The 115,813-nt window shown below is 46.2% G+C and overlaps 6 protein-coding genes and 2 long non-coding RNA genes across 11 annotated transcripts; 1 reads left to right on the top strand and 7 right to left on the bottom strand.

The window, feature by feature from the left end:
* Positions 1-30,063: 30,063 nt before the first annotated feature.
* LOC308590130 (phospholipase A2 inhibitor gamma subunit B-like) lies at positions 30,064-35,878 on the bottom strand (the record flags this gene model as incomplete). The annotated part of the gene is made up of 5 exons (XM_081199845.1): positions 30,064-30,403; positions 31,450-31,587; positions 32,667-32,813; positions 33,714-33,830; positions 35,692-35,878. 5 exons carry the CDS (start codon positions 35,876-35,878, stop codon positions 30,198-30,200), a joined length of 795 nt encoding a protein of 264 aa, XP_081055971.1. The 3' UTR covers positions 30,064-30,197.
* A 9,159-nt stretch (positions 35,879-45,037) lies between these two features.
* Positions 45,038-54,177, bottom strand: LOC308591574. The gene is made up of 4 exons (XR_014010194.1): positions 53,106-54,177; positions 49,307-49,432; positions 47,090-47,233; positions 45,038-45,086 (listed from the first exon to the last, which is right to left on the bottom strand). It is a non-coding gene; the product is annotated as an uncharacterized lncRNA (long non-coding RNA).
* Positions 54,178-56,848: 2,671 nt separating this feature from the next.
* On the bottom strand, positions 56,849-68,555 carry LOC308590125 (phospholipase A2 inhibitor and Ly6/PLAUR domain-containing protein-like). The gene is made up of 5 exons (XM_081199838.1): positions 68,358-68,555; positions 64,363-64,488; positions 62,327-62,470; positions 61,097-61,234; positions 56,849-59,582 (listed from the first exon to the last, which is right to left on the bottom strand). The coding sequence occupies exons 1-5, from the start codon at positions 68,407-68,409 to the stop codon at positions 59,374-59,376; spliced, it is 669 nt and encodes a 222-aa protein (XP_081055964.1). The 5' UTR covers positions 68,410-68,555; the 3' UTR covers positions 56,849-59,373.
* Positions 68,556-68,697: 142 nt separating this feature from the next.
* On the top strand, positions 68,698-76,096 carry LOC308590175. The gene is made up of 3 exons (XR_014009703.1): positions 68,698-68,973; positions 73,190-73,414; positions 75,970-76,096. It is a non-coding gene; the product is annotated as an uncharacterized lncRNA (long non-coding RNA).
* A 114-nt stretch (positions 76,097-76,210) lies between these two features.
* LOC308590129 (phospholipase A2 inhibitor and Ly6/PLAUR domain-containing protein-like) lies at positions 76,211-84,300 on the bottom strand (the record flags this gene model as incomplete). The annotated part of the gene is made up of 6 exons (XM_081199844.1): positions 83,903-84,300; positions 82,578-82,640; positions 81,608-81,724; positions 79,424-79,576; positions 78,074-78,223; positions 76,211-76,482 (listed from the first exon to the last, which is right to left on the bottom strand). The coding sequence occupies exons 1-6, from the start codon at positions 83,958-83,960 to the stop codon at positions 76,211-76,213; spliced, it is 813 nt and encodes a 270-aa protein (XP_081055970.1). The 5' UTR covers positions 83,961-84,300.
* Positions 84,301-85,056: 756 nt separating this feature from the next.
* On the bottom strand, positions 85,057-90,730 carry LOC308590145 (phospholipase A2 inhibitor and Ly6/PLAUR domain-containing protein-like). Of its 4 annotated transcripts, none has more exons than XM_081199897.1 (5): positions 90,498-90,730; positions 89,562-89,678; positions 89,152-89,304; positions 87,430-87,567; positions 85,057-85,365 (listed from the first exon to the last, which is right to left on the bottom strand). In XM_081199897.1, exons 1-5 carry the CDS (start codon positions 90,550-90,552, stop codon positions 85,193-85,195), a joined length of 636 nt encoding a protein of 211 aa, XP_081056023.1. In that variant the 5' UTR covers positions 90,553-90,730; the 3' UTR covers positions 85,057-85,192. The 4 variants fall into 4 exon arrangements, with proteins under 4 accessions (XP_081056023.1, XP_081056025.1, XP_081056026.1 ...); XM_081199899.1 differs by having other exon boundaries at positions 87,475-87,567; XM_081199898.1 differs by having other exon boundaries at positions 85,228-86,820; positions 87,386-87,567.
* A 3,805-nt stretch (positions 90,731-94,535) lies between these two features.
* Positions 94,536-101,570, bottom strand: LOC308592191 (phospholipase A2 inhibitor gamma subunit B-like). Its single transcript, XM_081203482.1, has 5 exons — positions 101,514-101,570; positions 99,630-99,746; positions 98,605-98,754; positions 97,096-97,236; positions 94,536-94,882 (listed from the first exon to the last, which is right to left on the bottom strand). The coding sequence occupies exons 1-5, from the start codon at positions 101,560-101,562 to the stop codon at positions 94,725-94,727; spliced, it is 615 nt and encodes a 204-aa protein (XP_081059608.1). The 5' UTR covers positions 101,563-101,570; the 3' UTR covers positions 94,536-94,724.
* Positions 101,571-102,769: 1,199 nt separating this feature from the next.
* LOC308590153 (phospholipase A2 inhibitor gamma subunit B-like) lies at positions 102,770-108,628 on the bottom strand. Its single transcript, XM_081199915.1, has 6 exons — positions 108,515-108,628; positions 107,393-107,444; positions 106,126-106,245; positions 105,773-105,922; positions 103,304-103,444; positions 102,770-103,111 (listed from the first exon to the last, which is right to left on the bottom strand). The coding sequence occupies exons 2-6, from the start codon at positions 107,439-107,441 to the stop codon at positions 102,966-102,968; spliced, it is 606 nt and encodes a 201-aa protein (XP_081056041.1). The 5' UTR covers positions 107,442-107,444; positions 108,515-108,628; the 3' UTR covers positions 102,770-102,965.
* Between the last annotated feature and the right edge of the window lie 7,185 nt (positions 108,629-115,813).

Raw genomic sequence — 115,813 nt, 5'->3', positions numbered from 1 at the left:
TTCTCTGAGTGCTTTAACAACTGCTCTTCCCAGGGAACTCTGGGAACTGTAGTTCTTTAAGGGGAGCCGTGGTATCCTAACAATGCTCAGCACTTTTAACAAACAACAGCTCCCAGAATTCTGTGGGGGGAAGCCAGGACTGTTTAGATGTGTTGTTTGGATGGGGCCTGAGTTTTGCATTATGAAAAACTGGCTTATTGTTAAGTTCAGCCCTCCCTTTGTTTTGTTACAATATGAGCAGCTTAGACAGAAGCAACAGATGCTTGTCAGCAAGAACATTTTGTTCTGAGGGAACTCCCAAATGGTGTATTAGCAGCCAGTTCCTGAAAGAAATTGTGCTCTGTCCAAACCCAGCCTCGACCACAACCTCACTACTAAGAATGTTTCAATAATGTTTGTTCAGGAAAGCCTCAGGCTTGAGCTAGCTTTATTTTATTATGTATCTTGTGTGTTTTTTATGTCGTAATTTTACTTCTGTTTTGGGTGCCACACTCCTGCACGGGAACAAGAGCTGGATCGGGGCTCATCAGCTGGCGAGGTGCAGGCTCCGTCACACTTTCCATTGAGGGGTTCACAACTGCACTCCCCTCAAGGGAGAAGTTTAAAGGAGCCCCCCACCTCAGCATCAGATCCCCTGCAACCCCTTGAAGGCAGTCAGCCTGAATAGTTGCTGAGAGCCCCTGCAGCACCTGAAGGCAGCCAGGCCCTCCTCAGCTGAGCTGCCCAATCCCGCTCCTACTTGCGTGCAAGCAGGAATGGAGGAGGGGATCTCTCAGAAGTGGAGTGGAGGCTTTGCTCTCCCAAGCTGAGCTGCCTGATCCCACTCCTAATTGCGAGCGTGCAGGAGCAGGGCGGGGATCTCTCAGAAGTCCAGCTGAATTGTGCTCGGAAACGTACTGGATGTTCTGTTGAACATCCGTCTTGGCTGCAACAGCGACAGTGCTTTGGCATCCAGCCCACTTCCACTGCGCACATGAGGAGGTTTGAACTGCAAGTCATTAGCTATAACACATAATGTACATAGGAATTCATTCATACTCCCCCCCCCCCCAATATAGAAAATATAGTGCTCTTGCCACTTACCACCTGGCCCGGGGCGGGGCCTGAAGCCTCACAAGGACTGCTCTGCTGCCCAGGAGGACTCCCCTGTGTGAATGCCTGAGGGCCCTGCTCTTGCCACTTACCATCTGGCCCAGAGCGGGGCCTGAAGCCTCACAAGGACTGCTCTGCTGCCCAGGAGGACTCCCCTGTGTGAATGCCTGAGGGCCCTGCTCTTGCCACTTACCATCTGGCCCAGAGCGGGGCCTGAAGCCTCACAAGGACTGCTCTGCTGCCCAGGAGGACTCCCCTGTGTGAGTGCCTGAGGGCCCTGCTCCTTCTTGCCACTTACTATCTGGCCCAGGGTGGGGCCTCACAAGGATGGTTGTTGCCACTGATGCTGCTACTGCCCAGGAGGACCCGGAGGGGTGCAGAGTTCTTTTTAATGTGTTTTTTTAATTATTATTAAATATTTTCCTTTCCCTTCTGATTTTTTATATATGGGGGTGGGATGGATGTTTGGGTGGGCTTGGGAATTTGTTAGATTTTGATGAATTTGTAATTTTTGCAGTTTTTATTTGTATTGTTTTATTGTTTTCTGGGTTGTTTTTGTTTTTTGTTTTTATTGTTTTAAGGTTTTATTGTTTTAGGCTGTGAAAAAATAACATTAATTGCCATCAATGGAGGCTACTATGAGGCCTGGGATTGCTACCGTGGAGGGGTGAGGGAGGTATGGCGGTGGGGGCAGATGTTATAGGCGAAGGGGATAGAGATATGGATATGCTCGTACCCCTTCCAATCTGCGCCCCATCCCGAGGGACGAGGGTAGGGTGAGCAAGGATTACTCACCTCCGTCACTGGTGCTGTGCAGTGCCAGGTCTATAGGCAATAAAACCGCCACCCTGCGAGATTTCTTTACCTCGCAGGGGGTCAACCTGGCTTGTGTGACAGAGACCTGGGTGCGCGAAGGGGAAACTGTTACCTTACGAGAGATGGCGCCCCTGGGTTTCTCCGTCCTCCACCAGTCGCGGACTGTGGGCCAGGGGGGGAGGGGTGGCATTATTAATCTGGGAAGATTGTCCTTTCAGGGCTCTACCATCGCCATCAATCCCCGGCACTGAATGTGTTGGCCTAGTGTGGGGCTCCGAGGAGAGCTTGGCTGTCTGGCTGGTGTACCAGCCACCTAGCGCACCAGCAGCCACCCTGTCAGGCCTATTGGAGGCGGTGGCCGGCTGGGCCTTGGAGTTCCCTAACCTATTGGTATTGGGGGATTTTAACATCCATGCTGATGCCACTCCCTCCTCACAGGCTCTGGACCTGGTGTCTTCCATGGCGACACTAGGGCTCTCCCAGTTTGTTTCGGGCCCCACACATCAAGCAGGCCACACGCTGGATTTGATCTTTGGCGTAGGTATAGATGTGATCATGTCTCCTTCGATGAAGGTGCCATGGTCTGATCACTACTCTCTGAAAGCCAGGATTGACTTTCCACCCCCACCCTGCTTAGGTGGCGAGCCGATTTGGGCTCGCCCGCAGAGGCTGATTGTGATGGCCTGGGATTCCGATTCGGAGGATGAAACAGAGGAATCCCAGCCTGCACAGGAGTCCCCGCCTCCAGGGCCGGCTGAACTGGGGCAAGGCCTAGAGGCTGAAGAGCCTGCACCTGTGGCAGTGCAGCAGGAGCTGGCCCCAGGTGAAGTCCTCCTGGCCCCAGAGGGGCCTGATGACTCAGTGGCCACAGGTGAGCCTCCTCCAGGGCCCAGTAACCCTTCGGCCTCTCCTGATCTGCAGAGGCTTAGGGCAGAGAGGCGAAGGGAACTAGTTGCCCCCAGGAGGAGTGCTCGCCTTAAGGCCAGAGTAGGCGGGGCTCCTGGGGGTCGGGACCGCCCCTGACCTTAGAAGAGGATAAAAGCCCACTCATCCCGGCCCCAGGTTGCGGGAGCAACGTCGTTGTTGGCTTCGGACCTTCCTGTGGTCCTGATCCTTGCTCGGCCTCCTGTTCCTGACTAACCGGTACTCCTGTTCCCTGCTCGGCTTCCTGTTCCTGACTATCCAGTACTCCTGTTCCCTGCTCGGCCTCCTGTTCCCGACCATCCGGTGTTCCTGTTACCTGCTCAGCCTTCTGTTCCAGCGTTCCTGTTCCCCGCCCGTCTCTCTGCATAGGACCTCGCCCCGCTTCGTGTGGACTCTGCTACACTCACGGTACCTTGCCCCCGGGACCAGCACAGTTTGCTCCCGCCACACCCGCACTCCCCCTTCGTAGGGGTGCGTTCGGGAAGAGCCAGAGGCCATGGAGGACCAGGCGGCTGCACTGGTGACTTTGGCCCAGGAGAACCAGGCCTTGACTCACACCGTGCAGCAGCTCAGTGACGCGGTCGTGGCACTTCAGCAACGCTTAGAAGCCCTACCGGCTCCTGGGGCTGACGCCCCGACTCCTGGCAAGTACCCAGTGGCTTTGCCTGAGAAATTTGATGGAGCCCCGGCCAGCTTTCCTATGTTCCTGGCCCAGGCCAAGCTATATATTCAGGGGCGAGCCCGGAACTTTCCTGACGACCGCACCAAGGTGCACTTTTTGATTAGTTTGTTAAAGGACCAGGCGGCCAAGTGGGCGTTGCCGCTACTCAGGCAAGACTCCCCCTTGCTGGCAGACTATACGGGGTTTTGCAATCGTTTGGAGGCCGCGTTCGGCAACCCCCAGAAAGGGAGTCAAGCCAACCGGGCGATTCGGCGGTTGAGACAGGGCAAGTCCACGGTGGCCGCATACACCACAGAATTCCGGCTGCTGGCACAGGACTTGACCTGGAACGACTCGGCTCTCCGGGACCAGTATCTCGAGGGGCTTTCAGATGAGATACTGGACCAGCTGGCCACGATGGAACGCCCCACCACGCTAGACACCCTTATCCAATGGAGTCTACAGATTGACGATCGGCTAGAGGACCGGCGTCAGGCTCGGGACCGCCGGCACCTCCAGTTCTTGGCCCCAGTGTCTACCAGCAGCCCCACGGGCCCAGCTAAGTCATTGGAGGAACCTATGCAGCTTGGGGCAGTGCGGCCACGCCTCTCCCCCGCAGAGAAGTCGCGGCGTCGGGAGGGGAATCTTTGTCTCTATTGTGGCGGAAGCGGACACTATGCAAGGTCCTGTCCTGAGAAACGCCAGCCGCAGGGAAACCACCAAACCCCAGTAGCTGATGGCCCTGGCTACCTGGGGTCCCAAACAGCACAGAATGGGGCCGCACCAATTGAATTACAACACCTTATGGTTCCGGTACATCTATACCCTCCAGGAGGGCCATGGATTCTTACCCATGCGCTGGTGGATTCGGGCGCAACCCGCTCTTATATGGACGCTGCTTTTGCTGCCCAGCATCGGGTGCCACTTCGGAACAAGCCAGAACCGGTGCAGGTGGAGGCAATCGATGGACGGCCCCTGCGTTCGGGTGCCGTCACTCAGGAGACCCAGCCCCTGGTCCTGTGCCTCCAGCAGCACCGTGAGATGCGAACTCTGGATATTGCCTCCATGCCCCGGTTCCCCCTGGTGCTTGGGATGGACTGGCTGGAGGCTCACAATGTGCGGATTGACTGGGTCAAACGGACTGTACACTTCCCAGACCCCAGTTCTCCTGCTGAGACTGAGATGCTAGCAGCTGCGCCCACTGAGGAGGTTGCTGCAACGCTCCCCGCTGAATACCGGGACTATCACGACGTGTTTGAGGAACGGGGGGGCTGACCAGCTGCCGCCGCATCGGTCCTTTGACTGTGGCATAGACCTCCAGCCCGGAGCGCCTCTACCGGTGAGTCGCTTATACTCGTTAACCGAGCCAGAGCGCGAGGCTTTACAGGACTTCTTGCACAAGAACCTGGAGCGTGGGTTCATTAGGTCTTCTACCTCGCCCACTGCTGCGCCAGTGCTCTTTGTTAAAAAGAAATGTGGGGAGCTCCGCCTTTGCCATGATTACCGGGCCCTGGACAAAATCACCATCCCGGACCGGTACCCTTTGCCCCTTATTTCGGAGTTACTGGAGTGGGTGCAAGGGGCGCAGGTGTTCACCAAGCTAGACCTCCGGGGTGCCTACAATTTGATTCGGATCCGCGCCGGGGATGAGTGGAAGACCGCATTTGGGACCCGGTACGGACAGTTCGAATACCTGGTTATGCCCTTTGGTTTGTGCAACGCGCCTGCTGTGTTCCAACGGTACATCAACCACGTGTTCCAGGACTTGCTAGACAAGTACGTGATGGTGTACTTGGATGACATTCTGGTTTACTCCCGTGACCCGGCGTGCCACGAAGGCCATGTCCGGACCGTGCTGCAGCGCTTGCGCGAGCATCGTCTGTATGCAAAGCTCAGCAAGTGCGAGTTTCATCAGCGGTCAGTGGACTTCCTGGGTCACCGACTCTCACCAGGTGGGGTGCAGATGGATCCTGGGAAGGTGGCAGCGGTTCGAGAATGGGCGGCACCTCGGAACCGCAAGGACCTACAGCGTTTCCTGGGGTTCGCCAACTATTACTGAACCTTCATTGTGGACTATGCTCACCGCACCACCCCGTTGACCCGACTACTGCGCCCCAAGACGCCGTTTTCCTGGGACAAGGAGGCGGAGGAGGCGTTTCAAGGGTTGAAGGCCTGTTTCCAGAGAGCGCCAATCTTGCAACATCCGGATCCTTCTCGACCCTTTGTGGTAGAGACTGACGCCTCCAGTACGGCTCTCGGTGCCGTCTTGTCTCAGCAGCACGGACCAGAAGCGCCACTTTTACCCTGCGCCTTCTATTCCCGCCAGCTCCTCCCAGCGGAGCGTAACTATACTGTGTGGGAGCGGGAACTACTGGCCATCAAGGTAGCCTTTGAGGTCTGGCGCCACCATCTTGAGGGGGCACGACATCCGGTGGAGGTGAGAACCGACCACTGGAACCTGGAGTACCTCCAGACCACCCGCAAGCTGAACCAAAGACAGATCCGGTGGGCGTTGTTCTTTTCCCGGTTCCAGTTTCGGATCCACTACATCCCTAGCTCTCAGAATCAGAAGGCGGATGCTCTGTCCCGGAAACCTGAAGACAACGCAGACACGGTACAGCAAGCAGAACCCACCACGATTCTACCTCCGGCGGTATTCCTGGCCACCCAGGAGGCGCAGCCACTGCAGGTTCGGGTGCGGGAACAGCAGCGGGTCGACGCTTGGGCCCAGGATCGTCTCCGGGAGCTGGCTGAAGGGTCCAGTCCACAATATCCGGGGCTGGTCCTGCATCAGGGCCTGCTGCTGCACCACGGTCGTCTGTACGTCCCGCCAGGGCCACTACGGCTGGAGGTTCTCCGGATGGCCCATGATGCCCCAGCAGCGGGGCACTTTGGATGGTATCGGACCACCCATTTGGTCAGTCGGGAGTTTTGGTGGCCCCGCCTGAAGGCTGACGTGGCTCGCTACGTTGCTGGTTGTGATGTCTGCCGTCGCACCAAGGGTCCTACCGGGCGACCCCCCGGCCTACTTCAGCCATTGCCAGTTCCACCGCGCCCTTGGCACACGGTTTCGTTAGACTTTGTAGTGGACTTACCCTCGTCTCGTGGCTGTACCTGCCTTCTGGTTTTCTCCGACCATTTAACCCAGAGAGTACACTGCGCTCCCTGTCCATCTGTACCCACAGCCAAGGAAACTGCGCAGCTGTACCTTCAGCATGTCTTCCGCCTGCATGGACTACCTGAGCACGTGGTGTCCGACCGGGGCGTTCAGTTCACATCCCGGTTCTGGCGAGCATTACACCAGACGCTCGGGACAGAGGTCTGCCTCTCGTCAGCCTACCACCCACAGACCGATGGCCAGACGGAACGGGCGAACGCGGTGCTAGAGCAGTACCTCCGGTGTTACTGCAGCTACCAGCAGGATGACTGGGTCGACCACCTGGCATTGGCGGAGTTCGCCTATAACAACGCGGTGAATGCGTCCACCCAGCAGACCCCGTTCCAGGCCAGCTATGGTTATCATCCACGGCTGTTTCCAGAGGTGCTGCCGGCATCCGCGGTCCCGGCAGTGACGGAGTGGCTTCAAGAGCTCCAGTCCCAGCAACAGCTTTTGGTGGAGCAACTGCACCAGGCCAAGGAAGCGTACAAAGCCCAGGCCGACCGCCACCGCCAGGTGGGGCCGGAACTTCGCGTCGGTGACCTGGTTTGGCTCTCCACTCGCCATCTCCACCCCTCTCGACCTTCGCGGAAGTTTGACGCCCGCTTCACCGGCCCGTTCCCTATCGTGGACCAAGTCTCTCCTGTGGCATTCCGTCTCCGGTTACCCGCAGCCCTGAAGGTTCACCCGGTCTTCCACAGGTCCCTTTTGAGTCCTGTGGCCCCACCCGACGAGTTCCACCCGAACCGTCCCCAACCGCAGCCAGTGTTGGTTCGGGGAGAGCCTGAGTACGAGGTGGAACGCATCCTGGACTCCCGATACCGCAGGGGAAAGCTACAGTATCTGATTGACTGGAAGGGGTACGGACCGGAGGACCATTCCTGGGAACCAGCGGCCAACGTCCACGCACCTGCCTGCCTCCGAGAGTTCCATGCGACGTACCCCGGCAAGCCGGGTCCGGACCCTCAGTTGAGGGGGGGGCCTGGGAGGGGGGATGGTGTGATGGCCTGGGATTCCGATTTGGAGGATGAAACAGAGGAATCCCAGCCTGCACAGGAGTCCCCGCCTCCAGGGCCGGCTGAACTGGGGCAAGGCCTAGAGGCTGAAGAGCCTGCACCTGTGGCAGTGCAGCAGGAGCTGGCCCCAGGTGAAGTCCTCCTGGCCCCAGAGGGGCCTGATGACTCAGTGGCCACAGGTGAGCCTCCTCCAGGGCCCAGTAACCCTTCGGCCTCTCCTGATCTGCAGAGGCTTAGGGCAGAGAGGCGAAGGGAACTAGTTGCCCCCAGGAGGAGTGCTCGCCTTAAGGCCAGAGTAGGCGGGGCTCCTGGGGGTCGGGACCGCCCCTGACCTTAGAAGAGGATAAAAGCCCACTCATCCCGGCCCCAGGTTGCGGGAGCAACGTCGTTGTTGGCTTCGGACCTTCCTGTGATCCTGATCCTTGCTCGGCCTCCTGTTCCTGACTAACCGGTACTCCTGTTCCCTGCTCGGCTTCCTGTTCCTGACTATCCAGTACTCCTGTTCCCTGCTCGGCCTCCTGTTCCCGACCATCCGGTGTTCCTGTTACCTGCTCAGCCTTCTGTTCCAGCGTTCCTGTTCCCCGCCCGTCTCTCTGCATCGGACCTCGCCCCGCTTCGTGTGGACTCTGCTACACTCACGGTACCTTGCCCCCGGGACCAGCACACTGATGGACCCTGATAGATTCCGCCAAGCCTTGCGGGACCTTGCTCCCCCTGGCGACTCATTGACTGAGCTTGTTGAGGGCTGGAATATCCAGCTCCTGGCAGCCATCAATGAGATCGCATCTAAGCGCTCTCTGCGACCCCGCAGAAACCGGGCTTCCTGGTTTACCGAGGAGCTCCAGAAAATGAAGCGGGACCTCAGACGGATAGAGCGAGTATGGCGGGGTGCCCGTGACGGAGCCTCAAGAACATCTTATAGGGCTTTTATGAAAACCTATGAGATGGCAGTGAAGGCCGCTAAGAAGTCATACTTCTCGGCCTCCATTGCATCCGCTAGCGCTAGCTCTCACCCAGCGCAATTATTTAGTATAATTAGGTCTTTAACGTCCCTTGAGGGACAGCCAAATTTAAATAACAATTTGACACACAGCTGTGAGGCATTTGCGAGCTTTTTTGCGGAGAAGGTCTTGTTGCTCCGCCATGACCTCCCTGCCAATTTGGATACAAAAAAAGGAACTGGAGGCCCCTCGACTGTCCTCGGGTCCAGTATTGGACCACTTCAACCGGATATCCCCAGCCGATGTGGACAGACTCCTCCGAGCTGGAAAGCCCACCACCTGTCCTCTTGACCCGTGCCCGTCTTGGCTGATTAGAGCGTGTCCAGACGAGGTGCGGGCCCTCCTGGGGGATATCATCAATTTGTCCCTTGGCACGGGGACATTCCCAGGGGAACTGAAGGAGGCAAAGGTGCGCCCGCTCTTAAAGAAAACATCATTAGATCCTTTAGATCTATCCAATTACCGCCCGGTTTCGAATCTTCCGTTCCTGGGTAAGGTGATTGAGAGCGCGGTTGCTGAACAGCTTGGAGGGTTTCTGGATGAAACATCGGCTCTGGATCCATTCCAGTCCGGCTTCCGCACTGGTCATGGGACCGAGACAGCTCTGGTTGCCCTAACAGATGATCTTCGTAGACAGCTGGATCGAGGCGGGTCGGGGCTGCTGATTCTTCTAGATCTGTCAGCAGCTTTCGACATGGTCGATCACAAACTTCTGGACCACTGCCTTGCCGACGTGGAGATCCAGGGCACAGTCCTTCAATGGCTGCGCTCGTTTCTCTCTGGTTGGGGACAGAGGGTGGCACTTGGGGGGGAATTGTCATCGCGCCACTCCTTGGTGTGTGGAGTACCTCAGGGTGCGATACTCTCCCCGATGCTTTTCAACATCTTTATGCACCCCCTCGCCCAGCTTGTTCGGAGTTTTGGGCTGGGTTGCCATCAGTATGCCGATGACACCCAACTCTATCTTTGGTTGGATGGCCATCCTGACTTGGCCCAGACACACTGACCAGATGTTTGGAAGCTGTGGCTGGATGGTTACGTGGGAGCCGGTTGAAGCTAAATCCTTCGAAGACAGAGGTCCTGTGGCTGGGACGGGGCGATATGGGATTGGGGGGGGGCAACTCCCATCTCTTGCGGGGGCGCAATTAGTGCCAGCACCGTCCATTAAGAGTTTGGGTGTAATCTTCGACACCTCCCTTTCCATGGAGGCGCAGATTGCAGCTATAACAAAGGCGGCATTTTTCCATCTCCGCCAAGCTAAGCAGTTGGCCCCTTACCTCTCTCGCCCTGACCTAGCCACTGTGATCCACGCGACGGTCACCTCCAGACTGGATTATTGTAACTCGCTCTACGTGGGGCTGCCCTTGAGACTGACCCAGAAACTCCAGCGGGTGCAGAATGCTGCAGCGAGACTTCTTACGAGTTCTTCGCTGCGAGATCACATTCACCTGGTGCTATACCAGCTGCACTGGCTCCCGGTGGAGTACAGGATCAGGTTCAAGGTGCTGGTTTTAACCTTTAAAGCCCTATACGGCCTAGGACCCTCGTACCTACGGGACCGCCTCTCCTGGTATGCCCCACAGAGAAACTTATGGTCTTCAAATAAAAACATCTTGAAGGTCCCAGGCCACAGAGAAGTTAGGCTGGCCTCAACTAGAGCCAGGGCTTTTTCGGCTGTGGCTCTGATCTGGTGGAACACTCTGTCACAAAAGACCAGGGCCCTGCGGGACTTGACATCTTTCCGCAGAGCCTGCAAGACAGAGCTGTTCCAACTGGCCTTTGGCCAGGGTACAGCCTGACTCCCTCCCTTGGCAATCTTCGCGGAGCTCTGGCCCAATGGTTGCCAGTGGCTTGAATTAATTAATTTTATAATGAATGATTTTAGAGTGTTGTTTATGCTGTACTTTTGTACTGTTTTATTGTTGTTAGCCGCCCTGAGCCCGGCTTCGGCTGGGGAGGGTGGGATATAAATAAATTTTTTATTATTATTATTATTATTATTATTATTATTATTATTATTATTATTATTATTAGTCTGGCCCCCCCACAAGGTCAAGGAACAGTCAACTGGCCCCCTGCTTAAAAAGTTTGCCGACCCCTGGTTTAGGGCTTTAAAAGGTCAGCACCAACACTTTGAATTGTGCTCAGAAATGTACTGGGAGCCAATGTAGGTCTTTCAGGACTGGTGTGATATGGTCTCGGCAGCCACTCCCAGTCACCAGTCTAGCTGCCGCATTCTGGATTAGTTGCAGTTTCCAGGCCAGCTTCAAAGTTTGTCCCACGTAGAGCACATTGCAGTAGTCCAAGCGGGAGAGAACTAGAGCATTCACCACTTTGGTGAGACAGTCCACGGGCAGGTAGGGTCTCAGCCTGCGTACCAGAGGGAGCTGGTAGACAGCCGACCTGGACACAGAATTAACCTGCGCCTCCATGGACAACTGTGAGTCCAAAATGACTCCCAGGCTGCGCACCTGGTCCTTCAGGGGCACAGTTACCTCATTCAGGACCAGGGAGTCCTCCACTCCACTCCACTTGTCCTGTAAGATCTTTATACCGCTTGCTTGTAAAAACAAAAACAACCTCAGAGCTTACTCTCTAACTTACTCTCACCAATGCAAATGGGGCATGTGGGCCAGCAATAGTTAAAAACCACTTCTCTTGCTACTAAGTATATAGCACAACGTAGCACAAAAAGATAGCAATAGCTCACAATAGCAAAGCTTCCCCCCTCCCTCCCTTTTGCTCACTGCTTGCTCAACAGGCTTCCTTGGGAGCTAAGCACACCTTGAGATAAACTGCCACAGTCCTGTGTTCAGGACTGTTTAGATGTGTTGTTTGGATGGGGCCTGAGTTTTGCATTATGAAAAACTGGCTTATTGTTAAGTTCAGCCCTCCCTTTGTTTTGTTACAATATGAACAGCTTAGACAGAAGCAACAGATGCTTGTCAGCAAGAACATTTTGTTCTGAGGGAACTCCCAAATGGTGTATTAGCAGCCAGTTCCTGAAAGAAATTGTGCTCTGTCCAAACCCAGCCTTGACCACAACCTCACTACTAAGAATGTTTCAATAATGTTTGTGTAGGAAAGCCTCAGGCTTGAGCTAGCTTTATTTTATTATGTATCTTGCGTGTTTTTTATGTCGTAATTTTACTTCTGTTTTGGGTGCCACACTCCTGCACGGGAACAAGAGCTGGATCAGGGCTCATCAGCTGGCGAGGTGCAGGCTCCGTCACACTTTCCATTGAGGGGTTCGCAGCTGCACTCCCCTCAAGGGAGAAGTTTAAAGGAGCCCCCACTTCAGCATCAGATCCCCTGCAACCCCTTGAAGGCAGTCAGGCTGAATAGTTGCTGAGAGCACCTGAAGGCAGCCAGGCCCTCCTCAGCTGAGCTGCCCGATCCAGCTCCTACTTGCGTGCAAGCAGGAATGGAAGTGGGGATCTCTCAGAAGTGGAGTGGAGGCTTCACTCTCCCAAGCTGAGCTGTCTGATCCCACTCCTAATTGCGAGCGTGCAGGAGCAGGGCGGGGATCTCTCAGAAGTCCAGCTGAATTGTGCTCGGAAACGTACTGGATGTTCTGTTGAACATCCGTCTTGGCTGCAACAGCGACAGTGCTTTGGCATCCAGCCCACTTCCACTGCGCACATGAGGAGGTTTGAACTGAAAGTCATTAGCTATAACACATAATGTGCATAGGAATTCATTCATACTTTTTTTCCAAAATATAGTCTGGCCCCCCACAAGGTCAAGGAACAGTCAACCAGTCCACTGCTGAAAAAGTTTGCCGACCCCTGGTTTAGGGCTTTAAAAGGTCAGCACCAACACTTTGAATTGTGCTCAGAAATGTACTGGACCAGGGAGTCCTCCACTCCACTCCACTTGTCTTCTAAGATCTTTATACCGCTTGCTTGTAAAAACAAAAACAACCTCAGAGCTTACTCTCTAACTTACTCTCACCAATGCAAATAGGGCATGTGGGCCAGCAATAGCTAAAACACACTTCTCTTGCTACTAAGTATATAGCACAACATAGCACAAAAAGATACTCACAATAGCAAAGCTTCCCCCCCCCCTCTTGCTCACTGCTTGCTCAACAGGCTTCCTTGGGAGCTAAGCACACCTTGAGATAAACTGCCACAGTCCTGTGTTCTTGTCAACTAGACCTTATGTGGTTTAATCTAGGGTGCCTCTTCCCCTGCCCAATTTGTTTCTATTAAAAGATTTTCATGAGTAACAACAGTAGTATTCAGTGTCTCTGTTTTTGAATTGTAGTGAACTGAATTATGCCATTCAGTTGGAGAAGTTATCGTTATAACTTGGAGAAATTATTTAAGTTCATAATGTGGAGTTGTGGAGAAAAGAGAAGTTGGGGGGGGGGAGAGAGAGGATGAAAAAGAAAGGAGGAGGAGCAACAGTAAACTTTCGTTTCCTTACAGAGTGTATGAGTTTTTGTGTTAATGTCCCGTGGATAGGTCTCTCATTTTTGCCGGTGGAACGAAAGATCGGGGGTGCCAGGGCATGGCTGGTTGTAGCTGATTGGTTGCATGTTGTTATCAGTTTATGCCAGGGGTCAGCAAACTTACCACGCCTCAGGCCTGTGTCTCCAGCACCAATTTCACGGCGGGCCGGAAGGCGGGGGAGTGTGTGCCCATATGTATGTGCACACGTTATTTCTGGTACACTTCCAGGTTGGAGGAGCACTGGAAATAGTGTGTGTGCATGTGTATGGGCCTCCTCCGACCCAGATGTGCACCAGAAATAATGGTTGTGCATGCAAAAATAACGCTTGCACATGCGCATGCCCAAATAACACTTGCACATGTGCACAAGCTATTTCCGGTGCTCCTCCGACCCAGACGTGGGCAGCTGCACAGCACAGTGCCAGTAAGAGCAGGCGGCAGCAGCAGGTGGCGGGGGTCACCACAGGCCAGAAAAACGAGGCCCTCAGGCCTCATCCAGCCCATGGACCTTAGTTTGCAGACCCCTGGTTTATGCACACCTTACATTCCACCCAGCCCAGAGCTGCAGGATCCATCCTTGCTCATAAGCATGTTTCTATTTCTTAAATTTAGTAACTCTTTCATAGTTTCATCCCACCCCATGCTCTCTAGAGCAGTGGCTGGACTTCTTGAAAATTACTGATGGCCATGGTTTTTTCGTCCGTTGTAGCAATTGTAAAGTGCTGTGGCAGACACTGTATGATTCTTAATTGTATTTTCAAAGTCATGCCACCTGAATGAAACTCACGGACCATGGCTGGTCCATGGACCACAGCTTAGCACCCCCTGTTGTAGAGATTCTAGAAGCACCAGGAGGCAGAAGGCCAATCATATTCCAGGTTTCTGAGCCAATCAGAGAATGGAACCAAAGAGGTGGTGGAAGAAGCCAAGTCCAGAGAGAGAAGAAAGCCTTTTGGAGCATGTTGCATCCTGCCACTCACAAGTAATTTTAGGTAGGGTGGGTGGGGGGATGCTGAGAGCTGCTGTTTAAATTTCTCGCAATGCTTCTGAGGCATCATGCCTCAACCCAGTGATTTGTGGAAAATTTTAGTTGTCTGCCCAAGCTGCTTGACACTGCTTGAAGTGCTACTGTTGCCTATCATATGTACCACTGCCAGTGAAGCCCACCAGGGTTCACCCACGTCAGGTAAATACCACCCAGTGTACAGGGATAACCTTGACCCATAGCTGACCAATCGCCAGGTACATTGGTCAGCTTCCAAGTTCCTTGTCAGGCTTCGGGGAATTGGCTTCCTCCCCCATGGCAGTAAAGAAAGGATCAAACAAAAGGATCATCTTACCAGTTAGAATCTTTAATAATCACAGTGAGAGAATAAAGGACACGTCTCCTAGAATGGTGGTGCTCCCAATTTAGGTTCACACCACCTCTATTAATCTACTTCTGTATCTTGTAATCTGAGCTTGTACCCTCTGCACTTTCTGTTCTGAGACTTTCTGAGCTCTTCTCGACCTTAGGGAGAGCAGAGGAATGCTGTCTAATGACTGTGAATCTGTTAACCCTCTCTCTTCCAGTGTTTCATCTCCTAGTTGTTCCCCATCCAGCATTTCCCAGATTCTGCCTTCTGAACTTTGCCCCTCTGCAAACTACTGTTCCAAATCTATACTGTCCCCCTGCTCCTGGGAAGATTCAGGATCAGGATCAGAATCAGGGGGAGGGGGTGGCTCCCCCACCATTCCTCCTCAGTGCAGCCCTCCTCAGCACAGTCCCTAACATTCCTTCACCTCTCACCTAACAGTGCAGCCTTCCTCAGCCTTGTGCCCTCCAGATGTTATTGGACTCCAAAAATCGCAACCAGCATGGCCAATGGTCAGGGGGGATGAGTCAAACAACAACTGAACAGCGCCATATAGGGGAAGGCTGGAAACTCTCCAAGAATGCAACAGATCATTAATTATCTCTATCACCATTGGGAGGCAGCTCTCAAGGATGCACACAACTCTCTTGGCTTGCCATAATACCACTGGAGGGCAAGGCAGGACATTTTGAAAGGTCAACATGTTTCCTGTGGACATAGCCCCCAAAATGAGTTGGTTTAGAACCAGTAGAATGGAGTCAGTCAGAAAAGAGGTAGCTGAATAATATTTCTGCATGCTTATCACCTTGTATAAGGTAAACTGAAATGATGCACCTGCGTGGTTAATCAGCAAGGGAACAGGAATCAATTCCCGTACCTCGGGTATCATTTGTTATATTAGTATTTTGATTACAGGACTGTGCCCTTTGAATATTATAAATTCTCTCATTTGCCGTGGCTGCCCTGTTGTTTTGTGACGAAGTCTGCCTGCAGAGAAGCAGCTCTGAAGAATCCAGCACCTTGGTGCATTTGAGGGACATTTTGACTGGAAAACGTCTGGAAACAGCACCCTGAGAAGTGCCCTGAAAAATGAAGACAAATAGGAGGTCAGGCTCTGGTGCTCACTGCTACAAGACTTGTATTTTCAGAGTGAGGCACTCCTTCAGGAGCTCAAGGAGTAATCACTTCCCTGCTTGCATCAGCAGGAACTTGTGTGATGATCAGATTCAGCAAGGTGGGGAAAACCTTTTCAGTCTGAAAGCCACATTTCCTTCAAACTTTTTTTTGGTGCAGGGCATGCCAACAGTGGTCAGGGGCAAAACCGGATGGAATTTATTTATTTCATAAAATGTATATACAACGTGATTGGAAGAAAGGGAAACATCACCCTCAAAGCTGTTTACAAAGACACTAAACCAATGAAATCATCAAGTACAGTGGTACCTTGGGTTAAGTACTTAATTCGTTCCAGAGGTCCATTCTTAACCTGAAACTGTTCTTAATCTGAAGCACCACTTTAGCTAATGGGGCCTCCTGCTGCCGCCGTACCGCTGGAGCACAATTTCTGTTCTCATCCTGAAGCAAAGTTCTTAACCCGAGGTACTATTTCTGAGTTAGTAGAGTCTGCAACCTGAAGCGTATGTAACCTGAAGCATATGTAACCCGAGGTACCACTGTATTTGAAACATTTAAAAACGTTTAAACAAAAACACCCACATTAACACGCGTGTCAACCTTCTGCATATCTGAGTATGATTGCCTAAACAAACATTTTTTTTAGCAGGAACCAAAAAGAGCACATTGAGATGCCTGCTTGATGTCGATCGACAGGGAGTTCCAGAGTTTAGCTGCTGCCACAATCAAAAGGCAATTTATCACAAATGCAGAAGAAATATTATGTGGCAATTGTAGCATAAATAAGTAGGTAATCCTCACTCCACATAATCAACCACAAGACAACACGGTGTGCACACACACCATTTGAATGGCAATGCCCATCAACTTGGGGGGGGGGGGAAACAGCTCCCTCAGATATTTTATGGGGGGGGGGTCAAACGGACCTTGGCCCTTAGGAGTTGGCTCCTATATCTCCAGATATTGCTATACTTTGTTAGAGAAATCAATAAAGTTTGGCTCAGAATTAAGGATCAAGGATATTGAACCTAGCCTTAGTCAATCAGAGAAGTGAAAGTAACACGGAATGGATGGTAAGGATGGCGTTTGATTATCCATGTACTGCTTAGCTACAAATAAAAGTTGTGCAAAAATATTCTAGCATGTTTACCCCCAACTGCCAGTAACAGCAGCAGAAACGGCTATGCAAGCTGAATTTAAAGGGCGAGCATCTATTTTGGAACATCCTGAAATATTGCTTCAAATTTTCCATGTTATATTTGGGGAAGTCTCTGTGCTTCGTGCGATCAGCAATGTATAAATATTGCTGTGCTCTGGATGGTGTTCGGAGGGCTCTCTCGTTCTCACGAGATCAGAGATTACTCTCCAGAATAAAGAGCTCGAGGTGAATCAAGTGTCTACACAATAACTTCAAAACCCTTCAGCTGCAGCCAGCCAACCTGGCCAACAGTCAAGGAAGATGGGAGTTGGAGGCCAGCAACATCTGGAGGGCATTATGTTGTCTACTCTTGGCCCAGAGCTGTACTCAGACTGTGGGGCTACCCCTCACTCAAGAAAATTAAGACTCATCTACCAGAGGCATCTCTGGAGGCAAATCAGATGCCCATGGGAAGCCTGCAAACAGGAAATAAAGGCCATAGTCCTCTGTTGCCTTGTTTTTGTCTTATTTTTGTTAAGTCTGAAACCTGCTACCTCTCCAAATTCAAAAATTTGTTCTAAAACCCTTGGTACACTGACTGTAGGTTACCATCTCTGATTCTTATGCAACTGGGGAGTTTTGCAGAAGAAAAGAGAAACACTTCTCAGAAACAGGAAGGAGCCTTAAACCAGGCTTCCTCAACCTCAGCCCTCCAGATGTTTTTGGCCCACAACTCCCATGATCCCTAGCTAGCAGGACCAGTGGTCAGGGGTGATGGGAATTGTAGCCTCAAAACATCTGGAGGGCCGAGGTTGAGGAAGCCTGCCTTAAACAATACTACACCCATTCTTTTCCCAGTTCTCAAAACCAAAAGGCTGAGTAACAAGTAGGGTCACAGCAGCTTTTACAAGAAGTAGCTTAGAGGGAACTAAAGAAATATTGTTCTATTCAATGTCGGGACATTTTCCAAATGTTTACAGAGATCAAAACCACCATCACTTTAGGAGGAAACTGAGGAACTAACATGCAACAGGAAAAGATGTTTCCTGTCTAAACTCTGTTTTCATTGCTACGTGTTAGTTTATAGAAGTGGCGGGAAGCCTCTGACTGCAACAGGCCTTCTGGAAGTCACAATGGGCCTCGCTGGGCCTTCCCATGGCGACGACGGACTCAGTTGGGCCTCCTCCTACTGTGTGACATCACACATGTGCCATGCGTGTGATGTCATAGGCCCATGCCGGGCACCCACAAAGTGGGGCAGGATCTGGTGCCTCTGACCCACAAGACCAGGTCCTAACTAAGTTGGGAAACCCAAAGTTTTGGTATTTCCTTAACAAGTGTTAAGATTATTTCTCCCTAGTGGCTGCTGTGTCTGAGATGGGAGATTACGTCACTACTCTTAATAATGCAAATGATATTATTATTATTATTATTATTATTATTATTATTATTTAATATTTATACTCCGCCCACCATCTGGCTGCATTGCCCAAGCCCCTCTAGGCAGCTTCCAAGACATAAAAACATAATAAAACATCAAACATTAATAGTAACCATCTGACCCAATATAAAAGTCACAATAACTTTAAACAACTTTTATCAAACATAGCAACATTCAACGATCCATCAGAATCTAATAGTAAAGAGTAAAATGAAACATCAGCAAATAATTAAACAGTTCAACCACAATAAAGAATTACCAATATACAATCAATGAAAGTAACAGCAAATCACAATGCATAAAATACGGCAAAACATACAAAACCATATAAAAGGATTAAACTGAGAAACAAGAAGCACAACTTATAAAACTATTTAAATATATATGTATTCCTGCACTCCTCTCTTCCCAGCTGCTGCTGTTCTCAAAGTCATAGTCTGGGAAAGGCTAGGTGGAAACATCATTGCCTGCTGAAGAACAGCAAGTCTCTCTCCAATGGTGACCATTGGTAATAAAATAATAGTAATAATAATAATAATAATAATAATAATAATAATAATAATAATAATAATAATTTGTTATTTATACCCCGCCCATCTGGCTGGGTTTCCCCAGCCACTCTGGGTGGCTTCCAACAAAAGATTAAAAATACATTAAAACATCAGTCATAAAAAACTTGCCTAAACAGGGCTGCCTTCCTCTTATCACCCTCCAATAGTGAGCTAAATGTTCCATAAGTGCTATACAGACAACCCCCCCCCCATCTATGTGCATTCATTATGTGCACAACTGCACACACATGCATCACACCAAACCCGGAAGTGACCTGATAATGTCACAAAAAAGTCACAAAAAGGGTCAGAAGGGGGCAGAATGGAGTGTTTGCAGGCTTCTTCAGTAGTTCTTCAAATATACAAGATTTCGCTTAAATGTGCAGCGCCTTGGAACATAAACCTTGAGTAAATGGGGGCTTGGACATATTGGGTCGAAGGAGCATCAGCAAACAAAATATCCAAGAGGCTTCCTGTCTCCATAGTCGATCTGCAGCTTCAGTTCCTTCCTTGTTTAAAAAACATTCCTACCTTGCTGTTTCTGTTCCAATCGTTACAAATTTTGGATAAAATGGACTGTTTCAAGAAGTGGCAGAGAGACATTTCTAAATTCGTCTGGCAGGGCAAGAAGCCCAGAATAAAATTTAAAATACTAACTGATGCAAAAGAAAGAGGGGGATTTGCCCTGCCAGACCTTAAACTTTATTATGAATCAGCAGCGTTCTGCTGGTTGAAGGACTGGCTGCTTCTTGAGAACACAGACATTTTGGACTTAGAAGGTTTCAACAATGTTTTTGGGTGGCATGCATATTTGTGGTACGACAAGGTTAAAGCACATAAGGCATTTAAAAACCATATTGTCAGGAAAGCAATGTCTGGATACAATATAAAGACTTACTTGAAAATAAAACCCCAAGGTGGTTGTCACCAATGGAGGCTAAAGCTCAGAAAAGGCTCAATATGGAGGCCAAGTGGCCAAAATATTGGGAGATTTTGGAGCAAGAAGGAGATAAATTGAAATTGCAGAGTTTTGAGAAATTAAAAGATAGAGTGCGAGATTGGCTTCATTATTATCAAATAAGAGAGGTATATAATTTGGACAAAAAAAAATTGGCTTCCAGGTGGAAAAATCAAAGTTGGAAACAGAATTGCTAGATCCCAATACTAAGATACTTTCAAGAATGTATAACTTGCTGTTAAAATGGAATACTCAGGATGAAACGGTTAAATCTGCTATGATTAAATGGGCACAGGATGTTGGACATAACATTATGTTTGCTGACTGGGAACAGTTGTGGACCACAGGTATGAAATTTACGGCATGTAATGCCCTAAGAGAGAATATTATGAAAATGATATACAGGTGGTACATGACACCAGTCAAGCTTGCAAAAATCTATCATTTGCCCGATAATAAATGCTGGAAATGTAAAGAAACTGAAGGTACATTCTTTCACCTTTGGTGGACGTGCCCAAAGATTAAGGCTTTCTGGGAGATGATCTATAATGAAATGAAAAAGGTATTTAAATATACCTTTCTGGAGAAACCAGAGGCCTTTCTCCTGGGCATAGTCGGCCAATTGGTGCCAAAGAAGGATAGAACCTTTTTTATGTATGCAACAACAGCAGCAAGAATATTGATTGCAAAGTATTGGAAGACACAGGATTTACCCACACTGGAAGAATGGCAGATGAAAGTGATGGACTACATGGAATTGGCAGAAATGACTGGCAGAATCCGAGACCAGGGAGAAGAGTCGGTGGAAGAAGACTGGAAGAAATTTAAAGACTACTTGCAGAAATACTGTAAAATTAAGGAATGTTAAAATGATGTTGGATGGAAAATAAGTGGTATTGGTAAAAAGATTATTAAGAATATGTAACTATGGATTGATAATGGTTATAAACACATGGTTATAATAGGTTAAGATACTGAGTAAAGATAAACGACAGAGGGTAAGGATTTGCTGAAAGGATTTTTAAACGGGAATACAAAAGGGGAGGTGTGAGGAGGTCAAAGAACTAAGGAAATGAGTTGAAAGGTTATTGAAAGATGGAGTTAATTTTAAACTTTCTTTTTTCTTTTTTACCTAGCTATTTCTTTTTCTCTTTTCTCTCTATATATTCCCTTTATGTGTGCTTTTTCTTTTTTTACTTAGTTAAGTTTTGTTTTAATTTTTTTCAATTTTGTAAACTTATGATTTTTGTAATCTTTACTTTGTAAATCTATGTTTTCGGTAAATCTATATCTTGTTTAAAACCTTAATAAATATTTATATATATATATATATAAAAACATTCCTACCTTGCCCTTTCTCACAAAGAGCAGAAAGGGGCCCACATAAAAATCCAACCCCAGATTAACTACTTCAAGAAGAAGAAGAAGAAGAGTTTGGATTTGATATCCCGCCTTTCACTCCCCTTCAGGAGTCTCAAAGCGGCTAACAATCTCCTTTCCCTTCCTCCCCCACAACAAACACTCTGTGAGGTGAGTGGGGCTGAGAGACTTCACAGAAGTGTGACTGGCCCAAGGTCACCCAGCAGCTGCATGTGGAGGAGCGGAGACATGAACCCGGTTTCCCAGATTACGTGACTACTGCTCTTAACCACTACACCACACTGGCTCACGCATCACTTACAAACCCAAAGATGCATTAAAATGCTAGAACACCACAGGATAGAAAAAGAAAAGAAAAAAACATCCGACCAAAGAAGCTGAAGTGGTTAAAAAGAAGAAGAAGCCAAAAACCAGTGCAATAAAACAGCCATCTACAAGCCAAAAACCTTCTTTGAAGGGAAAGATTGTTTTAATTGTTATTTACTACTTTCTGGAAAGTTACTAATAAGGGGAAGGGGAGACATGCTTTCTCTGGAGGAGTTCCAGTGCTTTCCTGTGTGGAGCCCATGTTCGCTTCCTATTACCTCTCTTAGACTCTCCATCAGCTTTAGAAATTTCAACCTCAGAAACAGCAGGCGTGAGAGTGAATTCCCTGCCCCCTCCTCTGCTGTAGCTTCCCTATGATTCCGTACTTCCCCCACCCCCCTCTTTCCCACCTATCCTCCCTCCCTTATTTTAAAGACCTTTCTCCTCCGTCTGGACCTCATTGCCAGCTGAAGAGAGGGAGAGGGAGGCAGCTGCAGCTTGGAAAAATCACCGATGTGGACAAGAAGCGGTGGATATTACACTTGGGTGTTTTAGAGTTTGCTTTTCAGAGTCTGAAGCAAGAAGGAGAGAGGTGGGATCACGTGTGAGAGAAGGCTGCAGGTTCTTCTTCTGCCTCTTTCCCACTTCGAGCTGGAGATCTCCACTGCCGTTTCTTTCATCGCTCTTCGCCTCCTCTAGGATTGCCTCCAGGCTATCAGTCCTTTGCAAAGAGGGATTCGATCACATCCCAGAAATTGCCCAGTGAAAGTGGATTAAAGCGTTCTGTCGCAACAAATCTACTCTCTCTTTAGGACTTTTTGTGGGGTGGAACAGATGTGGAACAAATGGTTGATAAAGGGGAAGATGTATCACCAACCGCCGCAAATGCAAACCAGGATTTGGATTTATCATTGAAGTCTAACCTTCCTGCAAAACAAATTGGAACAAACGCTCCCTATAGGCTGGACTTCATCTTACCTCTGTGTAAGCTTTGTGCAAGCACATTGGACGCATGCAGCCCCATTACTCTGCTTTTAGGATAGTGTGTTGATGGGAAAGAATAAATTAAATGGAGGTACCAAAGGGGGAACGGGGGATGAAGTTTGGAGGCAATTCATGATCTGGCTCTGAACTGATTGCAAGAGGTAATTCTTTCATTAGCCATTTGCTCCCTCCCTGCCAAGACTGATGGATGAACTGTTGTTGGAGGCTAGGTGGGGATGCACTAAAATGAATGAGAAGACTGTCCATAGGAAATAATGGGAGCTGCAAATGCCATTTAACATGACGGGGCTCCATTGAAATACGTGCAAGGAATGAAGCTTGAGAGGGAACTGAATGGATCGCAATGTTAGTTAACTGCATTGATGTGGAGAAACGTAAATACTACTGTTAGGGGTCATCTACACTTCTGTTTGTCCTGTGTTTTCTTCCATTTTGTCCCTTGATTTCCAGGCATGGGTCCATGAGATTTTTTTCTTTTGCCTCACTACTTCCCCACTGCTTACTGCTGAATCAGAACATACGTTAACCCACTGGCATTTGTGCAGATTCAATGGTAAAGAGCAGGTTTTCCTAGGGAAAGGGATGGGACAAAAGAAACATTTCTCAGACCCCTCATAGGTCAAGGGTAAGTGAGCCCTTTGACAAGGGGCATAGTGGGTATCTGGAGACTCAAATATATAATATAAGAGAAGATAAATTTTGGATTTGCCAGCGGAAAAGGGGAGACTGTTTCATGTGTGGTGCTGCACATGTAAAAAAGTAATTGTTTTGGAAGGGGGGGGGGAATAATAATTTATGACATGTTCCCAATTAAATCCCAGACACGAACCTATGTTGTGCTTATTTAATTATGTGGGGAAAGATAATTTTCCTAGGTAAACAGAAGCCAGTTTTTTATATATACATAATTATATAAGTTATGTGTGTGTGTGTGTGTTTGCTTTTCTGCAATTTGTATTTATGGAATTGGTATATAAAAGCTATAAAAGGTAGGAATAAAAAAGTAAATCCACTGGATTTAATTCATAGAACTGAGTTGGAAAGGGACCCTGCAATAGCAAGGATATGCAGTTGTCCCATATGGGGATCGAACTTGCAGCTGTGGCGTTATCAGCACCACGTTCTAACCAACAGAGCGATCCAAGCTCTTTGGGAAGAAGCTGTAGCTCAGTGGTAGAACATCTGTTCTGAAGGTCCCAGATTCAGGTAGGGCAGGGAAATATCCCTGCCTAAAACCCTGGAGCGCTCAATATGTCAATACAGTGGTACCTCGGGTTAAGTACTTAATTTGTTCCAGAGGTCCGTTCTTAACCTGAAACTGTTCTTAACCTGAAGCACCACTTTAGCTAATGGGGCCTCCCACTGCCGCTGCACCGCTGCTGCACAATTTCTGTTCTCATCCTGAAGCAAAGTTCTTAACCCAAGGTACTATTTCTGGGTTAGCGGAGTCTGTAACCTGAAGTGTATGTAACCCGAGGTACCACTGTATTGAGCTAGATGCACAAGTGGTCAGACTCAGTTTAAGGCAGCTTCCTAGGGATGTAGGGATCATCCTCACTTCCTGGAAAGCACAGGTCCAAGTGGTTTTCCCCCTTGCCCCACTCCTTTCCCAGGGCAAACCCACACTTTAGCGATAAATCAGAAGAAAATGTTGATCCGAGGAAAAGCTGAATTGCTGTTTGCTCCCTACTGAGTGCTAAAATGTGGAATGCTGTGGCACAAGAGTCTGGATAAACCCTAACTGGCAGGGATACTTCATTTTTAGTGGAAGAGGCATAGTGTCTGTGTGTGTGTGTGTGTGTGTGTGTGTGTGTGTGTGTGTGTGTGTGTGTGAATGTAAGGCTGTCATCATGCAGCGCCCCCTGGAGAATTTACAGTACTGCCTAACAGTCATGAATTTGCTTGAAGTCAGAAGAGGGGAACAAAAGAGAAGGCAGGATTTTATTTGGCAGTTTTCAACAACAGCAGAAATTTGAACAAAGCAGAGATGGAATAACACAGCAGAGCCAGATTTAGGGCAGTATGTACCATTATGACTATTTAAAATGACATGATTCTGTATGTGTGTTTCTGCCTAGTCAGGAATAAAAAGATGGATTTTATTTAAATATGTCTTTAAAAGGTGCTTGTAGGAAAATATAAAAAGCATTAAAGGCCACCTTTCTTTTCAAAATCAAAGGTGATTTATAAAGTCTTCAAATATATATATGGGAATGTACCCGGCAGAATCGAGTCCTTAGGTTCCTTCCAGCTGGTGAACGGAAGAGTCCAACCTGTGTGGTGATGCTCACACTCAACCATCTTCTCTGCAGGGAACACCTTTCACAAAGGAGCAGCATTCTGCACCCTGCAGGATTGAATCCTAGGATTCCATTCTGTACAGTGTTGCTTCAAGGGGAAGATCATTGGGAAGGATGGAGAGGCGAGGTAGGGATTCTTACCTTTTCCCAGGAAGACACAGTTCTGCCCCCTGTGAGCCATGGGATCATCTAGATCACCTGTCATTCAACCCAATCACAGATATTTACACACACACACACACACACACACACAGAGAGAGAGAGAGAGAGAATAATGCAAAACTGAAAAACTACACAGAAAAGAGAGGGGAAGGGAAAGTGTTTCTTATCCAGTAAATCTAGCCATGAGACAAAGGCAGCATTTACACCCCATATATTTAAACCACATTATTTCCCCAAAATAATCATGGGAACTGTAGTTTGCCCATCAGATAGCTACAAATCCCAGCATCCTCAACAAACTACAGTTCCCAGGATTCTTTTATGGGGGGGGCAAAACCATGTGCTTTGACTATATAAATGAATCTATTTATTTCAGTCACTGACAGAAGTGTTGGATGTACACAGCATTTGTAGTTCAGAAAGCATTTTTCTCACTTGATGTCGTCCACCACAGAATTCAAATCCATATGACAAACTCATTAAAATGGTTAATGAGGGGAAAGTCTTAGCATTTGATAAGCTCCACCCCCAACCCAGTTATTCAAGAAAGGAGTCCAGTAAAAATCAGGTCGTGACAATATGGGGCAGAGAGGGAAATTAAAATATGTATACTGGGGGGGGGGGAGTGAAACTCTAGAGTGCATTCAGGGACCGTGGGTGATATTGAACTAAGACCTCATCTGCATTATGCATTTAAGACAGTGTTATATCAATCTGAATAAGTCAAGGCTTCCCCCAATACATTCTGGGAACTGTAGTCCTGAGAGTTGTTAGAAAACCCCTGTTCTCCTGACAGAGTAGCAATTCCCAGAGTTCTCTGCGAAGTAGTATCGCTTGCTACCCCACTCTGAGAATTGCACCCTGGGTTTCCAGCATTCGGGAGCCAAAACATTTGACTCTCAAGGCGTTTGGGATCCAAGTACGACTGTAATTGCTGTTTTCTGCCATCTAACATGTGAGTGTTGCAAGCTTTGATCATGTGGTGAAGGTATTGAGTTGCAAATTCACCATCTTGGAAGGGTGGTGGCTGTTTTCTTTCTCTTGAGCTCTCTGAGAGTGAGGATGTAAATGAATCTCTCCAAGAATCTGCATGGACTTAGGCAGAATATAAAGCAGGCTAGAAACAGGGAAGAGATACAGTTCGGATTTCTAAGAAGATGCTGAGCCAGTGCTGGACATTGCACAAAATCTTATGGATATTTTGGATGTATCCTTTACTGTATTTTGCTATGTTTCTGAAGAAAGTTCTGTAAGTAAACTTTGCATAGAAATTTTATGGGTTTGGACAATGATTTCTTCCAAAAAGAGTCCATTCTAATGCTTCCAGTCACTTCAAACTGTGCAATATTAATATCTGCAGCAGGTGCCAACACGGAGAAGGAATACTTTACTCTGAAGATTGATTGGTATAGATAGACCATCAAGCTATATCGGCCACACACACGCCGTGCCTGGAAGTTTCTCGCCCCCACCCCCATTATTTTTCTTTATTGCAGTGCATTTATTTATTTATTTATTTTATTCGTTTTCGCTTTTAACAATTATCACCACACATAAATCGTAATCGTTTTCCAAATATGATTCTCAGACTCCTAGAACTTCTATCCCTCCCCTCTCCATGGTTTCCCTGGATATTCTTTTCAAACTGCATCGTACCATATTTTCCGTATTTTCTTAAAACTCCTTTTTTATCCTAATTCTCCCTTCATTGCAGGTGTTGTTGTTGTTTTTTAAATACTGCCAAATGTTTTTAATTGTTTACAGTGTTCTTTCAAGTAACATAGAATTTCCCCATGCTTTATTAAATTTATTGTTCTCTTGATCTCTGATTTTCCCTGTCATTTTCACCATTTTGGCATAGTCTACCATCTTTATCAACCATTCTTCTTTTGTAGGTAATTTGTCCTCCTTCCATCTTTGGGCAAGTAGCATCCGCGCAGCTGTTGTAGAGGCTGCCTGGAAGTTTCTCATAGCCATTAATTTCAGTAGGTCTGCTCTAACCTTGACAAACACTGGCTATTGCTCCAAGCACACTAGGTCCAGGATTTTTCAGCAGCATGAATCTGGGAAGTCCCTTTAGAGAACAGGGGTTGAGATGCTTTTTTTAAAATCTAAGGGTCACCTTCCCTGATGAGCGGTAGTGGGATGGCTAGAGACAAAAATGGGCGGAGCAATGCATGTGACGTCCAGTTACATGGTGTGGCGTCCAGTGGGGGTGTATGGGAGTGTGCACGAGTATAGATGTGTTCCTGTGTATACATATATGTATACCATATATCAATTAACAAAATACCTTTCGCTTTAACATGTTGCGTTAAGGACTTCCCATCTCAACTGACTCTCCAAAATGCTGGAACACCACAGCAGTTAAGGTCCTGTAGAGGTTCGTTCAGCCTGGAAGATCATCACTCAGCTATGGCAAATGCTTCACTTTCTCCTGGACATTCCATCTTCGGTGTTTTATAACTGCTGCTGCAGCCACAGCTCTGCTTCATTCACATCGGAGCAAATCGAAGAAGGTGGAAATCGCAACGTTTTGCTTAAGCTGCTCCAGAGGGTAGGGCCCAGACCGATGGATTCAAGTTTCAAGAAACTAACCATTAGAAATTGAGCTGTTGACTACTTTAGAAAGTGGTGGACTCTCCTTTGTTGAACGTTTTAAAGCATCTATCAGGGATTCTTAAGCTGTGATTTCTATACTGCAGGGGGTTGTACTAGATGACCCTTGAGGAAGTGGCATAGCATGGGTTGCAAGTGCCTGGGGCAAAGCAAGTATTCTCAGCACTGCCTGCCAACAGGCTGGAACAAAGGGGGAATAGCTTAGTGACCTACCCATTCTTGACCTTATATCCCATTACGGACCAATAATGCTCTGCAGATTTTCCACCTTTATTTCCCTCCACCCCCATAGCTCCCTACAGATGAAGTCTCGGGTCTGAATGTTTATTTCAGAGCAGTCGCAGGGAACCATTGATGAAAGGTCTCTAGGGAAGTGGGGAAATCTGATTTCCTATTTGGATAAGGCTCCTCATAATTGTTTAATGCTTTTAAGTACTGCATAGCACGTAATGCTTTCCCAGTTCTCATCCGCTTTCATGATTCATCATGATGGCATTGCACCCTAGACAATAAACACGATTAAGTCTATTTCACAGTGCCACCACCAGCAGCACAGTGGTACAGAATTATGAATTGGTTCAACATCCTAACATGGACAACTTTCATTTCTCTCTCCAAAAAAAGACACACGCTTTGAAAAGCAACCAAATCAACTCCATTTACCTCATATTTTTCAGTTGCTGCTTTGCTAATGGTGTTTTACAGACTGTGATTGTTTTTTAAACGATTTGTTAAGATTCTTACATGATTTATGCTGTACTTGCAATGTTCTGTTCTGTTACTGTTACTTATTGTCAGTGTTAGAAACTGAGATATGAAAGCCAGGAGCTAAACGGCACCTTAAACGTAGGTTATGGGCGCAACAACAGAATGTCTAGGTGCACTTTTGTTACAACAAGAATACAAAGCTGAAAATGAATGAACTGCAGCTAAAATATTATGTTCATTTTTCACACGGTCTAGTTCTTCCCCCTGTCCACCCCCCTAATATTCTTAAGAGGGTCTCTTCTCCAGGCTTCAGAGAGTAGCTGGAAGTGAGGAGGTAGAAAAAAGGTCCTCCTTTCCTTCCACTCTGCAGTTTTTATCTGAAATCTGCGCCTAGAACAATGGGAGTATCGAACACTGTTTATTGTTTGTAAGCCGCTTTGGGATTCATTTGACTAGAAAGTAGGCTAGAAATACAAATAACAATATTCCAGTCCACAAGCAGAGCCGATGCATGCTCTTAACATTTACAATGTAGTCATTTGATTGAAAGAAATTGTCAATATGCAGTCGTTTATTGTGCAAAAGCAACTCTGCTCCTGATTCTACTTTGCACTTCAACAATCAGTATTGTGACAGGCAAGCATGTAAAGAAATACACACATCATATCGGGGCTCATTATCTCACTACACAGGCCTAGGAAGTTTTATTTTTGAACAGGGTGGAGATTAGGGACAGACAGACAGACAATTAGATATGTGAAAGGTGCAGTCCTATGGTCCCTGACTAGTTAGTTGGGTGGTCCTTCCTTCCTTCCTTCCTTCCTTCCGCCCCACCCTGCTATCAACCTAGGTCCAGGGTGCCTCAGGAATCGCTTGAACCCTTATACCCCCAGCTCGAGCAATGAGATCATCTGCACAGGCACACCAACTCTATGGGCCCAAGGTGTCTTTGGCCCCTCCATATTTGTTGAGAGTGGACCGAGCCACCTCCATGTTGAGGGGGCTTGCCGCATGTTGTGTGCATGCGACACCACACACATCAGGCAACAAACATTGCAGCTTCAGCAGCTCGCTCCTCCGGAGCACTCCGCCTCCTCCCAACAGCGCATCAATGCAAGCATGGCACATGCATGAAGTCACACATGCACACCACATGCCGGTGCTCCTCAGTCTTGGGGGGGGGGGCGGCAACCTGTCATCTCTGCATCTGCGTGAGTGTTGTTGCTCATTCCCCAGGTTTGTGAGGTGTGCTTGATGACATTATCAGTCCAGCCTTGTGGAACACTGCAACAGAGTTCAGCAGGTGCCTTTTGTTCCAACTTTTAAACGCCTGCTGAAAACCTTTCTATTCCCCCAGGTCTATGCAGGCAATTAAGAATACAGCTTTCCACAGTGGTTAATTGGTGTCTGTTTTTAACTTTTTCATACATTTTTACTGTATGGTTTTATGCACTTTGTGGATTTTAAAAAATGAAATAGCAGTCCATAAATATATTTTTTAATAAATATTTGCATTGTTGTCCAAGAATATCTGGAGGGCTTCAGTTCTCCATTGCTGAACTACAGCAGCAAAGGAATTACTACTCCAAAAATGTTTCCTCATCAACTGCAGCGTTATAAACACTACACGTGTGTCCGTTCTCCTTCCAAAATATAAATAATAAAAATAAAATAACTGTATTCCAATATTTTGTTGGAAGCTGCCCAGAGTGGGCGGGGTATAAATAATATATATTATTATATTATATTATATTATATTATATTATATTATATTATATCATATCATATCATATCATATCATATCATATCATATCATATTATATCATATTATATTATATCATATCATATATCATATATCATATATCATATATCATATTATACAGGAAGAGTTCTTTCTTTTGAAAATATTTCTTCGAAGATTTGACTCTCTTAGCTCTACGTTCTTCACAAAAAGGCGATGTTCTGGATAACGCCTGAGCGGAAAGGAGAAATCGCTCAGGTTTATCATGCCAGGGATCACGGAAGGCCCATCACAAACAGGAGCCCAGCGTGGCTGGAGAGGAAAAGTCCAAACAATTCTGGAATGATGCTAGCTGCTCCGGAGGCTAGTACACAATGGCTTGTCTCAAGTAACCTCATCCTGGCAGCAGAGGCAAACTTCTCCATCTGATCACAGTAAGCCTTGTTTGCACACCCCTTCATGACAGTCACAGTGTTCCCTCCTGCAGAGAGAATTTCAGAAGACGGCACTCAACATCGGGAGAATGGAAGGGCCCTGAAACTCTTCTCCCTCTCAATAGCTCACATGAGACTTTTGATCACAGGGTCGTGGGTTGGAGCCCCACATTGAGCAAAAAGATTCCTGCACTGCAGGGGGTTGGACTAGATGACCCTCGGGATCCCTTCAATTCTACAATTCTCTGATGCTATTCTTAATTCTCTATTTGGCCAAGAACCAGATGCAGGAAGTAGAGAAGCTAGGACAGAGGAGGCCTAGAATAAAGGGTTGCCATCTTTGCTTTGGCAAAATATGGGACAGGGCTGGGTGGGGTGGTTGGGGGACAATTTTTTCTCTCCATCTGGTGCTGAAGGGACTTCAAAGCAATCTGTTGCAATCTCTTGCAGCCTAACAGGGTGGCCCCTCTGGAATTTGGTACACACACATGCAAACACACATACACATGAATTTATAAATATGTCTGTGACTGGCTACCCAGAGCTTGCATACATGCCTGTTCACACACCCTTTTAAAGACATGCATTTGAAGAGGTTCCCTAACTTGACGCGCGCACACACACACACACACACAGAGAGAGAGAGAGAGAGAGAGAAGACCTGAAATACAGAACAAAGCTGTATCATCACAGGACGTAGCATTTTACATTGAAATACAGGATAATCCTGTATGATACAGGACAGGTGGCAACCCTCAGTGGGCTATTGCATATGAAAGCTGCTGTCAAAACTACCCAAGGATTTGAAAAGGGACTTAGGCCACATTCTGGGAACTGTAGTTTGTTAAGGGTGCTGAGAGCTTTGCCCCTCACGGAGCTACAATCTCCAGGGTTCCCTGGGAGGAGAGTGTTGCTTGCTAAACCATTCTGGGAATAGTTAGGAGGCAATTCCCGCCACTTCCCCGAGCTACAATTCCCATAGTGGTTTAACAAACAAATCCCTCTTCATGTGTAAATTTGAAAATACACAGAAGAAGCAGGGAAGGGGAGATGTTTCTAATCAGATAACCTTGAGCACGTCAGAATGACTTACCTGTACTTGGGGTCTGAAACAACTGAGCACAATAGTGCTCATCTCCGGAACATTCCATAGACTCTTCCACACACACGCCGTGCAGAGAATAGCAAGATGGGCATCTAAATCCGTTAGCTGTGGTTTTTCTAGGACGCACTGCAAGAAAGAGGAGACAGGTAGACCCAAGATAAGATAAGACATTGCAACCAAATTATTATTATTTAAGATATCTGCATATCACTGCCACACACAGAGAAGTTCTTTGCACCTCTCCTCTGTTCAGAACGAAGTGGAGGCCCAGCCTACTGGTACCCATTGAAATGCAGGCATGTCTTAGGGTGTATCTTCAAGGAACAAGAAGTTAAGCCAGCAGAAGCAGGAAATGAGGAGGAACAGCAAACAGCCTCTCCTGAGAGCCAGTGTGGTGTAGTGGTTAAGAGTGGTGGACTCGTAATCTGGTGAACCAGGTTCGCTTCCCCGCTCCTCCACATGCAGCTGCTGGGTGACCTTGGGCTAGTCATACTTCTTTGAAGTCTCTCAGCCCCACTCACCTCACAGAGTGTTTGTTGTGGTGGAGGAAGGGAAAGGAGATTGTTGGCCACTTTGAGACTCCTTAAAGGTAAAGGTAAAGGGACCCCTGACCATTAGGTCCAGCTGCGGACAACTCTGGGGTTGCGGCGCTCATCTCACTTTACTGGCCGAGGGAGCTGGCATACAGCTTCCAGGTCATGACTAAGCCGCTTCTGGCAAACCAGAGCAGTGCACGGAAACGCCGTTTACCTTCCCACCAGAGTGGTACCTATTTATCTACTTACACTTTGATGTGCTAGGTGGGCAGGAGCAGGGACCAAACAATGGGAGCTCAGCCCGTCGCAGGGATTTGAACCGCCGACCTTCTGATCGGCAAGCCCTAGGCTCTGTGGTTTAACCCACAGCGCCACCTGCATCCCTTTGAGACTCCTTAGGGTAGTGATAAAGCGGGGTATCAAATCCAAATTCTTCTCTTCTTCCTGCACAGTGGAGTTTTGAGAGGTGCCCTAGTAGGTACCGGAGGGCATATTGGTGCCCTTGAGCACCACTTTGGCAAACCCTGGATCAAGCCATTCACTGATACAAACCCAGTGAGATTAAAATGGAAAAGGTGTGTGTGGAAGAAAGAAGACATTGGATAGTCGTCCCCCGCAGACTTAATTATGGTAAGCAGGGAGAGATAAGGAGGCGTCAAGGTGACCTACAGGGATTAATGCTCTTGCAGTCATCTGCTGTGCAGCACGAAATCTTGCCCAGTATTTTCCGTCCCTTGCCCATATTGAAAACTGCAAGTTGTTTGCCACAGTTGTTGGATTGGGTGCAGTTCTTCACAGTGGTCTGCTTATTTTGTCCTGCAGGGATAGGAAAAGAGAGGCGATGTTTGATACAGCAGAGACGTATCCGCTGCAAGAAAATTCCTGGCCACGGAGCTCAACATCTTGTTGCCCTAATGTTATTATGGACCTGGTTGCAGCTATGGTTAGGTCCATCGAGCCCACTTTTGTGCATCAATCTGGCGCCCGCCAGACGGTTTGAACTACAACTCCCATCAACCCCAGGTAGCACCGCTGGATTTCCCCACCTCTTCCCCCTGCACAGTTATTATTTTGTATTCATTCGCTAAATTTGTACCCTGCCTTTCCACCAAATGGTGTTCAAGGCGGTTAACAATAACAACGCAAATAGAAAAAAAATGGCAATAATACAGAGAAGTCACCATCAATACAATCAACAAAGATACCAGTTTAAACCAATTTTGATGGGTGATTGGAGGAGTTACCTTCCCTTGACAGATACATGCCCTGGCAGATTTTGGACACTCAAATTTCAGCGGTCCCAAAATTTGGAACCCCACTACCTCTCATCTTCTGATCTATGTCACTGTGGAACCACCGCCTATGGCACCCTTTTGGCTTAGCACCCAGTGCAGGCAAACAAGTCAGGCTTTCCTAAATCTGCCTCTGCCTGCCCCTTCCCAATACATACTCTGGGAGACCCTGCAGAACATATTTAGGGGTGGGCAGCAGGGGAAGTCCTGCTGTTCAAGTTTAACAGCTCTCAGTTCCCTTAGTGAACTACAGTTCCCAAGATTGTTTAGGGGAAGTCTGTTTAAAGTGGTAGGATACTGCTGTGAATGTAAGGCACAGATGAGGAGTAGCTATCCTACATGATCAAATCAGCCCAGGTGCACGGCAGAGAAAAGTCAAAACAATTCCAAACGTTCCCCACAAATTCAGGCCCTTTGCCCTTACCAAATGACCTCTCCAACTGAAGGACACCACATTCTTCGTAATCAATGGGACAAGTTTGCCTCTGCCCTTGGCAATTCCTTCCAGTTGTTTCACAACTCCAACACTCCAGGGAAAACCCTTAAAAGGAAAAGAGGTGTCAGCCGCGTTCTTTTAATTGTCAGGACTAAAAAAAAAGAAGCCACTGAACATTTTATTTATATTTATATTAGTTATTTTATTTCATCAAATTTATAAACCACTTGATTGTTTTTTTAAAAAAACCCTCACCTCAAAGCAGTTTACAAAAAGAATAAAACAATAAAAAGAGTTTAAAACAGCTTTATGAAACCTTCCAAAAATATTTAAAATTCACGGCAAGTTTTATTTTTAAAAAAGAACAAAACAAAACATTGAAACACAAATCAACTTTCTGTGGTTCTGGGTAGGCTTGTTGAAACATAAATCATTTTAGCAGGTGTCAAAAAGAGTACGGTGAAGGAGCCCACCTGATGTGAATTAGAAGTGAGGTTTGAAGTGTGGGTGCTGCCACACTGAAAGGTCAGCTTCTTTAAAATATCCTGCCCTTCTTACCAAAGGAGCCCAGGGTGTCAAACAACAAGTAATGAATTACCGTAGGTTTTTTTTTTAAAAAAAAACTTAGAAACAATTCCAGTGCAGATGGGAAAGATCTCAGCTGAAAAGACTTGGTGGAAGGGTAAGGTTTTCAAGCAGCTGCCAAAAAGACAACAGAAGTGGCACCTGTTCAATATTCAACGGGCAGGCATTCCAAGGGGCAGATACCACCACACTAAAGGCCCAATTCGTTCACTGTGTGGAACGGATGTCTTGATAAGGTGGCATCTCCAGGAAACCTCACTTACAGAGCACGGTAACTGGCTCGGCATACAAGGGATGTGACGATTAGGTTAGGAATATGGGGAAAACTTAAAGGCAAACTGATCCTATGTAAGTGCTTTGCAAAACAATGTACAAACCTTCAGGCCCACTAGCGGAATGTGTCTGTTGTTTTAAACAGAGCACTCAGAGGCAAAGTAATGCTAGGAATCAGAATCAATCAATACAATAAGCAAGATATTTGGGGGGAGGCTGGAGGCAAGTGTTGTTTATTCCACTAATGCATTTGAAATATTTATAGGCTGCCTTTAACGGCTGGAAGTCTCCCAAGGCAACTTTGAGTAAAACATAATAACCTAATAACAAAGCAAAAAAATAAATAAATGCTTAAGGACAAAAGTAACCCCTAGCAGAAATAGCCTTTATTCCAATCCTCATCAAATAAGAAAACAATAAATGATATATATATAGCTTGAGCACTTGAAACAACACTGAAACCATGGATCTGCCTATGTTTTAAGATTCATATTGTTTGCTCCGTTCACAGGGCATGAGGATGGAGTGTGTCCTTATTTCACTCATTGTGCCCTCCCTCCCACTTTCCCGCACTGAGCGCTGGTCCACACAGCTTTCCCCCAGGAAAACCCACCGTTTACCACTGATTCAGAATAATCAGTTTTTCCACAGGTAGACATTTGTTCCGATTCAACAGTAAACAGCGGGTTTTCCCAGGGGAAGTGGAGGGACAAACAAAAAACCATGTGGACCAGGGTCTAGAAAGCATGGGGAAAGCAGAAAACCTCTCCGACCCATGCTTTCTAGAATGAGCCCTGAACAGAATGCTGGGGACCCAGGAATCAGGGCCATTTCTTTAGTGCTTCAAGGACTCCGGGGGACACAAAGGTCCCAAATCAAATTAGCATCAAGGTAACAAGTGCTTCTGGGCAAATTATGGCAGCAAACAGCTGTGGTCACACTGGGAATTTCGGCATACCCAGCTGAACCATATGCAAACCTTTTTTTAAAAAAAAGTTTTAAAAGTGGAGGAATGGACGGGAGACCCATTGCTCAGCGCATACAAGCCAAAGTTTGGTCCTGCACCTCTCTGAGCCCCACCACCAACCATGAATCACGAAACACTTACCTGCAGGTATGAAAATAGAAAGGAGACAGGTGAGGAGAGCACTGCTCATGGCACCAGACATCTGTTTCGAGACTAGAATCGGAGCCAGGTTTGAAAATCCGTTGCTTGCAGCAAAAGATCTTTGCATCTGAAAGAGCTGGGCTGGTTTATTGCAGACCAACACTTCCCAGAAAGAGGGAGAAGGCATCTAAGAGCTCTCCCACAATCAAGTATATTTAATGTGGTTGCCACCTAGTGTCCAAAGGGCTACAGTGTTTCTTGAGAAAGGGTTGGAACTCAGCATGTTCCAGACCTGTGTTCCCAGGAATGGCTCCAAGATGGAAGTGAGACTAACCCTTCCTATATATTTGAGTCCTAAAAATTTGGGTCATTCTTAATGGGGTGAAATACCATCTGAGTTCCCCCTTCATAAGAGTTTTCTTTAAGGTTCATCCAGTTAATGGTGCTCTAAGTTCCAAATCCATTTCCAGTCGACAACAGAAATATCGTTACATCTGTCTTTCTGCCATTGCTCTTGATAAGCACCTGGAATCGAATTTAATTCTGACAGCATTCTGCACAGCTTTCCCTATACACCCTTTAATCTTGAGGACGAAACAAACATCTCAAAAGGCATGCATTCTCTCAAAGGGTCATGTTCCCTTATTAACACATTAGCCATATGTTGTATCTGGAAAAACTGAAACCCTGGTCATTGATCTCAACCCAAATAGAGAGTTTTCACATATGGATTAGAGCCCTGAAGATATTGTTTGGGGGTGGGGGTGGGAGAGAGATTATGTCCCAAAAATGCACAAAAGTAGTGTCCAAACTGGGATATCCCCTGTTTTTCCAGGACGGTTGATGGGTTTGCTGTTGCAAGTCATTCTTCTCAGACTTGCCTTTGGCTTACAGAATTCCCCCAGGGAACTTTGGGTTACGATCTTTGCAGGGTTATTTTAAAATGAAAGTTGAGAGGCTCTTAACATTGGCCCAGGCCAACCTCCCATATGTCTGTAACGCCGGGGGAGACACCGTGAAACAGACACCATCCTGGATATTGTCCAGCCTGTAAGTGCACGACAGTGAGAGCTGATGAGAAATGTCAGATCGCAAAGTGCTCGGCTGCACTTAAAACGTTTTAAAGCAATATGTTTAGCATCATCCGGACGGAAAGCATCTACTGGTGCTGATCCAAACATTCTCCAGCAATAATTTTGGGCTTGGATGTGGGGGAAGGCCTGGTGGCAACACCAAACAAGATTGACAGGCCTTGATGTCTGACATGGTTGGGCAGATATCAAGGCCCACCCATCTTGAAAGGCCCACCGAGACTGATGCCAGCCTTCCTTTTTATTCCCCATTTTCCCCTCTCTCTTTTTAAGATCCAGCATGTGATAGAAAAGCACTAAGTAATGTAGCATTTTGGAAAAGAAGCCTGAAAACTCATTTCATTGCTTATTACATTTTATTAAATTTCCAAAAAAAATCACATATACGTACACTCCAAAACCTAAGTTTTTCCTTGCCCCTCCCCCACTTCCCATCCCGTTTTCCATGGTGTTTTAATTTCTCCCCCTTGTGGCACTCTGTCTTCTCTCATTTATATAATAACCACCATACAATAATCTCTCGTTCCTTCTGTTGCTCATAGTTCAAATCCTGCTCGCGAATTCACCATGCCATAAAATTTTCTGAAAAAAGGCTTCCATTCTTCCACAAAACAATCCTCATTCAGCCTGAAAAATCATTTCAACCTGCTCTTCTTGCAGAAAGAAACTTGCCATAGCTTAAGTGGAATAATCTTGCTTTTAAAGGACATGGCATCACCTTTGGCAATAAGGCCGAAAGTGAAACAGGCAAATCGCCAAATCGGGTCCTCCCTTAAAGAGGGCATGTATTGCAGTGAGACCTGGACAACCAACACCCTGTGTTGTGGGTGGGTACAATTGGTTAGCCACAACACCCGATTGGTAGGTCCCTTCAAGCTGGGTACAATCTGGCCAATGGGACACAGTCTAAATGGTTCAAGGGACCTATTTATGCCCATGCACGTGACCCAGAGCTTCCTCTTTTGGTGTGTGCATTCGGAACACCTGCCCACCTCTCCCTACTTTTAGGGCTTGTTGCGCTTGACCTTGCTATGCCGTCGTGTGTCGTCTGTCATTGGGACAGGGGCACGGAGGGAATTTCCTCCAGCTGTGTGTTAGTGGCCAGAGACAAAAAGGATTTAGGACAGTGGTTTTCTACCAGTGTGCTGTGGCACCCTGGGGTGCCTTGAATGATGGTCAAGGGTGCTGTGGGCAACACTGGCCTCTGTCCCTCTTTCTTCCCTCCATCCTCTGATGCCTTCTTGCGTCTCTGCCTCCCAAAGGCTTGCACAGCTGTTTGTTGCAGCAGCCCTGGCTACAAGCTCCCCAGGGGAATGGTGCCTCAGGGGCTGGCCAGGGGGTGCTGGTTGCCAGGAGCTGAGGCGACCATGGAGTAAGCAAGCAAGTAGGCAAGGGAGCCCAGCCAGCCAGTCCATCAGCCCTTGCTGCTCGGAATGGATAATAAAACAAAGAACAGGATGGTGCTACAATGGCTACTGCAATCAACCAGTGGTGTAGCGTGGGGGGTGCAGGGGGGGCCGGCCGCACCGGGCGCAACATCTGGGGGTTAGGGTTAGGGGGCGCAAATCCACGGGTTAGGGGGCGCAAATCCATGGGTTAGGGGGCGCAAATCCACGGGTTAGGGGGCGCAAATTACTTGCCTTGCCCCGGGTGCTGACAACCCACGCTACGCCACTGCAATCAACACAAGATGAGAATGCACAGACAATCCCAGGTCCTTGTGGGGCAGTGTGAGGAGGCACCTCTGGTTGGGATGGGGGGGTGCTCAGAGACCAGGGATGACAGCAGCAGCTGCCCGGAGGACTGCCAAGGAGAGGGGAGAAGAGAGGAGGCTGAGGGAAGACTCCACAAGGGAGGGAGTTCGAAAAGGGGTGAGAGGCTGCCACCTCTGCAGGCAAGGGGTGACATAACTGGGCTTCTGAGCCCCACAGGGGTGTCGGGGAAAGAATGTAGTTGGTCAAGGGAGCCGTGGACTCGAAAAGGTTGAAAACCTCTAGTGTAGGATTTCCGTTTTTGAATAATGTACAGGCAGCCACCATTTTAGGTGCATCCAATTGATGTGTGATCGCTGACGCATGGGTCCTTTGGTTGAGGCGTAATGGGGTGGGGTGGGGCAGAGTGCTTCATCAAGGATGAAGAAAGTTGTCAAAGAGCCCCATGTGGGCTGCAACAAGGAGACAAAGAGCATGGCTGATGTGTTCTTAGATCCAATCCTGCCATACCCATGGGAGGAGCAAGAGACCCTCTTGAAATGTGAATGCTCTGAGCTCTTTCCATCCAGACTCAGTTTGTGTATGTGTGTAAATAAACCATATATCATAAAGACACCACAGTGTCTGCTGTGCCTCATTTCCAAAGGAAACACAGAACTTGGACCCCTGATATTTTGCACTGCTCAGAAATTAGGGTGGGGTGCAACATTATGTAAGTGAATTGCAGGTTCATGTTTTAACTTAGCATTATATTCAAACCTAGCCTTTTACTCATACCGTCCTGTGTCTGGACACTTGTGGTTACTTGGAGAAAAGGTGCTTTTCACACACCTATTGCAATTATCTTTACCTTTTATTTACCTTTATTACTGAAAGGATTCCTAGCCCACCTTTTCTTACCACCAACATCCAAGAAGGTTGCAATATATCAACGATGCACCATGCCAAAAATGACAAAGCAGCAGAGCAGTAAAGCAACGTCAATTTTCAAACAAATGCAAAGCACAAAGAGAAAATTGAAATAAGGCTCGGAGAGAACCACTTGCAGACATCCAAACATGGAATAAACTCTGCTTGAGACTCAGGAGAGCTGTACAGACACAGCCCAATAATGGCATCTGCCAGTAAAGACACCAACCCAGACCTTCCTCCGTCAACACTGCACTTGTTGGAGGGCAGTAGATGTAAAAATGTGCTTCTGGACCAGAGCTTTCCAAACTTTTCATGTTGGTGACACACTTTATAGACATGCATCATTTCTCAAAGCAGTAATTCAATTTTACTCACAAACTGGGGGTTAAACTAACTCCTTTCCAGCCCCAGGAGGAGTGTGGGGAGTGTTCGGGCAACACACTGCAGCCAACACACAAACGAGTTGTTGCAACACACTGTTTGGAAAGCTCTGTTTTAGACTATGGGCTATGGGAGCTCTACAGCAGGGATGGGAATCCCTTCAGCGCAGCCCACTGGGGGCCACATGCCTTTGGTAGGCAGAGCCAGAGGCAACTGAACTAGCAAATGTAAAGTTCCCCTTTGCATAGGAGACTAGTTTGTGTGCACACACTCAGCCTTCCATCTCTGTCTTCCAAACAGGCAAGTTGGAAGAATCATTGGAGCACAAAGACACATTCCAGGCAGCCCAAAGTGCTCAAGGTGGGTGAAAGGGGCAGGGAGGTGTCAAAGGAAGACTCTCAAGGACCAGACAGACAAGACCGGAGAGTGGCCTTTGGCCCTTGTTCTACAGCATCTGCAGGTGGCCCCAATAATAGCTGCAAGCAAGCAGCAAAGAGGAATAGCTCAAAGTGGACTCTCCAATCTCAGCATCAACTGGGGAATCAGGCAAGGAGCTTCACCAGCAGCAGCGCGTTAAGGACTGGGAGGAGGAGTCCGAGCGATCCAGGGTTGGCACTGGCCACCCCATCTGTGCATTTAGCTGAGCTGTCTGGTTGGATCATGCCCAAAGGCAATGGGTCGCCCATTTCCATTGCTTTGCAGGCAAGCTCATTTGCACAGCCCTTGAGGATGGTGGTGGTTATGGTTTGTCCTTCTGCAGAGAGAATTGAAGGAGATGACAGTCAATGTCAGGAGAGTGGCAATGCCCAGTGAGTTCCTTCGCTTCCTCTTCCATTTGTGTAGTGGGCACTCAGTGGCTGGCTAACCTGGGCAGGAGCCAAATTCAACAAGTGGGATGCTGGGGAAGGGGAAGGGAAGTTAGGGCACTTGGGGAACCTCAATTGGCCTGCCCTTGCATGAAGCAGAGAAGGGTAGTGCTCCCAGTGTACATCAGGCAGGCATGTTCTGGCATCTGCTTAGAATAATAAGCACTGAAGGAGCATCTCCACCCCCATCATTCTGCCCGGACACTGAGGTCCAGCTCCGAGGGCCTTCTGGCGGTTCCCTCACTGCGAGAGGCCAAGTTACAGGGAACCAGGCAGAGGGTCTTCTCAGTAGTGGCGCCCGCCCTGTGGAACGCCCTCCCATCAGATGTCAAGGAAATAAACAACTACCTGACATTCAGAAGACATCTGAAGGCAGCCCTGTTCAGGGAAGTTTTTAATATGTGACATTTTAGTGTATTTTTCATCTTTGTTGGAAGCCGCCCAGAGTGGCTTTGGAAACCCAGCCAGATGGGCGCGGTACAAATAAATAATAATAATAATAATAATAATAATAATAATAATAATAATAATAATAATAATTTTCTTTCTTTCTTTCTTTCTTTCTTTCTTTCTTTCTTTCTTTCTTTCTTTCTTTCTTTCCTTCTTTCTTTCTTTCTTTCTTTCTTTCTTTCTTTCTTTCTTTCTTTCTTTCTTCACAGTTAAATGAGGGAGGGGAGGGGAGAACACAAAGGAGAGGGAGGAATCACTAAAAATTGCAAAATGCATTTCGAATCACTATATCAGCTTAATGCATCAAACATGGCTGGATCAGTGCTTTAGGCAAAGCCTGAAGGAAGCAATGACTTTAAGCCACCTGTCATGGATGCTTTAGTTGAGATTTCTGCATTGCAAGGGGTTAGACTAGATGAGCTTTGGGGTCCCTTCCAACTCTACAGTTCTATATTTCTGTGATTCTACGGGACCGCCTCTCCTGGTATGCCCCACAGAGGAACCTACGGTCTGCAAATAAAAACATCCTGAAGGTCCCAGGCTACAGAGAGGTTAGGCTGGCCTCAACTAGAGCCAGGGCCTTCTCGGCTGCGGCTCCAATCTGGTGGAACGCTCTGTCACAAGAGACTAGGGCCCTGCGGGACCTGACATCTTTCCGCAGCACCTGCAAGACAGAGTTGTTCCACCAGGCCTTTGGTTAGGGCACAGCCTGACTCCCTCCTCTGGCAACCTGCACAGAATTTTGCTTAACGGTTGCCATCAATTTGATTTTAATTAATTTTTATAATTGAAATGTTTTTAGAATGTTGGATTATTTGATTGTTTGATTATTTGATTGTTGTTAGCTGCCCTGAGCCCGTCTTTGGCTGGGGAGGGCGGGATATATATAAAAAAATTATTATTATTCTAAGCAGACGCCAGAACGTGCCTGCCTGATGTACACTGGGAGCACATTTCAAAGGGTGGGTGCCACCACACCAAAGGCTCTCATCTGAAACCAGACTGTGATTTGTGATTGGTCTAGGGCTGTGGTTCCCAACCTTTTGTTTTTTTTGGGGGGGGGGGCATGCCCCGCCTAAGCATCTCTAAAATCCTGATGCCCGACCCCTGTGACATATAATTCTTATTATTCAAAAAGTGAAGGAAGCCTAAAAGGCTATTCACTGTTAATAAATCCTTTTCAAATTGCACCCCTTAAAAATCAAATTGCCCCCCTGTGCGGTGTGTGCCCCACGTTGGGAACCACAGGTCTAGAAGATGATTTACTGTCTTCAAAGAATGTCTATGATTGTCATCCCACTACCTCCTTGATTACCTTCTCTAGAGAACACCCTAGGTGTGGGTCAGGCCATTCTGCCACAAGATTCACACAAACCACATCCCTCCAACACCCCCTCGTACGAATATGGGATTTATAGTTACTTTCATTTGCAGTTCCAGATATCTCTAAGCATTTGGTCTCATCTCCAGCACATTTGATGGGTTTGCACTCAGTTCCATCAGGTAGGCAAACCATAGGCGCCGACTCCATGGGGCTTGAGGGGGCCCGAGCCCCCTCAAAAATTCGTTTGGGGGGGCTCAGCCCCCCCAATAATCTCGGGCGGCGGTGGGCGCGTCCGCGGCTTTTATAGGGCGCCCGGCGCGCACCAGCTCGATAACGGGCACCGGCGCGGCGGGGGGCGCCGGGCCGGGGGAGGGGGGCGGCCGGCCTGTCTCCTTGGCAACCCCATTGAGCAGCGCCGGCTCCCCCGGGAGGGCCATCCCCCCGCGCCGCCGATCGCCAACACCGCCGACGCTGTGGCTGCCCGAGCCCGAGCCTGAGCCTGAGCCCGACCCGGAGCCCGAGCCCGAGCCCGAGCCTGAGCCCGACCCGGAGCCCGAGCCTGAGCCCGAGCCCGACCCGGAGCCTGAGCCCGAGCCCAAGCCCGTCAGTCAGTCAGTCAGGAAGGAAGGAGAAATGGGGAGGGAGACGAGGGAGGAAAATTGCGCGCAGGGTGAAGAAAGAAGAAGGGCGAACGAGACGAGCTTCCAACCCAAAAAAGGGCTGGAAGACTGGGAGGATGCAGGATCGGGAAAGAAAGCGACGCCTTCCCCGCCCGCGACGTCGCCCGCTTGTCATTGGCAGCGCAGCGGGCGCCCAGAGGGGCTGGGCACCGGTGCAGGGCCGCTCCGCAGCCGCGGAGGACAGCTGCGCGGCTAGCAAGGTGCGCCGCGTAGAGCGCGGCCCTTGTGTGGCCCGGTGGCCAGGCAAGCTCGGGCGGGGACCCCCATGCAAATCTAAGACGGGAGAAGAGGGCAGAGCAAAGGGGGTCCCTTCCCCAACCTCCGGCTCTGAGACTTCCCTGAGCCCCAGAAAAGCGAAAGGATTTTCTCTCTTTTTTATATATATAAATATTTTATTAAGTTTTCAAATACAAAGTTAGAAACATACACTGAAGAAAAAACTAAAAGAACAAGAAAAAGAAAAAAAGAAAAAGAAGAAAAGAAAACCAACCATTCAACACATTTTTTATATAACTAACTGGACTTCCTCGCATCTCCCTTACCCTGCATTCTTTATAATAAAGATATCAGCAAATTATTACCTTGTTTCGTACCTTATTTTGTACTTTTCAAATACTATACCTCTAAATTTAACATACTTTTCATCAGTTACTTATATCTTAAATTAAACATAGTATTACCTTAGATTTTGACCTTTTCTTACTTAAAATATAATTTCCTGTTTCCCAAATCTAATTGCTGAAGCTATAGTTTCCGAATCGTGTAAATTTTTAACATTCATACAACTTATATTGTTTTTGTAAATAGTCCTTAATTTTTTTCCAGTCCTCTTCCGTTGTTTCTTCTCCCAAATCTCGGATTCTGCCAGTCATTTCAGCCAGTTCCATGTAGTCCATCAATTGCGTCTGCCACTCTTCCAGTGTGGGCAAATCTTGTGTCTTCCAATATTTTGCGATAAGTATTCTTGCTGCTGTAGTTGCATACATAAAGAAAGTTCTATCCTTCTTTAACACTTTCTGGCCAACAATGCCCAAGAGGAAGGCCTCTGGTTTCTTGGGAAAGGTATACTTAAATACCTTTTTTAACTCATTATAGATCATTTCCCAGAAGGCCTTCACTTTTGGACAAGTCCACCAGAGGTGAAAGAATGTCCCTTCAGCCTCCTTACATTTCCAACATTTATTATCAGACAGGTGATATATTTTTGCAAGCTTGACTGGGGTCATGTACCACCTATAAATCATTTTCATAATATTTTCCTTCAAGGCATTACATGCCGTGAATTTCATTCCGGTGGTCCATAACCTTTCCCAGTCCTCAAACATGATGTTATACCCAATATCCTGAGCCCATTTTATCATGGCTGATTTGACTGTCTCATCCTGAGTGATTTTCTCTTCAACCTGCCCTCCATCCTCTTGCAGAAAACTCTTTGCCTGCCCTGCCCGTATCTCGTTTTTGCTTTTTAATTCCACACACGCACCCTTCGGACTTCGTGGCAATCGGGCGCGCGGGTGCGTTTCCTAAGAGAGTGAGGACCCCCGCCTCCTCCCCACCTGCTCCCTCGCCAGCCAGCCAGCCAGCCAGCCGCGCGCCCTAGCCGGAGAGCCCCGGCCGTCCCCGTCGCGCAATCGGCTGGATCTCCCTTCAGCAGGCCGTGCTCACAACTCGGCCCAGGGACCCCCCAGCAGCGGATCTCCGGCCCAGCTGAAGAATCCGGCAACAAGCCCCCTCCTCCCCAATCGCTCCGCCGAAATACGCTCCAAAACCCCCCAGATAGGCCGCCGGCCGCCAAGTCTAGTGGCGCCCTGAGCGAGGGTCTCTCCCCAACACCGCCACCTCGAACTGCGTTCTCCCGGCTACCCGAGCGAACCAGCGGCAGGACCCCGGTATGGGCCCCCCCAATATTTTTTATAAGTCGGCGCCCCTGAGGCAAACTGAGCATTCCTTTCCATTCAATGTGGTGTTTCTCCTTGGCTCTGAAAGAAAGGTGAGACAATCAGGCTTGGGATGCAAGAAGAACAGCGCGGCCAAAGGGATTAGGAAGAAGACTGCAAATATCAGCCCCTTCCTTCATCAGGCCACTTTTTAAGTGCCTCCCATTCTGCCAAGTGCCTCATATGGCATGTTTGGTAGGACAGCAGAGTATTTGTTGCCATCTTTGGCTTCATACATGGGGAACCATCTTACCAGAAATGTCAACCCCTTTCTAGGTGGCTCCTATTCTCACAGATGTTGGCGAAATATATAGAGGGTTCACCAAAGAAATCCTAACTGATGCAGGCTTTAAGTGAAAAATTAGGACTATAGTAATACAAACGTATACAGAGCTAGCCTCCTAAAAATCAGAAAGAGGTTGCGCTTTGATGCTGCCGGACATCGTCTTTTCCACACACCAGAGGCAAATTTAGGCAAGCGTAACCACTTCAGTTGCAGTGGATGCATAACGATAATTATGATGTACTTTAGAATGGAAGGAAAGAATTGGGAGGGCACCAATTTTGGTAGCACACAGGGCATCACTGAAATTTGGGACTGCAAGGCCTGCCATTGTACACACCCAACTTATCGTTCTTGGCATCTGTCTGTCTCGAGAGGCAATGGAGTACCCTTCCAGGAGGAAGTCAAATCACTGTATTAGCACCCCCAAAGTGACCACTCCAGGGCATCAACCTAGGCAGTGTGCATAGAGGTCCTGGGTTTCCCAGATGACTGGGCCCACCCCCCTTTTGAGCTCGCTGATGTGGTCCAAAGCAGAGCAGAGCAATACATTTGGCACCAGCTTGACTGCAGGATACTTTGACTCCAATACTTTGGCCACCTCATGAGAAGAGAAGACTCCCTGGAAAAGACCCTGATGTTGGGAAAGATTGAGGGCAAAGGGAGAAGGGGACGACAGAGGATGAGATGGTTGGACAGTGTTCTCGAAGGTACCAGCATGAGTTTGACCAAACTGTGGGAGGCAGTGGAAGACAGGAGGGCCTGGCGTGCTCTGGTCCATGGGGTCACGAAGAGTTGGACACGACTAAACAACTAAACAACAACAACAATGACTGAAGGGGTTGCTGAAAGGCGGTGTGCAAGGTACCATCCAACCATCTTAGGGACTCCACTCTGGATTTGTGTAGGATTTACCCCTTAGCCTCTTCTTCCCTGAAGATATCCCACAAGGCAGCGTAGGTTTAGGTTCAGAGTTTTCCTTCTCCTAGAGGGGCTGCCTTCTCAGGTTAAGCAGCCGCATCTGCCCCCACTTCCTCTACGAACATGCAGAATCCACCTTCTTGACCATTGGACCCACAATTGCTCTCATCTACTCAATCCACTGGACCCTGTCTTGCAAGTTCCTAATTCAGCAATGGTTTGAGACCCATCAGCTACCCTCATCTGATTTAGCCAACCAGTCGAAGCTGACTCCAGTGTAAGAGCTGAGTGCAGGGTGGGAACCAAAGGTGGAGAAACTACTGCAGAAGGAGCATTTCACGCTTCCCAGTGCATTTCCCAATCACTCTGCAAGAGTGCCAAATATGTACCTCAATCTTCAGAACCTTGAAGCCAAAAAAAGTCTTTGCTGGCAAATGTAAATGTGCCATCAAATCTAATGCGCACCTTAATTTTCGCAACATAATTTGGCCAAAAAAGGTGAGCATTATATTTGAGTAAATACAGTATATTTAAGAAATGGCTCCCAACTAAAGCAGGAAGTTGGCAACAAGTATATGGGAAATTCCAGACTACTGCTATTTTGGGGTGGGATTCAATCTGAGGTTGCACAGCTAAAGCTGATTTAATTGAGAAATGCACTGGGAAGTGCATTACCGGACAAATTTGCCCATCAGGCAAATCAGAATGAAAGCGCAATAAATAGCCAATGTATTCTAATTCTCCTGCAAATGGACAAGATCAGGATGACTGCTCAGTAAGTAGGCTGCAACAAGCGAGCGGTGAAAAGGATGAGGAAAGGACGAGACAAGCAGTGACCTACTATGGGGTGTTGTTGTACTGCATGCATCTCCCCCACAGCAACGAGACTCAGTTACTGATGTTCCCGATGAGCCCATGTTGATGATGAGGGGGCCTTTGTTGCACAGTTCAGATGAGAAGCAACTCTTTGTAAAAGCAGTTTGTCCTGGAGGGATTGAAAGAAAGTTATTTTAAACAGAAGAGATAGCTTTAGCTTCAATGTGGGTAGCAGGCGTATCATCTAGGCTGTGGCCCCTCCAAAATTTAGAAGGAGGAGGCCAGGCCCATCAATATTCTCTACCCTGGTGGGCTCCACCAGACCTTACCGAGGCCACAACAGGCCTCATTGGGCCTCCCTGCACTCATGGCAGGCCCTGGTGGGCTTTCCCATGGCTACAAAGGGCCTCTTCAGGCCTCCCCATGGCTGTGGTGGGCCCCATTGGGCCTCCTTCCAGTGTTTGATGTCACACATGCATGCACAGCCCAGCATGAGTGATGGACAGCTGCTGACCAGACACCTCAGCATCTTTTGTCATCATAGCATATGATTTCAAGGCTGACTGCTGGCGTATCTTGCACCATTTTCATGATTCCATATTTATTAAATCCCTAGCCCACCTTTCTCCTGAAAGGAATCTAGGTTGGGAAACAAACAAACAAAAACCCAAAACAAAGCAAAACGGCAAAGCGGTACACTTAACAAATAAAATGACTGGAACCCATTCAAGAATCGTCATTAATGATTTCTCAGCTAATGATTTCAATGGAATAACATATTTCAGCCATTAAACAAATGCCTATGTCAGGAGTCGGCAAGGTTTACCTTGCCTGGGCCAGTTCACACCAGCAGAGATCACTCCATGGGCCAGATTGCACGTGTGCGTGTCAGTGCACATGGCCACAATTTCTGGTGCCTGCATCTGCACAGACACAATTTCCGGCACCATGGAAGTGAGTCCCTGCACCGTGCTGTGCCAGTTTAGTGCAGCTCGTGGGGACTCGCTGAGCAGGCAGCTCGGTTCGGGGGCGGCTCATGAGCTGGTTAAATGGCCCCCGTGGGCCATTTGTGGCCCATGGGCCTTAGGTTGCCTACTCCTGGCCTAGGTGGACATTAACTTCCTCCGGGATGTTAATAATGTGAGAATCAGATGCCACCTCAGCAGGGAGGGCAATCCACCACCACTAAGAGGGGCTGGTTGTGGGTCAGTGCCAACTGGGCTGTAGCTCCCAAAGCCACTAACAGGGTTGCTGTAGATGATAGTGAGATTTCAAGCCATTTAGAGCTGGGTACTGAATGTGTACTAGATACATAGCGGGCACTTTGCCCCACTCTCATCCTCATCCTTTTACCATTTTTCTCAATCCACTTCAAGTCAAGGAAACGGCCTTTGTTTCCTTTCTTACTGGTCCACATGAACTCATTTGAGGACAGAATGTAGGGTAACTTTTTAGATTTGGAAACTCCAGGGAATTTAACCCCAGCAGGCAGTGGCATAGTGTGGGGGCAGGGCTGTAGCCCCAGATGTAGTGCTTTTTTCTGGGAGTACGCAAGGGTACGCATACGCCTAAGCATTTTGTGAATCTTTGTACTTTTTTTCCATTTACTATATTTATTTCCCCCGATTTTGGTAATTTCCTTGAGTCAAAATGAGAGTATCCCTAAAGAATAAAAGCACTGCCCAGGTGCAAATTTCTGAGGGGGCACAACCAGATGTGCCCACAACAGGCTCTGTCATTGAGGCCAGAGCTGCAGGGAGGCAAGTTGCGCCCGGGCAAAGCCTTTGAGGCCGAGGCCAAGGTGATGCCTCCTTTTCCTCATGGCCAGCGAAGGGACACCTGCACGTGACCCACCCCTGGGCCAGCTTTCTACTGGCAAGAGGAAGGCAGGAATGCACTGAAGGAACCACTTGCATTGCCGAAACATAGGAGGTCAAGGCAACACAGTGGAGCTCCTGGTTCCATGTTTCTCTGCCTTATCTCTGCTCCCAGGATGGGGCTAGTTTGCGAGGAAAGATTCCCTTGATTAGATGTTGCCCAGCGAAGGGGCTGACTACCAGGGGAGGGTGCAACACTTGACCTGCCCCGGGCGCTAGCAACCCATGGTACACCCTTGACAGCAGGGGCCTCAGCTGAGCCAGACTCCTCCTCTGCACACCATCAATGAACCAACCACACTCAGACAAGAGGAAATTAGGCATTTCTTGAACTCTTCTGGTAGCCTTCGGTCATTTCCATTTACCCTCGAGAGTCAGGTTAACGCTTGTCACGGAAAAACTGCATGTGTCTTGATACTGAGAGCATGGCTTTTTACGTCCAGTGCAATTATTTCCAAAGATGGAACATTCCTCACATTCCAGAGCTACTCCTAAAAAGCACATAAAACAAGAAATGTCAACATCGTTAATTCTCTTTTTTCCCCTCCTCCTTTTTCCTTTCCCAAGGTTACAAACTCAGCTTGCCACTGAATTTCACTAAATGAGGTGTAAAACTCTGGGCAAGTCCCTTTAGGAAAAGCGATTAGTCACATTGGGCCTGTGGGAATGAGGTTTGTGAGCATCAAGCAGGGGGTGGGGAATCTGGTACCATCTCATACCCTTCAACATTTTTCTGATTAAATTAGGGGTATCTTATTTGATGGTGGTGGTGGTGGTGGTGATGTTATTTATACCCCACTCATCTTACTGAGTTGCCCCAGACACTCTGGGCGGCTTCCAACAGATATGAAAACACAATAAAAAATTAAACATTAAAAACCTTCCCTATACATGGCAGACTTCAGAAGTCTTCTAAGAGTTGTATAGTCACTTATCTCCTTGCCTCGGGGGTCACATAACTCCATATCCTCCAACATTTCTCTGATGAAAATAGGGACGTCCTAGGGACGTGGGTGGTGCTGTGGGTTAAACCACAGAGCCTAGGACTTGCCGATCAGAAGGTTGGCGGTTCGAATCCCCGCGATGTGGGAAACAGATGCCACCTCACCAGGGAGGGCGCTCCAGCACCACTAAGAAGGCCTGGTTGTGGGTCAGTGCCAACTGGACAGCAGCTCCTACCAGCAAAGCCATTAGCAGGGCCATTGCAGTTGATAGCAGGAAGCCACTCCTTTAAGTACTTGGATCCCAAGCCATTTAGAGCTGGGTACTAGATATGTGATGGGACGTGGATGGCACTATGGTCTAAACCACTGAGCCTTGGGCTTGCCAGTCGGAAGGTTGGCGGTTCGAATCCCCATGACAGGGTGAGCTCCCGTTGCTTGGTCCCTGCTCCTGCCAACCTAGCAGTTTGAAAGCAAGTCAAAGTGCAAGTAGATAAATAAGTACCGCTCCAGTGGGAAGGTAAACAGCATTTCCATGCACTGCTCTGGTTTGCCAGAAGCGGCTTTGTCATGCTGCCCATATGACCCGGAAGCTGTACGCCGGCTCCCTCGGCCAATAAAGCAAGATGAGTGCCTCAACCCCAGAGTCGGCCACGACTGGACCTAATGGTCAGGGGTCCCTTTACCTTTAAGGAAAAGTGGGACACTCCAGGATCAAATCAAAAACTGGGATGGATTCTGTAAACCTGGGACTGTCCCTGGAAAATAGGGACACTTGGGGGGTCTGGGTGCAGTATCAGGGTTTTAGAGGAAAGAGAAGAGTTTTCTCAAAATGAGAAATGTGTGAGAATGGGAAGGGACAGATTCTTCCCTCCCTATTTGAAATCCAACATAAATCACCTGACCCTGCCACCTCCTGGACGACTGTCGCATCATCAGCCCTTGGGGAAACCAGCTTGCCTCAGGGCTTGCATGAGAGCCATTCCAGAGGCACCTCTTCACTATTGATTTGTGTTTCTACTGAAATGAGGCTGCATTTTAACGTTGTACTTAATCTTGTTTTTAAGTTGTATTTTAATCAATTGTTTTTACCTGGTTTTAGCCGCCCTGAACCCGATCTTGGCTGGGGACGGCGGGGTATAAATAAAATTACCGTATTTTTTGCACCATAACACTCACTTTTTTCCTCCTAGAAAGTAAGGGGAAATGTCTGTGCGTGTTATGGAAGGAATGCCTACGGGTGGCATGCTTACGGATTTTCCTCCTCTAAAAACTACGTGTGTGTTATGGTCGGGTGCGTGTTATAGAGCGAAAAATACGGTATTTATTTATTTAGTTATTATTATTATTATTATTAGTGACTACCAGGAAGGTTGGAGTCATCCTGGATGAAACATGAAGGAGAAAGGAGAAAACGCAGGCTTCCAAGTGGTCAAATGCTCAGATCTGACAACACATGGAAGGTAGCTGCTCTCACAATACCACTGTTGTCTTTGAAACATCTTATCTGGGAAGCAGGGCTCATGGAATCTGCAAAGTGGTGGGCAAGGTATGTTTCTCTGGTAGCCACCTAGCGGTCATAAAGCATAAGAGGTTCCTGAGAAAAGTTGGACCTGAGCTGTTCAAGGCCTACATTCTTAGGAGTGGTTCCAAGATGGCTGAGAGACTGAAAGCTGTAGAACGGAAGCTAAGAAATGGGACCAGTTACTGTTTCATCAAGGTTGCATAAATTATACTGAGACCAGTTCCAATTTTGCGGGGGATTTTTTTGCTTGTTTATTTTTGGGCTTGCCTGCTTAGGATCTGGCTTGGCTCTTTTTACTCAAGGAAATGAACAGGCATGTGACTTCCCTGGAAACATGCATTTTTGTAACATTTGTTCATTTTCAGATATACTTGTTGAACAGGGAGCAGCAAACAGGCCCCCAGACCAGGACCAGCCCAATACATTTTGACACCCAAGGCAAGCCACAACGCTGTGTCCCCCCTCACCAGGGAGGAAATGGGGAATAAAGACCCATATTTGGGAACAAGGGGGGAGGAGACCAGCAGGGCCTCCTATTCACCAAGAGGCTGCTGTAGAGGCAGAGGCAAGGAGGGGAAGGCAAATCCAGCCATCAAAGAGCTGTCACAATTGTTGCGGCCACTGCAGAAGCGCCAGCAACAGGAGCAATACATTCCTTGGAGGCTGAACCTGCTGCCCCTATAGATTTTGCCGCCCAAGGCAGTTGCCTCACCTTGCCTCATGAGTGGACTGGCCCTGCCCCAGACCCCACAAAGGCTATAGCATCTGTCATAACCACACAGCCTAAAATGGTGTATCCTTGGAGTTGGCCAGCATTTCTTGTTTCCGACAGATGAAAGACAACTCTCATCCCCCCCCCCCCCTTGGAGCTTCACTGAAAATGCCACACTGGTCCTATCCAAACCCGCAAACATGCACATAGGAATAAATCCACAATCATCTGGAAAGCGTGCAGTAGGTGGCAGCTACCAATTTAAAAAGTCAACAGCCTACCTCCGACCTTCATCTCTTTACAGCAACACCACCAATAGGTTCCCTGTTTCAATATACAGTCGTACCTTGGAAGTCAAACAAAATCCATTCCGGAAATCCGTCCGACTTCCAAAACATTCGGAAACCAAAGCACGGCTTCTGATTGGTTGCAGAAACCTCCTGCAGCCAATTGGAAACCGTGGGAAGCACTGCTGGACATTCGGCTTCCAAAAATAGTTTGCAAACCAGGACACTCAATTCTGGGTTTTGCGGCATTCGAGAGCCAAAACATTTGAGAACTAAGCTGTTCGAAAACCAAGGTACAACTGTACTGTTGCAGGTACAGTGGTACCTCGGGTTAAGTACTTAATTCGTTCTGGAGGTCTGTTCTTAAACTGAAAATTTTCTTAACCTGAAGCACCATTCTGGCTAATGGGGCCTCCTGCTGCCGCACTGCTGGAGCATGATTTCTGTTCTCATCCTGAAGCAAAGTTCTTAACCCAAGGTACTATTTCTGGGTTAGCGGAGTCTGTAACCTGAAGCGTATGTAACCTGAAGTGTAAGTAACCCAAGGTACCACTGTATTAATGAGTGGACTCAAGCAGAAGTCCTGTAGCCTCTGTGTTCCAACCCATGGACAGGTTGAAGTGAACTCAAGGATGCAGGAAAATTCCTGGGCTACAAAGGCCTTGAATCAAAGATTCGCCCATGGCTTTGTAGACTCACCCATGACTACGAAGGTGGCCAGGAGGCTGGCAGAAAGAGGGGTCGGCATCCTTCTGGTTTTCATCTAGGACTCAGAATCAGAGCTGGATCACAAGTCTTGAATGCAGCAAAGTCTCTGCCTCTCTGATGCAATCTTATCTTACGTGGAGGTGGCCAGCTGTTTTCTAGAAGATAACTGTCAAACATACCGGAAAATGGGTGGAGACATGATTGAACTTCCTCTGTGGGCAAATGATGCCATCAAGGTGCTTGACTTTAGTTTCTTGATTTGTGGATTTAGTTTGTATACATCTTTCCCACAGAAAACTGCCCAAAGCAGCTCCCACCAAATGGCCACTCATCAAAATAAAAAAAAACACTGGAGGTATGATAATTTACCCCAAAAAGGTGTTTGATTTTAAGCCAGTGGTTTTTATTAAATCCTTGTGTTTTTGGTGTGTGCTAAAGAAGGTCCTCTTTCACCAAACCCTCTTATTCATTGTGGTTGCAAGTTCCGTAGATAACTATGTACTGCACGAACAAGTCTTTTTTATTATCTGTGGCAGACAGCAGGGACAGTTCTTTCTTGCTTTTTGCTGTGTTGGCTCTAGGCTTGCCTAGCTCAGGGATCTGGCTGTTGGGCTCATCTTTGGGATTGATTGAGCTTTGCAGCCAGCAGATCGAAAGCCACCGGAGTCCTGCCCACCACAATTTGAGGGCTTTCCGTTTTCTGCTGTGATGAAGCAAAGGTGAACTGTTCCCGAAATTCTTCAAACGCCATCTTGGCAGTCAAAACAACCCCACAATTAATTGGTAGTTGTTGTAACCTTGAACTCATATATGTTTATATTCACTTGCTTTGGTATGGGCTAATTGGCTTGCTTTGAGGCTATCGTTATCTGGGGGCTTGGGAAAAGGAAAGAAAGGGAACCATCTGCAAGATCTGGGTACAGTGGTACCTCAGGTTAAGTACATAATTCATTCCGGAGGTCTGTTCTTAACCTGAAACTGTTCTTAACCTGAAGCACCACTTTAGCTAATGGGGCCTCCTGCTGCCGCCATGCCACTGGAGCACGATTTCTGTTCTCATCCTGAAGCAAAGTTCTTAACACGAGGTACTATTTCTGGGTTAGCGGAGTCTGTAACCTGAAGCGTATGTAACCTGAAGCATATGTAACCCAAGGGACCACTGTATTTGCCACCTATGTCCTCATTGGTCAAGTGAAGCAATGGGGAAACCCTGTCAAATTGTCTTATGCCGCTTTGTGTATAAATTATTGTTGTTGTTGTTGCTGTTGTTACCCCACCCATCTGGCTAGGTTTCCCCAGCCATTCTGGGTGGCTCCCAGCAGAATATTAAAAACACGGTAAAACATCAAACATGGAAAACTTCCCTAAACAGGACTGCCTTCAGGTGTCTTCTAAAAGTTGGATAGTTGTTTATTCCCTTGACATCTGATGGGTGTTCCACAGGGCGGGCACCACTACTGAGAAGGCCCTCTGCCTGGTTCCCTGTAACCTCACTTCTCACGGTGAAGGAACCGCCAGAAGGCCCTGGGAGGTGGACGATGGGGGTGGAGATGCTCCTTCAGGTATATGAATATATGAAAGTTTGTTTGGGCATGGACAAGTCATGAAGACCTGTCACTGTTGTAGTGTCCATCCCACAGCTCTGCACAATGTTCTTAGTCTGCACCTTTCTTTAATAAAGCACTAGAACCGATCACCCCAGCATTTTTTGACGTCCTTCTTTGGTATCCCTCTACCCAACCACTCAAACAGACCCTAGTTTGGGCTGGTGGGCCTCAACTACCACCTCAACAGGACATCCTTATTTTCATCGGAGAAATGTTGGAGGGTATGCAGTAGGAGAACTGAGGCTGGTAACCTTTCTTCCCCTTAGTGGCAGCTGAGGCCTCCACTGTGGAAGACTCCCTGCTCTTCTTGACGGGGGTCTGGGAGAGCTTGGCTGGAAGTCAGAACACCTGAATAGACCCCTCACATCCTTCACATTTATGAGTCCTCAACATTGAAACTGGGCTGAAGTATCACAGCTGTGTGCATGGACCTTCTACAAACCCACCAACCTACCCTATATTTGTGTTTAGGAGAGGAGCTGGTAGAATAATCATTGAGACAGGAGGAGGAGCAGAGTTAAGCCTTTGACTGCTGGAATATGTTTTGAAGCTGTGGGAAGATGGAGGAGGGGATTCCTCAAAGTGCTCTCATGCAGTTGATGCTCTCTTCAGGAGATGATGCAATGGACTCCCCAGCCTGGGCTGATGGTTTGATTCTACTTTGTGGTTGAGGACAACGATGTGTCATAGGTTTGGACTGGGTGATATCAGTGGGTCCCTTCCAGGCCTATGATTCAGTATCTGCAAGGTTAGAATCTTCAAGCGGAAACTTGCATAGTCAGGGTAATCTCGTTGCAAGATAATGGCCTTAGCTGATCAGCAAACTCCCATTGCTAGCACCTTAAAGCGTGGACCAAGTTCCCATAGCGAAAACTAAATGATGGTGCTTTCTAGGAGGATGAGAGTGGGCCATCCCCATCCCCCCATTACTGGATGCCAAATAATCCTAAAAAGGCTGGCAGGGTCTGTCTGTGAATGAGTTGCTGTGCCTGTAAATGAATGATCAATTCTCTGTCTTCTGATAAAGCTAAAACCTATATTACAAAACCAAATAAAATAAGTGAAAAGTTCATCAGCGAAATATATGCAGCGATCATTTCTATTTCATTAACTGCAGCCATCCAAAACATTCTGATTTCAGGACTTGCCCAACATGAAATTTATCTTCAAGATTCTGTTGGAATCTTCAATTACCGCCAACAGTTTTGCAAGTGGATTGTCAGGATTGAATGTGCGCAAAGCTACACGACTGGCATATAAATTAATGTTGAATTCTTTTTGTGTGACTTTCTCAACTGTAAATAGCGGCCCATTCCTTAACAGCAGTTGTCGGGAACCTTTGGCCCTCCAGATGTTTCTAAACCTCAACTATCCCTGCTGATTGGCTGTCAGGAGTGCATGCAGGAGCCAGGCCCTATGACTGGTAGTGCCTCACAGGACTGGGGCCTTCCTGAGTTTGGCCTGGAAGGGCAAGGTGCGGCCACACAGGTGAGGCTTGACAGAAGACTCGTAGCACCTGGTGGCAAGGGCCGGGAGGGGTATATAAAACCAGAATTTCCCTCTGGCTCTTTGCCACAGCAACACGCTACCCACCTAGCTGTGCTTCGGCTTCTTGACTCCTGATATCCTGACTCTTGGACCCTTGGTTTCCTGACTCTTGGTTTCCTGACCCTCAAACTCTTGGCTTCCTGACTCCTGGTTTCCTGATTCATGGACTCTTGGCTTCCTGACCCCTGGACTGCTGACCCTGGACTGCTGATTCCTGCTTCCCGACCTCTACCCTGGTCCCGATGTACCAAGCCAGGACTTTGACTTCCTGTAACCCAGACAGTGACATTGGCTGTGTTTGCTGGCGGCGATGGTGAGTTTGAATTCAGCAATATCTGCAGAGCTGAATGCTCCCCACACTTGACAGGGACTCAATCAAGAGAACAAACAAACAATAAAGGAGTGACAGCCTTGTTAGCTGCCTCTCACAAACTAAGGAAACCAGCATTTACCCCCATTCACTGCAATAAACACCTTTGGATTTTTATATATGTTTAGAAATCCTTTCAATGAGTTCACCTGAAGGCAAACCTATGGAAAATACATGTGAATAAAAACTGCTAACAGCACAGCAATAGCTTGATTTATTTGTCTCATTTTATTTAATACCCCAACTTCCAAGCATATTATTTCTTTCACTTACACACACACACACATATATATATATAAAAGATCTCTGCATGTGCATTTGATGGAATCCACAGGTTCAATACATATGTGGTGGCAGTGGGAATATGGATGAATGCCTTATATAGCACAGTAAAGATACATGGTAAAAAGCCACACGGTATTAGATTTGTTCCTTAATCAACTAAGATACTTCTTGATATTAAAAAAGACAACAACTCAAGGAGCGGTTTTACCACAATACCAGCAAAAGCTGGAAGGTGGGGAGCAGAGGCAGAAACTGTTGGCATTGCTGGCACAGCAGTTCAATTATAGTTTATCACTGAGGAGAGAACTGTGCTTGTAGTAGTTCTCTAAGGCACTGTCCTGTGACGTATATTCTAGTTCTGCCTCCCTTACACTCTCTCTCGCTCTCTTGTACACACTGACACACTGGCAACAACTCTTGGGGGCCTGAGTACTCACTTTTTTTGTGGGTTCTCAGCACCCATAATGCAGGGCCCCCAGTTTCTACCAGAAGTCATGTCAGAGGCCTGATGTGACCTCCGAGGCAATGTCCAAGGCCTTGCAAAGCATTTGATGCCCCACAAGGCCTCGGAAGTGACGTCCAAGGCCCTGCCAGGCCTCTGAGGTGACTTCATGTCAGATGTCTCTCAAGGCATCGGACATGACCTCCGAGGCCCCATGAGGCCTTGGAAGCACCGCTGCAGCGTGCCAATGTAACGTGACATCCTGACATCACTTTACGTCACGGGTGCCATTGGGCATGCATGATCTGGAGCCCAAGTCGCCACCCCTGCATGGACACACACACACGGACACACATGCATGGACACACATTGCAGCACAATTTGAAAATGCAGAGCTTCATCCCTGGATTCGATGCATACGAAGGCGATGTTTGCCATACTACCGGAAGATTATTTGCTTATTTACCTGCTGTCATCTATATACCTCCCAATAACAACTTTCTCCTGGCGGTTTTACAGAAGCTTTAAAAAAAAGACCCCCCCAAAAAAGTTGGGTGAAATGTATGTGTGTGTGTATAAAATGCTGCACAAAAATCCAACAGTAGAGAACAAAAGCTGTAATGCCTTTAAGAAGTCACTCATCCACTACAAAAGTGGAACCAGGACTGAATTATGAGAGGAGACGACTTCATCACTAGAGGAAGAAAATAAAGCAAAGCACTCTTATCAGTGTCAGCTGCATAGGGTTCTGCAAGCTGTCTATCAAAGGATACCAATTTACCACTTGCTCTCCTTTTTTGCCTCTTTCCCATAACTTTTGTACAATTTTGTGGTGGAGTTGAGCTTACCCTACTGTTGCAAAGCAGCCCAGGGCACTGAGTGCACTTTTCTTCAGATTAAACATTTCTAAATGATGTTTTTTAGCGCTAGTGTATTTCTTTCCAGGATTGGGTTGAGCATGAACCAAAAAGCAGGTATCCTTCGGAATCTCCACTTCTGCAGCACCGCTCTGCAAGCAACCAATGTGTACATAATCACATATGTTCATGTGCATTAAAACTCATTAAATATAGTGTGCATAAATGCATATTACAGGAAATTGCTTGCAAACTTTGGGTATGTTTGACATACAAAAAATGTATGCTAGGAGAAGTGGAATCTAAAATGGTGATGGTTTTTGTGACCTTTATTCCATTTTTAAAAAAGAAATATAATGCAGAAATGTGGAGAACTGAACTATTATGAACTATTATGCGGTGGGGGAATGGGAGACATTGAGAGAAATGGGCAGATTCACCAGTTCCTAGAGAAAAGCCCTAGCTCAGTGAAAAGGTGCGTGCTGACTATGTGACCCAGTGCTGAAACAGGATGGAAATACCACTGGCCAGGAGGGCATTGCTAGTGACTGCTGGCCACTATCCAGACCCAGTTGTGTATTGTACAGACACAGCCAGCCTCCTTTGCCTGCCACCCAATAGTGGCATCTGCTGGTAAAGACACCAACCAACCCTTGGTCAACATCACCCTTTGCTCCTGTTGGAGGGCAGTAGATGTAAACATGAGCTTCTAGACTATGGGCAGGGATGAGGAAGCTTTGTAAGTCTAAGGGCCACATTCCATTCTGCACAGACTACTGGGGGCCACATGCCTTTGGTAGGCGGAGCCAGAGGCAACTGTTGGGGACTAGCGAATGTAAAGCTCTCCTTTACATAGGAGACTATTTTGTGCACACACACTCAGCCATCCATCTCTGTCTTCCAACCAGGCAAGCTAGAAGCATCATCAGAGCACAAAGACACATTCCAAGCAGCCAAAAGCGCTCAAGGTGGGTGAAAGGGGCAGGGAGGTGTCAAAGGAAGACTCTCAAGGACCAGACAGACAAGACTGGAGAGTGGCCTTTGGCCCTTGCTCTTCAGCATCTGTAGGTGGCCTCAATAATAGCCACAAGCAAGCAGCAAAGAGGAGTAGCTCAAAGCGGATTCTCCAATCTTAGCATCAACTGGGGAATCAAGCAAGGAACTTGACCAGCAGCAGCCCGCTAAGGGCTGGGAAGAGGAGTCCAAGGGATCCTGGGATGGTACTGGCCGCCCCATCTGTGCATTTAGCTGACTTGACTTCTTGTATCACATTCCCAAATGTTTTGGTGCCTGTTTCCATTGCTTGACAGGCCAGTTCATTTGCACAGCCCTTGAGGACGGTGTTTGTGGTTTGTCCTGCTGCAAAGAGAATTGAAGGAAACGACAGTCATTTATCAGGAGAGATACTCTATCCAGTGATTTCACTTTTCTATTTCGTGGGGGAGTCAATGGCTGGGCAAGCTGGGCAGGAAACAAATTCCAAGAGTGGAACAGGGGGACATTTAGCGGCTTTCATTTGTCCTCTTCCTTGCATGAAGGAGGATAGGTGTTTTTTCCCTCCCTCCCTCCCTCCTCCCCTCCCTCCCTCCTCTCTCTGTGTAAGCAGCTGTATGAGAGGGGGAGAGGAGAGGGGAAGAGGGGAAGGAGAAGGAAGAGAAGGGAATTATTGGGAGAGCTGGAGATCTAAACAATCACTAAAAATGGCAAAACGCATTTCAAATCAGTAGATCAGCTTAATACATCAAACATGGCTGGCTCACGCCCTCAGGTCTGAGTGAAGTTATGATTTTAAGCAGGTCTCTAAATGCCAATACTGTAGTGCCTGCCAGATGTTTGGTGGGAGTGCATTCCAAAAGGCAGGGGTCACCACACTGAAGGCCCCGGTCTTAGTGGACAGAAATGAAGCCTCCAGAGCATTGGGCACTATCACAAATTTCTTTGCCAAAGGCTGAAGTGACTGGGCAGGAGTATACAATGTAAGCCATTCATGGAGGCAAGACTTTATTTCTCAACATTTCTATTTTGTGCAGCTCTTTTAAGACAGGTGCTTCATACTGTTGATATGGAACCCCCTTCAGTAAGTCATGCTGGGGGATTGTGCCTTACCGGAAGCTTTTAGACCAACCTTAAGGGAGCCCTATGTAGTATGCATCACCCTAATCCAATCTGGGGATCACTAGGGCCAAGAAGGGCTATAGACACCATACTATCATAGGGTTGGAAGGTACAATGCAATCTCATACTGACATATTTCCCAGACCAGTGAAGCACTCACCCACAAAACCCACATTATCCTATGATTTAAGCTCAGTTTTTGGCCCCCATCCAGCCCATCACTGTGCCAGGCACCAGCCCATTTCATGCCCACTTGCACCTGATTTAGGTACTGTTTAGAAACAGAGTTGGGGGGGGGGGTATGCATCAATAACAGCATGCTCTACATCTCCTAATGACTTCTCCAAATGACTGCAGAACTCCACAGCATAACTGCATGAATGATACTCTCTAATGCTGGAAACGGGAATGTAAAGCAGTACCTCCGAAACCCATCCCACAGTGTGGTCCAGGAGGATACTAAGGTAAAAAACCACAAAGAGGATGAGGAGTAGAAGTCAGGCTGCCCTCCCCTTGACTCTCTCTCGATCATGGTCACCCCTTCAAGGCAACCCAGACTAATTCAGCTCCAAAATCAGACTGGAATTGGTCTAGATGATTGGTGTCTTCAAAAAACGTTTACAGTTGCCATCCCACAGCCCTCTCAATTACCTTCCTCAGAAAACATCGTAGGTGTGGATGAGGCCAATCTGCAACAAGAGTTGCAGAAATCAAGTTCCCCCAACAAACCCTTATAAGAATAGGTGATTTATAGTTACCTATGATTGTAGTGCCAGATATCTCAAAGCATTTGGTCTCCTCTCCAGCACATTTGGTGGGCGGAAACTTACACTCGGCTCCATCAGGTGGGCAAGTGGAGCATTGCCTTCCATTCAATGTGGTGTTTCTCCTTGGAGCTGGAAGAAAGGTGAGAAAATCAGATTTGGGATGTAAGAAGAACAGCGCTGCCAAGGGGATTAGGAAGAAGATCATAAAAATTAAGTGCCTCCCATTCTGCTAAGTGCCTCATATGTCTAGGACACACATTTGACAAGCCAGTACCATTTTTCTTGCCATCTTTGGCTTCATACATGGGGGCACCATTTCACCTGAAATGACAGCCCCTTCCAATTTTTTGTCTCCTCCCCATCTTTGGGAGCGGTTCCTCCTGCCCTCCCTCCTTAAACTGTCAGGCATTTGAATTGGCCCTATCACTGAACATCTGCACTCTCCCATTTCCTCACACACCTCCAATTCTAGGTCAGATTTCCATGGAGCCAGGGACAGAGAACCTATAGCCTTTCCACTATTGTTGGACTTCAAATCCCATCAGTCTCAGCTAGCCAGTTGCCAGGGATGTTGGGAGTTGCAGTTTGCCATCATTGAGAGCAGGGTTTCCCAAACTTGGGTCTCCAGTTGTTTTTTTATTACAATTCCCATCATCCCTGACCACTGGTCCTGCTAGCTAGGGATGATGGGAGTTGTAGTTCAAAAACAGCTAGAGACCCAAGTTTGGGAAACCCTGATCTAGAGAGCCACAGGTTCTCCTTCTTTGCACAGAGCATCTTCTTAGCCCAAGATTTTCAGTCTTGTAAAGAGAATCTGTTCCTGATGTTTTAGCATAGTCCACGTGACCTGTTCATTGAGCATTCCTCCTGATATGTTTGCACAAAACTTACATGGGGGGTTGATTCTATCCCATCTTAGTTGAGCATTTGTTCTGATGCACCTAGGGCATTGTTTTTGGTGAAGCAGTCTGGAAGAAGCAAGAGGCCACAGTAAAACATCAAATCAATGCCGAGGTTTCCCAAGGGGCGTGGGAAGCAACAGCATTTCTTTTTAAAGGGAAAAGAAAGGCCACTTCTAAGCTGTCACTATTCCGCAGGTGGGTGTCTTCTCATTTTCCTGCAACCTTTAGTCTAAATCAGGATGAATCTCAGTGACCAGGTTGTCAGCAAGCGACTGATGAAAGGAGTGAGGAAAGGATAAAGAGACAAGCGGGGACTTACTAGGGGGCCATGTTGTTTTGCAGGCAGCTCCCACACAGCAATGAGTCCCGATTACTGTTATTCCAAGTGGGCCAGTGTTGATGATTTGGGGCCCTTTGCCGCACAATTTTGATGAGCCGCAACCCTTCTCAAAAACATGTTGGTCTGGAGGGATCAAAAGAAGGCAAATCTCATGAAACACAAGCAATAGCTTTAGCCTCAGTGTGGACAGCCACCGGCCACACACCACAGCATCTTTAGCAATCATAGCATATGGTCTCAAGGCAGGCCACGGGCCCATCGTGCGCCAGTTTCTCAAGTTCATGTTTCATTAAATCCTTAGCCCACCTCTACCCTGAAAAGAATCCAGGTTCGGAAGCAAGAAAACAGCAAAGAAATACAATCAACAAATAAAACGAATGGAAACCATTCAAGAACAGTCACATGCCCTGAGCTGATAATGTCAACAGGGCATCTTTCAGCCATTAAATAAATGCCTAGTTTTACTTCTTCCTGGGTGTTAATAATGTGGGAAACAGATGCCACCTCACCAGGGAGGGTGCTCCAGCACCACTAAGAAGGCCTGGTTGTGGGTCAGTGCCAACTGGACAGCAGGTCCCACCAGCAAAGCCACCAGCAGGGGCATTGCAGTTGATAGCAGGAAGCCACTCCATTAAGTACTTGGATCCCAAGCCATTTAGAGCTGGGTACTAGATATGTGATGGGACGCGGATGGCACTATGGTCTAAACCACTGAGCCTTGGGCTTGCCAATCGGAAGGTTGGCGGTTCGAATCCCCATGACAGGGTGAGCTCCCGTTGCTTGGTCCCTGCTCCTGCCAACCTAGCAGTTTGAAAGCACCTCAAAGTGCAAGTAGATAAATAGGTACCGCTCCGGCGGGAAGGTAAACGGCGTTTCCATGCGCCTCTCTGGTTTCGCCAGAAGCAGCTTAGTCATGATGGCCACATGACCCGGAAAAACTGTCTGCGGACAAACGTCAGCTCCCTCGGCCAGTAAAGCGAGATGAGCGCCGCAACCCCAGAGTCGTTCACGACTGGACTTAACTACCAGGGATCCTTTACCTTTACCTTTTACTAGATATGTGCTAGATACGTAGCAGGCATCATTCTCATAATTTTAGCACTTTTCTCAATCCAAGTCAAGGAAATGCCCTTTGTTTCCTTGCTTAATGCTCAACCAAAGCTCCTCTGCAGACAGAAGGTAGGGTAACTGGTTACATTTGGAATCTCCAGGGAATTAAACCACAGCAGGGAACCCAGCTGAACCATCCTCCCCACCAAGAGGCAAGGTGAGGAGACTGCCTCACGCAACAGGGTCTCCCAGGGAAGCAGGTGTCCATCTTTCTTCAACCCCTTGTTCCTGACATAGATCTTCCCTCTTCTCTTCTTTCTTTCTTTTTAATTCTTTTTATTAAGTTTTGTTTTGCATAAATCCATAAACATTTTCCATCTATAATTCAAACTATACCCAAGTAACATAGTAAAAGAAAATAAAGAGAAAAAATACATAGCCACTGTAATTATCTTCTGCACCACCCATTCCCCATACTTGTATTTAATGATCAAATGTTAACAATTCTAATCTTTTGAATTGACTTCCGTCCACCACCTCAATTCGGGTCATTTTCCACCCATACTTTAACTGCCTTCTTTGGTACTGTATTAGCTTGTTGGTTATTATAATTGTTTTGTCATCTGCAAAAATTAATCAAAGCATAATAAAGGTTTTATTTGAGAACAGTGTTTTTCTAGGTAATTTTTATAGCACTCCCATTCCTTAGTGAACTTTTGGCTTGTTCCATTCCTAATTGTTTCTGTCATTTTAGTGAACTCAGTGTATTCAAATAGCTTTAGTTGCCATTCCTCCTTTGTTGGGACCTCTCCTCTTCTTCCCTAGTGGGAATGGGGGGCGGGTTGACATTTGGGGGTCTTCCTCAGATGCCCAAATGTCTTGGCCCTGCCCTGCTCCCCACCCAGGCAAGAGGATGTTACGCATTTGTTCAAATCTGCTGGTGGCTGTAGGTCATCTCCACTTACCTATCCCAGAAATGCTGACACTCAACACCCGAGAAACACATGTGTCTTGCTCCTGGGTGCATTGCATCATAGGTCCTGAGCAGCGGCTTGTCGCCGCAGTACATTGCTCACATTCTAGAGCCATTCCTGAAAGCACAGAAAATAAGAAAAGTCGATGTTGTTAATTTTCCTTTCTCTCCTTCTCCCGCTTTTTTCTTTACCCAGAGTTAAGAACTCAAGATGCACCAAAACAAGGTGTACTCAAACCCTGGGCAGGTTCCCTCTGGCTAAAGTCATTACAGACCCTCCAAGTGTCCCAATCATCAGAGGCGGTCCTGGATTTACAGAAGCCGTCCCTGTTTCTTATTTGATGTCCCTCTTTTCCTTAGGACATCCCTATTTTCATCAGATAAATGCTGGAGGGTGTGGAGTTATGCAACCACTAAGCAAAGGAGATAAATACGGTAAACATACAACCTTTAGAAGACATCGGAAGACAGCCCTTATTTATTATTGTTTTTTTTAACAAAAGTTTAATGTTCTATTTATTTATTTTTAAAATTGTGAATGAATGAATTTTATTATTTCGGTCACAGACCAGTTCCAGCCCACATACAATATCAAAGAAGTCATAAAACACGATAAAGTCATAAAACACGATAAAGTCATAAAACATCTCCCATTCCAACAAAATTCCATACATTTTAGAAATTAACTTTATTTTATTTAATAATTTTTTATCTAACATTGAAATTTCATTTGCAGAACCTTTTTTTAAAAATCTGCTTTGAACACTTCATTTAGTTGGTGGTACTGAATCCACCCTGTTAGGTGGTGCTTTATTTCCTCATAATCTTTCAGTTTCAATTTGTTATCTTTTTCTTCTAATAAATCCTTATATATGTCCCAGTTTGATTCCATATTTTTTCCTTTTTACTGCTATCGCCTCTAAGGGTGAGAACCACCAAGGCATTTTAGGTTCTAATAACTCTTTATACTTTTCCCATACTCTATTTTGGGGGACTAAAAATTTAAAAAATGGGGGAAGAATGCCCAGAGTTGTTGAGCTTTAATTACGGGAGGGGGGGTTGCCTGAAATCACTAACGTCTGTCCCCTTGCTGGGAGAAGCAGCCTATTGCCCGCCCAATTTTCACACCAACACCCAATCAACACCACCCCTTGCCAAAGACATCAATAACACGCTGCAGACCATTTATGGCTCATGGCATCAACCAATCCTACGTCCCTCCTAGGCAGGACCGGTCATGTTGTGCGGATGCCTGATTATTGTCTTCCAAAGCAACTATTCTATTCCGAACTTAAAAATGGAAAGCGTAATGCTGGTGGTCAACAGAAGAGGTTTAAAGACTGTTTCAAGGCAAATCTAAAAAAAATGTAGTATAAACACCGACAACTGGGAAACACTGGCCTGCAAGCACTCCAGTTGGAGAACAGCCTTTACCAAAGGTGTCATGGGCTTTGAAGACACTTGAACTCAGGACGCAAGGGAGAAACGTGCTTAGGGAAGGCACACTTGGCAAATCCACACCGTGATCAACTCCCGCCCAGAAACCAATGTCCCCACTGTGGAAGGACGTGTGGATCCAGAAGTGGCCTCCATGGTCATTTACGGACTCACTGTTAAAACTGTGTTTATGGAAGACAAACTTACTTGGCTACAAGTGACTGCCAAAGAAAGAAGACCCATGTATAAGACAACCCCCAATTTTAAACACAGTTTTTCAGTAAAAAAAAAAACCCTAGTCTTATACATGGAAAAGTATGGTACTTTTCTGCCAGAGTATCAATGAAATCTCAACCCGCCATCCCCCTCTCTCTCCTCATCCCAATTATCCTCTTCAGCCAGTGGGGTCCCCAGGGTAGGAAGGCTGTTAAGCTGGGAGAGTGAAGTGCTGGGGTCAGTTAGCAAACAGAAACCCATCAATTTCCATTGGTTTGGGAGGTCTGGAGACACTGATTGCCTGCACAGTCTCTTTTTCATATTACTTGCATGCAGAGTCCTGATATAACGTAATTACAGCAGCTTCCACTCCAGCTCTCCAGCTCCTGTGCCACAGTCAAAATGAGAAATCATTTCCTTGGTGATGAGAGACATTCAGGGTGGCTTAGGGTGTGGTTAGTTGTCTTTGGTTGGCTGTATGAGAATAGTTTCTTCTCCTTCTCCTTCTCCCTAACTGTTTTAACCAATTCATAAACCAAGAACTTATACATTGACTACTAATAATGAAACATATGGTTGTAGATATTTCTTTCCACATTTATTAGGCTTTTTTTGTAATATACAATACATGAGAAAACTTGGTATACTTATTTGTATCACATTATTGTATATAAAAACCCAATAAATAAATAAATAAATAAATAAATAAATAAATTTTAAAAAGAAATTTCATTTTCTTATAAAAAAGTTGACAGCTACTATCCCTCTCTTCCTATGAGTCCATGATCATGATTCCAAAGCTGTTAATTTGGGGGGGGGGGGTTGAGGGTCTCAAAAATTTTCCATTCTTAATTTTTATATCAGACTGCTTCCATAAGTCTCATGCGCTGCCAAAAGATTCTGTGGCCCTCCAAGAACCCACCCCCCCCCCAAAAAAAATTATGCAAAACAAATATGATTCTAATAGGTACCCCCGCTGAGATGCCAAATGTTTTGTGCCCCTGCAAGGCCCCCTCACATCTGTCCATTTTATTTTTTTCTCTCACAGATTCATTGTGATTCAAAGAGGTTTTTTTCCTGACCCCACCCGAACCTCATGTTGTCATTTTAAAAATAAACCAAATAGGCCACACCCATTCCTTAACTTTGGACACACACACTTTGACATGTAACTCTCAGATCTATATGCTACTGCACATTGTCTTATTTAAAAAAATAAATGCTTTTTATTGGCTTTTCACTTCACACAAACAAACAAAGTACAGTATTATTCAACAATCATCTGCCCACATTCTTTCCCAACACTCTGCTGAGCATTGACTTCCCTCCCTCCCTTCCACAGGTTTTCTTACTTCAGTCTCCTTTCCGCAGTTTCTTATTATATCCAGTCCCCGTTGTAAGATTTATTCCATTCCTGCTAGTTTTTTCAAATCTCTACCGTTATTATTTATATAATCTATAAATTTACTCCAATCTCTTTGCAATTTTGTTTCCTCCTGGTTGACTCTAGTGTCAACAGCCCTTGGAAAAACTACATTACCACAGGGTATGTTTGAGAGGCATTAAACTCTCACCTCTTCCTTCTCTCTGACTGCCAGACGGGTGAGAAAAAAGCACAGACTCCCAACCCTTGGAATGCTCAGATGTTACAACACATGGAAAGTATGTGCTCTCCTAATGCCTCCCTCTCTCTTTTTTTATTTTTATGCCTTATCAGGAAATTGTATCTCACCCAATCAGCAAAGTAGTGGCAGGTTGTCAAAACAGGATGCTTGGCTTCACTTGTCTCTTTAGTTCCAGGCTTGGCTCTTTTCTCCCCCAGCCAAGCCTTTACTCTAGGAAATCAGCATGCATATTATATCACTGAAGACGGATGCACTTGTGGAATGCCCTCCCATCCAATGTCAAGGAAATAAACAACAATCTGACTTTTAGAAGACATCTGAAGGCAGCTCTGTTTAGGGAAGTTTTTAATGTTTGATTCTTTACTATATTTTTAATCTTTTGTTGGAAGCTGCCCAGAGGCAGCTGGGGAAACCCAGCCAGATGGGCAGGGTATTATTATTATTATTATTATTATTATTATTATTATTATTATTATTATTATTATTATTCCCTTAGCACCCATTGTTTCCCCATTTCAATATATTGTTGCAGATGCTAATGACTGGACTCCTGCAAAAGTTCTGCACCCTCTTTGTTCCAACCCAGGGAGTAACGATGATTGTTTTGCACAGAGGACTGACTATCTGTGAGATGAAACATGCAGCATTTTTTTCTGGTACTGCAAAGCCTCCCCCCCCACCCCACCCCCAAAAAAGTTTCCATACTCACCCAGGGCTATGAAGGCAGCAAGGAGGCTGATGAAAAGAGGAGTCTGCATCATTCTAGATTTCAACTGAGAGCTGTTCACAAGCCTTGAACACACACACACACACAAAACCAATCCAACCCACACTTCTGCCTCCTTGATGCAACTGCGTATCTGTGGATGTGTAGTTGGGAGGTGGGGAACTGTTCTGTAGAAGAGATCAGTCAAGCTTCCCGGAAAACAGGGTTGAGACGCCAAAGCACCTCCCCAGTGGGATACAGGCCAAGTGGGTAGTAGATCAACTTTGCAAACAGGAGGTCTCATATACAAAACCATGCATCCCTCTCGGTTTGGTTTGATATTCATCAACTATAGAAAAAAATGTTAAAAGCATGAAGGGCTGAACACAGCCAAGAAAGCTCTGCTCACCACTGGGAAATATGCAACAGCAACAGCTACTATTCTAGGCACAGCCAACTTTTATGGGACTGACTTGTGACTGTGACTTGTGACTTCATTTTTGTGACTTGTTTTTGTAACTGTGTAGAACCCAGTTCAGCTACAGATTGATTGATTGATTGTGTGACTGCAGAAATGGATAAAAGCCCCCCATCCAAATAATGACTATCATCAGTGCAGGTAAGAAAAAAAAATAATTTTAATTTTTATCATCTACAATACTGTCTTATTTATTTTATAATACAGTACATTGCCAACAAAGGTCCGTATAGTTAAAGCTATGGTTTTCCCGGTAGTGATGTATGGAAGTGAGAGCTGGACCACAAAGAATTGGCTGATCGCCAAAGAATTGATGCTTTTGAATTATGGTGCTGGAGGAGACTCTTGAAAGTCCCATGGACTGCAAGAAGATCAAACCTATCCATTCTGAAGGAAATCAGCCCTGAGTGCTCACTGGAAGGACAGATCCTGAAGCTGAGACTCCAATACTTTGGCCACCTCATGAGAAGAGAAGACTCCCTGGAAAAGACCCTGATGTTGGGAAAGATGGAGGGCACAAGGAGAAGGGGACGACAGAGGACAAGATGCTTGGATAGTGTTCTCGAAGCTACCAGCATGAGTTTGACCAAACTGTGGGAGGCAGTGGAAGATAGAAGTGCCTGGCGTGCTCTGGTCCATGGAGTCACGAAGAGTCGGACACGACTAAATGACTAAACAACAACAACAACAACACAGTACATTGATTATTGCTTTCATTTTATGGATCAATGGTCTTGTCTTGTTAGATAGGAAAATCCATGTTAAATTGCTGTGTTAGGGGTTGTTTTTAAAAGTCTGGAATGGATTAATCCATTTTGCATTACTTTCTATGGAAAAGCATGCCTTGGTTTTAGAATGCTTTGGTTTTGGAACAGACTTCCGGAACGGATTAAGTTTGGGAACCAAGTTACCACTGTATTTGTGCTGAATCTTCCACCATTCCGTTTATTGCATGTCCTCAAATGCAAGTGTTACAAGAGAGGGAGTAAATAAATAAATAAATAAATAACCAACCAGAAGGCCCTCGGAGCTGGACCTCAGTGTCCGGGCTGAATGATGGGGGTGGAGACGTTCCTTCAGGTATGCTGGGCCGGGGCCGCTTAGGGCTTTAAAGGTCAGCGCCAACACTTTTAATTGTGCTCGGAAACATCCTGGAAGCCAATGTAGGCCTTTCAGAACCAGTGTTATATGGTCTTGGTGGTTGCTCCCAGTCACCAGTCTAGCTCCCGCATTGTGGATTAATTGTAGTTTCCGGTTCACCTTCAAAGGTAGCCCCACGTAGAGCACATTGCAGTAGTCCAAGTGGGAGATAACCAGAGCATGCACCACTCTGGCGAGACAGTCCATGGGCAGGAAGAGTCTCAGCCGGTGTACCAGATGGAGCTGGGAGACAGCTGTCCTGGACACAGATGTGACCTGCGCCTCCATGGACAGCTGTGAGTCCAAAATTACACCCAGGCTGTGCACCTGGTCCTTCAGGGGCACAGTTACCCCATTCAGGACCAGGGAGTCCCCCTCACCCACCCACCTCCTGTCCCCCCAAAACAGTACTTCTGTCTTGTCAGCCTCAATCTCTTAGCCGCCATCCATCCCCCAACCACCTGTAGACATTCACAGAGGACATTCTCCGCTATTCACCACCCACTCTCTCCATGCCATGGATAACAGAGGGAGAGGAAGGAGCAGGGTGGGGCACAAACTTAGTCTGCTTGATGGGAGACAAGCTCAGCTGCAGTGCCTCAGGGGAAACAAAGCGGAACATATAAAAGCTTGAGATGGAGAACATGAGGGATGCGGCCTTGCAACACCGTTCAACAACAAGGAGAACTAGCACACATTTCTCCCCCCTCCTCCATGGAGAAACAGGGAACATGTTGGGATACCTAGGGCCCTAAATAAGGATCCCAGTGTTGGGACAGTTGGCCTTCATTCCCTGCCAGAAAGACCATCTCCAGGCTCTCCCCCTAAGGCCCATGGGGGGGGGGGGCAGACAGCAGTGGCATAGCATGGGTGGCCAGCAGCCAGGGCCACATGGAGAGGGAGTGGGAGGAAAGGAAATGGACAGAGTACACATGGACATTCAACTGCCTAATGGCCTCTGCATCACCCAGAAGCTGCAGAGATGAGAGAAAAAGAGTTGTTCTGTTGTCTGAAGAGGTCAATTCCTGGTTCACATGGAGAAGTCATTCATTTGTTGAATGGTCTCTTTAAATTTGAAGGTTCATTATTGTTCCACAAAATGTGTATGTCTTTAAGGGCCGGAGCAAATAACGTGACCCAGTTTTACAGCTGTGAAGAAGTATAGCAGGTGCTGTTAAGTTGTGTTAATTAAGCTGTGTCAGCAATTGGGTATAGTATATAAAGAGCAGTACCTAGCTCTCTCAGTCCCCTGGGGTTGGGTTGGTGGATGGGTTATGCTTATTGTTATGTTTAGTGTAAAAGGAGTTTCTGATTTTGTTATTAAAACCTAGCTAAAGTTATTTTGCGTTCCTTGTAATGTGTGGTCTCCCCAGCACGCTTTCTGCAGCGCAACTAATCTGCAAATAGCCAACAGTTCTATTGTCTGAAGAGGTCAATTCCTGGTTCACATGTCAATTCCTGGTTCACAAGTCATTTTCAACAGAGCCCAGCAACGGAAGCACACACATCTGTATTGAGGCTGCACTGGTTGGTGAAATTTTGCACCCCTAACCATTTTGCTCCTAGAGCAACCATCCCTGTGTCCCCCCCTCCCACATACTATGCCACTATGCCACAGCCAGGACCAGGAAAAAAAGGTTTAACAAAGGAATGGTTCCAAGCATTTCTCCACAAAGTTAAGGCCAAACAAGTACAAGCTGAATGCAATTCTACTTTTCCTATCTGGACATATAACATTGATGACTTACAGCAGGCTTCCTCAACCTCGGCCCTCCAGATGTTTTTGGCCTACAACTCCCATGATCCCTAGCTAGCAGGACCAGTGGTCAGGGATGATGGGAATTGTAGTCTCAAAACATCTGGAGGGCCGAGGTTGAGGAAGCCTGCCTTACAGCATGTCTGATTTGCCTAATCTTGGGGTAGTTGATTCTCATGAGAATAAGAGATTATGTTTATATTTTGTGCATACCAGTTATCAAAGTCACCAGGCTACCCCAGAGCTTCATCTCTTCAAATGACACAGATCACCCATGCAAATGTTCTGCAGCCTCTTTAATCCAGCCCTGGCAAATGGGACTAATTTGGAGAGGGAAACCTCTGTTGAAGTGGCCGGAAACATGTACCTTCCTCATTTTAGTATGCTGTTAGCCAAAAATATAGAAACTGTTATAAGACAAATCTGCTCCTTTTCCCTTCTGGGGTACCCAAGAGCCCGTATAGAGTCCTTATGTAGGTTCTCTATCGGTAGGAGAAAATAACAGAGGGCAGCCAGAGAACATTAAGAAGCAAAACAACTGGTAAGCAAGATCTTTATTAAACTGTTGCGACAGGGTCTCACATCCCCACACCCCCACTCCGGAGGGAGGAGGAACCTAGAACAATGGTGTGCAAGCCCTTATATAGGCTTTTGAAATTGCCACCCTGTAGCTCAAGACCCCCCCCCCCATACATCCTACATACATCACAGAAGGGGCGGTCTACAGCAGAGTCCTTTCTGGCAAGAAACATGTTAATGCATTTACCTGGATAGCCTGGCTATTCTTTTGTGATGATAAATACTTAATTCCTGAGTCCAGGTCACAGGCTCACCCTGTTCATACCCAAATGTGCCCTTAAGGCAGGAGTTGTGAGCACAGAGACAGTGGGGAGGCTTTTCCCATTTCCATCCAAACAGAAGAAGAGGAGGAGGAGTTTGGATTTGATACCCCACTTTATCACTACCCTAAGGAGTCTCAAAGTGGCCAACAATTTCCTTTCCCTTCCTCCCCCACAACAAACACTCTGTGAGGTGAGTGAGGCTGAGAGACTTCAGAGAAATGTGACTAGCCCAAGGTCACCCAGCAGCTGCATGTGGAAGAGCGAGGAAGTGAACCCGGTTCACCAGATTACAAGTCTACTGCTCTTAACCACTACACCACACTGCAGAGGAACATGTGAGGTCACTGAAAGAGTCAAAATGGCTTTAGGACTCAGTTACAGATAGGTAGCCGTGTTGGTCTGCCATAGTCAAAATAAAAAATTCACTGTATCTGAAGAAGTGTGCATGCACACGAAAGCTCATACCAAGAACTAACTTAGTTGGTCTTTAAGGTGCTACTGGAAGGAATTTTTTATTTTGGCTTTAGGACTGTTTTCCTGTACTGTTTCAGACATGTGGTTTATATATTTGTGTATGTGTTTGCCTGGTGCATTTATGAACATTTGTTTTATGTCTTAGATCTTATAATCTCATAACAGAAACTAACAGAAAGTGCATCCAAGTCGCAATGCAGACAGAAAAATGCTGGTTGCCGATAGAAGCTAATCTTCTTGCCACACACAACTTTGGATCCTTGGCCCAATGTCAAGCTGCTGATTCATCCTGTTCCCCTGCTCCCATTTTGCTCTGCAGTTTGCAAACGAATTTGAAAGTCTCCCACTTTGCTGCTGGCTGGAGTTAACGGTGAGAAGTCATGGAAGTAGATGTTGCAACCAGTACTGAAAGAGTTTTGCTTGGGGAGGTCACTGCACTACATGCCAATTTATTTTGTTATAAAATCTTGTGTTTCTGGCCTATGTTCCAGAAGACCCATGGCACTAAGTGGGAAGGAAGCTATGCATTATTTGCCCAAGCAACAACTGCCTCTACCCCTCCCTTTCTCAGATATGTTTTAAGGGAGATGGAGTATTATTTTATCCAGAGTTCTGGAGGGGAGAAGTTGCGTTTGGATGGTATCTGTGTGAGCCAGGATGGAATGCAGGGCCTCAGATGGGAAATAAAGGAGAGACGCCTTCTAAATTTAAACAGCCTGTTCCCAAAAGTAATTCTGGTTGTACAGTTACATAAAGTCCAGTGGCTGACAGATGAAAAACAGGCACGCTGCTGTAACACTCCCATCTACGAAACATGAGCCTCACGTTACTGGGGATGAACTCCTCCAGTGTTTACATCTTCATTTACTGTAATACAGCTGCTTCTTCACTCTCATCCAACCCACGCACCCTCCCAGCAATGGGGCGGGGGGAGAATGAGATTATGTATGTTGTTTGTTATCGTTAAAAATCTATATGGCCCAGAGAAGGGGAAGTGGGGTGTGTGTGTGTGTGTGTGTGTGTGTGTGTGTGTGTGTGTGAAATCAACGTCAGATAAAATGTTTCCACAAACCAAAGTAGACCTCAGAAACTGAGAAACTAGCAAGCTGTGTGCATTCCATGGCGCCTTAGGGTAGTGATGTGTGAACATGTCTTAATCCTTCTGCCATTCATTTTCATCCTGTGTTTTTTTCATTCTCCTGCAATTGGTCTGTTTTGCACAAGAGTTTCTTCCATTCACTGACACAGAAATATACCTTCTTCTCCACCTTTTTTTGTTTTGCAAATATTGCGGGTACACGATAGACCTTCATATCTCAGTCATCAACAGGTACTGTTACAAATCTATTGCCTTCTCAGCATGTTCCCTTTCAAACATAATTAATTTCCAGAGTGGCAGCCCTTTTAAGCAGAGAAAACAACACAGATTCTTCTGGCACCTAAAATACAAAATGAAACAGCTAATGGCCCATCACAAAGCCATTAGCAACAGCCATCCTAATCACATCTACTCAGAATTAAATCCCATGGAATTGAATCGAGCTGACCCCAGGAAAGTGGAGCTAGAACTGCAGCCTTGCTTACTTGATTTCATTGTTCAGTCTAAACCAGGCATGTCCAAAGTCCGTTTTGGGGGCCTAATCCAGCCCGCCATTCGGTTTATTTTTTTAAAAAAAAATGATATTTTATTAAATTTTGACGAAGAAAAGTTACAGAACAATAAACACAAAAATTAAAAACACAAAAAGATACAAAAGCCACAGTTTAACATAAAAAAGTAAAGATAAAAAAGAAAAAAGAAAAAATATAAAAATCCCTCATTTCAATTTCTCACCATTCATTTACTTATTTCCCTGACTTCCACCCACCTCCCTTTTTTGTATTCCATTTAAAAGTTGGTTCAGCAAATTCATACCCTCTTATTTTACCCATAGTTATTAATCCTCATATGTTATCACTTCAGGTTTAGATCTAATATCGATCCATTCTTACAAGTTCTTATTTTATCTTATTACTAAAACTTCATTACCATTTAAAAAAAGAAAAAAAAGAAAAAGAAATTTCACAGCTCAATTTCCCATTAGTTTCTTTAACCTTATCTTACCTTCTAAACCTTAAAATTTTCAAATTTTAAACTGTAATTAAACAGCCTGCCATTCGGTTTAATCTGGCCCCTGTGGCAGTTTATTTCCTAGGTAAAATCCTAAAAAAACCTCAACAACTTCAACCCTAAAAAAAGCTCAAGAACCTCAATCCTAAAAAAAGGTTAACAACTTTGGTTGGCCCATCGGTCGGCCCTCATGGCCCTTCACTTCATCAAATCTGGCCCTCTTTGAAAGAAGTTTGGACACCACTGGCTAAAGTCTGTGCTATTTTTCTAGAAAAAGAGGTGCCGGAGCTCACAACGAACTTCTCCCTTGTTCTCTAACACTGGCAATGGACTCTGAGAGGTGGGCTCTGGCTGAAAAAAAGTATTTGTAAAGAATAGTTGACATTTTGTTCATGCCCTGGATTGTAGGCATATTAAATATTTTACAAGCACTCTAATGTGACTTATTAAAGTCATTTTTGTAATACAGCGGTACCTCGGGTTATGAACTTAATTCGTTCCGGAGGTCCGTTCTTAACCCAAAACCATTCTTAACCTGAGGCGTGCTTTCACTAATGTGGCCTCTTGCTGCTGCAGCGCCACCAGCATGCAATTTCTATTCTCATCCTGGGGCAAAGTTCGCAACCCAGAGCAACTACTTCCGGATTAGCAGAGTTTGTAACCCGAAGCGTTTGTAACCTGAGGTACTTCATAAATGTGTATTTTATGTAGGAATAGCCGTGTTTGCCTCTGCTGAAACATAACGCTTCAATGAACTTATACTTTAAATATTTGTAGTAAATATGACTTTATGTTTGGCACCTTGAAACCCTCAGGTTTTAACTGAAGAGGAGCATAGGCAGAGTCAACAGGTTACTCCATACTCTCCAACATTTATCCGATGAAAACAGTCCTAAGGAAAAGCGGGATATTGAAAAACAGGATAGCTTCTGTAAATGCGGGACTGTCCCTGGAAAACAGGGACACTTGGAGGGTCTGCATGTTTGTGTGCATGTTGTGTACAGCCCTATTATGTTATGTACGCTATGGCAGACTTGTCACTGAAGAGGAGAGAGATCAAGTGAAGCACTTTATCAGCCAGGATGAGAGACTGGGCGGAATGCAGACAGAGGACACTGGAAGCAGCAGTGTGCAGAGGAGAAGGGTCCCCAGCCAGGAGTGTTGGTGGTGTAGACAGGCAGCATTTTTCGCAGAAGGGGCTGCGTAGCATTCCCTGACTGTGGACAGTGTGTAAGTGTAAACACCAGCAAAAACAGCCATCCCCTTGCTATGCTCGCAGACGCTGGGCACAGCACAACCTCTGGCTGCAAACCTTTCATTCGCAGCAACTGCAAAGCAAAAAAGAAGAGTCAGAGTCATGTCTCATGGATCCTTCATTTGCTTTTGTTTTTCTTTAATCTCTGCACACGGCGTTCTGTTCTGAGCTCCGTTAAGCTCCGGTCAGTGTCATTGCCTTGGTGTAAGCCGAAACCTTCGGTAGAATTAAATCTGATCTACTCTGCTGTAAAGCCAATGAATTTTCTTTGGGCTCTTTCTAGTTCTCTTGAACTCCCTGGACTTCTAGGCCCCATCTGGGCTATCCATTTTAAGCAGTATCGAGTCGCTTTAAACATCCACAGATTCCTCCAAAGAATCCTGGGAACTGTCATTTGTTAAGGGTGCTGAAAGGAGACTCCTGTCCCCCTACAATTCCCAGAATAGTTGAACAATCCATCCCTCTTTTCAGGAAACTCTGGGAACTGTATCTGGGAAGTAGAGGGAATAAGGAGTTTGCTAAGAACTCTCAGCACCCTTAACAAACTACAGTTTCCAGGATTCTTTGGAAGAAGCCAGGAATGTTATGGTGCCAAAAGATAGACGTAATATATTACAAGGACAGGAAGAAACATTACGGACAGAATAACTGCCACACACAGGAAGAACAAGGAGAGACTTTGAATGCTTCACCTGTAGCTTCATAAATCATTGAATGTGTCAATACGAATGGAAGTCATTAAAACTGCAGTTGCGGTATAAGGGATTGTTATTTTGACTGGAGTGTAACTGAAATTTATAAGATTTTGGAATGCGGAAATAAAGTAAATCATCCAACCATCAATTCTAGCATGTGGGGTAGGGTGGAGCACCCAAATTGTACAATTTGGCATCTGAATGATTGGTATTACTAATTGTATTATAATTTGGCATTGTTATAATGAGGCTGTTATTGTAACTGAAAACTTATAAAAATTATTATCAAAAAAAGAGTACTGTTTATAGTGGTATGATACTGCTTTAGCCCTGCTGCTGAACAGAGTTTTTGGAAAAAGGAGTAAGTTACAGCAGCACGATTTACCCTCGTTTAAATTGCAATAGCTTCTTAGAGTTTATGTTGCTCACTCTGTACCACAAACCCATGGATGGCACTTCTCTTGATTCATCCTCATGTGGAAAAGAAATCCATCACCATTCAACAACAAATGCAATAAAAAATAAGCATTTAAAGCAGTATCACGCCACCTTAAAGAGTTGCGGCTTCCCAAAAGCACAGAACTACAATTTGCAAAATTCCCACAAAAGAGAAGTCGACTATTGAACCATTATGGTTCAATAAGCTCTGTGCTCTGTAGCTCTGTGAGGAAAATAGGGGTTCTCCTAGCAGCACTTGGCAACCTTAACAAACTACAGCTCCCGGGATTCTTTGGGGGAAGTCATGACTGTTTAAAGCGGCATGATACTGTCTTAAACATATAGTGCAAATGGAGCTGTGTACTAGATTCTTAATTTTAGGGTTGTGGGTTCAAGGCCCATATTGGGCAAAAGATTCCTGCCTTCCCGGGGGGGGGGGTGTGTGGACTTGATGCTCCTGTGGTATCTTCCAACTGATTCATGTCAGTTGAATTCAGCTCTCTTCCTCAGCTTTGTTCCCTACTGACTTACCTTCTACTGATTCCAGAATGCCTGTAATGTGAACGCAATGGTCCTCTGTTCCAGTACAATCCATGGACCCTTCAGCTTCACACGAATGTGAATCCTTCGCATAGCAAGCTGGGCAGGTGAAGCCATTCCTTGTAGTATTGACTGGGGGTACTGGGAGGAAGGAGAGGGAATACAATCACAGGAGTCAGAATGCAACAGAACGAACCCAAGAAAGGATGGATCAATGAACCACCCAAAGCCCACACTATTCAATGCCTTTCCTCCCAGGCTTCAGCAGGTAGAAACACATCTGTAGCAAGTTCCACTGGGATGAGCAGGGCTAGGATCCAGCAGATCTCTGCCTGAGCTGGCAGTTTCCTGGCATAGCCAGGCGGCGCTAGCTTAGCTCCCTCATCTTCACCTCAGCCAGAGATATGACAGCATTTCTCTTCCATCCTGGCTCAGCCAGACGCCAGTTGGGTGAACTGAGCTGGGTGAAGGCTGGACCAAAGAGGGGAGAGTTAAGCTGGATCCTAAGCCCAATCAGCTTGGTCATGTGACCTGGCAACATGGCATAAATTAAGCAGAAAAAAGGGTACAGTAACTCAAACCCTATTTTACAGGTTTGTGTTCCCCACTGCCAGGCTTAGGTCATCTCAGCCAACCATAGCATCTGAATCAAATTTGTATTTTGTGTGCTTTCTGCTGGCTTAATTTACACTGGACCCGTTTAACAACCACTTCTTTGGTGTACAATTAGTCCTCTGCAGGAGGGGGAATTTGGTCTGTTTTTGTTTTATTTTGTATTCTTAGTTTCTAGTTTTCTGTTGTGAACCACCCCGGGGTCTTCAATTGAAGGGCAATACAGTCGTACCTTGGAAGTCGAACAGAATCCGTTCTGGAGGTCCGTTCGACTTCCAAAACGTTCAGAAACCAAACCGCAGCTTCTGATTGGCTGCAAGGAAGCTCCTGCAGCCAATCGGAAACCACGGAAGCCCATTGTACGTTTAGCTTCTGAAAATCGTTCGAAAACCGGAACGCTCACTTCTGCACTTCCAGGTTTCGCTCGTTCGGGAGCTGATTTGTTCAGGAGCCAAGGTGTTTGACATCCAAGGTATGACTGTATACAAATTTAATAAATAATAATAAAATGAAGATGATGATGGTGGTGAAGGAAGAGTTGCAGCGTGACTATGGTACCCACGGTTGTTTATCCATTTTGCAAATATGCCTGGGGGCTTCAAAAAGGTTGCCAGCCCCCTGCTTTAAAATAAGCAAAAGAACTCTATGGAGTCCTTGTCATTTAGTACAGCGCCCCCTTCAGGCCTGGAGGTGCATCTTCAAAGCCAGGCAAGTACAGGAGATACGTACATTTAGCCAGTTGCTTCTGGCAGCTCTCTCTCTTACAGCACACGGCGCTTCTTCGCAGCATGATCCCAGGCCCAACAGTCATGGTCCGGATGCCAGCTTTGCAAGCTCTGTGCCCAGTGCAGGACTTCAAGGAACCTGTAAATGCCACAACGCCTAGGCGAAGAAAGAAAGAGTTTGAAAAGAGAAGGATAAGCTGATAGGTCAGTGCAGGGCTGGGCAGAAGGTGAATCAGAATTAACTATGAGGTCTCCAGAGGTCCGTTCACACATTACACTGAACTGTCTCTGCGCATGTGTAAGTGTACATGTTGATTTTTAATGTTTGACATTTTATTAAGTTTTCATATATGCTGGAAGCTGCCCAGGGTAGCTGGGGAAACCCAGGAAGATGGGTGGAGTATAATAATAATAATAACAACAATAATAATAATAATTAATAATAATTTATTGCTTATACCCCGCCCATCTGTCTGGGTTTCCCCAGCCGCTCTGGGTGGCTCCCAACATAATATTAAAAAGACGATAAAACATCAAATGTTAAAAACTTCCCTAAAACGGGCTGCCTTCGGATGCTTTCTAAAAGTCAGGTAGTTGTTTATTTCCTTGACATCTGATGGGAAAAAGAGGGGGCAAATTGCATTAGAAACATTATTTCCATATATGCCAAGAAATCTGTTGAATCCTAATGGTTTTATTATCAAAATAAAAATCAGACGGTATTACAGGCATACCTCATGTTACGTTTGCTTCATGTTACTTTTTTCAGGTTACGTCCCGCTGCAACCCGGAAGTACCGGAAAGGGTTACTTCTGTGTTTCGCCGCTCACGCATGTGCAGAAGCGCTAAATCACGCAGTGCACCTGTGCAGATACAGCACTTCAGGTTGTGGGCTTTTCATGTTGCAAACAGGCCTCCGGAACGGATCCCATTCGCAACCAGAAGTACCTCTGTAATGCTAAGAAGCAGTGACACCTGCTGGACAAATATCAGAAGATAGATTTGTATGGTTGAGCGCAGTAACAGTCTGGATTCTTCTTGGCAGTATGAGCTGCGGTTAATTAATTCAGGATTACTTGTTTTAGGGTCAAAAAGACTGAATGTAAATTAAGGAGTGAATGTATGTTAATTTATGTTGAGCTATGTTAATTTATTTCGCAAATTTCTACGCTGCTTTTCAGCAACAGAAAGTTCACATAGCCAAAGGTGGCTTACACAGTAGCATAGCGTGGGGGGTGCAGGGGGGGCCGGCCGCACCGGGCGCAACACCTGGGGGTTAGGGTTAGGGGGCGCAAATCCACGGGTTAGGGGGCGCAAATCCACGGGTTAGGAGGCGCAAATTACTTGCCTTGCCCTGGGTGCTGACAACCCACGCTACGCCACTGGGCTTACAAACCTGTTCTAATAATGCTGTTTAAAATCTGAGGACAGGTGGGCTTTCCTGTGAAGATCTTCCACCCTTAAAGCAAAAGAAGAGACTCTCCCATCTTATGCCTGGCAGCTTACACAGTTTTGGACTGTCTTGGAGAGCAACCCCTCCCTGTCCTCTCCTCCTAAAGACCAAAATTAGGAATGGCTCAGAGAGTGTCCAGGCCAGGAGGACAGGGCTATAATAAATATATCTCCTGTCCACTCTCACCAACCCTGCTAGTTTGGAGCACAGGGTTATGAGTTTTGGAAGCAGTCAGAACAATAACATAAACAACCAGTTATACATTGATACTAAACTCCCAGTGCTGGTCCTTTTTTATGCAATTGAAGAAAGCATCCCTATCTATCTGAAATCTTTAATGATGATGATGACGACTGCTGCAAAAACAGTACGGTGTGAAAAACGGGGGTAAATCCATAAGCCCCACCTTTAAGGGAGCAATTGCAGAAATATTTAGAAATGGCAGACCAACTGATTTAGCTCATAGGAGAAAGGCGACTTTTCAGCTCAGTGAGTTGGTAGAAAGACAGGCTTGCTTCATCAATTGCTGGAATGAAAATTATGGAAAGGTAAGTCTTGAAAGACGTCTTTCTTTCTTTCTTTCTTTCTTTCTTTCTTTCTTTCTTTCTTTCTTTCTTTCTTGTAAATAACGGTTTATATACAGTTTGACATAGTGTTTATTGACTAACAATAAAAACAGATAGGCTATATAAGAGAAATCGATCAGCAACTGTGAGCCTCATCTCCTTTGCCTACCCAGGGTGGTCTCCCCTAAAATGCTTGCGCAAGTGTCTTCCCCCAGAAAGCAAGGTTGCATCTTCCCATGGCACATCTCCCCGCCCGCAATGCAGACTTCACAAGACATCAGATCTGCTGGAGACACAAATAAGCAGCAAATGCAGTTGGAGCTAACTTCACAGAATCACATTCACAGTCACATATTGCTTTTCAGCTGCTGAACACACCCTGCCATCCTACCCAAAGTGCCTCAAGTTGCTACCTTATCCAAGAGGAAGCCTGTTTCTCTTATGGGAGCCTTGATGTCTCGCAGGGCTTTGACGAACCATTAAGTAAAATAAGCACGTGCTTTGGGCATCAAGGGAAGGGAGCACCACAGAAATTTCCCACTGCTGGATTTTTAGCATTAACGGTCACAAATTTCTCAGCTAAGAGTTCATTTTCTCAGTTGAATTGTATTAAAAATCCCAACAGAACAACTATGCAACAAGGCAGGCTGGATGCCTTTTCTCTGCAAAATCCAGAAGCGGACGTTTCAACGTAAGATTAGTTTTGAGGATCTGGTCAAAGGCTTTGCAATTAGAAAAAGCAGGAGAATATTTTTTCCAAATATAAATAAAATGGAAGTATACAAAAATAAAGGTTTCGTTTAATTTCAAATATTTTTTTTTGCTTATTATTGATTATATTTTGAATTAGCTATATTTGGGGGCACCAAAATCTTTTAGGGCCTCTCAAGGTCTTAATCTGGCCCTGATGTCTTAAGACTTAAGCGTTTAACTGCAAAGTATGGTTTCATCTGGACTCTTTCACCTCCGATCCTTATTCTCTCTTGGTTGCACATTTTATTAGGTGCTTCCTGCGTTTCCCCCTTTTCTTATCTCAACATACGTTATTGTTTACTCATTGCTCTTGCCATGTTCATGATCCTTGCCTTTGCCTGCCTTTCAGAAGCTTGTAATTATTCATATCCTCTTTGTGTGCTTACTGTGATGCCTGTGCCATTCGTTATCTCCTTTATGTGTCCTTGTTTCTTCTAGATGCTGTACACCTGTTAGAATGAGAATAAGCACCTGATTTTAAAAGAGGAAATTAAAGCCTTTTTCTTCTCCTGACAGGGAGACAAAATCCCTGAGGAAAGCTTCAGAGGTGGCTACTGAAGTAGAGACATAGACCCACATTTTCCAAAGCAATTTGGGAACCGAAGCCATCCTTTGAAATTTGCACTGCTGCACAGATTTCTAGCCACATGATGTGTACAGAAATGCATATACTGGGATAAAGTGTACATAAGAACAGACACGTCAGTGAAAAAAATATACAAAAACGCTTCGTAACGGGGGGAAATGACTTTGCAAGAATGTGTCTGTTAGGGGAAAGTGCATATAAACATACATATAATGAGAGGGGTTCTCAGCAAAATGACGACAAATTTCCGTGGGGATTCAGGAAAAGAATTTGCAAACCGTTGTAGGAATGTGGAGAACCGAGCTTAAAACAGGAAAAACGAGAAGCTGAAATTGACAGGTCCGCCCATCCCTATCCTCAAGTCAAAGGAGCAGGGCCTTTTAAAAAACTGGTGACAAATGGACAATACCCAAAGCTCCTTCAACCCAAAATTGTGCCCAAAATGGCCGCAGTGCTCTTAGAGCGAGAAATGGGATGCCTTGGTTTTTTCCAGGACAATTGCAAGGAATGCCACCTGGGCCTTTGGTAGCAGAGCAGGTGAAAATTTTGAGAAGGGCATCATTCAAGCTGCAGGCATGAAAACTGCCAAATTCCCCTCTTTCTCTGCCATTGTTAAAAGCACCAGAGCCTTCCCCCCCTTCCCCTATCTCTGAGGCCTAGTTTTCACTAAGGTGGTCACAATGTCTTGGCTGGGGATGTGCGCAAGTTTTGTTTGGGTTTGTATATTTGACCTACCTCATTTGCTCTTCCCAGACGAATGCACAAAGCAAAATCTACCACTCTCAAGGTTGCACGTCTCAACATTTTCTGACGCAGAAAACCAAAGGTCTGAATTGCTACAGACCAGCTTTCTCCAATAAAATATTTGAGGGGTCCACCCCCCCCAAAAAAAGTTGATGGGCATTGCCATTTAAATGGTGTGTGCATGCCATATTTTGTGATGTGGGACAGGGCTCATCCAGGCCTCTCCCAATATTTTATTCAAGTTGGCACCTCTGTACAGAAACACTTTCTTGCTCCTTTCGCCACCTCCCCACCTCACTTCCAAAGCTCTTATCTTCCCATGCCACCTCCCAAATCTGCTTCTGTTTCTCAGCTGCAAAACAGATTTTGCATAGTGTTTACCTGCTGTCACCAGAGCAGAGAAGATGGAAAAGGCAAAGCAGGTGTGCATGGTGCTCATCCGTGCTCAGGCTGGGACTGAGGGCTTCGTACAGCAGAAAAGAACAAGTTCCCCACAGTGACAATTTATGGGTAGGGTGCAGATTACATTTCAGACGGGACCGTGTGTATAGCTTAAGGTGATCCTCCCTGGCCATCTCTGGTCCTAGCCAGAGCCAGCCATAAAATGAAGTGCAAACAATGAATCATGCAGGTTCCCTGGATGCCAGGGTGATGCTGTGAGAGCAGAAACAGTATAATAATGTTGTTATGGACCTTTATTACCACATGCAAGGCAAAAAAGCAAGAATTAGGCAAACAGAGGAGCCCATGGGAGTGAGTGTTGTTTTTTCCCCATAGTTCTTTCCTGGTACTTTCCTCGATGTCCATTTATTACAAAAAAAGCTGTTCACTTGACCCTGTTGTACAGAAGAGAAGAGTCATTCAAATTCAAAAACAGGCTCACAGAATCATAGAGTTTGGAAGTTACCTTTAAAGATTCACCCTCCATGCCCACCTTCCACGGGCCCAAGTATATCTGCCTCAGGCCCCGGCAAACCATGCTACATGACTACATGGCTGCTCTCAGTCTCTGGGAGGAAAAGAGAGAAGAGGGGTTGTGGGCTGGAGAGTGTTCCAGAGATCCCAAATGGGAGGTGGAGCCTGGGGAAATGGGGTGTGGCATGGAAAGAGTTTCAATGGACTGATACAGAGATCTGGAGGGCCACATTCAGTATCCATGCCTGAAGTTCCCTACCCTTTGTATAATGGATGAAGAAGAAGAAGAAGAAGAAGAGTTTGGACTTGATATCCCGCCTTTCACTCCCCTTAAGGAGTCTCAAAGCAGCTAACAATCTCCTTTCCCTTCCTCCCCCACAACAAACACTCTGTGAGGTGAGTGGGGCTGAGAGACTTCAGAGAAGTGTGACTGGCCCAAGGTCACCCAGCAGCTGCATGTGGAGGAGCGGAGACGCAAACCCGGTTCCTCAGATTACGAGACTACCGCTCTTAACCACTACACCACACTGGCTCTCATGTCTGACTAGTCTAGCTGAGGACTGCTCAGCTCAGAAAAAGGTACAAGAAACCATTCAGCAACTTTATATTTATTTTGTATTGGTGGAAAATCCAGAATATTCTCCATCGCTCGGTCTGCATTGAAAGAAGTTTCCTGCCCCACACATTGCCTGCCTATGACCCACTTGATGTAATAATTTAGTCTGGCTAAAGAGCCAAAAGGTGTGTGTGTGTGTTTCAGTTCCATGAAAGCTCTCTGAAGTCCGAGTCGTCAATTTCATTAGCCTGGTTGCAATCTGCCTTCGTCAGCGTTTCAAGGAACAACCCTGGTATTCCAAAAATGCCCAGCTTATCAGTGCAGATATGTTGTGTCCCGCAGCCTTGTCTGACAAAGGTCTCATTCTTGCTACCTGAGAGGATGGGAGAAAACAATCAAACCAAGACATGCCCGGGATCTGTGAGCCATTCCTTCGGTCCTCTCCACTCCCTCCAGGCAACCACCTTGACTGATGATTTCTTGGGGGAAGTGCTGTAGCTCAGAGGTAGAACACCTGCTTTGTATGCAGATAGTCCCAGGTTCAATTCTCAGTGGCATCTCAGATAGGTCAGGGAAATCATATGGCCATAATCCCTGGGAAGCTGCTTCCAGTCAGGGTAGATTGGTGTTCTTCAACCTTGGAATCCCAGCTGTTCTTGGGTTACAACTCCCATCAGCCAGTTTAGCCAACGATCATGCATAAGGACAGCTGCCTTATACCAAGTCATAGAATCGTAGAATTGGAAGGGACCCTGAGGATCATCCAGTCCAATCCACTGCAATGCAGGAATATGCAGCTGTCCCATATGGGGATTGAACCTGCAACCTTGATGTTATCAGCACCTAACCAAATGAGCTATCCAGATAGCTGGTCAATCCCAGTATTGTTTACACCAACTAGCAGCCATTCTTTGGAGTTTCAGGAAGGGAGTCTCTCGCAGTCCTACCTGGAGATCGGGGATTGAACCTGAAACTTTCTGCATCTGCAAAGCAGATGCTCTACTACTGAGCTCTAGTGAAGTAGTACAGTGACTATCCCAGGCATCTCCAGGGTGGAGATGGGGAACAAGTCCTGTCTGAAAACCTGGAGATCTGCTGCCAGTCAAGTGTAGATGGCATTGGACCAATAATATATGGGAGCTTCCTATGTTCAGCCCTGATTCCATGCAGCCCTGGCTCATCCTTCAAAACCACACCCAGGGTGGTCAGGACCAGCCCACCCATGAGGCAGGCTGAGGCAACTGCCTCTGGTGGTAGACCTCCAAGAGACGGTGCCCCGGGGGTGACCAGAAAAGCAGCAGTAGCTTCTAGCAAGATCTTGTGAGCTCTGTGAGCTCTTGCTGGAACCGACCCAGTATACCCGAAGGAGAGTCTCCCTCCCCCCCCCCGACATTGCTCAGCCCGGACACTGAGGTTCACCTCCGAGGGCCTTCTGGCAGTTCCCTCCCTGCAAGAAGTGAGGTTACAGGGAACCAGGCACAGGGCCTTCTCGGTAGTGGCACCCACCCTATGGAACGCCCTCCCACCAGATGTCAAGGAAATAAACCACTATCTGACTTTTAGAAGATATCTGAAGGCAACCCTGTTTAAGGAAGTTTTTAATGTTTGATGTTTTATTGTGTTTTTAATATTCTGTTGGGAGCCTCCCAGAGTGGCTGGGGAAACCCAGCCAGATGGGCGGGGTATAAATAAATTGTTGTTGTTGTCACTACTTCTCAGCTGCTGCTGTACCACCCATGTAGGGGGGCTCCAGTGGGGTGGGGCATTGGGTCAGGGAAGGGAAAGCACCTTCATGTTTCACCTGAATTGGTGAAATGGGATGCATCACCTCATAGAATCATAGAGTTGGAAGAGACCACAAGGGTCATCGAGTCCAACCCCCTGCCAAGCAGGAAACACCATCAGAGCACTCCTGACATATGGTTGTCAAGCCTCTGCTTAAAGACCTCCAAAGTAGGAGACTCCACCACACTCCTTGGCAGCAAATTCCACTGTCGAACAGCTCTTACTGTCAGGAAGTTCTTCCTAATGTTTAGGTGGAATCTTCTTTCTTGTAGTTTGGATCCATTGCTCCGTGTCCGCTTCTCTGGAGCAGCAGAAAACAACTTTTCTCCCTCCTCTATATGACATCCTTTTATATATTTGAACATGGCTATCATATCACCCCTTAACCTCCTTTTCTCCAGGCTAAACATGCCCAGCTCCCTTAGCCATTCCTCATAAGGCATCGTTTCCAGGCCTTTGACCATTTTGGTTGCCCTCCTCTGGACACGTTCCAGTTTGTCAGTGTCCTTCTTGAATTGTGGTGCCCAGAACTGGACACAGTACTCCAGGTGAAGTCTGACCAGAGCAGAATACAGTGGCACTATTACTTCCCTTGATCTAGATGCTACCTCTGAGGATCGTATTTTTAAAAATCTAAAGTTGGCAACTCTACCAGCTGCAGCGTAGCCAGAGAGGTAGATGCAGTAGACTTCCTGACCGTGGCAGAAAACCTTGTCACCGATCGTGCAGGTAGAACCTCTCAAGTTGCGTGGAGGGCACCATCTTTGGTTGGGTTCACTTAGCAAAGGCACTGCGAAGAAATCAAAGAGGCTGGCAGCTACATTCAAAATCCCATTCTACTAACACTTCTGGAATGCTTGCCCACTCCCTTTTTTGATAAAGGGAGCTGCTTGTACCACATTGCTTCATCAGGCCTAGCAACAATAGCTAGCAGTGCAGATTTGGGGATGGGTGAGCAAGAGGCTGCTCACCCTGGAATGAATCAGAGTCTCTGGGGCATTAGAGGCGAGCATCAAAGAAAGCCAAGTGAGAGTGAGGGCAGGGGAAAATGGGAAGTGTGTCTTCCTGCCTTCAGTGTGGATTGGCTTCAGGTTGACACCGTCAGAGCAAGAACTCTGGAAATCTGGAAGACATTGCATTCAGCAGCAGCAGCTGAAACGCCATGGAATCAGAGACCTGAAAGGGGATTTTCAAGGTATATAGTCCAATCTCAGGAAATCCAGTCTCTCCAACAGATGACTGTCTACAAATATGGCAGTGAACTTGGGGAGGACTTGTTGGCATAGTTCAAGGTCTAGCACATAGGTGGTTAGCCCCTGGCTCTTCAGAGGTTGCCCCTACTACAACGCCTATCAGCGGCAGTCAGCACAACCAATCGAATGACAGAGGTTGTAGTGCTGTCACACTGGGGTTCCTGTGCCTATTGCTCATCCTACTCAGAGCAGACCCATCGAGATGAATGGGCACGATCAGCTTAAGTCCTTTCATTTCAAAGGATCTCCTGAGCAGAGGTTGGCTGGATACAACCTAAGGTTGCAGAAGCCTTTGGCAGGGGCGGACAGCAAGATTCAAATGTGGGTTGCTGCCACTTTTTGGTCTTTGCATGTGGATGCCACACGTCCTTTCCATTGGATTGCCACTTTGCAAGGAAGTGGTAACAACAGGGAGGGAAGCATCCATGCAACTAGCACCGCTATGTAGTATTCCTTAACGTATCATCAGAGCCATGTGGGTTGTAGCTTAGTAGTAGGGCAGCAGCCTTGCAGGAAGAAGGTTTGATTCCCAATGGCATTTCCATGGGAATGTCCTTTGCTTGAAATGCTGTTGCCAGGCAATGTGGGTGATACTGAGCTAGGTGGACCAATTGGTTTGACTCAGTATAAGGCAGCTTCTTCTGCTCCGATGATGGGGTAGTGGTTAGTGTGCTGGACTAGGACCTGGGAGGCCTGGGTTTGAATCCCCACTCAGCTATGCAGCTCACTAGGTAATCTTGGGCCGGACACAGTCTCTCAGTGTGACCTACCTCACAGGGTTGTTGTAGGGTTGTTGAGATCCTTGGAGGAAAGGTGGAAGTGGTGAATGAGAGCAGAAACTGAAATAAAATTGTACATCAGACGCTGTCCTATACTGAGTCGAGCCATTGACACCATTTGGCAGCAGCTCCCTGGGATTTCAGACATGGAGAGGCCAGGGACTGAACCTGCGACCTTCTACATGCACAGCAGATGCTGAACACCCAAACAACACCCATTCCCCAATGAAGACATGTTGTCGGAGCCAAGACTCCAGGATTCTGCCATGCAGGAATCTGATTGATAAACCTGGTTGGCGGAGAAGCAAATGAGCTAGCAAGGCAATGAAATGAAATGCATACACCTCAAAGCTCCCTTGTTGCAGCGATCCTGGCAGCAGCACTCTGAGTTGCTCCGAATGCGTTCCTCTGGCGCGGTGGTGACGGTGAAGGGCCCCGGAGGGCAATACTCAAGCTTTGTGCATCCTTTGTAAGTGGCCACTTTCCTCGTTTTGCCTGGTTGCATGAGAAGAAGGTGAGAACCAGCTATTCCAGGGGTCCAAACTGCAGGAACTCTTGTTGATTTGTGCCTTTGGGGACCCTGCAAACCCTAGAGCTGGCAATGACTGGGTAATTTCATGATTATCTCACAACATGCCCTGTGAGGTAAGCTAAACTGAGAAAAAGAAAAGAGGAACAGCTAAAGGCGGAGTCCCCTGGGGCGAAAAATACGGTAACCTTCCACCCGAGCCCACAAAACATGAGCCACTTACCCACTCGGGTCTCTACTGTGAGGGTGAGGCAGGCACTTTGAGGCTCTTTGCAGGTCTGCAGAGGCCCAGAGCACGACCGGGTGGCACTTTCACAATGTTCACATTGAAGGCAGATTCCTGGGGGAGAGGGAGAGAGAAAGGAGATCAATGTCTCACATGTTGTTGTTGTTTAGTCATTTAGTCGTGTCCGACTCTTCATGACCCCATGGACCTGAGCACTCCAGGCGCTCCTGTCTTCCACTGCCTCCCACAGTTTGGTCAAACTCATGCTGGTAGCTTCGAGAACACTATCCAGCCATCTCGTCCTCTGTCGTCCCCTTCTCCTATGTCTCACATAGGGGCCCCTTAATAGTTTTCCCAGATCAGGGGTCACCAACAGACATAGACCACACAAGCCCTTCAGATATAGGTCACCTTCAATGAGAGGACTGCCCTCTGGAAGCATTTCAAATAGAGGACTCCCCACTGCAATGCAGAACATATGACCATCTTGTTTCAGCCCCTATCTGGACGAGGTGGTGGGTGTCCCGATGTCTCTTGAAATGTTGGGGCGCCACAAAAGATGCCTGCCTGTTTGCAAAGGCTGGTATCTTGAAGAAGGGAGGTCTGTAGAGCTAGAAGCTGGTGAAGTGCCTAAGAGGGCAGGTGGCCAGGGCAAAAGAGATAGATCATAAATTAGAGGCACATATATTGTACTTTGTGGTGATCAATTGGGCAGAATGCTGCCTGCATCCTTTCTCTTAAATTTCTACATCTAATTGGGTCAGAGACTTGATCTTTTTTCCGCTTTCATTTTCATGACAGCTGAACACTTAGGGTTGGATCTGGAATATCCCTGATGTGGGCGAGCCTCCCTGTGGTTAAGACCCTGGAAAAGAGTCAAGAAAAGCTCTTACACGAGAAGGTCGCCCGTGGCTTTCAAAACGGCCAACTCACCTGTAGCTAGCAAGGTTGTCAGCAGCCAGACAGAGATCTCCAAGGAAATCTTCATTGTGCTGAGAAACTCAAAGGACCAAGTCTGAAGTGTGTGTGTGTGTGTGTGTGTGTGTGTGTGTGTGTGTGTGTGTTGAAGACACCTCTCAATCCAGAACGATTTACAGCTCTGTGGGTTGAAAATGCCACAGAAAGAGCACAGTGCATGTATGTGTTTGTGTGTGATCACAATAATAGTTCCTGGATGGAACGAGTTCCTGAAACTTGTGCGCCTGTCTTGGATTAGCAGCCATGACGACATCTCCTTTTGAGAAACTTAAAGAGGCACGTTTTAAGGTGGAGGAGGGAGGCTGTCACATATGCCCTGCGTCCAGAAAACCCCAGGCTTATTCCCAGGCTTCTCTGAGGAGGGTTGGGAAAGGCCCACATCTAAAACCAAAGAGAGCCATGCCCACCCCTTGTAAACAATACTTAAGCTAAGATTGCTCAAAGAATTTGATTTCTGTGGGTTCCAAAATGAACAGACCTGATCCACACCTGTTGATTTAATGTGCAGATGGGAATGTAACTGTCGTTTGGCTATTGCACTTCTACTGATTTTGTGATATTGTGCTTGGCTCAAAAGAAAAAGAAAAAAGAAAAGTGCCATATTTTAGGGTCAAGTGTTTAGAAATGCAGACATTGATACAATGTGTGTGTGTGTGTGTGTGAGAGAGAGAGAGAGAGAGAGAGAGAGAGGTGTAGAAACTACTTGGACTACTGCAATGGCTCTACATGGGGCTACCTTTGAAGGTGACCCAGAGACTACAAGTAATCCAGAACGCGGCAGCTAGACTGGTGACTGAGAGCGGTTGCTGAGACCATATAACACCGGTCTTGAAAGACCTACATTGGCTCCCAGTACGTTTCTGAGCACAATTCAAAGTGTTGGTGCTGACATTTAAAGCCCTAAACGGCCTCAGTCCAGTATATCTGAAGGAGCGTCTCCACCCCCATTGTTCTACCCGGACACTGAGGTCCAGCACCGAGGGCCTTCTGGCGGTTCCCTCACTGCAGGAAGCCAAGTTACAGGGAACCAGGCAGAGGGCCTTCTCGATAGTGGCGCCCTCCCCGTGGAACGCCTTCCTACCAGATTTCAAAGAGAACAACTACCAGACTTTTAGAAGACATCTGAAGGCAGCCCTGTTTAGGGAAGCTTTTAATGTTTTTAATATTTTTTTGGAAGCCGCCCAGAGTGGCTGGGGAAGCCCAGCCAGATGGGCAGGGTATATATAATAAATTATTGTTATTATTATTATTATAGAAATGGAACCAACAGACTTATGAATGTGCACACCTGAAACTGACACAGAGTAGGAAAAGATTAACCCGTCCATCTCTAAATGAGCTGGATGTACCAATGGTCTGACTCTGTTAAAGCAGATGAGTGGAGTGTGTGTGTGTGTGTGTGTGTGTGTGTGTGTAGGAGGGGTACATTATTAGATGGGTGTGTCTGTCAATTTCAGTTTCTCATATTTCCAATCTTCAATTCAGTTCTCTGCATTTCGACATCAGTTTGTGGGGGAGAGATTTTAAAGGTCCAAATAAAAAATCACCAGTATGTTAGTGGGCACCTATCCTTCTACACAGACTTTGCAAAGCAATTCCCCCCTAATGCCATGCATTTATGTATGTTATTCTCACTAATATAATGCATTTGCATTCATACTCTAGATGCATCTTTGTACATGCAAATTGGCTGGAGGACCACATTGCAAAATTCAAAGAGGTGCAAATTGTGAAGGAAAGCTGTGATTCAGTTCACGTTGTGGTTTCAGAAAGCGCAAAGTCAGTAGGTTCTCCTTTAAATGTGGACCAGATCCAATTTCTCCTCCAGCTCACACCCCTCAATCCCTGACACATGTTGGAAAGAGTTCTCAGTCCAGATCAATTCAGCTCATTAAGGTAGCATTTGAGGAACTTCTAGTTCCTGTGTTCATCCGGCTCCAGGGACATCAATTACTACCAGGTGAAGCATTTCCCTTGTTGCAAGCTTAGCAGCCATGACGACACCTCCTGAGAAGTTAATGTTTGCCTCAAGGTTCTAAAACTGAAGCCAAAGGTAGGAGAGATGCAAGTCAGAAGGTTATTTCCAACACACACACACCTGGGATTGTTGGAGATAGCAGGTGGAACGTATTTATTCTTGCAACTTCAGTGGCTGTGAGATTGGGAGTAAATTTCCGTAGATGCAGCTTCAACTGCCATAGTCCTACCAACCTGGACATTGGATGCATCAGACGTCAGGAATATTTAATTAATTTTTCCTGGTTACAAGGCTAGCTCTTCTATCCGGTTTCTTACAGTTCCTTTCACACTGTGGTACCTGTCATGCTCTGGAATGGCGGCTTTTTCACCAATCTACCAGCACATCACACCAAATTTCCTTCACACTGGTGGCTTTAGCAGGACAAAACAACAAATACTGATACTCCTATACCTTTCCACACACACACGCTTCTGTTTTCCCAGGAAAACAGCTATTTGCCACCCTGAATTTCATCGCTTGACTCCTGCGAATTTCTGAGTCATGGTAATGAGTGCTAAAAAAGTTTGCTATATTCCATTAGTTTCCTGGAAGTGGTTTCACACCATGTGAAAGCTCAAATATAATGTGGATATTAGGAGGGAAGCGTCAGGGACATGAAGCAAACTGCTGTGTGAAAGCAATCACTGTCACCTACTCTGCTCTTGGATCTGGTCCAGGAGGTGGAAGAGAGAGCGCTCCCCGGAAGCAGCTGATGTTTATCAAGGGCAAGACAGCCAGATCCTATATAACTGCTTTATGGGAACTGGAACTTGAAGAACTTGTGCTTGAGATTGATTTTCCCTCCCTCCTCCTTCCCATTCCCTTTTTCCTCACGTGTTGTGTCTTTTTAGATTATTATCTTGAGGGCAGGGAGCATTTTAATACCATTTTTTGGCAAGCTGCCCTGAGAGTCTTTTTGGTTTAAGGACTGGGTGTCAATGCCATAAAGAACCAATAGTGACAGAGAACATTCCACCCACTCTGATCAACCTATGGAACTTATGGCCACTGGATATTGTGAGGGCCAAGAGCAATAAATGACCTTGAGAATTTGAAAGGGGAAAAAAGTTGGTGCATTATTCTAATTTCACAACTTCTTCTAACTTGACATATGTTCCAGTGTACCTAGACTGAAGCTGTGTCTATGTATACTTTCTCAAGGCATTTCAGAAAAATGCCTGGGAGAAGAAAATCCTGCCACCAGTTAAAACCTAAGGAAACAAAGGCCTTTTTGTTGCTATGGATAAGCATTAAGGTAAAGGCAAAGTTTACCTTCCCACTGCAGTGGTACCTATTTATTTACTTGCACTGGTACACTTTCAAATTGCTAGGTTGGCAGGAGCTAGGACAGAGCAACGAGAGCTTGCCCCGTTGCAGGGATTCGAACCCCCAACCTTCCGGTCAGCAAGCACAAGAAGCTCAGTGGTTTAGACCACAGCAGCACCTACGTGGGTAAGTATGTGCGTGCAATGGAACCTACTAACCCATGAAACTCGATGCCACTGAATGGTGGTAGCCATTTGCAATCATTTTCTTTCAAAAGAGCCATACAAATACAGGTGGTGTTAAAGATTAAAGTTCACTATGCACATGGTCCAGATCAGGGATTCTGCTTAGAGCATCTCTAACAGATAATGCTGCTTTGGATGGTACCTGTAATGACATCCAAACACACCATCAACTGAGCAGACAAATAACCTGGTTCAGATGTATTAATCCCCAACCCAGAAACTGTGGTTTATTGGAGCAAAATGTAGCCATGATTCTGAGTGCTCCTTTCTCCCATCCTCCTCTTGCTTAACCATCTTAAGAAAAGACATCCTGGTTTGTTAAACCACAGTTTCCTCATGATAACTCAACTGGGAAACTGTGATTGAACAGCTCACTAAAAAGGATGAAAATGGGACATTTAATGAAAATGAGACATTCAAGGATCCAGTAGCATGCAGGAAAACTTAAATAAGCAAATCTCCTTCACCCTTAACATGATTTTATTCCGTTTGATTTCCAACAAACAAAATAATAGAATAGCAAATTATTCCACCTTACAAATCAATGAAAATTTCCTGGTAAGAATGGTATTCGGCTGCTTGAGAAATGTCTCGGCAGATCTTTAGTTTAGCCAGAGTCTCTTCATGAGATGTGTTTTCCTGAGGGACTTGCTACTTGCCAATTTTGGTGAGTATTTTGGGAGCTGCAGTGCACTGGGGATTTTTCAGAAATTCCATGTACATTCCAGGGATCCCAAAGTAACGTGGCTCATTCAGACAAGCACGTCTGGTTGCACAACCACGTTTTGCGTAAGTGTAGATCTGACCATCTGCAGGAAAGGAGGCGGGTGGAATTATACTGTGAACCACTCTGAGACCTCTGGGAATAATATAATATAATATAATATAATATAATATAATATAATATAATATAATATAATATAATATAGCTCATTAAGGAATTCGCCCATCCTCTCCTATGAGTCTTAAAAAAATTATTTATGCTTTTCAGGTTTATACATTTCACTAATTTTACAATCATTTTAACATTTCAAAACTTGACTTCCTTCCCCCTCCTTCTGAGGTTCCTTAAATTTATTTTTAATATCTTCTGCATATCCTAATTACGGTAACTTAATTTGCTCGTTTATTTATACTCTTATAAAACTCTCCTATAAGTCTTAGCCATCATACATTTGCAGCAAAAGTTGGTGCTTTCAAAAAATGACACAACTTTCTGTTGCTCTATTTCTTAAGACCAGGAGAATATAAGAGCCCAGCTGGATCAGACCCATGGCCTGCCTAGTCCAGCATCCTGTTCACACAGTGATTGTCTTGGCTCTCACCCTTTGATGAAAGACTTGGATTCTTGTACAAAACTTGTATAAAAGAAGTCCGTTCAGCACAGGTTCCAAGGTTCTCAGTTCAAAGGCAGAGACAAGGATACATGCCTAGGCAAAGCATAGCTGTTGACCTGGACATGCCCCTTCCATTCCGTTCTTTAAGGAATGGGGCGAGTCCATCAGTCTTGTCCTAACTGAGAAGCTTGGGCCTATCAACAGGCACTCCTACTGGGGGGCAAGGGACTGCTAAGTCTGTTCACATCTATGCTGGTGGCAGTGTGTCCTGAGTGATGGGACTTGCATCCCACTATCTCCCTTCATCTCTGACCGTGCTGGCTCTCTGGTTGGCCAGATAGCGCCTCTTTTATTACTAAGGGAACCTCAGCCCAGTAGTGGGGCTGGAGCATCTTCACTAGGTTCCCCTTTCTTGTCCATGATGCCTGGTGGATGAGTGGAAAAGTTGGGTGGCTGTGCGGTGGGACCGTCCTTGGGGTCACTGCTCATACTAGCTCCACCTCTGACCTTAACACCTGAGCTGGGTGGCTGTAGAGTGGGCCCTCTTATGAAACACTGCTTGATCTCCCTCCATCCTCCCAACCCAAGGGCCTCCTCTTCTTCCCCTTCTGACATCTCTTACCAGTCATGCTCCTCCCTAGCCAATGCCACAAGGCTCATAAACATCACCAACCATATGATTGTGGAACGCCAGCAAGCAGGGCCTGAGTGCAACAGCACTCTCTCCACTCTTGATTTCCAAAAACTGATGAGGGAGAGAGCAGCCATCAAATCACCTGATGCCTCACCTGTCTGCCAAAGTGACCCGCAAAAGGTTTGCCACTTTGGGATCTGGTCCTCTGGCCAGATCCAGTTCTCAACCCCTGCCACAGAAATGCATCAAAAATTAAGGTATTTGTGCAACCCCGCCTGCCAGGATGTTATTTGCCCAGAGGTGGAAAGAGGATTCTGTCCCAACAAAGGAAGTATGGCAAGTAAAGTTAATGGACTATGCAGAAATGGCAAAACTTAGGGGAAGATTAAGGAATCAAGAAGAAAGAATTTTCAACAAAGAATCGGGGAGATAGGTGGGTTATTTTTTTAAAAAAATGTAAACAATTAATTACATTAGCAGGGCTAATTTAAAATCTAGCAGTTAAAATGTGACTTTGGAGGAAATACAAAGAATAATAAACAAAAGGAGTTAAGGAGGAAGTGCAGTTTTGTAAATGTTTGTATAGGGAACCAAGGAAGGGGAGGAGGGAAGTCTAAATAGCAATGTATGTGATAGTATTTGATTATGATTATTTTTAATTTGAAAAACGGGGGGGGGGTTAAAAAAGGAAGATTTAAGTTTCTGTTTACTTAAGCACCTTCAGAAGGTTACCATCACAACTTCCAAACATTGAAATTTAGAGTCAGATCTTATTTGTATCCTCCAAAGACCTCCACTTTATTCTCACAACAACCCAATGATGTAAGCTACATTGAGAGAATTGTGACCTGCTCAAGGCTTTCTGGTCAAGCAAGGACCTGAACACATGTCTCCAGAGTCTACATCCAGCACTCTAACCATGACATCATACTGATGCTCACCTTGTCCCCCAAAGCTTGCTTCACACCATCCACACCCCTTGAATGAGCCCTAGCTTCTTCCCATTTCTTCTACATAAGATGATGTTGCACCACAAACTTTTAGGCCTTACCCTGCTCCACAGCAAAATCATAGTAGACACAGTTGTCTTCCCAGCCATTGCAGCTTATTATCTCGGTGGGTATGCAGCTTGGGTCCTTTGAGAAGCATCCAGGACATTTCAGTCCGTTTGGTCTGGTCTGCAGTCGGCGCACTGGGAGCAAGCAGAGAGAATGTGTGGAGAACAGGTTTTCCTATCTCCCAACAAACCAGTTTCAGGTATCCCAATGGAAAGGAATCACACACTAGGTTGGTGCACCAGAACTGGCCAAATTCCAAATCCCCAGTAGCTTTGGGTAAGGGGTCATAGCTCATTGGCAGAACACCTGCACCTCCATATAGGGCTGGGGAATAACCTTTTCTGAAGCCCACTATTGGCCAAGCTTGGAGTCCAGCAACATCCAGAGGGCCACCAGTCCCCCATTCCTGGTGCAGATGATACTAAATGGACCACTTATCTGACTCAGGATAAGAAGAACAGGCCAGGTTCTACACACATTCCCATATCGCTCTGTACCTTCCTTCCAGGCAAACAGAAAATGTGTTCAGAGTTGCAGGACAGCGCCTTCCTTGGAGGTGTTAAAGCAGAGGTTGGATGGCCATCTGGCATAGATGCTTTAGCTGAGATTCATACATTGCAAGGGGTTGGACGAGATGACCCTCACTATCCCTTCCAACTCTAAGGTTGTAAGATTCTATGATTTTGTTATTCTATGAGACACATTCCAGCCAGGCAAAAACACTTGGGGCAGGGTAAAGCAGGGCCAATGAGAGGTGTGGACTGGGGAGAGTGGGTGTGGCCTGGGGTAAGTTCTGGGGGCCAGACAAAGAGGAGTTGAAGTCCATATTTGACCCTGAGGTTCTCCACTCCTTTCCTGCTGCTGTACCTGTGGAAAGATTGGTTCACTGCTCTTAATAATAATAATAACAACTTATTATTTATACCCTGCCCACCTGGGTGGATTTCCCCAGCTACTCTGGGTGGCTCCAAACAGAATATTAAAAACACAATAAAACATCAAACATTAAAAACTACTCTAAACAGGGCTGCTTTCAGATGTCTCCTAAAAGTCAGATAGTTGTTTATTTCCTTGACATCCTATGGGAAGGCATTCCACAGGGCGGGTGCCACAACCAAGAAGGCCCTCTGGTGGTTCTCACAGGGAGGGAACCACCAGAAGGCCCTCGGAGCTGGACCTCAGTGTCCGGGCTGAACGATGGTGGTGGAGACGCACCTTCAGACGTTCTCCATGCCAACGTATCCGCAAGTATCATCATTGTCCATCACTCAGAGCCATCTTAGGAACACAGGAAGCTGTCTGATGCTGAGTCAAACCATTGGTCCATCCAGCTCAGTACTGGCTACACCAAGTAGCTCTCCCTAGTTTCAGAGAGGGGTCTTGCCCAGCCCTATCTAGAGATGCTGGGGATTGAAACTGCGACCAGGCAGATGCTCTTGAGCTGTGTCTACACATCAGAGTGGAGGATTAGGGAAGTTGAAAAGCTGGGAAGTGATGCTTACTTGTCACTGCTCCGGTGTTGCAGAGATCCTTGCGGCAGCACTTGGCAGCTCTCCGTTCACGCTGGTTAGGAAAGGTGAAGCTCATGGGGGATGAAGGGCAGTACATGAGCTTGGTGCAGCCTTTGTAGGTGGCCAAGGACACGTCATGCCCTGCAGTTTTCACAGAGGAAAGCCGTCAACATACATTGGTTTTGTAATTTATCGTTGCACTATATATTCTGCTTTTAAAAATACAAACTCCAAAGCAGGTAACGAAAGAACGGAAATGATAGAGACATTAGGGGTAGGGGAATTTGTGAATTTTGTATTCTCTTAGCATCTCATTTGTTCAGTCTAAGTTCAGTTCTCCACATTTACACATTTGAGAGAGAGAGAGAGAGAGAGAGAGAGAGAGAGAGAGAGAGAGAGAGCGCAAACATTGCTATGAATATTCAACATTTTTGTGTGAATTTCTCCAAATGCACCTATCTTTGTATGCAATTGTGACTAATTTATGCACATTTTTGCAAAACTGCTCCCCACAATATAATGCATTTTATATGACACTTTCACAAACACACGCATTTAAAGCACACTTTGCCACAGCGTATGCATTTCTGTACAATTACTTGGCTAGAGAACCGCACTGCAAAATTCAGAGTTTGAAGGATGGCTACGTTCCAGTTCATGTCTTGGTTCAGAAAGGAGGGATTTGCCTGTAAATGCAAAATGAATCAAATTTATACCCCCCCACCCCTACATCACTGCTTAGCCCTCATCCTACCAAACGTTCAGACACACACACACTAACACAGCATTTCACTGCTTGGGGAAAACATGGCTCCCTAGGAAGCAAATCCCGGGAAATGATCTGAAAGCATACAAAGCCACTTCCTTGCTGAAGCTAAGCAAGTCTGGGGCTGGGTGGCTCCAAGTTGGGGGGCTGCATCAAAAGCACACATGTACCCCACCTTGGACACTATAACAGAAGAAAAAACCCAATATCAATGCAAAAAAAATATGAATGAATGAATGCATTCACCCACCCGTTGTGGTCTCTATGGTAAGGGTGAGGCAGGCAGTATGGGATTGTTCACACAGAACTGGCATCCCAGTGCAGGAGTCCGTGTTGCTGCTGCAGTGCTCACAATGCAAGCAAAGACCTGGAAGGAATCACAGAATCATATCAATCAATCAATCAATCAATCAATCAATCAAATCTTTATTACGGTCATAGACCAGCATAAGTAGGGTGGGGAACAATAATTTAAAACATGTAAAACATTTTGGAAAGCTAAAATTATTAAAGCAGCTAAAATTATTAAACAAGAATCTAAAAGAAGGGTTAGGAGCATTAGATGGATGTGGAAGAGCATAAGAGGTTAGTATATAAAAGGCTATGGGTAAACAGAACCATAGAATTGTAGAGTTGGAAGGGACCCCAGGGTCCGGGGATCATCTAGTCCAATCACCTGCAATGCAGGAATCTTTTGCCCAACAAAGAGGCACTGGAATGAGTCATGGGTGTGGTGGGGAAGCAATTTGGGCATATTTATTGCTGGGGAAGACAAACGAGCCCAGGCTTCAAATGCTTCTCTGCTGCAGACCACCCTTCCTCAAATTCTTTTGCTGCTGCTTCTTTTTTATTTCTTCTCCTGTTGCTTCCAGCATCTCCCACTCTTTGCGAAAAAGCAGCATGGCAAAAGGTGGGGTGGGTGACTTATTAATGCAGTGGACAAGCAAAAAGGAAATGTGGCTGTCAGTCGCACATTTCCATCACTTTTACAGTTGATTTCAACTATTTTTAAATGTTTAAATTGTTCTTAACTGCTTCATTGATCATTTTAATTTTTAATATTACTACAGTCAAGCACTGCGTCCATTTTGGCAAACAAATATCGGAGGAGATAGGTGGAACTGGGCAAATCTGGTGTTAATTTTCACAATAACAAGTGGCAATAATCCATTGGCAATTCATCTTAAAATGAAAATAAAAATGCATGTTTTGTTTTGGATGCGTTTGCTGTCCTGGTCTCCTTCTGGAGGAGGAGAGGGGTATAAATTACAACAACACCAACAACCCACTGGAAGGACCCTGAGTGAGAGGCAGGGAAAGGAAGATCTCCTGAGAGGCTGGGAGAAGAAAGGAAAGCTCCCAGGTGAGAGCTGGGAGGGTTCACCACTTTATGTGTGAGCCAAGAGTGTAGAGCTACCTTTCAGAAAGCACTCTGTGTGGTGTTTTGTTTTGTTTTGTTCTCTCTCTCTCTTTAATTTAGATTAGTTTTTTTCTTACTCTCACTTTATTCTGATTCTGAAATGAGTGGGCATGTCTAGCTCAGCTCCCTTCATTTCAATGGGTCTACTTTAAGTAGACTTTAAAAAGCAGAGACATCTCCTTGCCAACAAAGGTCCATATAGTTAAAACCATGGTTTTCCCAGTAGTGATGTATGGAAGTGAGAGCTGGACCATAAAGAAGTCTGATTGCCAAAGAATTGATGCTTTTGAATTATGGTGCTGGAGGAGACTCTTGAGAGTCCCATGGACTGCAAGAAGATCAAACCTATCCATTCTTAAGGAAATCAACCCTGAGAGCTCACTGGAAGGACAGATCCTGAAGCTGAGGCTCCAGTACTTTGGCCACCTCATGAGAAGAGAAGACTCCCTGGAAAAGACCCTGATGCTGGGAAAGATGGAAGGCACAAGGAGAAGGGGACGACAGAGGACAAGATGGTTGGACAGTGTTCTCGAAGATACAAACATGAGTTTGACAAAACTGCGGGAGGCAGTGGAAGCCAGGAGTGCCTAGCGTGCTCTGGTCCATGGGGTCACGAAGGGTCGGACATGACTAAAGGACTAAACAACAACAACAACTTTAAGTAGAACTTAATTGGACGCAACCCATAGCCATCGCGATTCTTTGTGCCCTTACCTGCGGCAAACAGGATGGAGAAGAAGTAGGAGATCAGAGGTGTCTGCATGGTCTCGGGACCCCGCAAAGGAGGGAGAGGAAGTGTGGAGCTGAGATGGCAGTTGCATGAGGGGTGACTAGCTTAGCCTGGCTGATGGGGATTTATAGCTCCAGGGTTGGACAGGGTTGGAAGGTGGGGTATGCAAGGAGAATGGGCAGTGTGGAACAGTTCCTGCTCCATCAGACTCCATAGGAGATAAATCACCAGGTGAAACCAGCACCTGTTCTGGGCTTGGTGGCCATAACGACATGCAAAGGCAAATGAATGGTCACTTCTCAGGCTTCTGGGGCTGGTGCCAATGGGCTGGTTTCCAAATGATGTTTGTTCCTGTCATTCACTGCACCCATGGGATGAAAGCGTTGGGCACTCTGATACATGCCAAGTAGATGATCTACCCCTGAGCTAGCTTTATTAATTCCCCCAGAACTTTAAAGACCCATCATTTTAATTACATTTAAATTTGTGTCTTCATTGCTTTATGGCTGAATCATGTGCTTTCATGCTTTGTTGATTCTCTGAGCTGCCCAGGGAGCACTGTTATCAAGCAACTCATTAACGTGTTCATGGCAAATGACATAACTAAATGAATGTCCTTTTTCTGGCTGGCTGTACCAGTTACTAGCCCAACACTGACTTTATACCAAGACTGTGACTTATGTCTCTGCTGTCTCTTGCTCGCATAAGATTGGATGATTAAAAGGGGATACATACCATTTTGCAAAGCGCAATAATTTTTGAAAGCCAGGAAGAGTATCAATAAGCATGAATAAACTTACGACAGGTGTAGGGAACCCTTTGGGGGTCTTGTGGTCCCATTTGAGCATCCCCCCCTGATGGGTAATGACTTCAACCTTACTTTCTGCAGGGACTGGCTGCACTATATAGCTTCTCTTGGGATACTTGGTCACACAGCCAACCCAGCCACATCTGCACCTTCCACACACCTGCCATCACATATAACATCAGGTGTGGAGCAGATGGGTGTGGTTTGAAGAACATGGCCTTGCGAGCAAAACTGCTGCTCGTGGCAGTTCAGATCTGGGCCGAAGATTCCCCATGCCTGACTTACAGAATGGCAATGTAGAAATGATGGGCATTTCTGGCTTGCACAAAAGTGCCTGTTGCAGTGAGTTCCAAAACACAGGCTACTGTTAACCATGAAAAAGGAGCATGCAGTGATTTAGAGCCATCCCTGGAACTTCAAAGAAACAGAAACTTCTTCACTCTTGACATGATTTTATTCACTGGCAAAGAAAAATATTCAAGGTATAAAATTGCATAGGATTAGTGGAAATGGAAATTGCCTGTTAATAATGATGCCTGGATTCATTTCTTTTTAACCTCGTCTTATCTTCCAGGAAGCTGAAGAGATGTTTCAAAACATATTTATGTTCTGAGGGCCTAGCAACTTGCTAGTGCATGTATTTGACAGCTGGAGTGCACATGGCGTTCTTCCAAATTTCTACGTACAATCCAGGTATCCCGAGAGTACGTGGCCCGCTCACACAGGCGTGTTTGGTCCCACAGCCACGTTTGGCATAAGTGTATATCTCATCACCTGCAGGAATTGAGAAGAATGTTGATTTGGTTTAAGCTGAGCAATTGACATGGAAATGGGCATTAAAATTCCACTCGGTTCTGCTAGATTTCCCAAAGTGAAATCGTGTGAAAGATTGCATAAAACGTGAAAGTTATCAGGTAATCAAACGTCAGGAAAATGGAATAAAGAGCTGTCTGAATGCGGCCTTACCCTGTTGTACGGAAACATCATAGTAGACACATTTGCGCTCCCAGCCGTGGCAGTTTAATGTTTCCGTGGGGCGGCACCTTGGATTCTGCGAGAAGCATCCAGGACACTGTAAGCCATTTGGCCTGGTCCCTAGCCGTGGCACTGAGAGCAAGCACAGAAACAAGGGAAACAAGGGAAGAAACACCTCATCTCAGATCCATTTTCAGATTTTAGATAGTTACCCATCCTCCAGTCATTCCCCTTTGGGCTTCTGTCATAATCCTCAAACATTTCACCAAAGGAGCAACCACCCAACTTTGTTCCCCCTTCATAGGGAATTCTGTGAGCCCTCGGACACCCAGGGCCCCAGGGCCCTGGCACCTATGATGCCACACCAATCTCCCAGTGGTGCAAGATTTCTGTGCTCTCACCCAGGGTTCATGTTTCCTTTGGAATAATGGGCAGCAGAGACAGTGGAGCCTTTATGGTATATGGGTTGTTGTTTTTTTGCACATATATACAACCTGAGCCTATGATGGAGGGATTCATAGCACTAACATGCCAAGAGGGTCTTGCTTCTCCCATTGCCACAGCCTTGGATTGAAGCAGAAACCAGGCATGGCTCTGTCTCTCTGGCTTCCCAGCCTGAAGCTTTGCTTCCAGCTTCTAGCTCTCACACAACTCTGCCCTCTGCCATTTGTCTTTCTAACTACCAACAAGTCAAGGGAGGGGGACCCAACTATTTATTGTCCAGCACAGAACCACCTTCCCTAAGCAGCCCATACTTAGAAGGCCATGACCTCAAGCCGGAAGCTAGGCAGGCTGTTCCAGGAATTGAATCTGTGCTGGATCCAGGAATTAGAAGGGGGCACAAGCATACAATCTGCCCTCCCGCCTCCACTCAACACTAGAGTATGGAGGAAGAGTGTAGCCACTGTGGCTAGTAGCCACAGATAGCCTTATCCTCCATGAATTTGTCTATATCCTCTTTTAAAACTGGAGGCCATCACTGTCTACCATAGGATTGAGTTCCATGGTTTAACTATGTGCTTACATGAAGAAGTGCTTCCTTGTATCTGTCCTCAACCTGCCAATGTTCAGCTTCAATGTGTCATAGCTGTGAGGAGGAGTAGGAGTTTGGATTTGTTATCCCGCTTTATCACTACCCGAAGGAGTCTCAAAGCGGCTAACATTCTCCTTTCCCTTCCTCCCCCACAACAAACACCCTGTGAGGAGAGTGGGGCTGAGAGACTTCAGAGAAGTGTGACTGGCCCAAGGTCACCCAGCAGCTGCATGTGGAGGAGCGGAGACGCGAACCCAGTACCCCAGATTACGAGACTACCGCTCTTAACCACTACACCACACTGGCTCTCTGTGAGCATATTCACACATTCACACACACCAAAAGAAGGCAAGTGGGATCACTCCTGCTAGCTGTATGCATGTGAAACATGGACCACTTAGAAACGCCATCTTCCAAAGCAACTACTCTATTCCCAACTTAAGAATGGTTACCGTAAAAAAAAAAGGAATTATAGGAAGAGAACTACCCAAACTGTACAGAAACTTATTCATGTATGCTACTACAGCAGCAAGAATGTTGCTTGCCCCAAAATGGAAAGAATAAGAATTCCTAGCAAAAGAAGAAAGCATGCAAAAACTTATGGAATATGCAGAAATGATTAAACTTACCTGGGAAAAAAGAAATCAAGATGACAAACTTTTTATAAAAGAATGGAAATGGTTTATTGAATATTTACAAACAAATTTGTATGCATCCAGCTTAACACCCAAAGGTCTGGGAAGGAGGTGGAGTTGCAATCCTGTTCCCGCCATACACAAACCCCCAGGTTTTGAAGGTGAGAACATGATGGCTGTTAGGGTTGCCATGTGTCCAGAATTTCCCAGACATAGCTGGTAAGTGACTGCCAGAAACTGTCCAGTCAGAAATCAGCTAAACATCCAGGGAAATCTGGCCGTATGCTAACCCAGCGATTTCCCCTTAAAAATAACTCATTCAGAGCTTAACAACTTTGAAGGAAAAAAAACAGAGGGGAGAAAGCTCACCAACTTTTCTGTCCAGATTTTTACTTTTTGAAATATGGCAAACCTAATGGCTGTACTCTAGGGACATATTCTAACTATTCACAAGCATATGGCTTCCCCCAAAGAATAATGGGAACCATCCTTAACCCATCATGGAGCTACCATCCCTGGCACTCTTTGCAAACTACAGTTCCCTAGATTCTTTGAGGTGGGGAGACATGTGCTTTAAATGTGACCTAGTTCATACTAGATGTTCTCAGAGGTCATTACTGACATTGCAATGAAGCGTGTTACAAATCATGGCTGCTGGTTGAGATTGGTTCACAATTCTCCATGGCAATGTTTCCCAGGAGCAACCAGTGTCCAATGCTGGGGTGCAGTTTGGTGACGCGAATCACCCCATCGAAGAGGAAGAGCTTGGAAAAGTCCTGCCAAGGTGCTTACGTGTCACTGATCCAGCATTGCAGAGATCTTTGTGGCAACACTTGGCAGCTCTCCGTTTGCGCTGGTTCGGGAAAGTGAAGCCCATGGGCGTCGGAGGGCAGAACTTTTTCTTGGTGCAGCCTTTGAACGTGGAGAACCATCGGTCATTTCCTGGGGTTTTTCATGGAGGAAAGGCAAAAAAGAAATCAACAGCAATGTCAACCTGAGTACATTAATTTTTGTTTACTTACTCATTTATTTTTGACATTCATATCCTGATTTGCTTTTTAAATGCACACACAGAGAGAGAGGCACTACCCATTTTTGCCTGTGGCCATGCCCAGACCTTGGCAAAGGGCCAAACAATCACCCACCAACGATGTTCTCTGAGGTGAAGATAAGGCAGGCATCTTCAGATAGTGGGCAGGTATAGGGTGTCCCAATGCACGAGTCACTGTTGCTGCTGCTGCAGCGTTCACAGTTCAAGCAAACTCCTGGAAGGGAAAGGAAATGGCAGAATTAAATAAAGGGGTGATTTCCAGTCAGGTGGTAGCAAGTGAGCTTTATTCAGGGCTGGCCCAAGACATTTTGTATACCCCCCAACATTTCTCCAATGAAAATAGGGATGTCCTAAGGAAAGCGAGACATTCCAGGATCAAATCAGAAACTTTGGGTGGCTTCTGTAAATCTGAGTCTGTCCCTAAAAAACAGGGACAGTTGGAGGATCTGGTTTTGGCACCCTGAGTAAACCACAAAGTGGCATAGCAAACCACAAAATGGAGGAGGAGAATTCCCTGGATGCCAAGATCCAGCCAAGTGCTGTTTGGTGAGCGAACCCCAGTAGAGCTATAAAATCACAAAATTTGTAGCAAATTAGCATGGAAATAAAGGTTTTTAGATCCTTAAGATGTGTCCTTCAAAGGTCCTTCCAAAGTTCACCTCTTCCCCTAGCATAGAAAAAAATACCATACATTTGATAAGTTAACATGGTTTACTTACAAACCCTCCAAAGTTCATATTCATCTGCTTTTCCATACAGCATTCAGAAAATGTTGCACAGGCAGTAAAACCTGACTTAGTTACAGTGGTGAAAGTTCCTAAATTATAGGTATACAAACACAACAATGGCTTGTAAGAGCCATGTGGCCTGAGCTGTAGCATCCAGCTCAAAACCTCTTCACTCATTGAACTTCTCTGGTAGATTGAAGTAAACAAAGGCCTTTGATTGCCTTCTTCCCAATGTGAGAGGGAGTGGCCTAACTAAGCCTTACAGACCAGTTTACTCTATGACATTAACCCCTTCATGCATTAATTAGACATAAGCATGCTGCTTATATGAGGCTGGTTACTCCACAGTTTGTACTACAACTCCCATCTGTTGGGAGCTATTGTCCAAATGATTTGCAGGATGTCAAACTGGCAAAGGCAGGAGTAAACAATATCAGATTAGATAGGCAAATAATCTAACATGATGTAAGGCAGCAAAAGTAGCCAACATTATGGCCTCCAGATACTGTTGAACTTCAACTCCCATCATCCTTCATCAATGGGCTGGGGCTCATGGGAGCTGGAATCCAACAGTGCCTGGAATGCATTACACTGGCTACCCCTGGCCTAAGGAGCTAAGTCCTACTGACCTACCTGTAACAGGAAGGAGAAGGAAGAGGTAGACGATCAGAGACGTCTGCATGGCCTTGGGAACACATGCAAAAGAGAAAGGGAAACTCGAGCTCAGATGGCAGCTACATCAGGGATCTCTATTCTAGTCTAGCTGTGGGGGGATTTGGCTCGTGGTCCAACTGGCCTCCAATGATAAATGGGGGAGAGTGACCAGCAACAAATATGTGCTTGCTGGCCATGGACATGTGGAACTTTCCTTGCGCTTGGTTGGAAAACTGTAGCGAGCATAGAACGTGACAGCACAACTGCTGATAGGAGCGAGACCCTATCATCATATTACACATCTACCCAAAAGTCTTCTCTGATTGTCAATGTGTTATGGGGCCAAATTAAAGGTATTGCTCTTAAGGTGTGTTTGTTTTCCTGAATATAATGCTAGTTCTTCTGTCCCGTTTCCTAATGTTCATTTCATGCTGCAATACCTGTTGTGTTGCGGAACTGTGGCTTGTTGACCAATATTCCGGACCAGGGGTGCCAACTTGAATAAAATATTGTGTGGGCCCTGCCTCACATAATCAATCACATGACTCAGTGCACACATATCATTTGAATGGGAAGGCCCTTCAACTTGGGGGGGGGGACAGACTCTCAAATGTTTTATTGTGGGGGGCCTAGGAGTTGGCTCCTATGTCCTGGAACATCATGCTAAATTTCTTTCACAGCAATGGGCATGACACAGCAACAAACATCATTGGACGTTGTTGTTGCTTACCCACCCTTTCCACACATGTATGCTTCTGCTCCCCCATGAGACCCCCATGGAAATAGCAGGAAAGGACTGTATGCTGATCTAACCACCCCAAATTTCATGACTTTACTCCCATGAATTTCCAGGTTAAGTGAGCTGCAAACTGACATTTTTTCCGGAATCAAATAACATGGAAATGAGTTCCAAATATGTACTATATTCCATTAGTTTTCTGCAAATGGCTTTTATGTCATGTGACTTGCCAGATATAATGGGGAAATCAACAGTTAGGGAAACGTTGGGGAAATGGAAGAAACAGCTGTATGACCACAGCCTTCATATGTATATAAAGCCCTTAACAGCTTGGGACCGAGTTACTTGCAGGATCGCATTACCCCATAGGTGCCCACTCAGCCTCTTCGACTCGTAGAAGCTTCAGTGACATGCTCAGCAGGCAGAAGAGCAAGAATTATTGCTGAGGCTTCTTAGAGTTTTCAGGTGCATAAACCCAGCAACTGTGGATGCTTAGAACACCTGTTGTCTGACATGATTATGAGATCAGCAGTTTGCTCTTCCAGCTTCTGCTTATCAGTCCACAGCAGAGCTGGCCATCCAAGTCTTGCTGAAATCCGGTGGCTATCAGCCCCAGCCAGCTTGAAACAGTAAGGAATTGTGGGAGGTGTAGTCCAGCAAAATCAAGAGGGGGCAGCATAGGGTCTCCATCCCTGTCTATAGTTACTGAGATGATATTTCTCTCTCTCTCTCTCTAATTGAATTTACTGCAGGGTTGGGAAACTAGATAAGGAGAATGGGCCAACTTTGATGGCAGGTGGATGGGTGTGCTGCCCAACGATAAATCAGCTGATGTCCTCATGAGGTCAGGTGATCCATTTTTGCCCATATGGTATGAATTCAAACATGGAAGGCAAAGGCGCAGCATTTTGCAAAAGCTGATTGGTGCTTTGATGGTTTCTGAGTTTATGGATTGCTTGAAGGCCTCAAAATCTTGGCAGGTTTTAAAAGTGAGAAAGTTGGAGTCCTGCTTATTTTCTCTCCCCTAGCTGCTCTGTCTCTTTAGATTCCAGACTTGGAGCCCTTAACTCCTCCCATAAACACTCTCACACACAGTGCTTCTGTCTTCTCTGGGTTCAACCTCAATCCCTTGACCACCATCCATCATCCAACCGCCTCCATGCACTCACACAGGACATTCACTGCTCTCACTGGTGCCTACTATGAAGGAACCCGACACTTCTGAATCTGCTACTGTTCAACAGCTGGGCTCCACTCTCTGGTTTATGTCCTTGAGCTGTGCTCAGGCTTCTCGCTTGACAAAATGGAGATACGGCTAGGAGCATAGGCATGGCTGGAATGGTAGTGGGACTTGCTTCTGATTTTGGGCTTTAGTTTCTTCATTTGTTTTAATTGAGGTTCATCTATTTTTTTATATACAATAATCTTGGACAAACCTAAGGAGTGTTGCTTTGCCCCAGACTGACGAAATCACTTTTTGAATCAATACGAAATTACATTAGGAAGAAACACAACTATCTCCTCTGTAGACTCACCTGCGCCACCCCACCCAGCCATGCACGAAGACTCTGCCTAGGAACTCACCTTACTGCTAAAGCCTTCCTTAAACTCTGGGAGAGTCATCTGGGAGAAGCAAATAGAACCATTTTTGGACTGAATATCCTTTATTGGGCCTGCAATCTTTCATTCAGAAAACAGTCAGGAACCCTGAAAAGAAACCTGGAGGAGGATGGGACGAATTCTCGTTTGGTCCCCAAGTTGGGTTGAGGAAGAAATTCAATTTTGTCTGCATATTAATGAGAAACTAACTCATTTGCACTTCCCATATCAATACGCAAACTAAAACTCAGCCTTCAAATTTCCCATTTCTCAGAATTTTGCGATGTAGTTCATAAACCAAACGGTGTATACAAAAATACATTTATGTAGGAAAAGTGCCAAAAGTGCATATTTTGGTGATAATAACATATGTACAAATGCTTTTTTTAGGGGGGAATGCTAGCAAAACACTACACTAGTCAAACTGCAATTACAAATTGTGTTTATTAGGAGAAATTCATGCTAAAATGTGGATGGATTTTTAACAGTTTATATATATATATATAAAAATGCAGATTGCTCTAGTATTGTGGAGCATTGAATTTAAGATTTTTTAAAAAATGAGAAACTTAAGAGCACTGATCTTGACAGATTTGTCCATTCCAGTGCCTAAAAGCTCACGGCATGGATACTACAAGTTGGCTGGCATGGGAATAAAACTCAGGAGAGAAACTTCATAAAGAGAATGCTAGAGATACTGGGTAGCAGAAGGAGGAAGGAACTATTCCCCAGGATATGCTTGGTGCTGGAGGATTTAGCAGGCTTCCACATTGCGGTTCGCATTTTGTAGCAGGTTCCGTTAATGAACCCGATTAGGCTATGGAGTTCACCCACGTTGCTTGTTCCACAACCCTTTATGACAAAAGACTTGGAATCTGCAAGTAGACATGGTTAATAGTCATTGACAGTTTTATCCTCTGTGAATCTGTCCAATACTTTTTGAAAGTCATCCAAGATGGTGGCCATCATCACTACGTCTTATAAGACCGAATCCCATCATTTAACTATGCACTAGGCGAAGAATATTTGTTTGTTTATAGATTTTAAATTTCAAAAAAATAAAATACAACTAGTCAAACATTTTCCGGTATGCATTCCCTTGGTAATCGACTTCCTTTCTACCCTTCCTTGGTTTTCTCAAATTATCTTTTGCTGCTGCATATTATAATTACTCTATACATTCTTTCCTCTACCTTATTCTGAAAAAAACTTTTACTGGTTAGCTTACTCCAAACCTGCTAGCATTTGAACATGTTTACAATATTTTATAAACATTTTCCAATCCTCCTTGAAAGCTGTCTTGTCTTTGATTCTTTGGTACATCTCTTCCAAATATCACTAGAAGAAAAGCTTCTCGTCTTTTTGGGAGAGTCCTCTTAAATATTTTTTTTCATCTCATTACATATAATCTCCTAAAATCCTTTAGCTGCTCTACAAGTCCATCACATATGATGAAATGTGCCTTCTATTCCTTTACATGTACCTAATTCTGACTCATACAAGACTTCCTTATTTGGCCAATCTGAACGTTCCAACATTTAGCTTGATAATCTCATCTCAAGGTTCTACTCACTTGAAAATGACTTATGTGAAGGAGCCCAAATTCAATCCCTCACCCAAGACATTTAAGTGCACCAAAGGACAATGCACACAAGTCATTAGCACCTCTGGCACAGCGCTTGTTCATTTCAATGATGTTTGCATCAGAGAACACCCTGGAAGATTGTTACTTGGGGTTCAGGGCAGCAGGTCTCTTGCTCTGCCACCTGAGGTGTCCATCTCATCTTGGCTTATGGTTGGTCCATCTCTGGAAGCTCCAGAGGCAGCATTCCCCTCCCACCTGCTCCCTCTACCCCACACAATTCCTCTTCCTCCCCTGCTAAGTACCTTCCTTAGGGCCGTAGGTCCCTGTTACGCTGATGCAAGTATTTTCCGCATCTGTGCATGAGACTTTTCCGCCTATGCAGGTTTCCTCTGTCGCAGCAAAACATCCAATTGGGCAAATGAGCCCATTCTTTCTCGAAGAAGCTGGAGGAACTAGGAAGCAAAGAAGAGAGAAGCAAGTGGTGTGGGGAATTTCTAAATAGGATTTTAAGAAGAGGCCTGATGGTTCCTTGAAAGGCCTGATTCACACACGCACCTGTAGCAGCCAGTGTGTTGGGGTGAAGCAACCCTCCTAAAGCTGGCATTTCTGCTGTTTACCTGTATGAAGGTCCACCAAGCACCCATGCAACTGCCCTGCCTGATCCATCACATCACAGTGGCTGCTACTGGTGTGTGCTAGAAGTGAGATGGGAAACAGCAGTACATGGAGTACTTGCACATGATGGATCAGGAAAAGGATGCAGGAGGTTGGAGTTGTGTGAATGCAACAGCGGAAGCTCTGGACTGGCTCACCAGTAGACCCACATCTTTCTAAACCCACCTTCATCTCTTCCAGGCAGGGCCCAGCAATGCCAGTGTTAGGAGGTCAGCTTCGCCCCCCCCCCAATCCTGTCCCACACTCAGAATTTCTTCTTCTCGTGCCAGGTGTGTGAAAACTTTGGCCCTCCAGATGTTGGTAAACTACCAACTCGCAACATCCTTGCCCGCTGGCCATGCTTGTTGGGGCTGAAGGATGGTACAGTTAAGCAACACCTGGAGTTGCACTGGTTCCCCACACCTGTCTAATAACACCTGCTTGTTATGGATGGTATTCCCAAACTGAGGGGGCAGTGGTGGTTGGCAACATGCAGGCACCCACAGCAGTGGCGGAGCTTCATGCTACGGATCCGGGGGCGGAGAACAGGTGGGGGCATGACTGGTGTGCATCCCGGGGGTGTGGCACGCATCCTGGGGGCATGGTGCACTACTCGCAGGGGCGTAGCGCCCAGTGCACGGGGGCAGCCCTGATGGCACACCACCGGGATCGTGGTGCCAGGAGCGGTGCGCTCCCTCCGCCCCCCTCTTCCTCCCTCAGTGACCCACAGAGACCTTTCCCCCACAAGCACTTTATTTTGATGTTGTTTTCTTCTAACGTTTTCTTTGTCAGAAAGAATGAGATCCAGAGACAACTTCCGTCCCTGCCTTACGTTAGGAAGAGAACAGGTAGAGGGACTAAAACTTCATACACTTCATGCTACTCCTACCAATTTCAAATTCAAATTGTGCATGGACTCAGCTACATTAGTAAAGAAAGAACATTTTACATTTGTTATAATGTAACAAATGTAACACCAGATGGCACCATAGAGCAGAAAACTTTTCTACACAATTTTACATAGAGTTTTTTTCTTTCGTTATAACAATTTCTAATTTCTTTTTTGCAACATGTTCCTGAAACAATAACACTGCATTGTTGGGGGATTTATCCTGCTTTCATTTGTTAAGTGATGCTTCCCAAGTTCTCATGCATCATTATCACTGGCTGGAGGGGCTGGCTATAGAGCAACAAAAGGGGGGGGGACACATAAACCAATACATTTGTAGAATGAAAAGTTAAGGGGGTTCCACAGGAAGTAATGGGATGTACACTGACTGGAAATAAAGCCATGTGACTAGCCCACAACCTTTGCACACACAAACATGATTGAAACCGCCCCAATAGCATCATCAGCAGAAATCAACCTGGGTGCACAAGGAAAATGACACCTGGAGGGACCCAGATTTGTAATTCTGTTGTCAGAGAGGAGGCAGATGATGACTTACCTCCCCATTTTAAGTTTGCATTGCAGCCATCTGTGGTACAGCAAGCCGAGGTGTGGCGCAAATGTTTCCCATCTGCTACGGTGATGGTAAAAGCATGGGCACAAGAAAGATTTCTCCCACATATATAGAATGTTGCATCAAACTTTGGGTCTGTTTACCAGAAGATAAAAAAAGACAAACAGCAGGTCAAGAGACCCCATCCCCCAGAATTCTTCATTCTCTGCCTAACTCTATTGTCACCGCTCTGCCTTGCCCTTCCACCTTGGTTCCAAGTTCTCCCAAGGGAATATGGCCTCCCAGAGTACAAGAGCCTGTAGATCAGACCAGAACTTAACATAATCATAGAAACATAGGAGCACCTGCTTTTGGTGACCAAGGTCCCAGGTTCAATCCTGCCTTCTCAAGGTAGAGCTGGGGAAAAGGCTTCCTATTTGCAACTTTGCTAGGTGTGTTGTAGTATATTTTTAAGTAAAGGGATTTGTGCCATTGGCATACACAGCCATGTTGCCTCATTACCATCCAGCAGGTTGAACCAAAAACCACCTTAGACATAACTGCCCTGAGGTTGGAAACACAGCAGGGGGAGGTACAGGCTCCCTAAATAGCACACATACCAGAGGCAAGACCAGTGGCATAGGGTGGAGGGACCAGGGAGGCAGTGGCCCCAGGTGCAAAATTCTGCAGGCAGGCTCCGGCTTCTGTGGGGATCTCCACCTTGCCTAGGCGAAGACAGTAAAGTAGCCCAGTCCCTCACGGACTGAGTGTGGGTAGAGGGAGGCCACCACAGTACAGCATGGCACTCTTCTTCACAAGCATCAGGGGGGTTCACCCACGAAGTTGTGTGGGCAGGTAGGTGGTGTAACACAGCCCCGCTTGGTCCCGATGAGGGGTGTGTGCGCTATGGAGGCATTGGCTGCTTGCCTGCCCCGGGTGCCAGCAACCCTCGGCACACCACTGGGCAAGCCATCGACCCTGTCAATTGTCGTGCTGATTCCTGATCATTCTCAAAGCCTCCAAGAGGAACCACATGATGCCAGATACTTGTCAGGTTTCCATGACCCTCTCCTTCTTCCAACGCTTCCTTACCTGTCAGTGTGTACTCATCCTTGATGGTCACACAGGTGTTGAAATCACTGGGACATTCTATCGGAGCTTGGGTAGCCTTGTATACATTTCAAGGCTGCTGGAAGACAAGAGAAGGACATCATACAACTATGGGACTGAAGCACCCTCAGGCATTGAACAAAATGGGGGAAAGCCTATGTCCCATTCAGTGTGTAATGCTGGCTGTGGGCAGCATATTCCCAAGAGTACACACCACAATGTGAAATGTGCCCTCCTGGTTCTGACCTTGGCTGCGTACACACCATGCATTTAAAGTATACTTAAAGCACTTAGCCTCCACCCAAAATCCTGAGAACTGTAGCTCACCCCTCATAGTACAACTGTACTCAGCACCCTTGACAAACTACAGCTCCTGTTATTCTTTGGCGGAAGCAAGGTGCTTTACATGTGTGCTGTTGTTATAATTAACAAATTTTAATAGAAGTGTTTCTAAAAAGTAAGGTGCTTTTCCGGCCAAAATGCCATCTTGCCCAGTTTTCACCTTCCAGTGATCTACTACATGCCTTCAGAAACATGGGTGCCCAAAACAATTATAACAATTATTCATGGGTAGGTAAGGGGGGGGACACTGAAAGCTGGGGAGCACGACATTTCAGAGAGAGAGAGAGAGAGAGAGAGAGAGAGAGAGAGAGAGAGAGAGAGAGAGACTGTACTTCTTCCCTAATATTCTTGGTTGTTGAAATACTACCCTAACTTTGCCATATGTCCAAAATTTCACAGACATATCCAGAATACTGCAGTCGGAAGCAGTGTCTGGGTGGAAATCGCTTAAATGTCCAGAAAAATCTGGACATATGACACCTATGTAGGAAGTCTCGATTCTGTGAATTTCCAATAAAAGCTCAACAATTTTTTCTCCAGATTTTCAGTTTTTGAAATATGGCAACCCTATGCTAGACACATACTCTTTTTCCTTTTCCTTTTCAAGCAAAGCTGGGAATACGGGGCTCACTGTCCAGTGGACACCCTGGTCCAGGAAGGTCACACACAGGGCAGGAAGACATCACCCTTCTCCTAGATGTTTGTCTTGAGCACTTGGCCTTCAGATGTATGGTGCCTCTGAAACTAGGAGGTTACATTTAGCATCTAAATTTTAGCTCACATGGCTCAAAGCCACTGAGGAGCCTCTCCTCCAGGGATTGATCTAATTCTACTTTCATTCCTTCTAAGGCAGTACCACCACCAAACCTTGTGGCAGTGAATTTCAGAAAGTGCTTTATGAGTTGTTGTGCAAGAGGAAGCACTTCTTT

Source organism: Podarcis bocagei, assembly GCF_964188305.1.
Source record: "Podarcis bocagei genome assembly, chromosome: 7".
Lineage (NCBI taxonomy): Eukaryota > Metazoa > Chordata > Lepidosauria > Squamata > Lacertidae > Podarcis > Podarcis bocagei.
Note: the sequence above shows the minus strand (reverse complement) of the source record. Positions and strands in the feature narration are given on the sequence as shown.

Bases quoted from the DNA above. Each gene is read 5' to 3' on its own strand.
- LOC308590145 (XM_081199897.1), bottom strand. From the start codon at position 90,552: ATGAAGATTTCCTTGGAGATCTCTGTCTGGCTGCTGACAACCTTGCTA. The intron at 89,305-89,561 runs GTAAGTGGCTCA...TCATGCAACCAG, and splicing joins CACAGTAGAGACCCGAGTGG to GCAAAACGAGGAAAGTGGCC. The intron at 87,568-89,151 runs GTATGCATTTCA...ATTTCTTCGCAG, and splicing joins CAACAAGGGAGCTTTGAGGT to TGCCTTTGCTAAGTGAACCC.
- LOC308592191 (XM_081203482.1), bottom strand. From the start codon at position 101,562: ATGCAGACACCTCTGATCTCCTACTTCTTCTCCATCCTGTTTGCCGCA. The intron at 99,747-101,513 runs GTAAGGGCACAA...GATTCCTTCCAG, and splicing joins CTCCATCCTGTTTGCCGCAG to GTCTTTGCTTGCATTGTGAG. The intron at 94,883-97,095 runs GTAAGGCCTAAA...CCTTTCCTGCAG, and splicing joins TGATTTTGCTGTGGAGCAGG to ATGGTCAGATCTACACTTAC.
- LOC308590125 (XM_081199838.1), bottom strand. From the start codon at position 68,409: ATGATGCAGACTCCTCTTTTCATCAGCCTCCTTGCTGCCTTCATAGCC. The intron at 61,235-62,326 runs GTAAGTCCCCGC...CCTTTCTTCCAG, and splicing joins CAAAACAACATGGCCCCCTA to CTCCAAGGAGAAACACCACA. The intron at 59,583-61,096 runs GTAACTATAAAT...TTCTCTTTGCAG, and splicing joins ATCTGGCACTACAATCATAG to CAGGACAAACCACAAACACC.
- LOC308590153 (XM_081199915.1), bottom strand. From the start codon at position 107,441: ATGCAGACGTCTCTGATCGTCTACCTCTTCCTTCTCCTTCCTGTTACA. The intron at 106,246-107,392 runs GTAGGTCAGTAG...TTTCCCTTCCAG, and splicing joins CCTTCTCCTTCCTGTTACAG to GAGTTTGCTTGAACTGTGAA. The intron at 103,445-105,772 runs GTAAGCACCTTG...GCTTGCTCTCAG, and splicing joins CAATGCTGGATCAGTGACAC to TGCCACGGCTAGGGACCAGG.